This window comes from Hemiscyllium ocellatum, chromosome 27 (genome assembly GCF_020745735.1).
Source record: "Hemiscyllium ocellatum isolate sHemOce1 chromosome 27, sHemOce1.pat.X.cur, whole genome shotgun sequence".
NCBI lineage: Eukaryota > Metazoa > Chordata > Chondrichthyes > Orectolobiformes > Hemiscylliidae > Hemiscyllium > Hemiscyllium ocellatum.
In genome coordinates this window covers 1,944,985-2,089,163 of record NC_083427.1, presented here as the reverse complement: position 1 = coordinate 2,089,163, position 144,179 = coordinate 1,944,985, and the positions used below count along the sequence as shown (strand labels likewise).

General features: G+C 40.6%; 1 gene segment (V, D, J or C); it reads right to left on the bottom strand.

Moving 5' to 3' along the window:
* Nucleotides 1–30,704: 30,704 nt before the first annotated feature.
* Nucleotides 30,705–102,849, bottom strand: LOC132828618 (Ig heavy chain C region, membrane-bound form-like). The segment is given in 11 exon segments: nt 30,705–30,757; nt 57,677–57,784; nt 58,873–59,020; nt 72,845–73,002; nt 81,975–82,295; nt 82,930–83,250; nt 86,428–86,745; nt 86,822–87,118; nt 89,236–89,550; nt 102,402–102,680; nt 102,807–102,849. Coding segments are annotated over 11 exon segments (2,361 nt in total).
* Between the last annotated feature and the right edge of the window lie 41,330 nt (nt 102,850–144,179).

The following is a 144,179-nucleotide window of genomic DNA, read 5'->3' as shown; positions in this document are numbered from 1 at the left end:
ACAGCGGGCAGGATGGGAGGAGGTGTAGTCTAGGTAGCTGTGGGAGTTGGTCGATTTATAGTAAATGTCCGTGTTGATTCGGTCGCCCGATATAGAAATGGAGAGGTCTAGGAAGGGGAGGGAGGAGTCTGAGATGGTCCAGGTAAATTTGAGGTCGGGGTTGAAGGTGTTGGTAAAGTGGATGAACTGTTCAACCTCCTCGTGGGAGCACGAGGCAGTGCCGAGAGTGTAGCTGCGGATGATGGACTGTTCCACATATCCTACGAAGAGGCAGGCATAACTGAGGCCCATGCGGGTCTCCATGGCTACTCCTTTGGTTTGGAGGAAGTGGGAGGATTGCAAAGAGAAGTTGTTCAGAGTGAGGACAGTTCAGTCAGTCGGAGGAGGGGATCAGTGGAAAGGTACTGGTTGGTACTTTGGGAAAGGAATAAGCAGAGGGCTTTGAGTCCTTCGTGATGGGGGATGGAAGGGTGCAGGGACTGGATGTCCATGGTGAAGATAAAGCATTGGGGACGGGGAAGCGAAAATCATGGAGAAGGTGGAGGGCGTGGGTGGTGCCCCGAACGTCGGTGGGGAGTTCTTGGACGAAGGGGGACAGGACTGTGTCGAGGTATGCAGAGATGAGTTCAGTGGGGCAAGAGCAGGGTTATGTATTGCGATACTAGAGAGGAGGAACTCTGCACGTTTGTGTGAGTTTTTGTTGACAGAGGCTAAAGAAAGGAAACATTGTTATTTTGTCAAGAAAGATACAGGGATGTGAACAGAAAAGAGCACTGTGACATTAATTTCTGAATTACGGAGTCCATTCGGAAGACTGGGTTGTCATGGAGTTGGTCTACACTTGATACATGTCTGTCTGGATATTGTACATCAATCGGATCGGTTGCAGAGTGACATGGGAGAGAGAAAAGCATCATAGCCAAGTTTTTTTTCTTACTTTAATAAATGACATAAATATTGCATATTTAATGACCTACTGTTGTTAACTTTGCACCATAAATTCCTCTCCTACACAGACGAGCAAGCTATATCAAATTCCAATGTTGCATTGCATGCATTGACATGCCGGTTAATAAATGATTGTTGTCCCATTCTACATCTCTGTCTTCACAAAACATGGCTCAGACCCATAAGCAGGAGGATGAAATATATTCCTGTATTTTTACAAAACATGGTTTGAATCCAAATGCACGAGCACAAAATCTACATGACGCTATTGTTTTGCAGAACAAATAGTTTCTTGGAAATCTCGCACTTTTGCCTTGTTGTTCAACGCAGCAATCACCACATAGTCTAATGATGCAATTCCTGAAAGCACAAAGGCAGAGGTGATAGAAATTCGAGATTATTCATGATATACAAATTCATACACTGACAATAGTGTGAAACACATTCACTATTTCCTGACAGAACAGTCACAACAAATTCCACCATTGTTTTTACAGATCTTAACCATCGCTGCAACATAATAAAATGATCGTTGGAAAATTATTTCTTGGACGGCACGATGACACAGTGGTTAGCACTGCTCCCTCACTGCGCCTGAGACCCGGGTTCAATTCCCGACTCAGGCGACAGACTGTGTGGAGTTTGCACTTTCTCCCTGTGTCTGCGTGGGTTTCCTCCGGGTGCTCCGGTTTCCTCCCACAGTCCAAAGATGTGCGGGTCAGGTGAATTGGCCTTACAAAATTGCCCGGAGTGTTAGGTAAATGTAGGGGTATGGGTGGGTTGCGCTTCGGCGGGTCGATGTGGACTTATTGGGCCGAAGGGCCTGTTTCCACACTGTAAGTCTAATCTAATCTAAATTCCACCATTGCTTTTCCAGACCTTAACCATCGCTGCAACATAATAAAATGATCGTTGAAAAAGTATTTCTTGATATTATGCTCCTTTCAGCAGTGTGTTACGGGTTGAGAACTAAACAAAACTCCTGGTACATTTGAAAAATATTCTTAACATGAAGGAGCAATGTTTTGTCCTTATTGGGCATAAATCGAGAGGATTTTCTGTGTGCAAGGCTACGTATGACAGTTTTGTCTGGCATGCTCCCAGCTTCCCAGGATTGTGATCAGCTCCCAGAACGTTTCCCCCCGCCAACTTATAATAAGTGATGGAAAATCTTTGGCTGCGATGCACAATTTATACTTTACTTCCACCTGCTGGTGTCATTACATGCATGCAGCTGGTGAACAGAATGATCACTTTCTGATGGATAAGGTGCAGACAAGGTTGTGGGACGGGGCGACAGTGGACTTGGTCGTTAACATTCAGCGTGTTAACAATTGTCTTTCATGTAAGTAGCAAAAAAGTAACGACTAATACGTTATATGAATGTAAACAACTGCAGTGTTTTCAATATTAACACACTGAAAAATAATACAGACGCGACTGCTATTCCCCAACTGTCTTGCAAAGAAAAATTGACTGTTTTGACAAAGTAACAATCTCGACAATTTTCAGCACCAGTAATCCGCGTCCAAAATGCAAGAAGACCTGTATAGAATGCAGTCCTGGCTACAAGCAGCAAGCAAGATTCTTGCCACTTGTCAGGCAATGACCATCTCCAGGAGGAGACATCATAAGCATCATTCAGAGTCAATCCATGTCATCTCTATCACTGTGTGTGTGTGTGTGTGTGTGTGTGTGTGTGTGTGTGTGTGTGTGTGTGTGTGTGTGTGTGTGTGTGTGTGTGGTGTACGCCTCAGTGTCGAGTCGAGTTACCAAAGATCAATTCATCGAATTGCTGAATGAAGAGAAGTTTATTCTTGCAGTATTACCACAGTTCCAACATTTCAGAGAGAAATTCGACATATCTGTGGGTAAAAGACATAAGACTGGATGGAAGCGTAACAGCACAGATGACGAGAGATGAATCCTCATAGATAGTTGAAAAAGGTATCTCAATCTCAGCATTGCATAATTTGGTGTAAAGATTCAAAGAGTCGACACGAGAAAAACCGGTAGAGAGCAATACGCAGAGAGAAATTTATGCTACTTTCAAATAGAAACCAGTACAAAGAAAATTCAACAGTAATTGAAATGATGAAGAATAGCGTGAAACAGTCGAGTAATGTGAGGTCGCCTTTCAAACTGACAACATGGTAAATACTGAATGTTAATAGGGGTTTATAGCAATCTACCTGTGTACTGTCAGGTACTTCGTGATGATTCTGGGCTTGAGATCATGAAATAAAGCGCAGGAGGTTGAGACATGGCTGAACATTTTCGTGTGCCATGACACCTGATCTGCTGCATTGAAAGAATAAAGTCGAGAATCCTTTATTAAATGTTGCTGTGTGAATATTTAGTCATGTTATACTCCAGATTTGTGCTGAGGCCTGATCGACAGATATTAGGGTCAGAGTTTACAAGAATATATTTCCAGAGTACTGAGATATCTACCACTAAATGGTGATCAGTGTCTTTATGTATGTGATGTCAGGTTTGGCTTTTTGCTGAAACGTACCCTTGTGACCAACAATGGGCATTCGCATGTTACACAGTACAAGCCACAGTCTTTCCTGATGAAGAGCTTATCCTGGAAACCTCGACTGTTGTGTTCCTCGGATGCTGCCTGACCAACCATGTTTTCCAGCACCACACCTTTTGACTCTGATCTCCAGCATTTGCATTCCTCACTTTCTCCACAGTCCTTCAGCAGAGAGAAGAGAAATTCATTTCCAATCACTGTGAAAATGTAGTTACAAAGTTTAAAATACAATTCGAAAAGTATGTGGTACGCACCTGCTAATTGGACTGAAGTGTCTAATTCCATGCCATATGGCTCGGTCACTCTATACTCGAGCCTTGATTTCACATGATTAATGAATAAATCCAATATATTTTCCAAGAATAACGCTATTAATTAGAACTGAATTCAGTCTCTTATCATTGGTTAAAGTAATGCGCAAAATAGTACAGGAATTATTTTTGAATGCACAAAGGGTGCCTCATCCAATGCTGGTGTGAGGAATTATTCAGGATCAAACTGAATGGAGGAGGAAAATCCAAAATGTGGTCGTCCACAGCTACTCCAGAGCACAACTGCATCACAGATGTAGTCTTCAATCAGATCTGTTCAATCCATGTAATAACAAGAAACATCTTGTTGCCAGTTGATACAGCAAAGACTGTGGCATCTGACAACGTCCCAACAATAGCATTGAAGATTTCTACTCCTGAATTTGCCACACACCGAGCCAAACTGTTTCAGTGCAGCCACAACACTGACAAATACCTGACAAATTGGAAAATCACCTGTATTCAAAAAGTGGGTCAAATCGAACAAGACTCGATGCTACTTCATCCATCTATACTCGAGCATCGGTGAAATGTAGGACTCTTTAATGAACATCGTTGAAACGCAGCATCACACTCAGTGCTAAGCTACTCATTGATGTTTGTTCAGGTTCCACCCGAGCGTCTGGTTAGTGTAGTCATAGCTCAAAGAGGGATCTTGGCAAAAATATATTTGTGAGGTACAAGGATTGACAGTCATGAATCAGGGTGACACCTGTGCCGAAAGGTATCAACTGGAGGTCACAATCTAAGGTGGGAAATTTCAAAAGAAGGGTAAAGCCGCCGTCTTTGTCAACATTTATTGCATGTTTGTCTTTCACCAATGGTAAGGATCACTGAAACAATATGCCTTACTCCAGATATTCCCAAACTAAAGGCTATGTCTTACCATTTGTTTGAGATGTTTAAAATGTGGATGAGAGGAAGAAAGAACTGCCTGAAACAAAGAGTTTTAGAAGAATTGCTACATATTTTGAAATCAAGTGACACCCATTGTGAACATTGTTTGTATGGCTAGAAGTCCCAATAAAATGCAAATGAACTGGATCCCAGGAGTTGTTTACACATGCCACTGACTGTTTTGTGAACCAGTGATGAATTATCAATGACGAACGTCATCTGTTTCTGTAAAATTATGTTATTGTCCTCGGATAGTTGAACTGTTTGAGCTGTTGAAAAAGGAGATTGTTTTTCAGAACAAGTAAAGAAACAACAGGGTTACAACAACCATAAAGTCCCGCTATCAACTCTATTCAGTAAGGTAGCTTTACATCAGAAGAAGACATTTTATTGGGTCGGAGAAAGTGAGGACTGCAGACTCCAATGATACAATAGAAAAAAAATTGTAATCCCTCAACTCCAACAGTGATTGCAACCCATCTTTCTATCTACTCGATTAACATGCTAACATTTCAATTCCCCCTCTCACTACACCAAGGACATGCAGGTCCTGGCCATTCTCCATCGCAACTCCCAAACCACACGACGCCTGGAGGAAGAACGCCTCAAATTCCGCCTCGGGACCTTCCAACCCCATGGTGTCAACATGTATTTTCTCAGTTTCCTAATTTCCCCACCCAGCAACCTATCCCAGAGCCAGCCTTCCAACTCGGCGCTACCCTGATGAGGTGTCCTACCTGCCCAACTTCCTTCCCAACTATCTGTTCCACTCTACCCTCTGACCTCTCGCCATTACCCCCACCTCCATCCACCTGTTGCACTCTCAGTTACGTTAACTCAGCACCACCCCCAGACATTTATCTTTCACCCCTTCGGCTCCCAGTCTCATTCCTGATTAAGGATTTTTGGCCAAAACGCCAATCCCCCAGCTGCTCGGAGACTGCCTGATCTTCCATTCCTTTCCATCACCACAGTCTCGACTCTAATCTCCAGCATCTGCAGTCCTCACTTTCACCTTGACATGCTGAGCCGTTAACAATAGGAGAGACAGAAAATAGCCAACGCCTACGTGAACATCTTAACTTGAGAAGGAGATCAAATCATATATATTCAGTGGTTCAGCACTTAGAGTGGAGATCATGCCATTACAATAACTTAACGGTGTATTTATTGTTGAAGATGCTTGGTTTCTCATAGAAATTGAATGGGCGGGAAGATGGCTTGGTAGAGGCATAGAATCGTGCAGTATGGAGACAGGGTATTTGGCCCAAACTGGTTGTTGCCGACCAAAGTTTCATTCCACTTTAACGTCACTTCCTGCACATGGTAAGTATCCTCCGATATCTTTCATAACAGTGTATTTATTGAAATGCCTTTTAAATGTTTTCAATGTACCATCCTCAAGTACTTCTCTGGTAGCTCATTCCACATGCATGCCAACCTCTGTGTAAGAAAGTTACCCCTCAATATTCCTTGTATTCTTCCTCCTCAAAATTAAAACTGATGTCTTCACATCCTCAATTCCCAAAATTTTGGATAAAACACTGAGTGCGTTCAGCGTGCCCATGCAATCGTATGCACTTCACTAAGTTCCACCCTCAGTCTCATAGGCTCCAAAGAAAAAAAAATCTTAACTTGTCCAACTTCTCGCTCTAACTCAGACCGTTGAATCCTGGCAACTTCCTTGTAAATTTCGTCATCACTCTTTCCAGTTGAATAACATTTTTCCATCAGCAAGGTGACCAGAACTGAAAACATTACTGCAAGTGCGGCCCCAACAAGTTCTGTGCAGTGACAGCATAACTTCCCAACTTCTATTCTGAAAGTACTGACTGATGAAGGCCGTGCACCTGAACTCCAAGTTCGCTCTGTTTCATGGCAACTTTTAAGGCTTTACGATTCAACATGAAACGCTGACCTTGATTTGTCGTTACAAAACGAAAAACCTCACAGTTGTGTCTATTAAATTCCATTTGCAATTTCTTGGCCAACGTTCTCAGCTGGTCAATTTTCTGCTCTTATTTCTGACAATCTTCCTCACTGTCCGCAATACATCTTATTTTGTGTCATCTTCAAACTTACTAATTGTGTCTTGTATGTTCTCGCCTAAATCATTGATGCAGATAAAAATACAGTAATGCGCCAAGCAAGGAACAATCAGGCACTGCACGAGTCACAAGTCTACAGTCCGACAAATAGCTTCCACGATCAAACTGTGCATTCTACCATCAAACCAATTGTGTAAACTGGAACCAATCTTGCGAATTATCTGTGTAATCGTTCAGGTTTTCAACCATTGGCCGATCACCTTCTGCCAAAAAGTACTCACTTCCAACCACCACCATCAGAGAGAATGGAATGTACATCCTATGTCAGTTTGTCTCTTCATGTAATGGGTATTTTGAATTCATTATTTGTTCCTACTATTGCTTCACAATGTTTTTCATGTGTGTTCAAAGATCTTCACTCTCCTTTTTACACATTTTATACACATTTAACATCAAAAGTGTGTGAGTCCCTAATCAATCGCTTTCTCCCAAATAGCTACGGAGACACACCATCTGCTGGCTTCTTCAGGAAGCTACCGCACACGGGGTCGCCATTCAACATTTAGGATTAGAAACGTTTTACATTTTCCTAACTGCATTTGTTGCCAGTAGAAATTCCAAAACGTCACATCAGAAAGCACCTAGGCACCAAAACAACCACAAGCTGATGGGATAATCCTAATTTTGACTGATAGGGGTTAGTTTAGGCAATCGTTCAAAGCTCACAACATTCTGGACACGAGTTCAAATGTTTTCTAATGTACAGAAGTTTTCAAGTATCTTAAGTACAGTTGAGCTGGACACCAGCTTCATTACTAAGTAATTATAAACCGTTATCTTCTTCATCAAACCGGCGTAGATCAGGAGTCAGAGTAACTAGAAAACTTGGGAAACAACCATTAATACTGGAAAACACACAATAATTCTTGGCATTTTACATAATGTGACCGTTTCCTAGAAATCCGTTTCATGACTCTTCTACAGGAAAGCGAATCTGCTGCCCTTAATTGATGTGGCTTCCTTTCAAATCTAGTGAAAGAGGACTGCGATCAGTTTTAATTTAGTGAATGACGTTCCAGCACTCAATCATTTAGGATTAGTTTAGGTTACTTACTTACAGTGTGGAAACAGGCCCTTTGACACAACAAGTCCACACCAACCCTCCGAAGAGCAACCGATCCAGACCCATTCCTCTACATCTACCACTTCGGTAATTTAGCATGGCCAATTCACCTAACCTGCACATGTTTGGACTGTGGGAGAAAACTGGAGCACCCAGACGAAACGCACACAGACACGGGGAGAATGTGCAGATAGTTGCCGGAGCCGGGAATTGAAACCGGGTCTCTGGCGGTGTGAGGCAGCAGTGATAGCCACTGTGCCGCCCACCAGGGAAGCGTTTCATGTAAATTATTTTAAAAATTGAAATATCAATTCCCACTTTTTCTCCTGTCATTTGTTTCGTACAAGCCCTTGGCCCATACTTCAGTGTATTTTGTGTCACGTTAATACTTCGAGAATATTACATTTGCAGGTCATTAGTGATAACAGTACACCAGTATCAAACGAGATTTAACTGCATCGTCCCTTACAATAGTGCAACTCCTGATGCCTCCTTAGGAGACGGGTTCTCATTGCACTTTGAGACCTCCGTCTTTAAATACATTATCACAGATTCTGAGGGCCTATCCAGCAGAGTTATAGAGCAGTTACGTGTAGAGACTGAGATTACAATTTCCTGTTTTCTATCTTCCATTACATCATTGCACAATCACATTTACAGACTTGACATGCTGTAGAACAGTTGCAATCAAACATAGAATAATCCCGAGCTTTATGGTGACACTGAAGCCTTTCCATATTGAGAACATGAACTGCAAATAAATATGAATCGGGCAACGACCATACATGGAAGGTTACAGCGCAGTACAGGCCCTTCGGCCCTCGGTGTTGTGCCGACCTGTCATCCCAATCTGAAGCCCACCTACCCTACACTATTCCATGTACGTCCATATGCTTGTCTAATGACGACTAAATGTACTTAAAGTTGGCGAATCGACTACCGTTGCAGGCAAAGCATTCCATGCCATTACTACTCTCAGAGTTAGGAAACTACCTCTGACATCTGTTCGATATCTATCACCACTCACTTTAAAACTATGCCCCCTCATGGTCGCTGTTGCCATACTTGGAAAAAGGCACTCCCTGTCCACCCGATCTAACCCTCGGATTATCTTGTATGTCTCTATTAAGTCACCTCTCAATCTTCTTCACTCTAACGAAACTCGTCTCAAGTCCCTTAGAATTTCCTCATGAGACCTTCCCTCCATACCAGGCAACATCCTAGTAAATCTCCTTTGCACCCTTTCCAAAGCTTTCACAGCCTTCTTATATTGCGGTGACCAGAACTGTACCCAATACTCCAAGTGTGGCCGCATCAGTGTCATACAGCTGCAGCATATTTCTTGGTTCTGGAGCACAAGCTCTCCATTAATAAAAGCTAAAACACTGTATGACTTCTTAACCACCCTGTCAACCTGGCTGGCAACTTCCCAGGATATCTGGACATGGGCACCGAGATCTCTCTGCTCATCTACACTGCCAAGAATCTTATCAGTAGCCCAGTACTTTGCATTCCATTTACTCCTAACAAAGTAAATTACCTCACTCTTGTCCACATTAAATTGCATTTGTCACCTCCCAGCCCAGCTCTGCAGCTTATCTATGTCTCTCTGTAACCTACAACATCCTTCGTCTGTATCCACAACTACACCGACCTTAATGTCTTCTGCAACTTTACTAACCCACCCTTCTACGCCCTCATTTAGGTCGATTATAAAAATGAGGAATAGCAGTTGAATCAACACCGACACTTGCAGTACAGCAGCAGCAACTGGACTCCAGGATGAACATTTTCCGTCAACCACCACCCTCTGTCTTCTTTCAGCAAGCCTTTTTCTGATCCAAACTGCTATATATCCCACAATTTCATTCCTCCGCATTTTGTGCAATAGTCAACTGTGGGGAACTATATCGAACTCCTTACTGAAGTTCATATACACCACATCAACCGATTTACTCTCATCTACCTTTTTGGTCACCTTCTCAAAGAACTGAATATGTTTTGTGAGGCACGACATACCCTTTACAAAACCGTGCTGACTATCCCGAAGCAAATTATTCTTTTCTAGATGATTATAAATCCTAATGTATTCTAATATTTTCCAACACTTTACCAACAACTGAAGTAAGACTCACTGGTCTTTAATTACCAGGGTTGTCTCTACTCTCTTTCTTGAACAGGGGAACCACATGTGCAATTCATCTGGCAGTATTCCTGTAGATAATGAGGATTTAAAGATCAATGATAAGGGCTCGGCAATCTCCTCGCTGGCTTCCCAGAGGATCCGAAGATAAATCACATCCGGCCCAGGGGACTTATCTATTTTCATACTCTGCAGGATTTCTAATCCCTCTTCCTTGTGAACCTCAAACCAACCTAGTCTAGTAGCCTGTATCACAGTATTCTCCCCGACAACATGGTCGTTTTCGAGAGTGACTACTCTCGAATAAATTCATTTCGTGCTTCTCCTATCTCCTCTGACTCCACACAAAACCTACCTCTGCTATCCTTGATTGGCCTTAATCTTACTGTTGTCATTCTTTTAATTACTTAAATAGCTATAGAAAGCCTTAGTGTTTACCCTGATCTTATCCGCCAACAACTTTTCATTTATCCACCTGGCTCTTCCGTGCTCTTTCTCTTTATGTCTTTCCTGGCTACCTTGTAACACTCACGCGCCATGACTGAGCCTTCACATCTTATCCTAACATATGTCTTCTTCTTCCTCTTGATCAGAGATTTCACTTCCTTTGTCAACCATGGATCCCGCGCTCTACAACTTACTCCTTGCCTGACAGGTACATACTTATCTAGGACATACAGGAGCTTTTTCTTGAATAAGCTCCACATTTCTAATGTGCCCATACACTGCAGGTTCCTTCCCCATCCTATGTCTCCTAACTCTTGCCTAATCGCATCGTATTTGCTTTTCCCCCTGCTGTAACTCTTGCCCAGTGGTATGCACCTTCCCTTTCTATCACTAAAGTAAACATAACAGAATTGTGATCGCTATCACCAAAGTGCTCAGCTACTTCCAAGTCTAACATCTGGCCGGGCTCATTACCCATTATCAAATTTAATGCGGCATCGCCCCTTGTTGGCCTGTCTACATACTGTGTCAGGAAACCCTCCTGCACACACTGGACAAAATCTGACCCATCTATAGTACTCGTACTGGGTGCTCCAGTCCAGGATGTCACCGATTACTGCAGAGCATTCTGAAAAGGAAGAGTGAACGGACATGGCCTCAGTAATGTTGAGGTGCATATAGGCAGCAATGATATAAGCTTTTTAAAAAAAGAGATAAGGTCCTGAAAGCAGAATTCAGGCAGCTAGGAGGCAAGATAAAGAGGAGGACTTCAAAGGTACTGATCTCAAGATTGCTACCAGTGCCACGTGATAACCAGGATAGAAATGAAAAAAATAGGCAGGGTGAACGCGTGGACTGTTGAATGGTACAGGAGGAAGTGGTTCAAATGTATGGGATATTAGGACCGGTTCAGAGGAAGATGCAAGTATTAAAAATTGGATGGTCTACCACCTGAACCAGACTGGAATTAAATTTCTTGGGGGAGTTCTTGCTACTGCCGTTTGGAGGGGTTAAAACACTTGGTTTGCGGCCTAGAACCAGAAGAGAAGTTTAGTGGACAATGACGCTGAAACTAGACACTGTAAAGATCATGAAGTTGGCATTCCCAAGGGGAAGGTAGTCAGAGTGCTTATGAAATCAAAGGAAGTGGTAGTTGAAGTGCATATGCTTTAATGCAAGGAATATAGTTGGTATGACAGAAGAAATTATGGCTTGGATTGGTGCCTGGGAGTGTGACGTTATTTTGATCACAGAGACTTGGTTCAATGATTGACAACTAAATGATACAGGATGAAGATGTTTCAGACAGACAGGGAGCGAAGTAAAAGAGTGGGGAAGAGAAGCTGCATTGCTGGTCAGGGATGCTGTGCTAAAGGAGGACACTATGGAGAGGTTGAGGCGTGAAACATTATGGCTCGATCTGAGAAATAAGAAGCATGCAATTACACTGTTGTTCTGTAATGCAGGCCTGCCAACTGCGAGCGTGAGGTAGAAGAACAAATAAGTAAACAGATTATGGAACGATATAGATATAACAGAGTGGTGGTGATGGGATAGTTAAATATTCACAACTTAGTGCCAGAGGCCTGAATGGGGCAGAATTTCTAGGAACCATCCAAGAAAGATTTCGAGAGCACTATGTCAGTAGGCCAAACAGGGAAGGGGCCTTTTTGGACCTGGTGCTAGGGAATGCGCCAGGCCCCGTGGTAGAATTTGCAGTCAGGGTTTTCCTTGGGAACGCTGACCACACTTCTGTAAGTTTTGAATACTCGTAAATAAAAATGAGAGTGGTCCTAAGGGAAGAGTAGTAAACTGGGTCAAGGCTAATTAAATCAATATTCGGCAGATGCTGGGAAATGTGGATTTGGGACAGCTATTTTAAGAGATGTCCACATTTGATTTGTGGGAGGCTTGCAAAGAGAGGCTGAATATCGTGCAGGATTGCCATGTCCCTTTGAAAACAATGGATAGGAAAGGCAAGATTCGTGAACCGTGGATAACAGGAGAAATTGTGCGACTGGCCAAGCGGAAAAGGAAAGAGTTAATAAGGTCCAGGCAGTTAAGAACAGAACGGACCTTGGACGAATATCGGGAGTGGAGGCCCAATCTTACACAAGGATTCAAGCGGGCTATAAGTGGTCATGAAATACGTTAAGCTGGCAGAATTAAGGAGAATACCAAGGCCTTTTCATTCATACATAAGAACTATACCGTAAATAGAAGAGTCTTAGGAAAGGTTGCTGAGCAGATAGATCTGGGATTTCGGGTCCATTGTACCTGAAGATGAATGCGCAGGTGGATAGAGTAGTCAAGAGCGCATAAGCTATGCTTGCCTTCAACGGACGTGGTATTGAGTATAAGAGATGGTAGGTCATGTTAATGTTGTATATGAATTTGGCACGGCCGCAGTTGTGCACAGTTCTGGCCGCCACATTACGAAAATGATGTCGTCGCTTTGGAGAGGGTGCAGAGAAGGTTTCCGAGGATTTGCCTGGTATGGAATGTGCTAGCTACAAAGAGAGGTTGAGTAGGTCAGGGTTGTTTTCATTCAAGAAACGCACATCGAGGGCGGACCTAATTCAGGTCTACAAAATCATAAAGGGTATAGACATGGTGAGTAAAGAGAAAATTTTTCGCAGGGTGAGGGATTCAATAAAGAGATGTCAGGTGTTCAAGGTGAGAGGAGTATATACGCGGAAAGAACTTGACACAGACGGTGGTAGAAGTCTAGAACGCGGTACCAGCAAAGGTAGTACAGGCAGGCAAGCTAGATTCATTTAAAGTGTGTCGGTGGGAACAGAGGGATACAGATCCTTAGGAATTGAGCAATAGGTTTAAATGGTGCATTTGGATTGTTACAGGCTCGGAGAGCCGAAAGGCATGATCTTAGGCTGTAAATCTTCTTTGTTCTTTGGTCTTTGATCTTTGTTCTTTGTTCTCTGCTGAGTCTACCTGTGACGCCACTTTCAGAGAGCCGTGCACATGAACTTCAAGAACCCTCTGTTCCTCTACTCTGTTTCTGTCCCTAAAATGCACTATGAAACTCCTGCCTTCATTTGCCTTTTAAAAATGCAAGACCACAAACTTATCTGCATTCAACTCCATATGCCATTCCTCAGACTACTTCCCCAGCTGATGAAAGTCTTACTGCAATTTCCGATAACCTTTCTTACGGTCCACGATATTTCTTATGTATTTTTGTCTGAAATCTTGCGAATCATGCCTTGTACATTCTCATCCATAGTATTAACATAAACAATCAACAGCAATTGACCAAGCACAAACCCCTGAGACATTCTACTAATCACAGGCCATGACAGTAAAAACACCGATTTAGAATTGGAGCTGGAAAGGTATCCATCGAGCTGATCAAGAGGAATATGATAAACACCATTTGTGGAAACTTGGCCTTTCTCTTTTGGTTTGTTACTTATTATATCCCAGAAGTCTACCTTTAGAGAAATGATCTATTCTCGTGGTGATATCCACTTCCATTTTTTCGTTTGCACAATGCTATGAAATTTGATTGCTCTCCCAAAATAAAATGGATCAGGATAAGGATGTCGAAAAATATAATTTCACAAAACAACTTCAAGAGATCTTATTGTTGAAACACTAGCCGCTTATCGCTGTTTGAATTGCCACTAGCTATGTCTGTTTTTAATTCATCAAATGCAACCAGATTTACAGTTAACACTGCCAAAATCTTTACCTTAGATAGGGTGACATCGTATCAATGCTTTCTATAGTATCAAATCCTTACTGGATGGATACCAGCAGTATATTGGTCGATGATAATGCAGATCATAAATGTCGAGTTAACAAATTAGCGATGAAACTTCAGAGAGTAAAGCATTAAACAGAGGTTCCACATCTCCCATTGTTCGATAAATCAAGTGAAGTATTCTCTAGAATCCTGAATACCCAAAACGTTAGCGATACTTAAAACAAGAAGGGGGCAGCAATTGAAAGCGGCTTTTTCGTCATTTTTTTTAAATGCCACAGTACAAATGAGTTCATAGCCATAACCAGACGATCCAGAACAATAAGGAAAGAAGGAAGGAAGATACTTTGAGTTCTGTCAAAGATTTCGAAGCTTCTGTCAATAGAATTGTCAAGTGCTTCATTTCCATAAGACCAAAAGACCATAAGACCTAGGAAGTGAGGCCATTCGACCCATCGAGTTCACTCCGCCATTCAATCATGGCTGATGGGTATTTCAACTCCATTTACCCGCATTCTCCCCATAGCCATTAATTCCGAAAGACATTAAGAATCTATGAATCTCTGCCTTGAAGACATTTACCGTCCCGGCCTCCACTGTACTCTGCGGCAATGAATTCCACAGGCCCACCAGGCTCTGGCTGAAGAAATGTCTCTGCATTTCTGTTCTTAATTGACCCGCTCTAATTCTAAGGCCGTGTCCACGAGTCCTCGTCTCCTCGCCTAATGGAAAAAAAATTCCTAGCGTCCACCCTTTCCAAGCCATGTATTATCTTGTAAGTTTATATTAAGACTCCCCTTAATCTTCTAAACTCCAATGAATTCAATCCCAGAATCTTTAGCCATTCCTCGTATGTTAGACCAAACATTCCAGGGATCATCCGTGCGAATCTCCGTTGGACACGTTCCAGTGCCAGTATGTCCTTCCTGAGGTGTGGGGACCAAAACTGGACACAGTACCCCAAATGGGGACGAACCAGAGCTTTATAAAGTCTCAGTAGCACAACGGTGCTTTTATATTCCAACCCTCTTGAGATAAGTGACAACATTGCATTCGCTTTCTTAATCACGGACTCAGCCTGCATGTTTACCTTTAGAGAATCCTCAACGAGCATTCCCAGATCCCTTTGTACTTTGACTTTACGAATTTTCTCACAGTTTAGAAAGTAGTCTATGTTTTTATTCTATTTTCCAAAGTGCAAGACCTCGCATTTGCTCACGTTGAATTCCATCATCCATTTCCTGGACCACTCTCCCAAAATGTCAATATCTTTCTGCAGCCTCCCCACTTCCTCAGTACTACCTGCCTGTCCACCTAACTTCGTATCATTCCTCGAACGATTTACTTCCTGCCGGGTCGTGTGTGCCTTTCGGGCCTTCCTCCTATCGGAAAAAATGTTGTGAAAGTTGAAAAATTTCAGAAAAGATTTACAACGATGCTGTACGGTTTGAAGAGCTGTAGGGAGAGGGTGAATAGACTGGGACTGTTTTCCCTGAAGCGTTGGATGCAGGGGGCGGGGGTGGTGGTGACCATGTAGAGGAGTGCTAAAATGGCGACTTTTTTTCAAATATTGGACCTCACGGGATAACCTTGTGACAGGCCTCTCTCCCTAATGCTTCCTTGACAATTCAGGATATACAAGAGGCAGCTAGGTAACTTCAGATTGGGAAAGCGCTTAGCCCTGATGCTCTTCCGGGTGAGTTTTATAAGGTGTTTATAGGGAGTCTGTCAGGGCCGTTGTTGGAAATGTACAATCACACCTATATGCATGAATGCTTACCACCATCCTTGCGAGAAGCTAATATTTCTTAAACCTTAAGAAGGGGAATGTTCCTGAGGATTGTGCCTCATCCAGGACCATCTCTCTATTAAATTCAGACTTCAAGATTCTGTCCAAGATCCTGGCACTAAGATTGGAAAGGCTGTTGCCCCATATTATTACAGAGGACCTTATAAGCGACCGTAGGTCCTCTAATAATAGGTTGCTGAATGTGGTCCACGTTTATCAGCAACGATCCATTTAGGGGTTTGTGATTTCCTTAGATGCAGAGAAAGCATTTGACCGGGTGGAATGGCCGTATGCTTTTCATATCTCAGAACAGTTCCGGTTGGGTGGAGTCTTTGCTAGGTGGGTGGAGGTTTTATATCGCCCTCCTCTGGCTGCGGTCATCACCAATGGTGTCAAGTCTGGGAATTTTAAATCTGGTAGGTGTAGTCAGCAAGGCTGCTCCCTCTCACCACTGTTGTTTACGTTGGTGATAGAGCCGCTGGCAGAGGCTATTTGTCAGAACGTTCACATAACAGCTCCGGAAGTGGGATTGAGGGCACACAAGATTACATTGTACACGGATGATGTCCTTCTGTTTTTATCGAACCCGTTCACGTCCGCAACCCATTTGATTCAAGTATCAATTCATTTGGGGCTATTTCAGGATTTAAGATTAACTTTACATAATCGGAGGCTGTGCCATTGGGAACATTAAGGATGTGCCAGAAGTTGAAGGTGGCACTAAGTTCCCTTTTAAGTGGTCAAGGACAGGGTTCCGGAACCTAGACATTTTAATTACCCCCAAGTTTGATCTGTTATTTCAGACTAACTTTGCTCATTTGCTGGACGATATCAGGCGAGATCTTCAGAGATAGCAGGCTCTTCCAATTTCGTGGCTGGGCCGAATATTGCTCATTAGGATGAATGTTCTTCTTCATTTGTTTTATCCCATGCGTATGTTCCCTATAATGTTTCTCAGGTCAACGCTGCATACGTTTATGGGGTGGTTTGATTCCTTTGTCTGGCATCGTGGGCGTCCCCTCATCAAACTTACTAAATTGCAGTTGTCTCAAGGAGAGGGAGGAGTTGATTTCCCAGACATCAGGAGGTATCAATTGAGTTCCCTGCTGTCTTTTGTCTGCGATTGGGTAGGAAACGATCCAAACTCAATATGGCTGGATATTAAGGCCTCCCAAGCAAAGTACCCTCTTATTAACCTATTGTTCATGGATAAGATGAGGACAGTTATAGACCACCGCCGGAACCCCATTGTCATTAGTACAGTCAGGGCTTGAAGGGCGAAGCGTCAGAGTGAGGGTTGTTTATACAAGACTTCACCACTTACACCTATAGTTAGCATGTCTGGGTTCCGACCAGGGATGATGGACTCAGGGTTCAAACTATGGGCAGCGAGTGGAGTTTCTGGTTTGGGAGACTTGTTTGAGGAGGAGGTTATAACGTCTTTTGAGCAACTGAGCCGCAAATACGGGTTTCCTAGTCGAAAATTTTTCCGCTTTTTTCAGGTTAGCGATTTCATCCAGAAGAAGTCTGTGCTTCTCACTAAGCCCTATTAGCCTAATACAGAGAGGATGTTGCTCCGTTCCACAAACACCCTTTCGGTCAGTGCCCTCTATCGCCTGGTGGGTGACAGGGCCTGGCAGGATATTAACCGATTATGTGAGGTCTGGGAGCAAGAGCTGGGAGTGGAGATCTCTTCCGAAATATGGGAGAACATACGGCAGAATACTCGCAAAATCTCAATCTGTAACAGGACATGCGCAGTACAGTTAAAAGTTCTGCACAGGGTTCATCTGGCACCAGACCATCTGGCAAAGTTTAAAAAACGGGGAATCTTCGGTTTGCCCCAAATATAAAATAAGTGTAGGTACTCTTACCCATTGCTTTTGAACCTGCCACAGGCTCCGTGTTTACGGAAGCACTGTGGCGGAACAGGTAGGGAGGGTATTGAGGACTGACGTCAAAGGAGACCCGATATCTCTCCTCTTAGGTCTACCGAATTTGCCATCTTTAGACGGGCATGAGAATAAACTATTTAATATTCCTGCACACTGTGCGTGGAAGAACATTCAAATGAATTGGTTGTCTGAGAACCCGCTGGGCTTGCTGGAATAGCAGAAATTAATTATGGAGCACATTCCCTTGGACTTTTTCACAGACATGGTGCACCGCACAACAAACAATTTTTATAAGACATTGCAGCCCTACTTGAGTTGTTTGAAAATAGATTTATCAGTTATCCTAACTAGGGCACTTGTTTAACCAGGATGATTAGATTTGTCAAGCCGTGGGCCCTGGAGGGGGTCGCACGAGTTAATACAGTTATGTATGCAATGCTCCCTTTCCTTTGTTTGGGAGCCTTGCGCTAAGCATAGCTGTTCTGTAATTTGTGGGGTTTTTTGTTGTCTTTTTTTTTCATTTTCTTTCTTTTTTTGGTGTTGCTTTGCACAGTGATAGGGTTTGCTTTGTATTATAGAGTAGGCTAGTAGATAGTAGTTGTATTGTAATTTGTGTTTTTTCTTTTTATTGTGCTGATATTTGTTATTGACTATCTTTTCAATAATTTTATATGTTTGTAAAGTTTAAAGAATGCTAATAAATAAAGTTACAAAAAATCAGCTTTAAACTATTTAATGGAGAGTTAAGTCGATTATTTCTCTTTTTGTCTCCCTCTCTCTTCCATCTCACTCTTTCCCTTTTCTGTCTCCCTCTCTCCCTATCTATATCTAAATTTCTTTCCCTCTTCAAACCTCTCTCTGTCTCTCACTCTCTCTCCTGTGTTTGTGCGTGTGTGTGTTTGTGTCTGTCTCTCTCTCTCACTCACAGAGCTTTGTGAATCCTGAGAAGTCACTTTTTGAAAAATTGGTAGCAGCAAGGTTCTTTGACTTCTTTTCATGTCAGAGTTTGATAGATTCTGGAAATGAACGGGGGAAGGCAAATAAATGCAAATTTCAGGTTAAAATCAGATCAGCCATGATCTTATTGAAGGGAAAAACATGACTGTAGAGCGAAATGGAAAACTTCCTCTCCTTGTTCGTCTGTTCATGTTGTACCTAGCGCAATTCCACGCAAAATTACTAACTTAAGATATTTGAAATTTCTGGATATAGTATGGAGCTTCATGCAGAAACATTGTATCACTCGGAATGACGTTCCCTAGAATTTTGTAACTTGAAAAGCAATGATAGTTAAACATTCAACACACATAAAATATTTAAAGGTAACTGAAAACAATGCTATCCTTTGCAGTATTGAGAACATAAAGTCAAAATCAAACCCTGTGCGTTTTTTTTTTTGGAGAATTTTCCAAGAGCCATCGATTCATTGATTTTGTCAAGTGACTGCGCATTTGGCTTAAAGTGGAGATCTTGTGAGTTGTCATACACAGGTACTCCGAGATTGTTTCAAGGTGACATAATCAATCAAGTTACAGTGAGCATTTACCACAATATTGCCGCATGGTTTTGACCACTGATAATTATGTCTGCAGGAAGTGTGTTTGGCTACAAATGCTATCAGATGACATAGATCAGTTGGCGTGGCAGTTCGAGGCAATGAAAAATTTACAGGAAACTGAGGTTGTGATGAATGGCAGTCTCAGTATGCAGGAAAAATGCAGAGAGTTGGGTGGATGGGTTACCACTATAACATGTTGGAGCGGTAGGCAGCGAGCATAGGTGCCTCCTGTGGCGATCCCCATTTCTAATAAGTATGCAGTTTAGGAAAATGGAAGGTGTGATGGACTCTCACGACGACGCAGCACTGACAGTCAACCCAGACTGATTCGATTGCAATGAACGGTATGCCAGTTTCCAAGTATTGTTGCCGGAGACTTGTTAGTCAGGGGCAGAAATTGACAGTTTTGCAGCCGATAGCAAGACATCAGAATACGTATTTCCTACTTGGAGCCAGGGTTCACAATCCTTCAGACATGGTGCAAAACATCAGAGATGGAACAGCAGGAGGTCGCTATAAACGACGATATGGAAGCGAAAGGAAAGCCATTCTGGAGGAAGAATTTAAGGAACCTCGCCAAAAGTTGAAGAAGTAAATTCTCAAGAGGGGTAACATCAGAATTACTTCCGGTTTCACATGCGAGTGACAGAATGAATGGAAAAATAGAACAGAAATATGCATGACTGTGGAGTTGTTGCAGATGGCAGGGTTTCGTTTTTTTATCAAAAGGATTGCTTAGGGGAAGAATGGCCTTAATAAAAGGACGGTATTGGAAAAGGGACAATATTCTGACGAGGAGGTTTGTCGGTGCCACTGTCGAGGCGTTATTCTAGTCAGGAGCTGGGGCAATTCGATGGGACCAAAATAGATAGTGAGCAAAGATAAGTCTGAGGCTGGTGCAGTTGAGAACGCGAGCAACTATAATATTAAAATCATGCGAAAGCAAAGTAGATAACGAGCGAAGAATGATAAATTAAGCTTCAATTGTTCCAACGCAGGAGGCCTGAAAGTTAGGTTAGATGAACTGAGACCATGATTGAGACAGGAATACCAACATGGACCAGTGCATGGCTGCACTGGTAGCTTAATTTTCTGTTGTGTGGATGCTAGGGGAAGGACAGCTAGGGGTCAAGAGAGGAGCCGAGAAGCGTTTATTGTTATGGAAAATATTACAGCTGTATTTGGGGAGGACATTCCAGACGAACAAGCAATGTATGTCTTTGGGTGGAACTGAGAAATAAGAATGGGGTTGTCTTTTTATTATGATAGTACTTTATGCCAATATTGAGAAACGAGAAATTGAGAAGTGTTTTTTTTTCAAGAGATATCAGATATCTACACAAATACTAGGATTGTAATGGGATACTTTAACTTTCCAAACATGAACAATGAAGTCTACTATGTGTAGGTCTTAAATGGTGATGCATTTGCTCAGACAATTCAAGAAACGTTTCTTATTCTGCACATAGAATAATCTACTAATGAACGAACAATAGTTGACCCAGTGTTAGGAAATAAGGCAGGGCAAGTGATTGAGGTATCAATAGGAAAGCACTTTGGAGCTAGTAATCATAACTCTGTTGGATTTTAAATAGCTGTAGAAAACTATTTGGTGTGGTGCTGGAAAAGCGCAGCAGATCAGTCAGCATTGGAAGAGTACAATATCTGAGGTTTCGGACCTATATCCTTCATCAAATCTAAAGAATGCCTAATGGCCAAAACGTCGATTATCCTCCTGTCCGGATGCTGCCTGGCTAGTTGCGATTTTCCATTAGCAGATGTCTTGACTCTGACTGTCCAACATCTTCAGTCCTCAGTTTCATCTAGGTGCAAAATCATACACCTGATTTAAAGCAATGGAAACCGGATTATGGCCGATTTTAATGGTTTGAGGCAAGAATATTCAAAAACTGATAAGAAGAGGTTATTCCCAGTAAAAGGTGTTAGAAAAGTGGATGACAAAAAAAACGAGGTAACGAGAATCCATGTTCCTAATACTGCGAAAGGCAAGGCTGGTACGCATAAGGAGAACTGGATGACTGGAAAATTGATGCTCAAATGAAGAAAAAGAACAAGGTATATGGAAGGTACTGACATCTGATATCGAGTGAACCCGTTGAGCAGTATACGCTCGGTAGGAGTATACTGAAGAGAGAAATGAGGGGACAAAAGGGGACATGGAATAGCTTAGACAAATACGCTTAAGGAGAATCCAAAAAGACTGTGCAAATGTATTAAGGCGAAATGAGCATGTAGCGAGACAATAGGGCGACTTCAAGATCATCTCGACTGTCTGGGTGTGGAATTGCAGGAGATGGGTAAGATACTGAATGAGTATTTCATCTCATTACTTCAAAAACGACAGAGGCATAGAGTCCTAGAGCAATACAGTATTAAGCAGACTTGTCTGTCCTAATGTCCATGCTAACTAGGTATCCTGAATGACTCTATTCCCATTTGCCAGCATATGGCCAAAGTCCCTCAACCATTTCTTAATCATATACCAATCTGGATGCTTTTGAACGTTGTGGTTGTTCCAGCCTCCACAACTTCTCTGGTAGATCATTTTAACAATGCAACACCTTCTCAGTGAAAATGTTGCTCCTCCAGTCTCTTTTAAATCTTCCACCTTTCAGGTTAAACTGATGCGGTCTAGTTTCGAACTCCCCGAATCCAGGAACAATACCTTGTCTGCTCACCTTAAAATTCCCATTATGGCTTAATAAACGTCTAGAAGATCACACCTCAGCCACTGGTGCTGCAGGGAAGGTAGCCCTCAACCTCTCCCAAGATAACACTCGCTCTAACCCTGGCAACATACTGATGATTTAGTTTTGGACCCTTTCAAGTTTCACACCATCTTTCCTAGAATTGCGAACAGCATTCCATATGTGCTCTCAATAATGCCCTGCCCAGCTACCGAATGGCATCAAAACTTCGAAAATCACTACACTAACCAATAAAAGCAAACAAACCAAAGGCCTTATTCACAATCCTACCATGGAATTCATTTTCAAACAACTGTGAAACTGTAATCCAAGGTCTCTTCGTTTTGCAACACTACCCAAAATCGTGCGGTTAATTACTTGCCTTTGCAAAATGCAGCACTTGACATTTAACCAAGATAAACTCTATCAGCCGTGCCTCGGTTCATTGGGCCAGCAGACCAAACTGCGCTTCTACGCTAAGGTAACCTTGTTCAGTGAACACAACACTTCCAATTTTGATAGCAATAGCAAATTTAATATCCACATCTCCCATACTCACAAACATTTATTTTTATAAATGACCAAAAGTTTAGGATCCAGCGCCAATACGTATGGTGCACCGCTTGTCACAGGTCTCTCGGCTGAAAAGCAAACGCCCACCACGACCCTGTTTCTTCTACCTTCGAATAGTTCTGCATCCAACCGGCTGTTCTACCTGTACCACGTGTGATCTAATAATGCTAATACTCTGCCAGGAGGAACCTCGTCGAACGTGTTATTGAAATTTGCTTATCTTCCCACATCAATCTTCTTCGTTACTTCCTCAAAAAGCTTAATCAATTAATGAGACATGATATCCCGCGCAAAAAAAGTCATGTTCACCCTCCCTCGTCAGTCTCTACCTTTCCAAATGAAATTTGAATCCTGTCCCTCGGGATTCTCGAGAACAGATTATCTACAACCTATGACTGTCTCACTGGTATGTATTTTCCTGGCTTTTCCTTATCATCTTTCTTAAATAGCGGCATCACATTTAGCTATCTGAAACCTTTTGGTACCTCATCTGTGGCTAACCATAATATGAATAACTCACTAATGGACAAAGCAATCTCTTCCCGAAATTCTGACAGTGTTTGAGCGTGTCAGGTCATGAGGAATTATCCACTTGCGTGCCTGTTAAGACTTCAAACATCTCTTCCTCTGTAATGTAAACATTTTTCAAGATGTTGCTATTCATTTCCCCTAGTTCTTTCTCTGCCCTTTCCTTATCCACAGTAAACACTAATGCAAAATGTTAGTTTACTTCCTCCCCCATCTCCTATTTTTCCACAAGTAGGCAGCTTTGCTGATGCTTAAGGAGTTCTGTTCTTTCCCTTACTACACTTTTGTACTTAAACATTTGTAGCATCTCTTTGGATTCCCTGTAACCGTGGATTCCGTATGACCATAATTGCCAAACCTATTTAATGTCCCCTTGTTCCCCTCCTGATTTCCATCTTAAGTATACTCCGATTGTCTTTATACTCTTCGAGGAATTAACTCGATCCATGTTGTCCATACCTGAAATATGTATTCTTCTGTTTCTCGAACAAAACCATAATTTCCCTCGTCTTCCAGTATTCCCTGCACATATCAGTCTTGAACTTCACACTAACAGGAGCACACTGTGTCTGGACTCCCATTTTGGAAGGCTTCTAATTTTTTCCTTTATCTGCGAATATCCATACCAATCAACTTTTGACTCTTTTTTTACAAACACCATTAAAATTGGCCTTCCTACAATTTAGAACATTAACATTTAGATCCGGTCTGTCCTTCTCCATCACGATTTTAAAAATAAGCGAATGATTGTCGCTCTTCCCAAAATACTGCTCCACTGACACCTCACTCACCTGCATTACATTATTTCCAAGTCTTTCGTCAAGATTTGCATTTTCTCTAGTACGTATATCCACATTCTGAACATGAACATTTTCGTGAACGCACTTAACTAAATTCTAAGTATCCATGCCCTTAACACGATGACTGTCCCAATCCAGTTTGGAAAGTCAAAAGCCTATTTAGTTTTGTCTGCAATCTTGTTAATCATGCCTTTTACATTCTCATTCATAGCATTAACACAACTAATAAACAGCAATTGACCCAGCACGAATCCAATACTTTCCACTCATCACGGGCCACGAGAAAAAAAACAAGTATTAAGGATTGGAGCTGGAAAGGAATCCATGGAGCTGATCAAGAGGAATATGATAAAGACCACAGGTGGAGACTTGGCGTTTCTGTTCTTTTGCTTTGTTACTTATTACATCCCAGAAGTCTACCTTTAGAGCATTGATCTTTTCGAGCTGTGAGATCCACTTCCATTTGTTTTTGCACAATGCTACGAATTATGACTGTGTGCTCCAAATCAACAGGATCAGGATAGGGATAGCTAAAAATATAATTTCACAGAACAACTTCAAGAGTTCTTATTGTCGAAACAGAAATCGATTATAGTTGAATGAATTCTCTAAACCTAAGTCTGCTTTCAATTCAGCAAATGCAACCAGATTTAGAATGAATACAGCCAAAATCATTATCTCAGACAGGATAATATAGTATCAATGCTTTCTACAGAATCAAATCCTTACTGGATGGACAACAGCAATATATTTGTCAATGGCAATACAGATCATAACTGTTGAGTTAACAAAATATCGATGAAACCTCACAGAGTATAGCATGAAAGAGCGGTTCCACGTCTCCCATTGCGGGAAAAATCAAATAAGGTACTGTATCGAAGCCTGAATACCCAAAATGATAGCGATATTTAAATCAAGAAGGAGTCAGCAATTGATGGCGGCATTTCGTCATTTTAATTATATGCTACAGTACAATTGAGTTCATAGTCATACAAAGACGTTCCAAAACAGTAAAGAAAGAAGGCAGGAAGATGCTGTGAGTTCTATCCAAGATTTCAAAGCTTCTGTCAATAGAATTGTCAAGTGTTCCATTTCTAGAACGATTTCTTTCCTGCCAGGGCCTGTGTGCTTTTGGGGCCTCCCTCCTTTCGGAAAAATGTTGTGAAATTTGAAAAGTTTCAGAAAAAATTTACAATGATGCTGTCAGGTTTGAAGAGCTGTAGGGAGAGGGTGAATAGACTGAGACTGTTTTCCCTGAAGCGTTGGATGCTGGGCGTGGGGGTTGTGGTGACCATGTAGACGTTTAGAAAATCATGAGGGACATGGATAAGGCAAGCACAAACAGTGTTTTCCTCGGAGTACGAGAGTCCACACTGTCGGGATTAGGTTTAGGATGACGAGGAAAAATTTGAAAGGGATCGAAGCAGCACATTTTTTCGCAAAGAGCATGTGTGTTTGGAATGGAACTGCCAGAGGAAGTGGTGGAAACTGGTCCAATTGCAGCATTTAAAATACAACTGGATGGGTTCTCCAAATAGAAAGTTTTTAGACGGATATGGGACAATTGCTGGCAAATAAGGCTAGATTGAGTTAGGATGTCTGATCGGAACGGAGGAGTGAGATCGACGGATATTTTTCGTGCTGCACATCTCTATGCCTCTTTAAATCGATCATTGCAGCGTTCCCCCTCTCAAACGTGCCTTTGATTCTTTAGTGAAACAGTAAAGTGCTCACTCTGAGATAAGTGGGAAAACTGAATGATAAATTTTGAAAGAAACTGACCCTGCACTGGCAGAACTTCGGTTGGGATCATTCTTAGTTTTGTCACAAACACATCAATTCTCTCGCTGAGACAGACCGCGCAAAAAACTGCCCTGCATTGGAAATAAATTGGAGATATTGTTACTATATTAGTATCCACGATAGCTTTGACGAAGTGAGACATAAATCCTGAAAACAAGGAGACGTGTATAAATTAATGAATGTTCTAAATATTTTGGTTTTCAGCGTGCTGGAGATGAAAATAGTCAGAATCATTCTTGCACTTCAGATGTTGCTTTTCCAATCAGGAATCTATATATTGCGAAGCATTAATTTCTATTGTCGCTACTCTTTTGTCATGGTGGCAACTGTGTTCTAACAACGTAACTCAATTGCAATTCTTCGACGAATATATCTGTATTGTCGACCTGTCAGCCTCCTTTTTAATATGCTGTCACATTATCTCTTGCATTTCAGTACTTCTTCTCTCAGGTAGATGCTTGGACACTCTGTTCCATAACAATAGAACACCCATTCAAATCACATTATGAGTACATCAGCATGCATGGATTTAAGTTTAAGAATGTTCGCCATCACCATATTCTTCAAATACTTTTGGAGAGTACATAATTGACGGTCTCATCTTCAAAGCGAATAAAGTAGATGCAGATAAGACGTTTTTCAAAGTACCTTGTCCGGGTTTGAAGATCTGGGTAGGTCATTCTTGTTGGGGTTGGGGGGAGATGATTGCAAAGTCGTGTGTCATGGATATGACAGCTTTCTTTCAATCGTGCTATATCGGGAAGATATTTTAAAGTGTTCATTCTTTTCTTAACGATGATTTTTTTTTTCTAAATTTCTATCTTTACTTTTAACTCCTGATTCGTATGTCCTGTACTTTCATTCATACTTTGCCCACCCTCCCTCATTATTCTCTACTACCGAGAGATTGATAAATTCTTAATCTCGTAATGAATTAAGAGATATGGGAAGCGTGCAGGTAATTGGCATTGAAATGCACATCAACCATAATTCAATGACGGAGTGGATTCGATGAGCGAAATGGCCTGACTTCAACCCCTATTTCTTTTGGTCTTATGGTCTTATCCTCTCTCTTATGATTGATGATATTTCATCATTTAGTTTCTCTGTCATCTACGTAAGCTTCCAAACATTCTTAAATAGTTTACTGCATCCAACATTGAATATTTGATTCAATTTCTGAAATTGTCATTCACTTTCAAAACCCTGAAAGTTTATGTATGTTGTTGCATAGTCAAATATACTTCAGTCTTCAGTATATTTGAAACAGTAAATCAAGGTTAGAGAAGTGCTGGAAAAGCACAACATGTCAGGCAGCAATCGAGGAGCAGGAAAATCGACGTTACGGGCAAAGGCCCTTCATCAGGAAGGAACTTCGATTTACCTGCTCCTCGGATGCTGCCTGACCTGCTGTGCTTTTCACACACGACTCTAATCTTTACTCTAATTTCCAGAATCTGCAGTAGCCACTTCTACCTCGGTTAAATAAAATGTGTCCATTTGAACTCATCGAATAACCTCTGACTCTACTGCACAGTCTTCTGGAGAAAGCACCAAAATTTAAGGTATAGTAGACAGTGAAGAAGATTACCTCAGAGTACAACGGGATCTTGATCATATATGCCAATAGGTTGAGGAATGGCAGATGGAGTTTAATTTAGATAAATGCGAGGCGCTGCATTTTTGGAAAGCAAATAAAGCAGGACTTGCACCCTCAATGATACAGTCCCGGGGGCTGTTTCTGAACCAAGAGACATCGGAGTGCAGGTTCATAGTTTCTTGAAGGTAAATTCGCACGTAGAGAGAATAGTCAGGAGTCGTTTGTTATAATGTTGTTCTACAGTGTATTGAATATGGGAGTTATGAGGTCATCTTGCGGCTGTGCAGGGCATTGGTTCGGCCACGTTTTGAATGGTGCGTGCAGGTCTGGTTTCCTCCCTATCGGAAGGATGTTTTTGAAACTTGAAAGGGTGCAGAAACGATTTATAAAGATGTTTTTATGGTTGGAGGACATGACCTGTAGGATGAGACTGAATAGTCTGGACCTCTTTTCTCTGGAGATTCGGAAGCTGAGAGTTAAACTTATCGAGGTTTGTAAAATCGCAAAAAGCATGGTTATTATAAATGTACAATGTCTTTTACTTGAGATGGGGGAAGTTAAGAACTGGAGGGCATAGTTTTAGTGTTAAAGGTGAAAGATTTAAATGGGACCGAAGGGGCAACGCATTAACACAGTGGGTGAGGTATGTATGGAATGAGCTGCCACAGGATGTGGTGTAGGCTGGTACATTGACAGCACTTAAAAGGCTATATATATATATATATATATATATATATATAGAACGTGTTTAGAGGGACATGCGCCAAGCGCTGTCAAACGGGACTGGATTAGGTTAAGATAGCTGGTAGGAATGGACCAGTGGACAAAAGGGTCTGTTTCCGTGCAGTACGCCTCAATGACCCTATGACTCAATAACAGAGAACACAAAGTCTGAACATTCATGTAAACATTCATGCAATGTTCAACACTGACAGGCAACTATTGGGAGTCACGACCATGTACAGTTCCTGGACTGTAGCTGTTGCATTAACGCAGAGCATGCAACCACCTGTAATCCCAGCTCCTGCCCAAAAGAGAATTGGACTTGCCTCTACGATCCGTAAAAGGAGTTGCCTTGTCATCTCATCCTTGGAACCATATTTCAATTGTATGGTCATGCAGAGGTAATGCATTTCTCTTCTCACACCTAGAAAAAATATTTAAGAATTGAAGTAGAAAGTAATCATTTCGTTTCTTTGAGATACAATCCATTTTTGTCCCATTAATGCAGTATGGATTATGCCACATGTTTTGTTTATGCCGTTGGACACTGGATCATTAACACTTCCCTCATGCGGACAAGTTCTGCTCTGTATTATTGATTAAAATCTCATTATGGCTTTGAATCCTCTTGAGGCATTTATATGCACCAGCTATCAATGGAACTTGAGAGGTCAATTTTGAGTTACCGAGCCATAACGATATATTAATTGATTCTGATTCCCGCTGTAAGATTTTAATTAGCTGTAGGTAGATGCATGGCACTTGTTATTCCCAATATCATGACTCTCCTTCCACATCTACTTCCTCTGCATTCTCTACCTCCATAACACTCTTTTGCACTCCAATCTCTGTTCACATATCTATCTACACACGTATCTATCTACCTACCAACATATCTAGCTATACATCTATCTAGCCATCTATGTATACATCAATCGATCCATCTACCGATTCATCGAGCGATCTATGTACCGCATGATCTGTCTATCTGTCTATCTGTCTGTCTATTTATCCATCTATCGATTTATCTATTATGCATCGACTCATCCCATTGGACAAAAGTCAACTATAAATAACGATATCTCTGTAAACTGACTTCTGACTTCTCCATCGATCTCTGTACACTTACTTTCGTTCAAACGTATCAATGTGCAAATCAGCAAGTTAATACTTGCATAACTCGGCTGACTAGTTTCCACATTTCTGCATGAACTGCAAAGAAGATGCTTTCAAAGCACTTTTTGTAATTCTATAATATTTATTTTGTCCATCAGCATGCTATTTTTCAATCATTTGTTCATCATTTTCTATATATTTTGAGCGAGAATTCTAACATCCAAAAAATAGACACAATGTGGAACTCGAAACTCTTCAAGAGGATGAATGTCCTGCTCAGTGTAACTTTTCAATCCGTATTATTTTCTGCATTTTGGGATGTCCCCAGCTGAGGTTCCAATGTTTACGACTAATCAGTAGTACAAACCAATTAGCTGTTCAACTTTTAGTTTATAACCTGTCACAGGAAAGAAAGTTGCATCTTCTATCTGCCTGCCTACCGGCCTGCATGTCTGTCTATCCATTTCGACTTGAATAATTCATTCATGCTTTGTCATGTCAAACAAACACACGTGGTAATTACGATATCCCTGGGTGTGAAAACAGAACTCTGATAACAAACATAGAGATTTAGAGCCCATTTGTCAACCTCTCAGAAGTCGAACCGGACATGATGCCACCCATCACAACAAACCAAGTAACGTCAGAACCAAGCGACACAGAATAGCAATACTTCACTGGAGGCTCACTGATGACTCTATCCAGCACGGCAATGAAACTTTTGAAAGCAAAACCATGAGCACAACGAGAAAACCAACAACCTGCTCCACAAACGGAGCTGCAAATCTTGTCAAAAAATCTCAACGCGTCCTTGCCTTCAGCAAGTTTTGCTCAGGAATGTTGCACTCAATACCCAACAAGTATTTGCGCATTCACAGAAGATAGGCAGTTATGTTTATACAGGCAATCACACCAAGACTTTCATAGTCTGCTGAGGATTTGTATGATTATCCATGTCCACAAAATAATCTGCAAACTGATGCAAATTTGCACACAATGTCGGTTTTGTTTTTGTCACTTCCTGGTATTATGTTATTTTAGACAATTGTTTGAATGTAATCGAAATAAATGTTTATCATTCATCATATTTCGAAAAACAAACTGAAATGAAAGAGGGCCTTTTGTTCAACTGACTGTCATTGAGCATTTGAATTCATTCTGTGCAAAATGATTCAATATTGCAATACTTCAATGTGCACTGGGATGCTTCCTGACACTGTCAATGTGTGTCGCTACAATGGCAGGGCAGAGAAGATTCACTATTTCCCATCAACCATATGAATCCTTGCATCGATTGACCGAGGCTGGTACAATGCGTGGTGCGTACATTTGTCACTGGGACGTCAGAATGCCGGATGAGGAAATTCCCCTACACTTACCATAGGTCGTGCAGTGTATTGGAAAGATGAGTAGACTGACAAAGAGGCGTTATGAAATCACTGCAGCAGTTTTTGGATTATACTCAGCATATCTGGCAGTACCTGTGGAGAAAGAAACAAAATTAATGTTTCAAGTCGAGTGTGACTGTTCTTCGCAACTCACTGGTATAGAAAGGCGTTTTTATTTAATGTGTCTGAAAGAAGTAGATAGGTGCGAAGAGAACAGGTAATGACGAGGGCGAGTACAAAAAAATTGTTAATGATGTTGAAAGAGAAATAGGGATGTATAATGGGCGTTCATTGAGGGGTGAAGGGAAAAAAACGAGTCATGTCTACTAACAGAAAAGTAAACAAAAGACAGATAAGCCAAATTCTGAGTGGGAGGGCATGGGAAGAATATGAGGAAAATGAATAACACAAATCATACGGTCGGCTCTGAGGCTATGGAATCCAGTATTGAGTCTTGGAGTCTGCAAAGTGCCGAACAATGAAAACGATATAAACAAAACGGAAGCTCGAGGAAAGGTTTTGAGACTAGGGTGACAGAAGATCATATTGCACAATGAGACAAAAAAAGAGCTGTTGGGGTTATTGCACAAACGAGACATAACATTGTTCCACAGTGAATGAAAATGGAGGTAAAAGGTTCAAATGACGTCAATCACTCTGAAAGAATTAAGAACACTCTGAGGAAAAATAAGCTTCGAAATTAATGACAATGTTCATCGTCTGAAGTTGTGAATCTGAATGTTGAGCAAAGAAGGCTGTAAAAGTAGATGGAAATGGAATCAAAATACTAATGATGTTAAATGTTTATTTGGAATGTTAAGACACCCAATTTTCAGGTATTGGGTGTCTTGTTCAAATCCTGTTTGGCGTCCTACAGACAGATTCATCAGACTGTGGCACGTCTTCACAGTTGAATCTGTGATGCTCAAAGGATGTTATCCATTTCCAATTGTCTCTCCGCTCACCACTGCTAATAGCAGATGGAGACTTCAAGACAAATTGTGTCGATATGAATGAAATCAAGTCAAAACGTATTCAGATCAGTCGATTACATCGGATAACGTGTAGAAAGACGTGTATCAATTTCAATTGCAGTATAGGCTTCAGATTAAAATCGACCTGCTCTTCAAATGTTTTGTTCCGTCGTGTTAACATGAATCCTTCTACGTGGTCTTGTGTAATGATCAAATTCATTTGAAACTGAGTTTGGAAACGATCAAAATATATTTAAACACTGAATGATCTTCCTCTGGGATGTCGGACAGTCAATGAAGGAGAGACAGATGATGAGAAATAATATATCTCCTTGGAGTTCTCGCTCCAGGCAGGTGTCTCCATGTGTTCAAGTGCGTTCTGTTTTCTCTAATAATAGAAGCAAAAAAATATTCTCAGCATTACTAATGTTATGCTCATCTGAAGATTCGAAATTAAATAATCACATGTTAATGAGAAACGATCATTTTCATTTATAAGAACGAAAAGAGCAAGTCATTTCGATGCACTGGTTGGAAGCTGATTCGAATTATTGAGAAGACTCCAATGACACACTGCTCAGTAAATGCTTCGTCACTGTAATATTGGCTGAGACATGGTACTGACGTTGTAGGATCAGGTTTCAACTGCGGTAAAGACGTGTCCAAACATGTCGAGCAGTTTAGTTGATATATTCCATTCTTTATAAATAAATGTTTACGTGATAATGTGTAACATATGGTAAATCAGGGATATCAAGGGGCCAAAAGTGGTTTCTGACGCAGCTAACGTACATCAAATTCCCCCAGTTTAGACCTCGCAGAAGGCTAAGTAAACATGACAGAATGAATTACTAAAGGAAAAGACAAAGTTTAGGACACTACATTTAAACATCTCGCAGATGTTCGACTTGATAGGAATGAATATTCCACACAAACGTTGCACCAATCTGTTGTTAAGCTTATATCAACCCAAATGTGCAGCGTTCATTTTCTCCGTTAAATGTCAAGAATTGAAGACAATGATGAATGACTTCCTTTTTGACACTGACTGTTTTCAGCAAGCCAGTGAGCCTGTGTAGGAACGCTGCCTGACACTGATGACTGTGGTGAACAGAGTCCATGGTTACACATGACTCACAGAAAAATATGAAAGTGACTGATACAAGATGCATTATGGTCGCCACGTACCAAAACAAAGCGTACGAAACTTATCAATAATATGATAGTTTGTTATAGAAAAATATCTATACATTTAATTTGGACTCTGTCCACCCATTAACCCCCTAGGAGTTTGCAACTAATCCCTCTTCATTGCTCTCTCTGCGCAGATGTATATTAACAGAAATCAAATTCCCTGCCATTCTCCTTCATCAGATTATAATTCACATTATTTCCAAAATCTCAGTTTTTAACCATGCACCACTTTCTTTTCCAAAAGAAATTCTGCGCATCTGTTAGCCTTGTATTAATCTGAAAATGATGGAAAGCTTCCCCTTTCCTCCATAACCCTGCATAAATCTCTCATCATCACACTTTGTAATCATCATCGGACGAGGGTATCGCTCTCCAGGACATTATATATTGAAGTATTATCATTCCGAACTTGCCATGTGGGGGTGGCGGGTGGATACTTTGTTAACTTTCATCGTTCCCTGTGAAGATACCGACAGCATTGTTGGAAGTGATGCCAGGATTTGCAAATATCAACTATGAAAGGAATGTTGGTCGAGTTCTGTGTAAGTATTGGGTATGGCATAGAAGAGAATTTGCCGTTGGCAAAGTGAATATGCATCGGCGTCCCTTGCGATTGTCGCTGTTTCAGTATCGCAGTTTGGAAATTAATGTAATCAAAAATCTTTGGAGGTGAATTTTGTTCATATTACACACTTTTGGAAATGTGTGTGACTGTCGTGCTCGTTGAAGGTGGTTGATGAGGTGCCAACCAAATGGACATGCTTTGTTTGGCTGGTGTCAGCTTCTGTCATGCTGATGAAGCTGCACTCATCTGAGCCAATGGAAAAGCTTTCATCACATATGGGAATACTGATGTGTCGTTATAGCAAAAATATTGTGAAGTCAGGAGTTCAATTATGCAATGCGAAATTGAAACTTTCGGGTGTGTTCTGGCAGCAATGGTATTTATATGATTGATGCAGTCAGTTTTGGCTAAATACTAAGCACTAAGATATGGATAAGACAGATGTGAGAACTGTTAATAACATTGAAGAGGCAATGGTGAGTTTTTTTACTGATGATGATGAGTCAGTGCTTATTTCCTATGTTGTTTGGCACTTCAGTTCAAAGCCCCAATGCTGTCAAGGACTTGCTCTGTTTGTCTATGGACTTAGCAGGATATGAGCAGTCCCAGGTAGGGCTTAACTTTGTAGAATAATAAGCAAATATTGCTCGTTCTCACCTTGTGATGCAAGGTTGGTGTAAATGAACCAGATGATGATAATTAAACCTGTGGCATTTCCCTGCTCTTCTTCAGTCCTGAATAATAACACAAATGCTCAACTTCCTCTACTTTAGCCTTAATGCCTCTGCAAATAACTGTACTGCCTAATCACCCGTCATACATTGCAACAATCCTGAAGTAGTTTTACAATTCCCTAACTCTCCATAAGCTGTAAAAATGACTGCGAACTACATGCTCATTCGTCAGGACTTGGTCCAGATTCGTGGCTAAATTAACTCAAATGGTCTGCCTTCTCTCACAACCCTGTTTCAAAACTAAATTAAACTCAATGCCGACCTTCCTTTTAAATGCACTGTGACAGCTCAATGACGTTGCTTTCTCAGTCAACATTGCACAATGAAAATCGGATTCTCCTCTCTCATCGTTGCCACGTATATATACAGGAGAACCCCACATATTCACGCAACCTTGTAAAGCATCTAAGGTCATAACCCATGCTGTATCTCATTCTTTATGCACAATTCTGCGTCGAATGGATGGAAGATTGCCCCTTGTTCTCTGTAGTCTTATCGCAGTTGAACACTGATTCCAATTTTAAACGTTTGGCTAATTGAGGCATAATTTCATGCATTAATGAATAGATAAATTTCATGCAACATCTTCATACACTTTGAGCTGTCGTTTTTTCAAGACTATAACAAAAGTCTCCGAGAAATTGTTGGTTAGAATTCTCTGCCTATGGAATAGACGAAAATTATTTCAGGGCAGAATACCTCTCGGGGTGATTTGACAGAATCAAAGTCAGCCTATTTACGGTTTCATCATTTAACTGTCCTTTAAATTCAATGGAAATGATAAGGGATGTTTCATTGTGTCCCATTAAGTTAAGTGATTAAACCTATTTTCCTGGTAAATGTGGTGGGCTTTCAATGTCATTCATTTGTGAACCTGGTGCTGACATTGTTTACAACATGGAAGTGCTCATTTCCTTTGATGAGTGAATAATTATTTTTGTAGAAACGCTTCGCACATTAGAGCAAAAGATGAGGCTTAGGCGGTTGCAACATCTTGAGCTAGGAGTTCTGTGTGTATCTTTGCCAATTCCAATGTTCCCCAGCATTGCAGATACAATTTTCAGACAATTCGATTCACTCCACGTGATATCTAGAAGCGATTGGTGACACTAGATACTGCAAATGCTACAGACCCTGACAACATTCTGGAAATCGTAGTGAAGATTAGTGCTCCACAACTTGCTACTTCCGTAGCATAGCTGTTCCAGCACATGTACAACACTGGTGTCTACCCAACAATGGTCGCACATTGCCCGGGTATGTCCTGTACACAATAAGCTGGACAAATCAGTCCCATCAGTCTCCTCTTGATCATTAGTGTAGCAATGGAAGGTGCCAACAACAATGCTACAATAGCACATGCTCAGCAAAAACCTGTTCAGTTATGCTCAGTTTGGTATCCGCTTTGACCACCCAGCTCCGGATCTCATTCCAGCTTTGATTGAAACATGGACAAAAGATCTGAATTACAGAGGTGAGGAGAAGGTAACAGCCGTTGTCATCGAGGCCGCATCCCACTAAATTTGTCATCAATAAGTCCGAGCAAAAATTGAATCAATTGCTAACGGGGAAAATCCCAACCGTTTGAAGGCATACCTGGAATATCAGGGAATGTTTGTGGGTGTGGAAGTTCAGTAATCTCAGGTCGAAGGCATTTCTGCAGGATTTCATCAGGCTACTGTGCTTAGCCCAAACATCTTCAGCTACTTCATCAATGACCTTCATTCCATCATAAGGTCTGAAGTGGGAATATTCGGGATGATTGCAAAATGGTTTGCTCCGTCCGTGACTCCTCACGGATTGAAACATTTCACCTTGAAAATAATACTGGACTAAAAAGTGGGAAATAACATTCGTAGATTAGTGGTGCTGGAAAAGTACAGCATTTCAGGCAGCATCCGGGGAGCAGGAAAATCGGCGATTTGGGTAAAAACCCTTCATCTGGAATACAGGCAGAGTGCGTGAAAGGTGGAGAGATAAATGAGAGGAGGGTGGTCTTCAGGCACTCTGCCTGCATTCCTGATGAAGGACTTTTGCCTGAAACGACGATTTTCCTGCTATTCGAATACGGCCTGAACTGCTGTGCTTTTCCAGCACCACTAATCCAGAATCTGGTTTCCAGCATCGACAGTCATTGTTTTTACCTAGGAAATAAAACTCGTGTCAAATAAATGCCACTCTATGAACAGCACCAATAAGAGGAAATCTAATCACCACCCATTGACATTCAATGGTGTTACTGTCAATGTATCTGCCATCATCAACATCGTGGGTGTTATCATTGACCAGAAACTCAACTGGATTCTGCATAGGAACAAACGTACTACAAGAACAGGTCAAAGGCTAAAAGTACTGCGGCAAGTAACTCAATTCCTGACTCATCAAAGTCCACCCAGAATCTATAAGCTGCAGGTCAGAAGCATCTTTTAATACCTTCCACTTGCTTTGATGAGTGCAGTCCCAAAAACAATCACGAAACATGACACAAACGGAAGCAAAGCAGCCCAATTGATTTGCACCGCATCCGGAAGCATCCACTCACATCCTGCCGAGAAAGCAGGAGCAGGAGTGTATACTATTTACAAGATGCACTGTGGGAATTCGCCACACAACTTCAGACATCACTCTCCATACCCAAAAGATTTTCGATCTGTAAATTCAAGGGTATCGAAACACCACTACGTTCAAATTTCCTTCCCAGCCATTCATTGTCCTGACTTAGAAATATATACCCGTTCCTTCACTCTCGTTTGTTCAAAGTGCTGGAATTCCCTCCCTAATGGATTGTGTGTGAACTTCGTGCAAACGAACTGCAGTAGTTCAAGACGACAGCTCATCAACGAATTCTGAAGGGCAATAGGGATGGGAAAAATATTGATTAGCCAGCGAAAACTATATTCAACAAATGACTAGATAAAAATAGACAATAGGAGCAAAATGGTTGGTTATTGGGCCTTTCCAATCTTATCCACTATTTAATATCACCATTGGTCATTATCCATCTCCTGCCTCACAAAACCAGAGACCTGGTTTCAATTCTGCATTCGGGTTCTGTCGGTGTTGAGATTACACCTTCTCCTCATGTCTGTGTGAATTTCCACCGTGTGCTCCAATTTCCTCCCACAGTTGAAAGAGGCACAGTTTAGCTGCATTGTTCTGGCTAAATTGCTCATAAAGTTCAAAGGTGCGTAGGTGATGTGCATTAATCCTGGGACATGGAGTCTCACAAGGAAAGGGTTGCATGTGGGTATGGGTGGGGTTCTGGTCGGAAAGTCGATATAGACTTGCTGAATGGAATGGCCTGATTCCACGCTGTCACAACTTTAAAAACAATCTGCCTGCTACAGTTTTTGTCCATACACTCTTACCCATTTGTCCGTCAGAATAATATTGAACTCGTTCCTTAAAATATTCAATGCTTGGATTCATTCATTCGTCATTTTCTAATCCGTGGATATAAACCGAATCATTCTAATCTTCCGTCATACATTAGCCCTGTCTTCCCAGTAATCAGAGTGTTGTGCAGATAGTTTCGAGAAAGGAAAATAAATGCAATGTTTTTCAGTGATTCTTCTTCATAGGCTATCTTGGAGGCAGGGAGTTTGAATGATCATTTTCAAGTGCCAACATGCAACAATTCCAAAGCAAGATCTAATTGCATGTCAGATATTTCTTTTGTTAGATCTTGCATTTTCTATCTTCAATTTGCTCCCGGATGTCCTTATGGTCTCAGTTTATTTCTGAATTAGTTTATATATCACACCGTTGTGTAAAATGTGCACATGTTCAAAATCAACGTCCAGAATTACATGCATTTGTGGAGTATTTCGATTTTTTAAAATCACATTCTACCTGTAGCGCACACTTTCTGACTAGGGCCAGCACTTACAGACAAAAATCAAACTTCTTATTTCATTTGAGACATAGAAATTGTTCTTCAACGTCAGAGAGCGAAAAAATCTAATGCATTCAAAAGAAACTGGACTGGTTGCCTTCAGACATGATCTATTGCTTTTTATATAAAGTTACAGAAACAATGAAGGCAAGCGCAGTTTCTGTATATGCATCTCCCTCGTTACTTGCCTGTTTAACAAAGAGAATTGGTCAGGAAACGGATACAAGTACAAAAAAGTTAACTTGCAGTAATTAGTTATTTGATGATCGTGTACTGGCTGGGGGTAGCTTATACGGCAGAAGTGTGAGAAATATTTCTATGTTCGAGTAAAAAAAAATCAGATTGCGAAATCCTTTAACTTTTTCTACATGTTTCTTCACTGAAAAATCATTGACACTTGTCTGAGGTTATGTGAGCAAGGCAGTACCATGGTATGCCAACTGTTTTGAGCCAGTATGTACGTAAATTGTGCTCTGTCCGCGAGTCAGAAGGAATTGCATAATTGTCATCTTGAGCTTAATTCACTTGTCTCGAGCCTTTTGATCAAACGTTTTCTATGGTTGTGAATCTGAAGAATGATGAAGAAGACGAATTGCAAAGAAAGATAGAAGCGAGTAGATTGTTGGAGAGCGATCGGAACATAGTTTGTGAGTGGGCCTGAAGCTACGAAATGAGGAATAATTCGGACTTACTGACTGAGGCAGATACTTTTAATGACTTTGTGATTGGAAATAGTGAGATTTGCAAGCAGAATGGGTCATTTGTTTTCCTGAAAAGATCTGTGATGATCTCACCTGCCCGGCTCTGAGGTAATGAATATTGTCCTGTACTAATGTTGCTGTAATTAAGAAATCTGTGAACCAGTTCCGAGGCACATTCAGCGTTGTGCAGCATTCAGCGAGATAAAGAAAGAGAGACAGATTGAGGTCGTAGATAAAAAGATCGACCACAGATTTAGTAGAGGTGCAAAGGTACAAAGGACTTTTTGTTTCTCGGTTATTAAGAGTCATTTTAATGGCGGCTCAGAGAATGGCACTCCTGCCGAAGACCACTGAAGACAAGCATTTGATTTTAACCTTGGGCGATTGTCTGTGTGGAGTTTGTGCATTCTCCCCTCTTCACTTTTAATCTTTGGTACCTCGCACAGTCATATAAATTACATATGGATTAGCCATGAGAAATGCCGGCTTGCAGGGATATCAGAGTGTGGGTCGGCCGGGTTACTTTCAGACAGTCGGTTGTGGGCTCCATTGGCCGAATGCTCAGCTTCCACACGGTCGGGACTGTATGATGAATGGCAGGAAAGAAGAAAAATGAGTAAAATGGACTGAGATACGGAGCAAGTGATATTTTGCTGTGGAGAATTTCGCCAATGTTGCATTATTTCTGGTCACTGCCCTTCCATTGTCATTGGAAGTGCAATCCAAAAATTTAAAGAAAATAATGCTTGTAATGAGACTTAAATTTTGTCAGTCAGCTTGCTGAGACAACGCATGTCTTCTGTACATTATAGAATGTGGGGAGCTATTTAACACAACCTATCCCAATGGCAACAATTTGAGAATAGATTTTTGAGTAACCATGTCATCTTGATGTCATGATTTTGAATTATGCCTCGGGCATTCTCGAGTCGAGGTTTTTTTCGCAATGAACACTATTCAAAATCTGGAGATATCTCTCTCAAAATTGAATAGATTACTAAAATGATAACAACTAAGTTGGCGAGATCTTTGCAAGATAGCGTTATACCATATCCTGCCAAATTGGCTGATTTATGCAAGATTCAACTTAAACATGATCTGAGTTCATGGAGGTACGGACCACAGAATTTGACCAGCTATCATCAGTTCCTTGGCTCCCATATTGTTTGACATACGCTCATTAATCACTAGGTGGCACAAGATACTGTACCTCAGATCAAATATGAACGCATCAATTAACCACAGAATACTAACTGCACTCTGATGGCGCCTCAACATATCAGACTTCCTGCTAAATTACGAGTTATTTTGCTTCAATGAATCCTGACAGAAATATTTTGAACATTCCGAGCTAAAGACTTATAGCAGAACACCTGATTTTTTTAAAAATTCGAAACCATGTATTAAGCCCTCAAAACTAGAAAAAGTATTATACTTCGGGAATTTCTTGGCCGTTTTCCAAGTTCATCTGAATAGTAGAAAGCACGTCATTGAAACAATCTGTTTCTCATATCCATAACATGATCATTGCATTGAAACTCTTGTTTATTGGCTTCTTTGAATTAATTTCAGAATACTTTATCATAACTTTGCATTATTGTTTATTCAAACTAACTCGAATGACTTTGAGCTGGACAAACTGCTCAGCGTTCTTATGATTCCCTTTTTAGGCAACGTGAGCACATATTAAATTTTAACAGGAATGTGTTTACATAACTATACTACTTAATCTCGTTTTCTCTGAAACGGTTCCAGATTTTGGAAGAAGTAAATTTCGTTTTCTATTAGAGGAGCTAACGAAGTAAGTGCTGTCACGTAGGACTAGTTTAAATCAGTTTCCTGTTCTGTAGATTTTAAAAATTTAGCGGCACTGAATTTAGCGGATATTACACACTGAAGTTTCATTTTGTTTACTGATGTCAGTTTTGACATTAAAAATAATGCTGCATTAACAATACTTCTGGAGCATTAAAAAAAGTAAAAGTATTATTTTTCAAATGACACCATGCTGAAAATTGACATTACGTTAAAGCATCGAGGGAAAATGTGAAGTCAATAATGCCAAGTAATATTTGCATCCGTAATTCTTTTGATCATTTCAAGAATGTAACTCTCAAAGTTTTCAAATGACATTATTGCACGAACGTTTTCAATTTTTTTGAGACTTGTTTCAACAGCTATTTTCTTAATTTCTTGTTGGGACAATAACAAAAGCTGTAGAACCATTTCTGTATCCCATTCTTTGACCTTTGGACAGTAAGGGGAATCACTTACCCATCACAGAAGTTTTCTTTTCTGAGCTCTTTTTTTTTAGCCTAAAGCTGATTACTGAATATGAATTTCTGTACTCTCAACAACAAGTCGACTTTTTCTACACAGCGACTCTTCTGAGATTCTCCGACTTCCAGATTTGCAGAATCCGCAGTTTTTGGCTTTCTGTTAAAATGGCAACGCCAGATAAATCTGTTGAAAATGCTATTCCCAAATTGTTGGTCGAATGACACACTCAGGTGTTTCTTTCGAACACTTCCCGTTCTTTTGTAGAATTCACTCAAGCGTTGGATGTTCAGTTTGTAATGCATTATTTGGAACTATAGATTGGATTTTGCTGTGCATGAAATTCTACTACACTCACTCAGTGCTTTTCTGTGGCTCTCCATTTTAAGATGATTTAAATCATTAAGCACTTTCATTCCAAACCAATGAACTGTGTAGTCTGGAACTAAAAGTAAATAATAAGCAAGGGAACACGAACAGAAGGGAGATCGCATACAAGTCACTGTTACGGAGTACTATCCACCAGACCTCAATTGTCAGTGAATCAATAACTTGAAAATTCCTTCCAGAAATAGTTGCATGTGGAGCAACAAGACATAAATTTCAAAAGTTCAAATAATGAACTCATTTTCAGCTTCTCAAAGGCAACTAACTCTGCATACTTTTTCACCATAACAATGTCTCATACACACCCCAACAGCGAAGTCAAATATCACATCAATTGACAGCTCTTCAAATTTCCCTAGATGAAGGGATTCCATTTATTTGACTGCATTTAACACCTATATGTATTTATTTGTGTGTGGCGTCATGGGTCTGACAATTCAGTTTGAATTTTACCAGCTTAATCGTTGACAGAAATACAAAGCCATAAACATGTTCTAAATGTATTCGATGGATTAGTAAAAAAACACTTCAATGATAAAAGAAATAAAACTTCATCATATTTCGAGTCATAGAGTTAAAATAACAGTCAGCATGGAAACAGACCTTTCATTTCAACTCGCCCATGCCAACCAGATATCTGAACCTAATCTAATCCTTTTTCCCAGCACGTGGCACATGTCCCTCTAAGCATTTTATATTCATGTATCCACCTAGATACCTTTTAATGCTGTAATTTCTTCAGCCTCCTCCACTTCCACGAGCAGTTAATTCCATACAGGCATTAGCAACTGAGTGAAAAACGTTACCCATTAGGCCCCATTTTAATATTTGCCCTCACGTGCGCTAATTCTATGCCCTTGTTCTGAATTTACCACAATAGGGAAAAGCCCTTGTGTATTTTGCTGACGTGTAAACCTGGTAGCATACTTGTAAAACTTTTCTATACCCTTATCTATTATAATCCAGTGTATTATGTTGACGAAATTTAACACTGCGTTGTTCGACAAAGAATTTTGCATTTAAAATCGTAGATGAGAAACGTTCTCAGTGAAGATTAATAAAAACCTAGCATGAGATGCAAATGAATTGCTCAGACATAGCAAGACGACAGACGTTTTAATTGTTTGCGACTGTTCATTTAAATACATCACTCCAAATAGAGCCTTATCTGCAAGTCTCATGAAACTTTATTGTAAGAAAGATCGAGAACAAATTTTAAGGTCCAAAGAACAACATGCATTTCATTAATAGCTAAGATGACACAGGAACTTTTCATCTGTCCTGGAAGCTGCCCATTTTAAAACAATGTCACTCTGACACTCTGGTGTAAATCAATTCACGTTTTAACTTTGGTGGATATTAGTTTTCAAAGATTACATTGTATTGACATAAAGGATACAATTCATATTTCAACTACAACTAAAAATATTTTGCAAGTGGCAATGTAAGTTGTTTGTTCCCTGGTGTTTCTCGGAAAGTCAATAGCTCATCTAAAAATATTCTTCCAAGGGCCTTAGAATTTTTCTCAATTATATTCAAGTTAGCGAAACCTACCAGGAAAAGAAATACCCCAAATAATGCTTATCCAAGCTTGGAAACTTTTTGGCAGTTTTGACAGTTTCACTCCCGGGTAGCCATGATAATCTTGAGACCATTTCTAGGTTTAGGAATTTGAAACAATCTTGCGACTGACAGAATCAAAGTGCATGTAATGTCCAATACATTGTAAAGGGGAAATGCACAAAGTTAGCTTTTTTGTCACTGCATATCTTTCAGTGCAAAGGCTATATTGAAGATTTCCTGATTTGAATCACTAATGTATTTGGCAGCAACCATTAGCATCGATCATTTCTTCCGTCTACAGGATACGGAAGAGGGAATCTATAGTGATGCGAACTAAAGAGTAAATGAATATTTATTTCCGGCGTTAATGCTTGTTTTGGTCTGTTCTGCTATTTATTTTGTAGCTTACTTCTATGTTTTTTTTGTTCCATAGGAACGCCTGAATGCTGTGTCGCAAAGAAATTCAAGATGTCTGGGAAGACTGACATTCTGAGATTCGGATTGATGAGTTCAAGGATGTGGTAGGAACGCTTTTCGTGTTTCATTTCGTGGAAACGTTGATAACTAATAATGGCCAGGATAAGAAACCATAGTGCTCTTGTAATATCCAGGCTAATCATAAGAGCTGTCAGTCATCTATTCTCAATTTATTTCGATTTATGTTTTGCAATTTCGCCAGTTCATTAGTTTGTTGCATTTATGTGGAATTCTCAAAACAGTGCAGAGAAACATGGAGAATTGAATATGCAAGTTAAGAGAAGCAGTTAAGCAAGCAGTTTAAATCGCTTTTTTTTAAGATTGTGTCTTGATACAAGTTGTAGTTGCTGTATCAAATGGTGTCACTGGTCGATGGTCGTCACTGCCACACGATCCTACACTCGTATAGAACACAAACCGGAAGTAAACGTTTCGTGATTTTGCAACACGATATGTCGTTCACCTATCTTAACAAACTGAGAACGAGAGGCCAATCGGAAGTAGGAACGAGTGTCTGTGATCACATTTAATAACCAAAGAATAAATCAATACTATTAAACCTCGTCACGAAATGTGAAATGATTTCAGGTTAACTGTTCTTGACTGACGTAAATCTATCATGGCGCAATATTCATTGCCTTCCATGAAATTTTATAGGAGTGTTTTATCAGGAAGAAAAACATCCTATTTCAATGGTATGCATCAGTCCTTAACATTTATGTAAAGCTTGAATAGGCTGGATCTTTGTGAAACAGTGTGCAACAGCATTGAACAAAATAATTTGAACTCAGGTGTCATTTACATTTATGTTGAGTGGATCCTCCATTTAGGTGAAAAAAAACCCGCTTGTTTCCAGCACAAATAGTTTGACTTTAAGAGAACTTAATGTTATTTAAATGAATTTCTTTCTGCCCTTTTGACTAATTTACGTAAATTGTAATCGGTAATCTTTGGAATATTTCGCTTTGGAATAATACCAAACTTTAATTATTGTAAGCTGTCTTTCTCTCCGACTTACTTCGGTGATCTGTAAATTTGAAGCAGAAATAAGGAACATTAGAAGGGAAGACAATATTTTTTCCATTATTACAACAAAGAATGTGCGCGCAAATGTCTCAGGACAATCAAAGAGGGAAAACAAATAATATATTTTAGTATTATAGCATATATATTGGAAAATACAACTTTAGTTTCCTCTCTGATTGCCCTGAGAAATGTGATGGACTTTTAACTGCATTTTGAAATGGCCCGACAAAATGTTCAGTTGCAACAAATCCACGAATTTTCTCAGCTGAAACCAGACAGACAAGTGTCACCAAATAAGACAGAGGAAACGGCAACAGCAAACCCATCTCTGTCGAACATGCATGGCCGAGTATCTGGCGATTAGAACTAAATTGAAGAAACTGATACACATATGAGTGAGAAATGAGCCTGACGTTGTCACATGCACAGAATCAATTCCCCAAATACTCCCATTACTACATCGAAGCTACTTATGTTCCGTTTATATGGCATAGACAGCAGAGTGGGTGACGCAGTGGAAAATCAGTCAGGAGCGACATTGACCCTACAGTTCATGAATTCTCATGACATCAGGTGAACAATATGCAGGTGAATCCCGTCAGTCCAAGCAAACAGTACTCTACCATGTTCAGCACGAATTGAGAGAAGAACTGGAGTGTAGGAACATATAGAACAGGTGGTGGGGTGACGGATAAGAGGAAAAAGATACTTGACCTCATCTTCATTAATATGTCTGCTGCTGTTGTACCTTGCTATGATAGTTTTGATAAGAGTGACCATGCACAGGCATGTCGTTATAGCACAAAGCATTGCCATAGTGATCATAACTGCATTTGTGTTGTGTACAATTGTCCTCTTGCTAAACGTGATCGACATAGAATAGATGTAGCAACTCAAAACGGAGCATCAAAGCAGCGAAATGGAGAATCATCAGCAGAAAGTTGTCCTCCAACGAACTAGCAACCTCATAATTTGGCATAGCCAATCTACCAGAACCATCATCAAAGGGGTTCGTCACTTGTTCAATTACACGTGCATGAAGGAATAATTCAGAGCAGCGCAGGGGGATTTTATGTTTCCTATTTATTCTTTAATACCAAACCTTTTTTAATTCTATAACAAATATTTAAGTATCTGGAAATTGATGTTTTGTACCTAAGATGTGACAGAATATGGTGACTTGTAATCTTGTAATTGTAGACATACACACACATGTGAAACTAAAGCTATTTCAGTTCAATTAAATGCACTTCATTTGAAGGATTACTAACTGGGTCAGATATCAGCCCTTGGTGATTGCCTGTGGAGAGTTTGCAAGTTATCCTTGTGTTACTGTTGGTTCCCCAACAGTCTATAGATGTGAAGATTCGTTGATTTGCCACAGAAAAATGTGCCGCTTCGTGTCTACAGATGTGTATGCTGTTGGATTGGCTGTGGCAAAACCCCACAGCAGGATTACAAGGGTGTGGAAAACAGTGGACTGGCCTCTTACTGAACGGTCAGGATTGTGTCTTTGTGTGAAGTGCCTCGTGCATGACCAAAGTTGGCCTCCTACAGATTATTCTTGATTTCCCTGGATCAGTCAACTCTGAGAGTACTCAGGGAGGGTGACACCATCCACGACAATACACATCACTATATCGGCAACAAAGTTACAACCATTCACTGCTTTCCTTCATGATACTCAGTAAGAACAATGTACAACCCGCACGAAAGAAATTCATCAAGAGTGTTTAAATAGTAACCTCCTTTCAATGTCGACCTCAATGGTGGAAGACAATGGCATCAGCTGCACATGCACGCCACCAACTGAAGGTCCCCTTCTATGGCACTCATCATCGACAACTATAAATAAATCACCATTGCTGCGATGCAGCAGTGAGAAAGTCCTGGAGCGTGCTCCTTCAAAAAATTGAGCTGTATTTTCATCACATGGAATGCAACAATTGAAGAAAACTGTTCACCATCACTTTCTTAACTGCAACGAGAGATGACAAATAAATGCGAGATCAGCCAGTGACGTGCACATCTTATGAATGAAAAAAAGCAACAGGAGACACAGAATAATGAAAAGGCCAGGGCCTCTGATAATAACACAACACTCAGAGAGAAGAATGGATGTCGATAATTTCTAAGCTCCAAGTCAAGCTGAAATATCGGTATCTAATCGAAAATGCAAACACTTGCTGGGTTATGCCAGGTCATGTACAGTAAAGGCAGACAACATTCAATCCTCGAATTACTGCTTGATAGTTCTCCTCCAGTTCATCTGAAGTGAAAGAAAATACATCAAATAAGATTGGCCTCGGAATAAGTTTCGGTTTAGTCAAACGGAGTCAGCTCTAGCCCTTATCACCAAGTTATCCCAGATTTGGCAGTAAAATCTGAGTACCAGAGACGAGGTGGAATTGACTGCCCGGCATGTCAAGAAAGTATTTGAAGGAAGGAGTGTGGCATCGAGTAGCCCTCGCAAAATGGAACCCAGTGGGCGTCATGCTGACACTGAACAGGGTAACGAAAATGATCGTGATTCATGCAGTGGCTATATCATCATGCATAAAAGTTAAACGTGCAATCTCCATAATTACAACAGAAAACTGGAAAACAGTTCCCTCAATCTAGACTTATCCCAAGAGGTAAATAGTCATGCAAAACAGAAAATACAGTTTACCCCATTGCGTTGGCATTTAGCTATCTCCAGTAATACCACTTCCTAGTACTTGGCCCTTTCTTTTCAGATGTCAATTGTTCACAAGTGGAGTCCTGGAGGTATCAGTACTTGGGCGACAACGATTCTTTTTTTATATTAACGAATGAATTGATGCCATTTTTGTTGAGTTTGCATGTGACACAAAGATTGCTGGAGGGACAGGTAGATTTGAGAAACTGGGGAGCTTCAGAACAACTTGAACAGGCTAGGAGAATGCACAAACAAGCAGGAGATGGAGCACAATGTGGAAAAATGAATTTATGCATTTTGGTATTTTGAATAGAGTAGTCGGCCATTTTCCAACTGGGGAACGTTTTCCGAAATCCACAGTACAAGGAATCCTAGTTATCGATTGTTTAATGGTTTGATTGGCAGTTAAGAAGTCAACCTTAATGTTATCATTCATTTTTAAAGGTTTGAAATACAGGAGTACTGATGCACTTCTGAACATGTATGAGATTGTGATCGGGCATGCGTTCGAATGGTTTCAGCTCTGCTACCGTTCCAGTTTCACAAGTGTCTGTTTGGCACACACTGCTGCCCAGAAAGGTACATTGCAAGGGGAAAATGATTAATGCAATGTTATGCTTTGTTAGCTGCGTGAGAATCAGGCAACGAAGGAATGGCGAGGAAGTGCAGAGACTTTACAAAAGATCATAAGCAGCAAATGATTAGGAAAATGACTTCGACTGGGGAGATTGCGTTCTGCAGTATATCTAAGGAACTGGATTGCGGATTACTTAGCTGAAGAAATACTGCCTTGCTGATTTCAATGTGCTGATTATTGAACTAGAATATTTCGAGGTTGAGTGGAGATAGCAATGTAAAATAAACGAACTGTAGATTAAAAATTATTAATCCAAGATAACAGATATTCACAGAAGTTAACGAATGAAATAAAAGGGGAAGTATTAATTTATAAAGCAAATAAAGTGTTCGTGAACTGCAACGAAAATTTACTTCAGGATTCAGAAGCAGATTCTACATTATTAAAATGAAGGAATATTCGTGGATAAACTACATTGTTGCTTGTGTCCAAAATCCAAGGCATTACAATTACATTTTAATGCACAATGTCTCTTTTGCACGATAACGCTGGTTTCCCTATCAGCCTCCGTGATATGTTTTCACTGTTTCCCTCTGCCACTCTCCACCTCTTTTTCATTGAGTAGCTTTCTCTAACCCAGCTTTCTCGTTTCCATCTGATTTTCAGACTTCCACGTACCCATCATAACTTTGTCTTCCTCTCTCCTTCTCTCTCTCTCTCTCCCTCTCTTACTCCCACTATCTCATTTTGTCGCTTTCTCTATCTTAGCCTTTCTGTATTAAACAAGAATTCTTATACCAGACAGTACATGCCGTCCAAATGCCGAAGTGTGGGAATATTGCAATGTGGCAACCAGAAGTATTCGAGAATACAATGTGTTTTTTTTTCAGCTGGAATAGGGTTTGACCACAAGCACCAGCGAACCACTTATTTTAAATTGGAACAATCAAGTTCGAGGCAACTGAACTCAGTGGCTTCCTCTGGAATATTAACTGGGTCTTCAGGACCCTTCCACGCATTGCCAAATGAAATGTGAAGAGTGAGGGCTTTGGGGTGAAATGCCAGGTAACGAACGTTTGAATCAGGAAGCTCTGAAACCAAGTTTAATTTTTTTCAAGGGTGTGCCATAACATCACTGAACGGTTCAATGAGAAAATTCCTTTTACAATGTAAAGAGGCATTTCTAAACCAGCAGGTCGTACTTGAGGTCCCATCAGCTCCAGCGGTGTATAATAGCATCTGTGAATAGGTTGATTGAAAAATTAAAATGAAAATGTAAATTGCTCGGCACTGGTGGTACAAAAGGTGCGTGTTCAAATCGATTCAAATCCTCGGTTCCCACATCCCACCTGCTGGGTGTGTAATGACGTCTCTATAGATTAAAATTAATAAATTTGAACAGGTATATCTGATCGAGCAGGCTCGAGTGGAACACACACCTGCTCGTGGTGTGTGCAATGACATAACGAAACAGGCTGTTGAGAAAACATAGAAAAAAGATGTAGAAAGGTACAATGACAATGTGCCTTCCTCTGGGCTGTCGAGGCCTGCATTCACACCCATCTGCTCCACTGGTTTGTACTGTCATCTCTGAACTAAATGAGATAAAACAATGTTAAGTGAGATTTGTTTATGGGAAAAGATAACCTTTCACTTTTCTCTAAAAGCAATTTCGGGTGGGAATGGTACTATTTCGGATTACTCTGAAGCAGCAGTGCTCAGTCACTTGCCTTGAACGCTACCGATTGCCTTTTTAAATTTACAATAATCTGTATGTGGATTCTGTATCAATACTGGGACCTTTGCAGTTTGATATGTACACTAACGACTTGAACGTGAATGCAGAAGCACTACTTAGCATGTTTTTGGGTTACTCGACAATTGGTGATATTGCTGGTAGTGAGCAGTTCTTTCTCTGAACAGTGTCTGATATTGATCATCTGGTCAATTGGGCAGATAGAATGTAGTTGTATATAATAGGAAGTGATGCACCTTGGGAGATTTAATCATGGAAAGACACATAATACGAATCGTACAACCTTAGGTAAACTTAGGAACAACAGGAACTTGTTACGTACGCCTACAGAAACTTGACGTTGCCTGCAGAGGTGGAGTGGTAAACGAGGCATATGGGATGTTTGTCCTCAAAAACCAAGGCGTAGAATGTGGAAAAAATAAGTCTTGTTGCTACTTTAGAAACCAAGCAGATTAGATTACAGAGAGAATATTGTGTACAATGCTGGTTGCCACACCACATGGATGATGGGACGAGAGTTGAGAGGAGGTCGACGAGATTCGCCAGCATGTTATTTGAGATGATAAATAATAAGTAAAGACTGGACAGCGAGGTTTATTTTCACTGCAGGAGGAGGCTGATGGGTTGGGAGAAATAGGATTGATGTGCACAAAATTATAAGATGCAGAAGAAGAGGAGATTTTGAGATTTTATTGCCCCTACGATTCACGTCCATAACAGCATATGGCTTAAGTGCACGGTATGGAGTAAGTGGCTTAAAGTTGGTCTGAGGAAAATTACTTTGATACAGGCGCTGTGCAAATATCGAAAATGCTGCCTGAGAAAATCGTGGGGTCGGTCTCATAACATTTAAGATGCATCTGGTTCAATAATTAATGTGCCACGGTACAGGAGGCTATGCAACAAGTGCAGTTCAAAGGGATAAGTAAATTTAAAGTTTGATTAGTTTACTTGTTTTTTTTCATTTTCAAGATAAATGTAGCCTGTTGCATTCCAGAGACAATTTGATTGGTCGAACTACCCAAAATAAAACCCAACATACACTTTATTCATCCACTGTCGTTAAATTGCAGCAAAACATAAAGGTGGAATTGCAATATAACTGCTCAATAAAAAAATAGAATTATAGATATAGTAAATATTACTGACTGACTTTTCCATTAACACACCCCTGAAAAAATACAAATTCAGAACACAAATTGTTTTACTTGCAACTTCAGTAGCCCAAGAGGAAAGTGTCAGAAAAGAAATTTCTAAAAGTCTCTAGCGACAGGGAGAGATTTGCTGCAGCTTCAATCCTGCTGAGACACCAGCAGCAGCTGTTGAAACTCAAAACTGGAACTTAAAAATCCTGGTCTGCTCAAGCTTGACCAAGTCATTCTCGCCTGTTTCTATTGTGCCAACGAGTAAAAAATGAGGTCTGCAGATGCTGGAGATCACAGCTGCAAATGCGTTGCTGGTCAAAGCACAGCAGGTTAGGCAGCATCTCAGGAATAGAGAATTCGACGTTTCGAGCATAAGCCCTTCATCAGGAATAAGAGAGAGAGAGCCAAGCAGGCTGAGATAAAAGGTAGGGAGGAGGGACTAGGGGGAGGGGCGATGGAGGTGGGATAGGTGGAAGGAGGTCAAGGTGAGGGTGATAGGCCGGAGTGGGGTGGGGGCGGAGAGGTCAGGAAGAGGATTGCAGGTTAGGAGGGCGGTGCTGAGTTGAGGGAACCGACTGAGACAAGGTGGAGGGAGGGGAAATGAGGAAGCTGGAGAAATCTGAATTCATACCTTGTGGTTGGAGGGTTCCCAGGCGGAAGATGAGGCGCTCCTCCTCCAGCCGTCGTGCAGTTGTGTTCTGCCGGTGGAGGAGTCCAAGGACCTGCATGTCCTCGGTGGAGTGGGAGGGGAAGTTAAAGTGTTGAGCCACGGGGTGATTGGGTTGGTTGGTTCGGGCGGCCCAGAGGTGTTCTCTGAAGCGTTCCGCAAGTAAGCGGCCTGTCTCACCAATATAGAGGAGGCCACATCGGGTGCAGCGGATGCAATAGATGATGTGTGTGGAGGTTCAGGTGAACTTGTGGCGGATATGGAAGGATCCCTTGGGGCCTTGGAGGGAAGTGAGTGTGGAGGTGTGGGCGCAAGTTTTACATTTCCTGCGGTTGCAGGGGAAGGTGCCGGGGGTGGAGGTTGGGTTGGTGGGGGGTGTGGATCTGACAAGGGAGTCACGAAGGGAGTGGTCCTTGCGGAACGCTGATAGGGGAGGGGAGGGAAATATATCCTTGGTGGTGGGGTCCGTTTGGAGGTGGCGGAAATGGAGGCGGATAATACGTTGTATGCGCAGGTTGGTGGGGTGGTAGGTGAGAACCAGTGGGGTTCTGTCTTGGTGGCGGTTGGAGGAGCGGGGCTCAAGGGCGGAGGAGCGGGAAGTGGAGGAGATGCGGTGGAGGGCATCGTCGATCACGTCTGGGGGGAATCTGCGGTCCTTGAAGAAGGAGGCCATCTGGGCTGTGCGGTGTTGGAATTGGTCCTCCTGGGAGCAGATGCGGCGGAGACGAAGGAATTGGGAATATGGGATGGCGTTTTTACAGGGTTCAGGGTGGGAGGAGGTGTAGTCCAGGTAGCTGTGGGAGTCAGTCGGTTTATAATAGATGTCTGTGTTGAGTCGGTCGCCCGAGATAGAAATGGAAAGGTCTAGGAAGGGGAGGGAGGAGTCTGAGACAGTCCAGGTGAATTTCAGGTCGGGATGGAAGGTGTTAGTAAAGTTGATGAACTGTTCAACCTCCTCGTGGGAGCACGAGGCAGCGCCGATACAGTCATCGATGTAGCGGAGGAAAAGGTGGGGGGTGGTGCCAGTGTAGTTGCGGAAGATGGATTGTTCCACATATCCTACGAAGAGGCAGGCATAGCTGGGGCCCATGCGGGTGCCCATGGCAACTCCTTTAGTTTGGAGGAAGTGGGAGGATTGAAAAGAGAAGTTATTCAGGGTGAGGACCAGTTCAGTCAGTCGAAGGAGGGTGTCAGTGGAAGGGTACTGGTTGGTGCGGCGGGAAAGGAAGAAGCGGAGGGCTTTGAGTCCTTCGTGATGGGGGATGGAGGTGTACAGGGACTGGATGTCCATAGTGAAAATAAGGCGTTGGGGACCGGGGAAGCGAAAATCCTGGAGGAGGTGGAGGGCGTGGGTGGTGTCCCGAACGTAGGTGGGGAGTTCTTGGACTAAAGGGGACAGGACCGTGTCGAGGTATTGGGAGATGAGTTCGGTGGGGCAGGAGCAGGCTGAGACAATGGGTCGGCCGGGGCAGGCAGGTTTGTGGATTTTGGGCAGGAGGTAGAAACGGGCGATGCGGGGTTGTGGGACTATGAGGTTGGAGGCGGTGGATGGGAGATCCCCTGAGGTGATGAGGTCCTGGATGGTCTGGGAGATGATGGTTTGGTGGTGGGAGGTGGGGTCGTGGTCAAGGGGGCGATAAGAGGAGGCGTCCGCGAGCTGGCGTTTGGCTGCAGCGGTGTACAGGTCAGTGCGCCAAACTACCACCGCGCCTCCCTTGTCTGCGGGTTTCATGGTGAGGTTGGGATTGGAGCGGAGGGAGTGGAGGGCTGCACGTTCTGAGGGTGAGAGGTTGGAGTGGGTGAGAGGGGTGGACAGGTTGAGTCGGTTGATGTCACGGCGGCAGTTGGCTATAAAGAGGTCGAGGGCGGGTAGGAGGCCTGCACGGGGTGTCCAGGTGGATGGGGTGTCTTGGAGGCGGGAGAAGGGGTCGTCAGAGGGTGGGCGGGAGTCTTGGTTGTGAAAGTAGGCACGGAGGCGAAGGCGGCGGAAGAATTGTTCAATATCTCGCCGCGTGTTGAACTCATTAATCCGAGGGCGTAGGGGAACGAAGGTGAGGCCCCTGCTGAGGACTGACCTCAACTCAGCACCGCCCTCCTAACCTGCAATCCTCTTCCTGACCTCTCCGCCCCCACCCCACTCCGGCCTATCACCCTCACCTTGACCTCCTTCCACCTATCCCACCTCCATCGCCCCTCCCCCTAGTCCCTCCTCCCTACCTTTTATCTCAGCCTGCTTGGCTCTCTCTCTCTTATTCCTGATGAAGGGCAGTCTATTGTGCCAACGTCAATAAAAAAAACTCAAAGCTTCAAAAGTTGTTTATCTCGCATAGACTGCTCGTCACGTCTCCGGAGGTCAGTATCTAAAAGAAAGCACGACCAAACACACTTCTTAACATCGTGGTGACATCGCACCTACCTCCCTTACAAAATGAAATATGAATACAAAATGATGCCTTCATCTTCTGAAACGCTTAAGTCTTACATTATTAGGTCACACATTTCACATACATTGCATTAAATCTAAGCCAATCATCATCACACTTTCAGTGCTAATGTTTATTTAATAGTTTTTATTCTCATATACATCTGTAGTCATCAGAGTCGCAACAATGTGTCAGCAATTATGTTCTCTCGTCCTGCCACGAGGGTAGTTTTTGAAATGCATGGCTGCAATAATAAGTTCCTCCGAAACAATCTGTTATTTTTGTGCTTAAATTCTCCATAAACCTTTAGTGGTTACATTCTGCACCGTACATTTGTCTCAGAAATATTATTGCCAATATGCATTTCGAAAAAAAATTACAAAGCTGAAGCTCTCCCTTCTCAGTCCTGGCATATTTCTGTTCATGACTTTTCAATTCTCTGGAAAAATTCTCAATGAATTGTTTTTTTTTCTGCATTGTGACCTTGCAAGGATACAGCACCGACGGCCATATTATTTGTATTGATACCAAATGTTAATGTCCTCACTTAAACTGGAGCAGAATTTAACGCAGCTTTCAAGCTGTCAATGCCTTTGAAAATCCTCCATCCATTCAAATTTTCTGCAATTATTCAATAAGCAAGTCAGTGAATCAACCACACTCATAAAATAGGGTACGAATATTCGATAAAAAATACGCACTCAAACCCAAAAACCTTAATACTGTCTACTTCAACGAGAGCAGAGAAAACTCCCAATAACCTTGACTTCATTAGTTTTCCTATATTTCTCTACGTTCGCCATTTTAAGTCATTTTGAGGTTAGACTTAGGAAAACAGTATTTAAAAATATTGTTTCTCTCTTTCTTCTCTTTTACTCTTCATTTCCCCTCTCTCTCTGATCCTGTCTCGGTCTCTGTCTCTGTCTGTCTGTCTGTCTCTTATTCTCTCTCTACCTTTCTTGTGTTAGGGCCTCCATTTCGCTTTAATTTTCATTTGCTTTAAATTGCAATTGAAATTATTCATTTCATTTCATTTTATTTATTTCTTTTGCCAGTGTTATTCGTTCATTTTCCTTTGGTTCTGTTTCAGGTTGCGACATTTACAATTGAATAGTTGCCATTTCTAAAGATTCCAGTCGTATTCTCTGGAAATTATAATTGTTGCGTGTTTGTCCTAGTCATCTCCCCTTTCCCCACAGACACTGCCAAACGCAATTCCAAGTCGTTTGCCAATTGTGAAAGCTTTGCCTCGCTCACTTTATGTAAAACACTGTAAGTGAACCTCCTCGACCCTGGGAAACACTTAGCGACTGAAAGAGCAATAATTACACAAGGCCTATTTATACCAACCGAAAGCAACGCCTCAAATGAAAGATACCAACACACAAAACTCATTATCTTTCAGTCATCCTTAACGGAATCTGGCATTTGAAATATTGATCCCGACAGAAGCCCCGAATGTGTTATGGACCAAACCAAACACTCTCAAATATATATGGAGTGGATAGTCAAGTGGTGGATTTTTTTCTCGTTTTAAAGGAATGTTCCAAACGTTGCGTTCTATATAAAATTCAACTGGTCCAGCTAAAAGATGATGAGTTTTACAGTACCGTTAAATTGCAAATAAAATAAAAGTAAAATCAATAATTGGCTTAACTGTGACCCTATCGAGGGTTTTAACACAGCAAGAAATATATTAAATATTGATAATTAACAGGACAATATCAGAGCGTCCAAAACCCAAGTCCTTGGCTCAGCCGAGTACACAGCAATCGAATTTCTCGCGGGCAATTCTCCATTTCAGGAAGGTAAACATCAAGAAAAGGTCTGAAAGGAAGAGTAGCAGGGTGAGATGTCCTGAAGGTTCCAAACCCAGCTTCAAGAACCAAGCAAGAATTTCTCCTGAAAATCTCAAACAAGAAAATCCTGTTTCTGTGGAAGCTTGTCGAAAAAATATTTAGGCTGCTTTTATTGTTCAAAGCTTTATTAAATATAACCTTAAGGTTTCACAAGCTGATAACCTTATAGACTTTGAAACAGACAGAAGGCAACTCTGATCTCAACCTTGCTTCACAGAAAAAAGGGGAAAAATGCACCTGTTAAATCTGTAGTATTGTTGCACTTAGGAGGAAAAGAATGTGGGATTTTATACTGCATTTCAAGTGACCTATTTCAAGATGGCCTCGATGCATCAAAACAAATCTGTATGGAAAGTAGGTCAACCTGAATGATATTTTTAAAAGAAACTCATCCAGATGACAATCAGCTCCTAATGGTGAAAGGCCATTTATGTAGATGACGTAAGACCTGATACATAGATGGCATATGTTTCCAGATGCACTGTCATGCCTTTAACCTTTATATTGTTAGATATCTGCAAAGGAAATGGACCCACTGAGAATGAAATTGTAGAAATGCAAGTAGTAGCGAAAATGCGTTGGTGCAAAATTGAAATAATTGTGGAACGGAGAATTACAGAATTAGTTAGAAGACAAGAAACTGGCAGGTTGACAAATGAAAGGGAAACTTCGTCACAACGTCAGGCTCATCGTTGATTATCAGTGGTGCAAAAATACTTCAAACCAATAATTGGAGGAAATAAAACAAACATACCGTAGATTAGCTTTAAGTGCAAATGGCAATTCAGCTTTGCAAAAGGCAGACAATGCTTGAGAAACTATTCTTGATTTCATTTTGATGAAGTAATACAGGAAGCTCATGAAGGGAACGGAGAGTGGCGTTCTCTGAATTGGCTTTATGAAATAGCTTTCTTATAGAAAGGTGGATTTTTCAAGGAAAAAGGTCAATAAAAATAACCATTCCCAGTGGGAAAATAATACACTGACCATAAAAAAGGAGGACATGCTAATTTTTCAGATTGGTCGAAGTGTTGCGTTTTTAGGTGAACACAAAAGTTAGACTAGCAAATTTTAAGCAAAAGTTTGAGTCTTGCTGAAAAGAAAAAAAAAAATTGTCCTGCCGCATTTTATTACCCACTGGACAGGCCAGATCCTGAAATATGAAATTTCAAGCGATTGCATGAAAGTTGAACAGTGAGAAATGATTTTGACCTTTCATTTTTTTAAAAAAGTTGATTGAGATACAATCCAAGATTAGCAACTCGTGTTTGCAAATTTTCAGAACTTCATAAACTGTCATGATTTCGTTCACATTTCTTCACAATCGATTGAGCTATGAATGTGAATCATTTTTGACTTGCGTGGGATATGATATATCAATGTACAAGGATAGATTCCCTGCAAAGAAGGGAGGATATCATACCCCCATGTCTTTGGTGATTACCCAGGAATATGACAAGAGTGTAGCTATCCGTTATTTTTGAATGGCGATGCATCGGTGGATGAAGTTGAATTTTCGAGAAAGCAGCACATTTTTCACACTCGTAAGTAGGCTGTGTATAGTTGATGGGTTCAGATTCTACATACAGGATATTTTTTGTGTTGGCGTAATTATCTAACTTATGGTCTTCTTGGTTGTTACAACAAGTTTACAAAAGGAAACGAGTGCTTTCAAACAAGGTGCAGAGAAAGAAAGCTGCAGTTTTTAAAACTTGGCAGATGTAGTTCCAAACCAGAAGGCATGAAAGAACCCCCGCAAATCAGAAAAAGTACATTCAGAATTTTTTTGTTCAAACAAAGGACGAGAAAATATGAAGGAGAAAACGAGACAAAAGATGAACTTGGATACAAGCCAAAACATCTAGTCGGCAAACCTACCAAATAATCAATAAGCTGTTTTCGGGTCATTTGGGCTGACATACAAAGAATAGAATGAGAAGTCTAAATTTAGAAAATTTTGCTCAGATTGCAATATTGCGTTTGTAGCTTCCCAGTACATTTCTATTAGTAGAGTCAGAGTCGTAGAGTCAGAGAGTCAGACAGCATGGAAACAGACCCTTCATTCCAATCAGTCCACAAAAACATGATCCCAGTTTGAACGAGTCTACTTACCTGTGCGTGACCCATATCCCTCCAAACATTTCTTGTTCGTACACGTATCTGAAGCCTCAGAAACATCATTCATCACTTCCTCTTGATTTTCATCACACGTGAACAAGTCTTCGTGTAAATGATTTTTTTTCATATCTTTTTAGGACCTTTAACTTCTCAACTTAAAATTATGTCCTCTAGTCTGGAAATCCAACACAGAAGAGAAAATACATCTGCTGTTAAACGTATCCATATACCTCATGTTTTTATACACCTCTTTAATTGTATCTTTCAAGCTCTTGGGGGAAGAAAAAAGACCCCAGCCCATCCTGCCTCTTCTTCCAACGCAAACTATGCATTCCAGGCAACGTCTTATTTATCTCTTTTGAACCATCTACAGCATATTGCTATCATTTCTTCTGCAGGGAGATCGGAACTGGACACATTTATCCAGGTGAAACCTCACCAATGTCCTAGTATTCTTAACGAAATGTCCCGACTCTTGTACACAAATGTCTGAGCAATGAAGACAAACATGACAAACGTCTTCTTGGCAACCCTATCTATATGTGATGCAAACTTAAAGAATTATGCACCTGAAAGCTAACTGACAGACCTGGATATGTATGATTCACAGGTTTCGCCTGAAATCCCTTATTTTGAAAAGGCAAAACATTTTGTACTCTCCAGTCATTCGGTAACTGGATTGTATTTATGGGCAACACAAATATTTCTGCAAGGGTCCCCCCCGTTTGCTGCCTTATTAACCGCAAAGTCCCTGGATACAATAGCTTAAGTCCAGAAGATTTATTCAATTTGAAATTATCAAAGACGTCCAAGATTTTCTCTTCTGTTTTGTTAAATATTATTTTGTTGTGTTTTCGAGGCTCCATTGTTTTCGTCCACGGGAAAACCTGATGACTAACCCTCATTTCATATCTGTCCCATCTCCTGAAGTTCCACACAAAAAAGACATCGTTAATGTTTAATGAGCTTTACTTTCAGTCGAGCTGTTCTTTTGATCGTTATGTACTTACAGAATACCTTTGGATTACCCTTAATCTTACTTTATCAGGGTATCTCATATCTTCTATTTGCCTTCCTGATCACCACCTGAGAATGGCGCGTCAATCTTTACACTGTACAAAAGGTTCATTAGAACACGGCTGTTTGTATTAGATTTGTGGTTTTGTTATTATGGCCTCAATATGTTTTACATTCAATGTGTTCCCATTCTACGACGTTATATTTCACTCTAATTGGAGAATAATGACTCTGGACTCTCGCCATCACATTTTTTGATGATTTCCATTTATCAGACGTCCCATCACCATTGAACACTCTACTCCAATCAATATCTGCAATCTGAAAACCAAAACATAGAGCTGTCAGACGTGTCCATACATCGCCCAAAATTTTGTCATAAGACGTCCCAAACCAATGTTGCAAATCACCATCCTTACCTGTAAGACGCCTAACATTGAAATAAATTCAAATTAATTATTCAGAGTTTTGTTGCAAGGTTTGTGAAGGTATGTAGCTAAGGTTGATATTTAGGGTGTAGGTTTGCTCGCTGAGCAGTAGGTTTGATATCCAGACGTTTCATTACCTAGCTAGGTAACACCATGAGGGACGACCTCCAAGCGAAGCGAAGCTGTTGCCTCCTGCTTTCCATTTATATCTTTCTCCTGGATGGGGTTCCTGGGGTTTGTGATGATGTCATTCCATGTTCGTTTTCTGAGTGGTTGATAGATGGCATCTAGATCTATGTGTTTGTTTATGACGTTGTGGTTGGAGTGCCAGGCCTCTAGGAATTCTCTGGCATGACTTTGCTTAGTCTGTCCCAGAATACATGCGTTGTCCCAGTTGAAATGGTGGCTTTTTTTCATCCGTGTGTAGGGCTACGAGGGAAAGAGGATCGTGTCTTTTTGTGGCTAGCTGGTGTTCTTGATTCCTGGTGGCTAACGTTCTTCCTGTTTGTCCTGTGTAGAGTTTGTGGGAGTCGTTGCATGAAATTTTGAAGATGACGTTGCTTTTGTCCATGGGATGGATTGGGTCTTTTAAGTTTGTTAGTTTTTGTTTGAGAGTGATGGTGGGTTTGTGTGCTACTAGGGTTCCGAGGGGTCTTAGTAGTCTGGCTATCACTTCTGAAATTTCTTTGATGTTTGGTAAAGTGTTTAGGGTTTCTTGCTGTGTTTGGTCTGCTTGTCGTGGTTTGTTCTTGAGGAATCTGTGCACTGTATTTTTGAGTATCCGTTCTTTTTGAATATTTTGTGTCGGTGGTTCTCCTCTGTTTTGCGTTGTTGGTCTGTGCTGCAGTGTGTGGTGGCTCGTTGGAATAGTGTTCTGATACAGCTTCGTTTGTGTGTGTTGGGATAGTTGCTGGTATAATTAAGTATTTGGTCAGTGTTTGTCGGTTTTCTGTATACGCAGGTTTTTAGTTCTCCGTTACCCTTTCTTTCGACTGCGACGTCTAGGAATGCGAGTTTGTTGTCGGTTTCTTCCTTCTTGGTGAACTTTATGCCTGTGAGGGTGTTGTTGATGATGTTAAATGTCTCTTCTATCTTGTTTTGTTTTGGGATGACAAATGTGTCATCTACGTAGCGGCCCCAGATTTTTGGTTTGATGTTTGGTAGGGCTGTTTGTTCTAGTCTTTGCATGACTGCTTCTGCTATTAATCCTGATTGTGGAGATCCCATGGAGATCCAAAAACACCAAAATAGAGGAAGACGAAGCAATTATCTCATTCGACGTAACAGCACTGCTCACCTCCATCAACATCAACCTGGCAAAGGAAACACTTACCACACTTTTAGAAGAGAAACCAACCACAATCAATCACATTACCAACGAAAACATCATGAAGCTAGTGGACCTGTGCCTCACCACCCACTTCACCCTGTTGCCTCCCAGGTGCAAGGGTACGTGACATCTCTGATCGTGTTTTCCGGGTCCTTAAGGGGGACGGGGAGCAGCCCGAAATCCTGGTCCACGACATAGGTAGGAAGAGGGATAAGAATGTTAGGCAGGCTTTCAGGGAGCTAGGTTGGAAGCTCAGAGTTAGAACAAACAGAGTTGTTGTCTCTGGTTTGCTACCCGTGCCACGAGATAGACAGTCGAGGAATAGGGAGAGAGAGAGAGCAGATAAATGCGTGGCTACAGGGATGGTGCAGGAGGGAGGGATTCCGGTATCTGGATAACTGGGGTTCTTTCTGGGGAAAGTTGGACCTCTATAAACAGGGTGATCTACACCTGAACCTGAGGGGCACCAGTATCCTTGGGGGGATGTTTGCTAGTGCTCTTCGGGGGGGTTTAAACTAACTCTGAAGGGGCATGGGAACCTCGACTGCAGCTTTAGGGTGCAGGACCTGGAGTGTAGGGAGGTTAGGAACATGCCATCAATCTCGAAGGTGGGTGCCTGTAAACAGGAAGGTGGCTTGAAGTGTGTATACTTCAATGCGAGAGGTATACGAAATAAGGTATGTGAACTTGCAGCGCGGGTTTGTACCTGGGATTTCGATGTTGTGGCGATTATGGAGACATGGGAAGAACAGGGACAGGATTGGCTGTTGCAGTTTCCAGGGTTTAAATATCTTAGTAGTGTCGGAGGTGGGGGTAAAAGAGGGGGATGTGTGGCATTGCTTGTCAAAGATAGTATTACAGTGGTGGAAAGGATGATGGATGAAGACTCGCCATCTGAGGTAGTTTGGGCTGAGGTTAGAAATAGGAAAGGTGAGGTCACCCTGTTAGGAGTTTTCTACAGGCCTCCTCATAGTCCTAGTGACGTAGAAGAAAGGATTGCGAGAATGATTCAGGAGAAGAGCGAAAGTAATAGGGTGGTTGTTATGGGGGACTTTAACTTTCCAGATATTGACTGGGAAAGCTATAGCTAGAGTACGTTAGATGAGTTGGTGTTTGTCCAATGTGTGCAGGAGGGTTTCCTGACACAATATGTAGACAGACCAACAAGTGGTGAGGCTATACTGGATTTGGTTCTGGGGAACAAACCAGGCCAGTTGTTATAATTGGAGGTAGGTGACCACTTTGGGGACAGTGACCGCAAATCGGTGACTTTTACTCTAGTGATGGAGAGGGATAAGTGTGCACTGCAGGGCAACAGTTATAGCTGGGACAGGGAAATTATGATGCAGTGAGGCATTACTTAGGATGTGTGGCTTGGAAAAGTAGGCTTCAAGGGAAGGGCGCAATCGATATGTGGAGCTTGTTCAAGGGGCAACTATTGAGTGTCCTTGATAAGTATGTACCTGTCAGGCAGGGAGGAAAGGGTCGTGTGAGGGAGCCGTGGTTTAATAAGGAATTGGAATCCCTTGTTAAAGGGAAGAGGGCGGCCTATGTAAAGATGAGGAGTGAATGTTCAATTGGGGGGATTGAGAGTTATAAGGTAGCCAGGAAGGATCTAAATAGTGCGCGAAGAACAGCAAGGATGGGACATGAAAATTCCTTGGTTGGTTGATTTTGGGAAAACCCAAAGGCTTTCTATAGGCATGTCAGGAATAAAATAATGACTAGGATAGGAATAGGTCCAGTTAAGGATAGTAGTGGGAAGTTGCGTGTGGAGGCTGAAGAGATTGGGGAGACACTGAATGAATACTTTTCGTCAGTATTCACTCAGGAACAGGATATTGTTGCCGATGTGAATATTGAGTCACAATTAATTAGAATGGATGGTTTTGAGGTATTTAGGGAAGACGTGTTGGAAATTCTGGAAAGGGTGAAAATAGGTAAGTCCCCTGGGCCTGATGGTATTTATCCTAGGATTCCCTGGGAAGCAAGGGAGGACATTGCAGAGCCATTGGCCCTGATTTTTATGTCCTCGTTGTCGACAGGAATAGTGCCAGAAGACTGGAGGATAGCAAATGTGGTTCCCTCGTTCAAGAAGGGGAGTAGGGATGACCCCAGTAACTAAAGGCCGGTGAGTGTCACTTCTGTTGTGGGCAAAGTCTTAGAGAGAATTGTAAGGGATAGGATTTATGAACATCTGGATAGGAATGATGTGATCAAGGATAGTCAGCATTATTTTGTGAAGGGCAGGTCGTGCCTCACAAACCTTATTGAATTCTTTGAGAAGTTGACTAAGGAGGTGGACGAGGGTAAAGCGGTAGATGTGGTGTATATGGATTTTCGTAAGGCGTTTGATAAGCTTCCCCATGGTAGGCTAGTACAAAAATATACGGAGATATGGCATTGAGGGTGAGTTGGAGGTTTTGATTAGGAATTGGCTGGCTGGACGAAGACAGAGGGGAGTAGTTGCTGGTAAAGATTCATCTTGGAGTGCAGTTACTAGCGGTGTTCCGCAAGGATCTGTTTTGGGACCATTCCTGTTTGTCATTTTTATAAATGACCTGGAGGAGGGGCTAGAAGGTTGTGTGAGAAAGTTTGCGGATGATACCAAAGTCGGTGGAGTTGTTGACAGTGAGGAAGGATTGGCAGGTTACAGCGGGATATAATAAAGCTGCAGAGCTGGGCAGAAAGGTGGCAAATGGCGTTCAATGTACGGAAGTGTGAATTGATTAACTTTGGTAAGAGTAACAAGAAGGTGGGACACTGGGCTAATAGTCGGATACTTGGTAGTGTGGTTGAGCAGAGGGATCTTGGTGTCCACGTACACAGATCTCTGAAAGTTGCCACCCACGTAAATAGTGCTGTGAAGAAGGCATATGGCGTACTAGCTTTTCTTGGTGGAGGAATTGAGTTCCAGAGTCCTGAGGTCATGTTACAATTGTATAAGACTCTGGTGCGGCCGCATCTGGAGGATTGTGTGCAGTTTTGATCGCCATACTATAGGAAGGATGTGGAGTCACTGGAACGGGTGCAGAGGAGGTTTACCAGGATGTTGCCTGGTATGGTAGGAAGATCGTATGAGGAAAGGCTGAGGCACTTGGGGCTATTTTCATTGGTGAAAAGAAGGTTTAGGGGTGACTTGATAGATGGGTACAAGATGATTAGGGGTTTAGAAAGGGTTGACCATGAGAAACTTTTTCCACGTATGGAGCCAACTATTACGAGGGGGCATAGCTTTAAATTAAGGGGTGGCAGGTATAGAACAGATGACAGATTCTTTACTCAGAGAGTCGTGAGATCATGGAATGCCCTACCAGTAGCAGTGGTCGACTCTCCCTCTTTATGGACATTTAAACGGGCATTGGTTAGGCAAATGGAGGAGAGTGGGCTAGTGGAGGTTAGGTGGGCTTGGATCGGCGCAACATCGAGGGCCAAATGGCCTGTACTGTGCTGTATTTTTCTATGTTCTATGTTCACTTTCAACAACATAGTCTGCAAACAAAACAACGGCACACCCATAGGATCTCCGCTGTCAGTATTCATAACAGAAGTCTGCTACTTTGCCTTCCTTCACCTCTTTTCTTTAGTAGTTTGCAGGATCCCTTAATATAATTGACAAACAGGTCTTTTCTGCCCCAAAAAGAGAAGCCAAGGGTCTAAGAACCTAAACCCCTGAACATGATACCCTCTACAGACATTAACTTATCTCCTTCATCCTTTTATTTTTTTCCATTGTTTGAGCAAACCAGTGAATCCTACTTGTGACGTTATTTTTTTCATCTTCTACCTAACCTGTCACATTCACTCTGTGAAGCCTTAAATATGTTATTCCTACAAATACGTGCAATAACTTACGATTTTTCACGCTCCCCTTTAATGATATGCTTCAAACATTTTGAGATCTCCTGATTCCTCAGATTAGGAAAGCATCCTTCGATCCTAAATTCAGGTTATAATTGCAGAATAATCTGTCTATGCACCTGACGGGACAATCCCTTGATAATGATTGCTTTAAATTTTCTCAAACACTGCCGAACATAAGACACTTGCCTTGAGTCCAAAGTTTGACTGTCTCATCAATTTTCCTAGCGGAGACCATAACTATGAATTTAATTGTGTAGGTAACAATCTCAAAAGACTTCTGAAGTGGCTTCTTACCTTTCGTGACAGTCACCCATCTCTCTGAGTAGCCTGCACTTTAATCACTTCTCCAAATCAATTAGCCTGGCATCTCTGTGTCTCTTGCATGAGCTGAACGTTATTAAGTCGGAAAAGAAGCAATTTAAAATGACACTTTAACACAAAATAAACGACTTTTCTGCATCAAAGAGTTAACATCGGGCATACAGAAATTAAGAACTTTTAAAAATCAGGCGTGAGAATTTTAAATAAAATCAACCGCTGAGTTAAAGGATTGAGGAAAAATTGCTCCTGCTCAAATGTTCCAGCACACAGCTTTCAAACTTCTGATTCAAAATAAAGGAACTCACTGCAGAGTTGTCAAATCATCGGACTCTCCAAAGACTCCATAAACACTACACCACGTAAAACAAACTCGCATCCACAATTTAAAACAAATGTCTTTAGCAATGATTAAATCAACATAAATTCTATGCATATAATTTTCCAGAAAAATAAACTAGCCACCCACGTACATGCCTCTCCAAAAGGTCTGTCTTGAACCTCGATGATCCAAACGTAGTACAATGGGAGCAGTATTCAAATACATAAATTTTGAAAAAAGGCCTGTGTGCGCTCTTTTAAGATTAGAGGGATTTGTAGTGATCCCTTATACATATTAGATTGATGATTATTTGTAAGCAGCAGATTTGACTTCGCTATGTCAATTATTTTGCAGGATACATGTATAAGCCAGTAATAGTTTAAATCATGCACAGGCCATTCTGGAGTGAATTTGGAAACAACTGCCACACACATTGTGCATTAACTCTCAAAAGGTGGCGGTTCCTGGGAACTTCAAATCGATGAATCCGTGTTATCGAAGTTGTCAAGGTGTCCAGAATTAAGGTCTTAAACTTTTTCTTTTGTGAGACTTTTTTTGCGATCTAAATTAACAAAAGTATTGTCTGTCCAATCTGAGATGTTGCCTCTGTTTCCTCGGACATGCAATAGCTAGCGTTATTCTCTAGGTGGCGTGAAATGCTGTGACATGAACCCATTCTCCTTTCCAGAAGTGTACCAAGACGGCAAAACATACACTGATTTCTCATCGTGCTGCACTGTGCAATTTTCTGCGGGAAATCCATTAAGTATCGCTTAGTTTCGAATTATAGAAACAACATGGCTTCAAGTTTTCTCCTTAGATAAAAAGCTGAAATCTTTCAATTGAGTTTCACTTCTGAATTACACAATTGAATTCGCCCGTATGACTGCGATAAGTGAGGGAAGAGGTTATGCACGAAAACATGCTGGCAGGATTTCTTTTGTCTTGTATAATTCGTAAGAAGCATACCGGTGAAACCAGACAAAGATTAGCATATTCTGACCATCACACAAATCAGGGACACAGTATGCAAGATTCAACCTCACTGTTCCTACTGTTCCTTGAAATTTTTGCGCTGTTTTCAGGCTTTTGAATTTAATGTTAACCATTCAATTGTTTTGCAAGTGTTTTTTTCTTGGGCTCTGTAAGGTATTAAAATCACTTCTCGCAATCCCAATGTTATGTCACTTGTGCCCATATTTTTCGACAATATGAAAGGGAGTGAAGCTATTTCATGTGTAATGTTGACGATTTTGAACTGTTCCCACAATGTTGACGATGTTTGAAGGAATGCATAGTCAATAACTATTGTAAACCATTGACTCAAATTTGATTTTGTAGACTAACACCATTTTCATCTTTCCTAATGCTTCGTTACAAGAGCTTTTGAGGCATTGCATTACTCAGGAAATGCATGAAAAGAAGCTGTTTTTGCAAAATTTAGGACATTGAAAGCACCTTATGTGAGGTCTGTCTTAAATTACAGATTTGAGTTTGTGAGGGATTACGTTAAGAATGATCTACGCAATGATGCCAAGCGATCTTAGGACTCTCACCCTTGCTTGCCATTGCAAGATGTGGCACTGAAAATCGACGATGTGTCTCAGGCCACTGAAAATTGACAATGTGGTTAATTGCAGTAACATTTTGGGGTAACATCTTATTAGGTCGTTTAAAAGCCATTGTAACAATAATTTTCAATATCGGCCCGAGATAGTGGTATCTCAGTAAAGACCAAATTTATAGATCTGTACCTTCAAAATTGGGAAATCAGGGATCATTCACTGCACAATGTCAAATCCCTGTCTACTACTAATGATAAAGCCAATTGGATTCATAAGCATTATAATAATTATTTCCACACTAGGCCATAAATTCCAATGCAAAGGTATCAAGATCTGCTCATTTTTTTCCTTTTTTTTTAATGAATCGAGCTTCCAAGTCTATACAGTTAGATATAATTATTTCTGTCTTTCATGAACAATGAAGAACTGAAGACTATGATGCATCTGATTGCTAAAATCCGCGACACTAATTCAATGACTTTCTATCCCGCTTCTTTGTTATGTGATGAATTCAGAACCACGTTGCTCTACTGTCTGGAAATACAAGGTCATTCGTAAGCATGGGTTCAACCAGTGCTTGCCAATTCCCCTCGATTCACTTGCCATCCAGGCATGTTTTGTGCAGTCCCCTATGTAAAGTAGATTGGAGCAGATTAAAAACAATAATCTCGCAAGGAGGAATTGTAGATGGGAATTAAGAGCTGGTAGTGTCAATGCTGCGTCCTTCACAGGAGACAATTTCCATTCGATCTGACTTTCCTATCGGCAGGAAACATTGAAAGTAAATGAATAGAGCCCTCAACACCGGTTGTTTATTTAAAATTTGATTTTTTATATTTTACTTGCAAAAAGAACACCATTTATAAATCTAACGTAGGCAATTATTGACGTAGTCATTGGAACAAAATGAATAACATTGAAATTCGAAACCACATGTTCGTCTTTAAACCAGAGTTTCAGCAAAATAAATGAATATCAACATGGATCACAAAAGAGCAAGCACATTTCACACCTCTACGTTGAAGAATATAAAAGCAGTAACGAAATGAATACACAACAGGGACATGTATTGGTGGCAGCATTTCATTTCCACAGTTCGTGGAACTGAGTGCGAGTTTCGACTGTTTCAGACACTACGTTTTTCATTTGAAAATCACAAGGATGACAGTCTTGTCAATGAAGTCAATTCAAAGTCTCAGAAACACGTGGGAATACAGTATAAGATACTGAGCAAGCAAATGACAAATATGTTGCAAGGTTTGGAATGGCCTATTCATTTCAAGAGTAAATCTCTGATGCATTCAAAACGAGATTTATTCTCTTATAATTAATCATTTTCATTGCAACTTGTTAGGTTTGCAGCTGGATAAACAGCAGATAAATCCTGCATTTGCTTTCTAGCTATGATTATGCAGACCATCTTGTGTCGATTTGACGTTCTTTTGCGTTTGACAGTAGAGAGACTTAATGAATCGTTTTAAACTATGTTGAAAAATAGCCCTTCGTCAATTTGATTTCCAGCCACTATTATAACAATTTTGATGAAATTCGTAATAATGGTTTGAAAACGTAATCATATTTGGAACACTTTTCCACATATATGTTGTTACTGACAGTAATGGCAGTGCACAGTACCCATTAGATTTCTACAAGAATGTGAAATCCTGGGACTGTGTTAAGGTGGAATACAATTGAATGCTCCTCCAAGATTTTTTAATTAAGTGCTCTCATGGCTCTGTATCTTAAAATACCCTGAAGATATTTTCAAACATTGCCTTCGATAGTTCAAGCAAACGATACGATTGCTCACATTCAGCACAGATAGCCTTAGTATTTAGCAAATTTTAAAAAAAAAACAGAGGAATTCTTCATTCCGCGCTGGCAGATTATTAGTGAACAATAGTGGGGAGAAAATCGTTCAAGCTTTTAGGTTTGTTTTCAAGTCATTTCAAACACAATTTTTGGATGATGCATTTTTTGATTTTATGCTCAAGTTTTGGACTTCTGTCATCTATCTCTTGCTCTTGGGTAAGCATTCTATGCTTGATGGCATGTCTGTTCTTAAAGTTGCTCTTTACTATTCACAAATATATATCGAAAATATCTCTAACAGGCGAGTTACATTAGATACACATCAAATTTTCAAAATGTTACCAACAATTGTCAACTTTCAAAGATTTGTCTTCAGCTTATTAAATTGGGGAAGTGCAAGTTCCTCAGTCTGAAGCAGTTACAAAGAATTTCCTTAACATCAATACTTAAAAAAAGCGTGATGGCAAACATTAATGATGAAAAATGTGCGAGCAGTTCCCAGTCCTGAGTTGAGAGTAAGAAGGATTACAAATTGAAGTGATGCCGTGGAGCAGTCAAAATAGTTGAGAGCAAAAAACAATTCAATGAGATTTGCGATTAGCATCTGCTGGAGTTTCATTCACAAGCTTTCAATGAAATCAGATTTAATTATATTCAATAGTGGATGTCAGTTCACCTGCAGGGAGAACAAGTGCAATAATTATGATAAGAAATGTATAAAAACATTTCGAATTCTAAAGCATATGCAAAAAGGCAAAAACAGACGATTTGTATGAAGTTGGGACATCTGGAATATGATCTGGTAACTTTTAACAAAAGATCACGCCGAGGTTATAATTTTTAATATTAATCTCTTGTATTTTAAATAAAGCACGCATATAAAATGTGTCATCAGTCAATTCTTTCAGGTTAGACATGCCTTCTAGTATGGAAAGAACACAGAGCAATTTAGACTAGTAAGAAAGACAAATGGAGAATAGATTCATGTTTTCAGAGAAAATTAAGTTCAGTTGCACAGGAGACAAATTATCTGGTGATTTAGCAAATCAAATGAGTACAAATAAAGGTAGATCATGGCCCCTGAGGGCAAATGTCAGGTTTGTTTTGCAGTTGATGAAGACAGATCAAGTTTGATTTCAAAACATCAACAAATTAAAAGTTCCTGTTCTTACGCTGATTGAATTAATTTTCATTCTACAGCGTCCTCCTGCCAGAAACTTGAAACGGCCTCAATGAAAACAGTTGACACCGTGATCACTGGTTCAGTAATGCTGTGCCAACAATATGTTTCAGAGGTCAGTTAAAGGAAAACTGTAAAAGCACATCCTGCAGCATATAACTACAAATTGTTGAGAATCAAATTTCGAAATTTTCTACAGGAAATTCCAGGATAATCTGTTTTCCATGCTCTCGCAAACCTGAAATAATTAACTGATGACACATTATATATGTGTGCTTTATTTCAAATACAAAAGGTTAAAATTAAATATAATAATAAGGCTCTTGCATACACCTTGAACACTTCCAAAAAAACCTCTGAAACCTCCTCTACTATAATCTGGTGCCCGGTGAAATGAGGTTTCCACCTATTTCCTAAACAACCAACTGTCATGCAGGAATTCTTTTTTTTTCTGAGTCAAAACATTTTAATCAATGTAAACAAAAACTAAACGTCTGTGGATACAGTAAGTCAGAAAGAAAAAGAGGAATTGATGGAAAATCTCCGCGGGTCTGGCAGCATCTGTCGAAAGAAAGTACATTTGACAGTGTTGGTGCAGTAGCCTTTCTTCAGAACTTCTGCATTTGTATTTGTTTGATAGATTAAGGCAGTGTTTGAGACACAACGAGTAGGACATTCTGTTATTATTACATTAGTCATAGAGCCTGCATAGCACAGAATCAACAGAATGAAGTCGTGCCTAAAAACATCAAATGGATGCTGGCTAGTTGCAGTGATCATGGTGAATTTCTGTTAAAGATAAATTACTCGGGGAGGCTGAGATTAGTTCTGAGAGAAATGCAGTGAAACAAGATAACACTTGAGATGCATGAAACCGAAGTGTTGAACTGGTAACTCCATCGTCGTTATATAATGGTGAAAAGGATGGTAATGGTCACAAGGTACAGAAGGATGAGAGATAATAGTATTACTTGGTGCTAACATATTAGAGAGTGATGTGAAAAACCTTTTTCTTTTTTCAAATACAGGGTGTTGGAGATGTTGAAGTCGGCTCCTCCAATTTGTGTGCATGTCAAGGGCCACTTTCATTTCAAGAAGGCATTCCAGGCCCTTGCATTTATCAGAATGTATTGTATACATGTAAGACCAGGACGGTTATGTTGAAGCTGACCAAAATCTTGGTGAGAACACAGCTGTCTGCAGTACTGTTAGAAAACTGGATGAAGGATATTTCTGAACTGGAAGGAGTTTGGAGAAGATTAACCAGAAATGGAGAGCTCTCGATATGAACAGATACTATATGCATCCTGATTGCTTTCTTCACAACAGAAAAAAGCAGATTATGAACGTGATTGAGGTGTAGTGACTATAAGTGGCATGGACAGGGTAGGTGTGAAAATGCTGTTTCCTTCAGTTGAGGGTTCAGTAAGCAAGGGACATGTTTGAATATAAACGGAAAAGGGAGAGTTGGGAGGAAAAGTGGCAAATGGATTTCAATCCAAAAAAATGTGAGGTGATGCATTTGGGCAAGACCAACTCTCGAGCGAAATATACAATGAACCTTGGGAAAGGTTGTTGGGCAGAGAAATCTGCGAGCGCAGGTCCATTGTACCCTGAAGGTTGATGCACAGGTGGATAGAGTGGTCAAGAAGACTATAGTATGCTTGCCTTCATTGGAAGGAGTATTGATTATAAGAGCTGGCAAGTCATGTTAACATTGCTCAACACATTGATTCGGCTGCATTTAGAAACATGTGTGCAGTTCTGATCGCCAAGTTAGCAAAAGGATGTGTGCGCTTTGCAGAGGGTGCAGAGAAGTTTTACGAGGATATTGCGTAGTATGGAAGGTGCAAGCTATGAAGAAAGGTGGAGTAGGTCAGGTTCATTTTCATTAGAAAAAAGAGTTTGAGGAGGGACCTGATTGAGGTTTACAAAATCATGAAGGGTACAGACAGGGTGAATACCGACAAGCTTTTTCCGAGGGTGAAAGATTCAAGAACGAGAGGTGGTACTTTCAAGGTGCGAAGTGGAAAGTTTATGGTGGTTTCACGCGGTAGGTACTTCACACAGAGGGTGGTGGGCGTTTGGAAGACGTTGCCAACAGAGATAGGTGGGAGAGGCAGGCACGGTAGATTCATTCAAGATGGGCCTACACAAATGCATGAGTAGGTGGGGAGTAGACGGACACAGATGATAAGGAATTAGAAAGCAAATTTGCATCGGCTCAGGCTTGCCGGATCCAAGTGTCTATTCCTGGGCTGTAAATTTTCTTTGTTCAGTTTTCTTTGGAACGCGTGTTAGAATGAATTTTATGCAATATTTATTCGGGCAGTGGTGGGCTTCTGGAGTGCATTGCCTCGGAGTGTAGTAAAAGCGAGAAACGTTATAATATTTAACTGTGAACGTGGATGATCACTTCAAGTATCATCACATTTCACGCAAATGGCTGAAAGTAGGATCAGAGTAGTTAGGTTGGTGCAGACTCAAAGTATTGAAGTTCCTTTTGTGTGTTCTGTGTATGTATTTCTCTACCATCAGGACAAACAAGTTTTCTGCATTACGTGAAGGAGCCGGTGTTGGATGGAGGTGTACAAAGTTAAAAATCACACAAGATTGGTTTATAGTCCACCAGGTACATTTGGAAATACCAGCTTTCAAAGCAATGCTCTTTCATAGGAGCAGCGGTCCAAAAGCTAATGCTTCCAAATAAACCTCTTGGTCTACAAGCTGGTGTGGTGTGATTTTTAAACCTTTCTGCTTCTATCCTGTAAAGGCATCAGCGAATCTTGTAATTTACACGTAAAGCCGCCTCTCATGTCCATGTTTTTTCCCCATCTTTTCACAGTGATCTGTCACTGCTCCATCATTAAGTAATGGTTTCCCCATTCCTTCACGGAGATTTTGAATTATTTGAAACAATTATTTGTGAGCTTCTTTCCATCTATTCAGTTACCTTTATAACCACAGGTATCAATATATTTCACCGTGTCCAGCTTAGTACAAATATATACAAACTATTTTCTTATTAACATTGTCTGTCCTGTTATGAGTCGACACTAACTATTAGGCATTATTTGATTACTGACACATTTTTGTTATTTAAGTCCACATTTCATCATGTGAGTTTGCATTTCTCTGCGCAAACGTCCTAATGAGGACATTTATTCAAAATGGCAGTTAATCACCCAAGTTCAGTATCATTCATTATACAGGATAAGCTGTTTGCTTGAAATTTACATACGTTATTATGTGCTGCTTAACCGCATCTCAGCTATGAATGCAGTAGATTTGCTGAATGTCATTCTGCTGTAAAAATGCATTATTACCTTAAGCACAGTTACAAATGTGCTGTATAGCATACTGAGAATAAACAGGATGACGAAAGTCATGATGGATAAGGAACTGTTGGCATCTCCATCGACATTTTCTACTTCGTTTTCTTCGATGCCATAGTCTCCAGGGTGTTCCATTATTTCTGGCTCATCTGCAATTAATGGATGAATATTTACACAAAATTAGTCACGTTGAGTAAAAATTTCAGGTCAAGTATCTGTAATATTATGGTTTTCGTGAGATATTGAGCACATTTGTGATCAGACTTAGTGAATTCAAATGAAGGAATTAATGATCTACCATAGGATGGTCATCACAGAGGAGATTGCATAGTTGTCAGAACAAGCAAAAGAGTGCATAGAATAGCCAGCTTGGCTTTGTCAGAGTGACGTCTTACCTATCATATTGGTTAGAATATTTTGAAAGTGCAATAAAGTATCGAGACAGCGAGAGTTTAGTTGATGTAACTTATGCATGGATTGTAGCAAAGTTTTTGAAAGACCCCTAACTAGAGATTGATTGAGATGGTTAAAGTACGTAAACTTGAGGGAAATTTGGCGTGCACGTACAGAAACTGACTCAGCAATAGGCCACAAAGTGCAATGTGAGAAGGCTGTTTGAATAATTAAAGGCTTGAGTGCAAAGACACATCACAAGGATCAGGAGGAGGACCCTTATTGTTCGTTATATACATAAACAATTTAGATAAAAAAAGTCGGGGTGATACGAAGCAAGTGTGCAGAAGACACCGCGTTTGTTTGAATGGTCAATAGTGAAGATCCATGTGGGTTATTTGAAAATATAGTAAGGTGCTGAAATAGTCAGATCTGCAGCAGATGGTAATTATCCCTGATAAGTGCGAGATGGTGCACTTTGGAAGAAGAAATAAGACGAAGGAGTATCGTGAGACACTTACTTTCATCTGTAGTGGTATGGACTATAAGAAAGTAATGTTGGACTTGTACATGATGTTAGTCTGGCAAGAACTGGAGCATGATGTTCAGTTCTTGTCACGTCACAACAGGAAGGATGTGATAGGACTCGAGGAGATACAGAGATGATTCACCAGGATGTTAACTGGACGGAGACATTGAGCTAAATGGAGACCCGAGATAGATTTGGATCTTTCTCGTTAAAGCAGAGAAGATTGAAGGGGCCATGATTAATGTGTATTAGATTATGAAAGGTATGGCAAGGTCTAATAGGGAGCACCAGTTCAAAAACAACAGGGAGTAATTTTAGGGGAAGGGGCAGAGGGTTCAGGGTGAATTTAGCAGAAATACTTTAGTCACTCAGCATGTGGTGCATATCTGCAATGCACCACCTGGGAAGGTAACGGATCTTGGAAACGTTACAAACTTTGAAAAAGGAAATAGGATAAGTATTTCAAATATTGCAACATTCAAGGATGTGGGGAAGTGAAGGCAGTTGTGATCAGCGCACATTTAATGGTAGTTTCGTTGGTGCAGACTCGAGGAGCAAAGGGTATTTTCTGTGCTATTATGCACCTGTGAATCTAAGTATCTTCAAAATGTATTAATGTTCCATAAAAATGTGCTTTTCAAGTTCGGGGGAAAATGCTTTATGAGGCTGACAACAGCATTGGGTGATCAGCAACTAATATCTTGCGTCTTGATACCAAAAACAATTAAATAAAATCCATCTAAAAGAATTACATTTTACACTGTTCAGTCCACAAAAGTTCAAAGGCATTAAATGGCGAACTGAAAGCGGAATCAGATGCTAATTTTATATTAAAGATTATATGAAAAAGGCAAAGCAAGGGGATAGGAGAGATGACGTCAATTCTCGTTCAAAGATTTAAGGCCTGTTCAGTACAGCGTACTATATATATGTTTCTCAATTCAGAAGGACCACAGTATTGTCTGTCATTTGACACTTGCATAACTCCTTGTGATGTCTTACAATTTTCTATGTGTTCCGTGAGTTTACACGTGTGGATAAATATTGTTTCTCATCCTCTTGAGATTTCAAGCCAGGGACTCAACAAGATAAGAAACATGGACTCACATTGTTACCTAGTCAAAAGAGAAATCACGTCACATGAACTCATTTTTCCTGTTTAGAATCATGACTTCATTCCTGTAATTAATTCACATGTATCCAGCTGGCTTTCAACTTTATCCAAAAAGATATATTTTAATTACAAAGCATATCCCAATGTCAAACTTCCATTGACTGGTTTGAAGAGACATACAGAGGCAATAAGTTACGTTCAAGCATGAATGAAACCTTGCAGAACATAAAAACATACAATATTACTGCAGGTTATAGCACCTCAGGTGCACATCCAAACTGGATGCAATTAACTTGAGAATTTCTGTCCCAACTACCAAACCTGGAAACAAAACTCAGACAACCTCGAACGTCTGTGAGAAATGTTTTTCTTTCCCTTGTTCCCCTGTCGTACTTAGGGGTACCCATTGGTTGAATACGGTCAGTTATCATTTTCTAATTAGAGAATGCGGCTACAACGAACTGACTTTAACCGTCTCTCCTGCAGTAATGCAACTCCCTCTGGATTCACCGCAATAATAACACGACTTCACTGCCCATACCATACAAACGCCTCATTGTTTCGTACTGTTGAATTTAGTTGAACTCAGGCATCTCTCTTGTAAGGTAAACAACAATGGCACCTTCACTGAAAAGTCCTCATAACATTCTTGTTGTACTTGTTATGCTCTACCCGGAACAACTTTGCCTTTCCAGGGATAGGTTTGCTTGAACTCGATACAAAGCTGCTGAAATGATTTTTCAAGCATCCCAAATATTTCCAGCATTGCACCTATTTTGTATGATACATTTAATCAAAACAAGGACAACGCCTCAATTGTTTACACATGCATTTTTTCTAACCAGTTCATCTCCTGTTCTTCAGCAATCACGGACCTCTGGACATAAAATACAAACTCTCTAACGTCCTCTGCACTTCATAAATTCTCACTGACAGATTAAATTCAAATTATCATATTTCAACGACAGAATTGAACCATTAATGTAAAGCTGTCTTCGACAGCCGATATCAAACATATAAATCACACCATCAACTTTGTATCATCAGCGAAATCCAATCCAAATCTTTCGCATTAAACTCTAAATCGTTAAATCACACCTAAAATTGCGAGGGATACAATACTAAGTCGTGTCATAAAATACTGGAGATGGTCAACAAGAAAGGCAGTCTGCACTTTTAAATTTGGCTTCCTGCCATGAATTAGTTTTGCGTCCAAACTTGTCACATTCTCAGGTGTTTCATGGGTTCTGTCTTTCTGACCCATCTTCCACTTTGGACCTCGTCAAATTCCTCACCATATCCATTTAGGCAGTACCCACATGACTATCCCCATGAATCCCCTTGTTCTTATTGCACCAAAAAAAAATCAATTGACATCGCAACACACGATGTTCATTTCATAAATTCATACCGACTTTTCCTGATTAGTCCATTCCTATCTTGGTAGCATTCCATGTGATCGCTAATTATTGATTCTTGTAAATTTCGCTGCACGGAGTACAGACTAACTGGCCAAAACCTATATGGTCCATCATCAAAGCATTTTCCAGGCTGAAACATTTGTTGACATATAATTACACGTCTCTGGTGCCTCACATGCATCTCGTTAGAACTGGTAAATGATCCTTTCAGCATCTATTATTTCCTCACTGGCTTCTTTTTACCACGAGATAATCATGCAATTTCATGGAGGATTGTCTCTGTATTAATTCCATTATCATTATTATTTTTTTCTAAAATCTTACTGGACACTTTTTTAGACTACATAGTCTGCATTAACTCCCTTCTTCGTGATGAGAAAGCATTCTGTAAGAAATAGTGACGGCCCAACAGTTTCATTTTAAGTTTTCCTTAAATATCCATCGTGTTCATCCTCTCGTTGCTTTCCAAATTTTTTTTGCTTTAATTGCCTTGAATTCTGCTGTTTTATACTCTTGTTTCCATAGGAACATGGAAAAATACGGGCGCGATCAGATAATTCAACCCCTTGAGACTGATTCACCATTCTAGATAGTATCAGATCATCTACTTCGTGCTATTTTGCCATGCATCCACATTTGCTCTGGTGTTATTCGCATCTACAAATCAATTGTAGACTCACATGCACATTCTGGATAAGTCTTTCATTATTTGGTTACCTGAGACTATCAGTCCAGTCTCTTCGAAATTGTTTCATATGACAGTCTGACAATCTCATAAATCTGTTATCCGGATATCCATTGCGATTCATTTGAAGGGAAATGGGTCCTAACTTCAATGAAAGTCGTAGATTGTGTCCTATATCTCGTTACAATCTTTTCAATATTATAAATTTGAAGCAAGGCAGAAGTTCATTTTCAAATTTGCACGCGATGAAAGTTCTTAAAACATTGGCTTTCTTCATTGCTTACTCACCAATTTGATTTGATTGGGTTTATTATTATCATGTACACCTGCGTACAGTGAAATGTGTTTTTCTCAATGCAGTACAGGCAGATCATACCATACAAAATGCATCGGGTCACAGACAGAGCGAACAAAAAACGTGATGGCTACAGGTAAGGGATACAGGGAGCGATCAACACTAAATTTAAAATTTGATAGCTCCATTCGGCAATCTAATAGCAGCAGGGAAGAAACTGCTCTTAAATCTATTCGTGGATGTGCACAAACTTCTATTTCATCTGTTCCATCAAAGAGGATGCATGTAAATGTAGGAGGGGTGAGAGCAGTCTTTGATTATATGAGTTGCTTTCCCAAGGCAACGGGAAGTAAACATGGATTCAATGGATAGAAGTTTTGTTTACGTCACATACTGGGCTCTCTGCATGACTATTGTAATTTCTTGCAGTCATGGGAAAAGCAGTTGCCAAATCTCAGTATGATGAATACACATAGAAGGTTGTCTCTGGTGCATTTCTGAAAATTGGTCAGAGTCCTTGTGGACATATCAAATTTCCTTAAAACTCCTGAGGAAGCAGAGACGCTATCGTGCTTTCTTGAGCATTGAGACAATATGGGGGGACCAGACAGATTGTTGATGATCATCACTTCCAAAACTTGACGCTCTGCACCAACTCCACCTCAGCATTATTGATGTAGACCAGGGTGTGCCATCAGCTTCACTTCCACAAGGCAAAGATCAACTCTTTCGTTTTATTGACTTTGAGAGTGAGATTATTGTCTCTACAGCATTCTTCTAATTACTCCATCACTTTCTTGCATTTGTTAGATTTCAATAACTATTCTAATCAGGTTTGTTTGATGCTTTTTAGCACCAACATTTGCCATTCGCTTGGCTTTCCAAAGATATTCCTCTTCGAAGGTCGTCATGGCAGTCAGTAGAACCATGCACTTAATCCGCAATCTAATCCATCTGCTGTCTACTTGCTCAGACACCAAGCTGTCCGTATCGGCTTGGAGCCTACTTACATTCTCATCACGACCCATATAATTAAGTGTTACTCACAATGCTGGAAATCTAGTATTTTGTCCTTATAATCGCTGACACAGCTTAGGAGTAACTAGTGCATAAATGTTGGTATTTTAATAACTCACTAGTCAGAGCATTGCTACAACTTAATTATTATTTGTATATTCCATTGAGACTGACTTCATGTTTTTTTTCAAATTGCTTAAATCTTAATTAATGCCAGTATAATATCCGTCATCAAGAAATCTTTAATTCACACCAGGTATAGTTAACATGGAGAAATCAGTGCTCATAATGTCTTCAGGCAGTGAGATTTCATATTCAAAATAATCATGATTGATGAAGTGCTGTACTTGTCACAGAATGAACTATTTCACAGAATTAATTAAAGGCTCACATCCGGGGTTTTAGCCTATCACTGCACTGTCAGGTTGAACTGATCTACTCTGTATTCTCACCAACATCTGAAACTGGCATCCATCTCAACTCAAAACAAATCATTTTTCATTTACTCATGTGCAATTAACAACAGGACTTCAGTGAGTTGAAGGAGTTCACATCAAATGACTGAGTAACCGACGATGAAAAATAATGAGTTCAAATGGCAAGGAGATATTTCAGCACTGTGGCTATCGATTGAGATCTTGAAAAGTAGATTGAAGGCAACATCGGAACTTTATTTGCAGTTCTGCCTGATCGAAAACTATTGCTCAACTCGCTGACATAGCATGTTTGCTTGTACAGTTCATCAACTAACCTGCATGTAAAGTCGCGGATCCTGCAATAAACGAGATTCTTTTTTAACATGAAGAGATACCACACACAAACGCTTCGCAGTTTGTATTATCGTCAAATCAAACAAGATTATACATTTACAGATTCTACTTCAGCAGCAGCATCATTCTTCAATTCACAGGTAATGTCAGATATGGATAGCCAGGTTGACCTGAGTTATCTGCTCTAGATACTGACACTCCAACACTATGGACTAGCGGGACACTATATGGCACTGTGTTTCTCCTATATAACGAAAAGCCACTGCACAAACAGATGCCACATACCGCATTAGAGATATTTTCTCATTCAGAAGACGTCTATGGATACACAGAACAAACAATTGAAGTTCAGCTCTCCAAACTCTAATCAAACAAGGGCAGTTGTCACCTCACATTGAACAGACCTAAAAACGCACAGATACGTCCGACAGCATGGAAAGATGTCACAACGAAGAGCAAAACAGAGTGTCACACGTGGATTTGCAACCAACTGAGAATAAGTATCTCATGTCATGAAATAGCGACAACTGCTGAATGTAAGAAGTTTCATAACATTCAGAACAACGGGTCAGACACGTATGTTCACCAATGCAGGTTTCCTGAGCGTGGCAACTCACATTGGTGTACACTTTCGTGAACATGCAAAAATTTCAGAATCACACTCATTAGGTCTCCTCCACCATAAACTATTCAGAACACATATGTTCTCAAAAGCTGAGACCAGAATGCTCAATGTGAAATTTGTGCTTTGTCGATTCGAAATGTCATAAAAGGTGTGTTAAAGAGTTTTACCTGTCATTTTAAAATGTAGTCATTTCGGAGAAGAGGCATCGTAAATGCAGAAGAACCTAAACACCTGGCATCCAACTACTCTATTGGTTTCAGCTTCTTGTGTGCAAAATGCTGGCATAAAATTTTAGACAAAAATAAAAAGAAACACTGAATCCTATAAATCAGAAACTAAAGCACACCTTGCTCAGAAGGCTCTCCAATCTGTCAGAATCTGTGGATAGAAATCAAAGTTAACGTTTCGGGTCGACTGATACTTCTCATTGGTTCTAAAGAAGATCACTCGCACAAAACGTTTACTCTTACTTTTTTTCTCTCCACAGACGCTGCCAGACCAACTGGTAATTGAAACATGGACTGTTTGGTGCACATGTTGTAAACGGCATAATGCGATTCCAACAACGATATAATCAGCACATGGATGTGTTTATTATCTGGCTGGAATTTATATTTGCTTGTTATTATTCAAGGCCAACGTGCCGATTCCACATGGATGAGGTTCTAAGCATGGTGTCTTGTGGTGATATAGTAATAATGCTGTGCGAGCGCGATTAGACATGCCTTATCGGAATATTTGGGAAGACTGGTTAAATGAAGGTAAGTGTTGCCAATCGCACTGAATGACTGAATGTAATTCAATGAACACAGTGATGGCAATAAAAATCTGGAAGTAAAAGAGGCCAGAACCGCATGGGTGCAGAAATGTCAGTGAAAATAAATCGGAATGGGTCACTGAAACGGTGATGGATGAGGATGTGGAGGAATTTAGACACGTCAGGAATAATTTTATAAGGGAAGCATGAGTGGACATTATTGAATAATTCAGTGGTGATGGATGATTGGGAACTCCTGCGAATTCATATACCACGTAATTGATTTTTGTGTCAATTTAAGGCAATAGAGAGTGGAAAATATATAGCAGACAACCAATGTTGTCAACGGTCAGTGTGAAAGACATGATGTTGCTGAAAGCAGATTAAACTAGAAGAAATGCAGTCATCTTCTGGGTTCAGTGATCGTTTCAGAAATTCAGTTTAAATGGAATGTAAAGTCAGAAAAATAAAAAACTGTCACCAGGAAATGGCCAAAGACATCACTGATTCAGATGAGTGACGAGCCTGAGTAGTCACCATAATATAGGACTATGATTTTGGACTCTGCACTTTTTCATTGTGTGTTAACGTCTTTGGATGCATTGGACATAAACACAGAGGAAAAAAAAAACAGACGATTGCGAAAGAGTTGTTTGGTATCAGTGCCAAATTGCATGATATGAGCAAGGGATTGGATCTAGCCTATTCTGGATGAGGACTCAAGCATAGATCGTCGTGGGGATGCAACACGAAAACTATAGACTAAAATTGGACATCACTGTAGTAGAAAACTTGGCAGGACTGAGCTAAATGAAGGTGAGGGCAATTTGGATGCCTGATTGTTGAACGAAACAAGTTGGCATCGCATCAATTTCAGTCATTTCATTTCACATCTCGATATCCCATCAGCAATGGAGAACGAAAGAATGCTGCCAAAAACGATTATGTTAATAGTGGCCAAGTCAGAGGGAACCCGAGCGAGTCTAAAGTTCTGCACGTTTAAACAAGCTGCAGTGCTGGTGTTTCAAAAACTGGATATCACAAACACTTCAATCAAGGTCTAAATCATCTTTCTGAAAGTTTGTTGCATGTAAATAAAGAATGAGCAAGTCAAAGAGTTTTCATTCTGCATTTATTGCAATAATTGGAGCCACATACAGAACACGGTTTCCTGTTCTTTCAGTAGCGGTGTGGAAAGTTCAAACGATCTTCTGAACGATTGTAATCACAAGACACGCTTTTCCAGAAAATTCCGATTCTAACCTTAATTACCCTTTATCAACAGATTCAATTTAGAATAGTGGGCATTTTGCTTTTGACGAAAATATTCACTGATCAGAAATGCGACTGCTGCATGCAATGAATTGAAAATGCATTGGTTTGGTTGTTTAAATAGTTATCACCATAACAACGTTAAGCTATCCACGGAAAACAGTTCGTCAATCCCTGCAAGTTATGTGCAAGATTTAACAATGTCGCTAAGTACGACTGAAACATTGACTGATGTCGGTTTACCACGAGACTTATTTATACTTCTGATTAATTCTCGGCTGAGCGATGGGTGTCCCACCAAGCAGGAGTAAGTGATGTCACTGTTCCATTCCGCCGCTGTGACTCTCAACCTGCTGATCACGAAGTTGGAACCATTCCCCTTCTCACTATCCATGTGCGTTCGGTACCCGGCATCCAAAAGCGTGTCATTGGCCATCCAGCCAATGTAAATGTCAGCTGGGTAAAAGCTGGTGGCGAGACACATCAGGGTCGCTGAATTCTCGGTGTCAATCTCGTCAGTCGATGGATGCAGGAGATAAACCTGAGGAGGACACATTTGACCATCTGCAAAGAGAGGATGATTGTTTAACTGAGACTGTCTTATGTCTGTGTCACAATTTCTTTGTTAGTTATGCATGTGGTAGATAAAATATTTCCTATCTGCAAGTCTTTGCGAATATCTGCAAATGCTACAGCATTTCACGTCCCTTATTTTTCCCATGACCCAACCACCCACACTGCGCATATGTGAATATGACCCCTCCACCCAATCTGCACATCGTTGTACTCTGGACAAAAACCCGAGCACCCGAAGTAAACCCACGCAGACATGGGGAGGATGGGAAAATTCCATACAGATGGTGAATAATTTTTAATTGAATGGCGGTCTTGGTGCTGGGAGGCAGCAGTGCAAACCAGTGATCCACCTCGCCAATGCTAACTTCTGACCATTTAATGTAACGCATTAATGATTTGACGGAATTTTTATTTAATCTGACAATTTTATGAGTCAGGCTTATCTCATGGTAACATTAACTATTTCTTTTGAAAGACACACAGTGGACTGGAAAGGTTCACCCGGTTTTTCTCTCCATAGATTCTGCCAGCCCTGCTTAGTTTCTACTGAACATTTCTTTTTCATTTCAGATTTCTGAAATCAATTCAATTTTGATGTTATTACAGTACTATTCCATCTTACCTGTTGTCTTCTTGATAGAGGCTTTCACTGGTGTTGGTAATTGACTATCTTCGACCAAGCAAACATATTCGACACCGCTATCCCACTCTGACGCCATGATTTTAAGTTTGCTCACAATGGTGAATTTACTTCCGTTCCAATCAGGATTTTCCGTCACGACTCCTTTAGTTCTCCCAGACCCGTTCTCCTGCCAGACAACATTAATATTTCCTAACTTGCTGGAAACGATTTTGCAAACAATGGTCGCTGTCTTTTGTGTCCAAATCTCTTCAAACGCAGGTTTCAGTACGTTGACAGAAATATCTGGCTGATGGCATTCATCTGGAATGAGAAAGGAATGCAGGTTTTCAGGCTGAAATATCGATTTTAATTCCAAAATACTTCAGGAGATGGGGAATAATTTTACTTACTGTGATCTGTTATCTCTTCTGTTTGAAAGTGTCGACTTGGTGAATTAGATGTTGTGCTCTCCTGTTCCTGTTGGTTGCATTCACTCTGACTGCTATGGATATGACTTCAGTAATATTTGCGATGTATTCTTGCACAATTTGGAAATTGCTCTGCCTTGGGTATACTGATATCGATTGTCTCGGTTCGAGTACTGCACACTTTCAACTGTTGCAGTTACGGATGCCAGAAGATAATTGCTGCGACATGGCCTTAATTCGACAGAATCCAATACCAGGCGAGCAAAAAACGCATCATCACTGTCTGCTTTATAAAAGCTAAAATTGCTTGCACTGTGAACGACCAACCATTGGAGAAATTTACCTGGTTTCAACTTGCATTCCATAGATTGCATTTTTTAAACTGAGTTTGCTGTGCCGATTCGTCAGCAGAGCCTTTTTGGTTATACAAAATGATACTTACTGCATAATTCAAGTCCAATCAAGGGCACTGTCAAACGTTTTTGTATTCTTTTAATTAACTATTTTTGAAGAGTATGAAGTAAGGAAGTATAACATTTTGTGCCTATATGTCTTTCACAGCTCAACTCTGATACTGGGAGTTGATAATGCTAACAGAATCAGTTATCAGAATCATGATAACATTAAAGGATGCATTAGACGGGAAAGCATGTTTTTAGATGTCTTCGAGCTAAATCGTCGGTTCTAAATTCACTAGGAGTTACTTTATTTATGGATAACGGAAAATACCAATGAAAAGATGGTTCTTGAATGTTCTGCTTGTGTCGTTACCATAAATATCAGTACATTTACTATGTTCGCTAAACCTGTTATTTCTGAAAGTCCCAATGCCTCTTGTGATGACTCATGTTCCGTGTCTATTGTACAGCTCTAATGGACTAATTTTATTTTGTATGCATAATATTAAGTTTATGCAGTTCTTAAATTACGCCAGTGTCTCTGCGAGGTTGTTTGGGTGAAGAGGATATTGCTGAAATTACTCCCAAGTTGATTTATATTACTAGATCATTGGTGCTGTAAGAGCACAGCAGTTCAGGCAGCATCCAATGTGCAGCGAAATCGACGTTCCGGGCAAAAGCCCTTCATGAAGAGCTTTTGCCCAAAACATCGATTTCGCTGCACATTGGATGCTGCCTGAACTGTTGTGCTCTTCCAGCACCACTAATCCAGAATCTGGTTTCCAGCATCTGCAGTCACTGTTTTTACCTACCTGATTAATATTACAGTCTCACAATCAAAGCTCTTAAGTCTAAATACCTGCTTGTCTTCAGCCATCCAGAGCTAATCTCTTCCACTAAATCTCCTTTCAACCAAGCAGACTGTTAACATTAATTTGTCGATTGACAACCTGAGCTCACTCGTGGAATATTTTCAATTCGTGTTTGAATAATTGTGCCCCATTTAACATACAAGATCAGTTGCATCTGATGAATCTTGGTGATTATTACTTCTTCAAAATCTTTCAGTAATAATAGATAGATGGTGAAGGGAATTGTGGGAAAACTGATCCGAATGAAATTAACCATCTCCTCGCATTACAAACAGAAATCAGAGTTTTAACAATGACTCATTCAAGTAAACAATTTCAGAATATTTCGTTTATGGCTGAGATGATTTTAACAATGACACCTTTGCATCGAAGTTCTGAACTGAAAACTATCATATTTTCATGTGAATGTCTTCCATTACTGTGAAGAGGAAAATGGATTTTCACATTGATATGCAAACAGTATTGGTATGCAAGCTTCCTTGAGGAATCTCACATTGACTGATCAGTCTTTGTAAATCAGCGGCAGAAATGGAAGATAGGCAGCCCAGTCCACAGGAATTATGTAAGATTCGCATTTGCCCTTGCCCTTTGCAGGAGTGCAAATACGTTTATTTTCAGCAAGACTCCTCAGGTGAAAAATAGAACAAAGGGATTGGATGGAAATCATACAAGTCTATTCCAGTCTAAGCTTCAAAGAACCATCAGCAGGCCGAAATCATCGCATGGGCTTCTCGATGCCTGCTACTTTCGTGCATGGTAGCTCACCAAATGGAATTTGTCATGCTCAGTGTTTGTTACCATATCAACGAGCAGTGTTTGCTCAGTGCAACTTTGCTTTTTCCCTTTGTTGTATGTGACTTTCTGACATCCATTTGTCAAATCAGTTGTTGTTCCACTGAAATCTATGCGCTAATTCTCGGCAAGTGCATGACCAGAAGTTTGTCACAGCCCGTTCATCCGTTCCCTTGATCACAGACCCGTGTTGCAAAGATCAGTGATGCAAAGTTGAAGCATTGTGACTCGTTTTTTAAGAACATGAACCGGTTTTTGCCGTGCCCACATCACAGGTGGGTGCAAACCAGTACCTATGCATACAATCGGAATTAAAGCCAATTCAATAGTCCACCTGACTTATTCTCATCAAATGCAAACTTATTTCTCAGTTCCTGCGACGTTCAGGGGAAGAGGACAGAAGAATATAATCTTTGACGTATACAAACTAATTCATGAGCTTTCTTCCTACACTTCAGAAATGTTTGCATTTCTGTGTACCTTTGAGTTGATTGTCAGCAACCACTTAAGCTGGACTCAAAGGTGAAGTACGGACTGAACCAAACAAGACACTGAATTATGGCCACCCAATCTCCCTCTCACCACCATTTAATGTTGTCAAAATAAAACACGCCTTCAAGACTTATTCGTGTAATGAAGCTCTTTTTCTTAGGATAAATCTTTAGTAAACCACTTTTTCTCATCAATCTGTTCAGATAGGCTCAAGACAACACTCTGGAGCAGGTGGGAAGTAAACGTGCACCTGTTCGTCCAGTGCACAGACACTGCCAACGTGCCACAAGAGGGCTCTATCCGTTCTTTGTATCAGCAGACTCGACACTGCTTGAGCCCACGCATTTGTGGGATATTATTGTTTCTCCTGTCAACCCGTGTACAGTGTATTAAAATTGTTTCATTTCAAGAGATTTTGTGCATTTTAAAGTTGGTGGAAACTTGAAATGTTTGGTCATGGTTTCATGTTGCGTTGATATTTACCACAAAATGATAACTGTGGGAATGGTTGCTTACCTTTCGGATGGCTGATTTCCCTTTTCACAGTGGACTGTGAAGATGGATGAGATGCAGTACAGGTGTATTTTGCTCCGCTCTTCCATTCCACTGCAGGTAAAACGAGGAGGCTCCGTGTGCTGTAGGTCAAGTTCTGTTCCAGAGCAGTGGTTAAAATGGTGATGTTCTCACTGACAGAAGCTCCGTCTTTCTCCCAGTTTACTCGTATTTCATCAGGATAGAATCCTCTTATCAAACATGTGAGAGTAGCAGAGGTGCCGTTTTGAACCTCGTTTGGTGATGGAGGCAGGAGGCGGAGATGTGGCTTCTCTGGTTTGACTGTAACAGAATTACAATTTTAGAATTTCGTCGTTGATAAAATGACATATATAAATGTATATCTTTGTTGACCAACCTCTTGCCATTCTTGTTCGTTTTGACACTGCGTTTGATAATTGATCGTGCTTTGCAGAGCATGTGTATTCCACCCCACTCTGCCACTCTTCCACGCTGGTCGTCAAGCGGCTGATGGTCAGACGTTGGCTTTCAATATCTGCTTCTGTTTTAACGCCTTCATTCCGTGCCTTTCCATCCACCATCCAAGAGATGACTACCCCAGCTGAAACTGTGGAAAGCACTTCACAAACCAGAGTGGCATTTTTATTGATCCACATTTCTTCAACCAAAGGATCTCTTAGTAATACAGCAATCTCTGTTGGTGAGAAATCAGAGTTTCAAATTCTTTTGCATGTTCCAATAATAATGTAACCAGGATTGCAACAAGAATGCCAAATCAGTGACAAGAGATGGGACGATAAATTGCGAATGTCTCTATCACAGACGCAGCAATATAGAATTTGAAGTGTCATTGCTTGTTTTCACGTTGTTAATTTGATTATTAATTTTTATAAGCCGAATAAGAACGAAATAAACAAAAAGGAAAGTGAGAGATGCATTTTGAGGAATAAAAGAAATTATGTGGATCCATTTAGTAAGCTGAACATAAATAAATAGAGAAATAATCAGCAGAGAAGAAAATGCAAACTAGTTCAAAATGCAAACTAGTTATAAATGCAGATAAAGATATGCAGTAAGACGGACGTAGGAACAGGGAGAAAGTGAGGACTGCAGATGCTGGAGATCAGAGCTTAATAATGTGTTGCTGGAAAAGCGCAGCAGGCCAGGCAGCATCAAAGGAGCAGGAGAATCGACGTTTCAGGCCGAAGCCCTTCTTCAGAAAGAAAGGCTTTTGCCCGAAACGTCTATTCTCCTGCTAATTTGATGCTGCATGACCTGCTGCGCTTTTCCAGCAGCACATTTTTAAGACGTAGGTACAGGTGAACTGAGATTGCCAGATAGATATGCATAAAGACATAAAGCTTAGAGAATGGGATCTGGAGATAACAGGCTGGAAATGACAGTCAGAAAGAGCGGAAGATGGTCAGGCAGTATCAAGGGAAAGAAGAAAAAATGGAGGAATAAATACCAATATGCGTAAAGAAGAAGAGAAACGTCAGCAGCTACGGTCAATGATGCACAAATAATTATTAAAATCTGCAGAAATAGGAGCGTGAAAGAATAAATATTTTCGAGAAGGGGAGAAACAGTGAAACCGAGACATAAAGACAGATGACCAGTGAAGCGAAAGATCTAGTTACAGAATGAGAGTAATCAGAATAAGCAGAGCGACAAAAACAGACAGAGACAAAGTGAGTCTGGCAGTAATACAAGAGCGTGAGATAGAAGATAAAGATGGAGAGACAGAGAAAATTTACCACATCATGAGGGTTGCTGAATCTTAAGCACATAAGATCATTGAGATTATTATCCCTGATACGTCATTGCATGTACTGTCCGAAAAAAATCATTTGTTTGTCTTTCTGGCGATCAACATCAGGAAGGTTTCAATGAAGCAATCGTTTCATGTTCGTTGTATCCCATCCGAAAACAAATTTCTGTCTCTGTTTCACCTGACTCCTCTGTCTCTCCCCTTAGCTTCTCTGAACAGCATTCTCCCAATTCATCTTTTCTACAAATGCTTGGTTGCACATAGCAGCAGAAAACATGAGCAGTAAAATTACTCATCGTTGGAGTTGTTTCCTTTCAGATGTAGTCTCGGCATTGACATAGTAGTTTTTGATGGAAGAAACTGCGGACTGCACATGCTGGAGATCAGAGTCGAGAGTGTGTGGTGCTGGAAATCTGCAGCAGGTCATGCAGCGTCCGAGAAAGAGCTCCTGACCGAAACGTCGATTCTCCTGCTCCTCGATTGCTGCTTCACGTGCTGTGCATTTCCAACACCACACATTCCCGAAAGTATTTTTGATGCTATGGATTGACTTGGTAAATTAGTTAACGTGTGGAACTACCTTGTTTTATCAAGAGAATTAATATCGAGAAAAAGGAACTTTGTTTATAATCGTCAATTCCGGGGATTGCACATCAAATCTCTCATTCAGTTGCTTCGGTCACAGTGTCAATATCACTGCCTCTTTTCCTCTGTCTTCTTCCAAGGTTTCTATTTATTTCCATTAGCTTTTGCGACTGAGATAAAGACTTACACAGAGCAGAGAGAAATAATTTCAGATATTGTACCCAACTATAGATTTTTGAATAACTGCTTTAGGTACCTGGGTCATTCCCAATCTCTTTCGCTGTAACATTACTCTGGACTACAAATTGCTATTGACATCACGCAATGCAAGCATTTCAAGAATGCTTCATCCTCAGCAATAAGACAACATAATTATGTTCCCTCTAGTCCAATAATTATTATGCAAGTGATTATCGTTATTAATATGAGTTTGAGAGATTGTTAAACTTTCTTACCGGCTGCTGAACGAATTTCCTTTCTCTGGTTACTGCTGGTTGCAGAATGTGAAACTTGACAACTGTACACAGATCCGCTCCTCCATTCCTTCAGGGGCACTTTAAGCAAGCTTGTAGAGCTAAAGACATTGTTCGATGTTTTCAATGGAGATGTGGTTGTAAAGCCAGAATCTAAGGCATTTCCATTCCGCTGCCATTTCACCGCAATGTTTTCAGGATAGAATTTGTTGATGAGACAGGCCAGCTGCAGAAATCCGTTTTCTCTCTGTTCGTCAGAGTAGAGGAGACTGATGACTGGTCGAGAAGGATATACTCCTAAAATTACAACATAAAAAATCTGACTGTCTTGTATATAGATGATTAGAAAGTTTCTGTGCTGCCCTGTTGAATCTATTACTGTCAGATATTACAAAATGCAATCATTTTATTGTGTCATTGTATCACGTTGCGAAAATAAACTACTCTCAACGTTGGCATCATATTTAACCTTGAAGTGAGCTCCTAACTGGATAGACTGATATTGTCTAAACAACAGAGAAAAAAAGACATCAGTCGAATTCATTCACGCTGACCTGGTTTCACTAATTCGAATTGTCCCATTTAGAGTCATAGAGTCATTGAGATGTACAACAAGGAAATATCCCTTCAGTCCAACTCGCCCATGCCAACCACATTGCGTAAATTAGTCTCTTCTCATTTTGCAGCAATTGGCACATATCCCTCTAAACATTGTTATTCATGTACCCGTTCAGATGCACTTTAACGATTGTAATTCTGCCAACATCCAAAGTTGTCAAAGTTGTCCTTTAGGTCCCTTTCATATCTTTTTCGACTTTGCTCAATCCGACCCCCTCCAGTTTTGGACTACACCAACCCGGGGGAAAGACTTTGTCTATTTAATTTCATAAAACTCTATAAGGTCACATATCAGCCTCCGAGGAAATTTGCAACAGCCTATTCTGTCTCTCCGATCGCTCGAAATCTTCAATCATGACAACATCTTTGTAAATCTTCCCTGAAGTCTTTCAACTTTCAGAACATTCGTCCCAAAGCAGGGAGACGAAAATTGCATACAGCATTCCAAAGCGGCAAAACCAATGTTCTGTACAGGCGCAACATGCCCTCCCAACTCTTATACTTGGTGCACTGATCAACACAGGAAAGTATAACAAGCGCCTTCTTCATGTGGTTTACTTGGTCCATATTCTACAAACAGTTTTTCCTACTGTGTATTTCCAATCGCTTTTAAATGTTGTAACTGTACCGTTTCTGCCACTTTCTCTGGCAGTTCATTCCATATTTACACCACCATCTCTGCGAAAAATCTGATCCTCAGGTTCTTTACAATCTTTTCCCTCTCACCTTAAACCTATCCCTTCTAGATTTGATCTCCCCTACCCTAGGAAAAATGCTTTTGTTACTTACCTGGTACAGGCTTCTCATGATGTTATCAATTGCTAAATGTTTGCCCCCGGACTTCCTTGTTAAGACCACCTGCTTTTATGTCTAACTTCCGCCTATCTTTGACTCGCAGCTTGTCTTCTGTTCCAACATTTCGTCATGAATTTGCACAGTCTTGAAAATGCATTCCTGGCTAATCATCACTTTCAACCTTTAGGGCATTAAACAATCTTCTAACTTGTATCTTAATCACAATCTAAGTCCCTATCCCGGAACACCTGTCGGCTTTCTGGCCTATATTTTGCCATGTTAAGCCATCCCTCCACTTCATAATTCCCTTAGTTGACCTCAAGTTATCAATAACTTCACTCATCTTTCGCTCTAAAAGTACCTCGAGCTCATATCATCTCAGAAATGTGCATACATGTACTGGCCTCTGGAGAATTCCTGATTTAAACTGTCCCAACACGAAAAAATGTACTTCCAGCCTTCAAGAATCGTGGTTCTGTAATACTCCTCCATAAACCTATTTTCTTCTCATCCCTTCTTTGTATTCTTTGTGCATTTGTTAAAGCATATCTTTCTATTTTAGAATTTAGCCATATCTCCAACGTTTGATAATTTATTGCCAATTACTGTTATAAATTTCCTGATAACGAGGCAATTTCATCTTATATAATTGTCGTGAGGAAATTTTGATCAAGCTTTTCATTTTGGTGCCATTTTAATTTTGACAAGTCAACAGAAATTTGTTTGCACACCAGAGGCAAAAGGAATCTGGAGGCCTCACTGAACTAGAAACTCTACAGTTTAGAACATGGAAACATGGAAGTTAGGAACAGGAGGCGCCCATTCGGTCTTCTGAGCCTGCTCTGACATTCCTCATGATCCTGCTAATCTTTCAACTCAATAGCTTAATCCTGCTTTCTCCGCAGGATTCATTCAGGAGCCTATTCATTCCAAGTGCAACATCATGCTGCGTGTTTTGGTTTCAACTACTTCCAAGGGTAATGACTTCCACTTGCTCACCACTCTCTGGGTGAAGAAATGTCTCCTCAAATGCCTCCTAAATGGTCCAACTCGAATTCTCAGACTGTTTCCCCCGTTCTCGCCAACACGTTGTACAGGTTAGCAGCAGACACAGATCAATTCCCCATCCACGAACTGTGATTTTCTATCACTGTTGTCAGAGTTCCATCGTGGAGTATAAATGAACAGTTAACGGCTATTACTCAGCAGAAATCATATTCTTAAGTCCATAACTTCAAGATTATGTTTATTCCAAACATTAGCATTCGTGGCTAGCTGTTCTATAACGTACAGGCAGTAGTTCTGGGAGAATCAATTCTTTTGGATCGAAATACCTCGAACCTGACATTCATCTCGATTGTCAGAGGCATCACTTAATATATCCTTCATTTAGACTTTTCTTCAAATAAACACTTGTGTCCCCAATGGAGACAAATAGGTTTCTTTCTATTCATTGTTTGGTTCAAACTCGTAAATTTAAGACATTACTGTCAGGAAAAGAGATCACGTTTTCTTTACATAGAACATAGAGCATTGCCGCGCAATATACGCCCTTCAGCCTTCGATGTTGTGCCCACCTGTGAAACCAATCTGAACCCCATCTAAACTGCGCTACTCCATGTTCATACGTATATCTATCCAATGACCATTTAATTTGCCTAACAGTTGGCGAATCTACTACTATTGCTGCCGGTGCGTTCCATTCCCATACTACTCTCCGAGTCAAGAAGCTACCTGTGAAATCTCTCCTCAATCTGTCACCCCGAATTCAAAGTTATGGCTCCTCGTGCTAGCCATCACCATTCGAGGAAAAATGTTCTCACTGTCAACCCTATCTAAACCTCTGATTATCTTATGTGTCTCAATTAAGTCACCTCTAAACCATCTTCTCTCTAAAGAAAGCAGCCTCATGTCCCTCAGCCTTTCCTTGTGAGGCTTTCCTTCTGTACAGGCAACATCCGAGTAATCCTCCTCTGAAGCATTTCCAAAACTTTCACATTCTTCCTATAATGCAGTGACAACAACTGTACACAATACTCAAAGTGCAGCTGCACCAGAGTTTTGTACAGATGAAGCATGATCTCATTGGTCCGAAACTCAATCCCTCTACCAATAAAAACTAACACACGACATGCCTTCTTAACAATCCTGTCACCTTCGGTGTCAAATTTCAGCAATGTAACTACATGGACACCAAGATCTCTCTGTTCATCACATTATCAAGAATCTTATCATTAACCCAATGATCTTCATTCCTGTTACTCGTTCCAAGGTGAATCGCTTCACACTTGTTCTCAACAAACTCCACTTTACACCTCTCAGCCTAGCTCTGCAGCTTTATCTATGTTCGTATGTAATATAAACTGTCCTTCGGCACTATTGACAATTCGACAAACATTGGGATCATCTGCAAATTTAATAACTCCTCATCCTACGCTCTCTTCCAGGTCACTTATACGAATGACAAACAACAGTGGCGAAAAAACCGACCCGTGCCATGCACTAGTTTTAAGTAAACTCCAGCATGAACATTCGCATAGCCAACAAACTAAGCCTTTCTTTCAGCTTGCCATTTTATTCTCCAAACAGCTAATTCACACTCAAACCCATGCTTTCCTGTTGTGTGCAATAGCCTACCGTGGGGAACCTTATCAAACACCAAACTGAAATCCATAAACACCACATCAACCGCTTCACTCTCATCCAAGTGTTTCGTCACCTTCTCAAAGAACTCAATGAGGTTTGTGAAGTATGACCCAGCCTCAGAAAAGCCGTATTGACTATTCATAATCAACTTATTCCTCTCTAGATAACTAAAAATCTGAGCTGTTGAAACATTTTACAACAATTTACCCACAATGAAGCAAGGCTCACTGGTCAACAATTACCAGGGTTGTCTATATTCTACTTCTTGAAAAACGGAACAACATTTGTGATCCTGGCGTCTTCCAACACTACATCTGCAGACAATGACGGCGTAAAGATCAAAGCCAAAGGTTCTGCCATCTCCTCTCTACGTTCTCAGGGAATCCTAGGAAAAACCCATTCAGCAGAAAGGATTTATCTATTTTCAACCTTTCCAAATTTGCTGATACCTTGTGAAACCCAATCCTATCTATTCTAATAGCTTGTATCTCAATATCCTCCTCGACAACGATGTCTTTTTCCTGTGTGAATCCTGATGAAAAATGTTCATTTGGTGCCTCTCATGTCTTCGAACTCCACACATAACTTCTCACTCCTGTTCTTGCCTGGCACTAATCTTTCTCTAGTCACTCTTTTATTCCTGATGTACCGACAGAACGCATCAGGGTTTTCCTTGATCCTATCCGCCAATGATCTCTCACTTCTCTTCCAGCCTCTTCTTCACGTTCCCTTTACATATTTCCTGGCTAACTTGTAACTCTCAAGCATTCTAACTAAGCCTTCACATCTCATCTTAACATACGCCTTCTTCTTCCACTTGACAAAGAGATTCAACTTACTGTGTGAACAGCAGCTGCTTTGCTCGACAACTTCCTCCCTGTCTTACAGGCGCATAATTTTCAGGGACACGCATTAGCTGTTTCTTGAAGGAGCTTCATGTTTCAATTGTGCCAATTCAGTTTAGTTTTCTTCCCCATCCGCTGTCTCCTAAATCTTCCATAATCGCATCGTGAATGCCTTTCCCCCAAACTATGACTTTTGCCCTGTGGTATATAGGTATCACATTCCATCTCTAAAGTAAACAAATGTTTAAAACTGAACAAAATCTATTGCCACCAATGTAACCATCTGACCAGACTGTTCACAAGCTGGGGTTTTCTCGTGACCTTGTTATAACCATCAGACTACTTAACACAAAATCAGCAAGACGACCTGCTTGATCATGCTAACTAACCGCTCTCTCGAAAATGCCTCAGCTGATTGGCGACCATAACTTCCAAGCTCTTCAAAGGTATCCGAGATTTTCCGTCATTTTTCACTCTGGGATCCCATCTTCAAACTCTTTGAAGTAAATCTAATCAGGATTGTTCTGCCAATCAACGTATTTTCTCAAATTCAGAAAATACTTACGAATTAAATTTCTTTTCCATTAATTCAAATTCATCCACAGCCACATTCTTACAGTTTCAAAGGGCCAAGATACATGCACTCTGAGTTTATTGTACTGGTCCATTGCTGACATATTTTTAGGATCTAACGTCTATCATTACTAGGCTGTCATGACATTATTATCATGAGAAACTATCACTTGTGAAGGTTTAAAATAAAATAATCCACCACTGCATCAAATATCAATATGCTTGCAAAGGTCGAGTTGCTTCTATTCTTTAGTCCTTGCACACATGAGCACTGCTCCATTATCTCCAGTAACCACACTGTCGAGAAACCGCATACTTTTGATCCAAAATTAGATATCAACATGCTGCAATGCTCTCTGTGACAATGACTAACCATAACAGTCTTGGTAACCAAATACACCTGCATAATAACTTACTCGACCTGCAAATGAAGTTCTCAGACGTGTGTTTATGCCCTCGCTATCATTCGTTGTGGACACAGCAGTTTTGTGATACTTTCCAACAAGTATTCCAACAGGTACGTTCGAGTGAATTGAAATGAACGACCTTCACGCTCATATTCAGCATTTGCCAAGAACAATTGGTTATGAAACTGCCCTTGACCTTCACTACTATCCTTCCTTCAAGACGATGCGTACTGGATTCGCACAGATGCTATAGAAAAGACGGGAGACTCGGACGCCTTTGCATGTGCAGCAGTCCATTCGCAATGCTATTGCATAACAGAAAGAGTTGCAACAGAGCCACAGTAGACAAGAAACAAACTCTGTCTCTGTCTTGTCACAAACGCTGCCAGAAATGTTCTGGCTGTTCTTATTTTATGGAAGCCAGATGAGTGTCCACCATTTCAGGAAGGCATTCCGTGGAATGGGTTTTAAGTAAAGTTGAAAAATTACAGCTCAAGCAGTTATTTTTGGGAGTGGTGTTCGGGTCAACATTTTGTAATTATACGATTGGGGAGGGCACAGAGGTAAACGTTATAAGAGCTTGTCTGATATAGTGGCAGACGTGTAAGGAAACTTTTCAGATCACATAAAAAGGTACATGCCAAAGATGAAGGAAAATTCTAAGTTTCGGAATGTTATCTGTGGTTTCAGATAATATTAATATTAAGCAAAATGGATGTGATTGTGGACAACCAGACGTAAGCCAGAAAATTAGACAGAATAGTAAAATTTGAGGAAATGAAAGAAATGAAAATTAACAACTATTGAATCATCAGCTTTTCATAGGAAGCTCACCAGAGATTAAATCAGAGCATACGAGTCTCTGTAGTTATTTTGAAAAGAAGGTAATTGACAAAGTGAACTTCGGTCATGCAGAAAATAAATGCGGGCAAATCATGTTGTAAAACCAAGCAGCATGAATAGAATGCGTAATTTACACGAGTTATCATGATAAGGAATACAAGCAACATTCCAGAAACAGCAATGAATCGACAAATGAAAGGAAAGAAAAAAAGCATGGAAATTACATGCAACAGAAAAACGGGACTGAGTAAAACTTTACAGCTGAGGGCCAACGCCTGCCAATCCCCTCGTAGCATCATATCTGCGTCCGAACATAAAATGATAGTGAAATGACTAACATTTTGGGTTTACTGTTGCATATCATCGCCAATGCAGGAAATGTCCTTTAGATTGATAGATATCATATTTAACAAGTTTACCAAAACATTGTGTGACAGCAAGCAAGAAATAACACAAATCTGTTTTCAAAACTGTCATAGCAAAATACTCGAAGCTATTTAAAATGAGTTGCAACTGGATAGGTTCAAGAAAATCATGGCTTTATGAAAGGGAAATCGTAATTGTGAAATCTGCTGGATAAAGGGGAATTAGTGGTTTCACTGTCTGTTGATTTGTGAAGACGTTCACTAAAATGCTACATCAAAGTTCATTGTCAATAATAAAGACCAAGAGGTTAGAATATTGAATTTGACAACAGAATAGCTGGGTAGCTGAAATTGACAATAGGTGTTCAGGAGTAATCCTAAAGTTCACAAGCGGTGTGCCAGAGGGATCGACTGAGGAATTGCAACTGTTTGCAATACAGGTCTTCGATGAAGACGGCCATGCGCCGTTAGACAAATTTACTCAACTTTCAAAAATGTAAAGTGAAATTAAGTCATCAGAGGGCACAAGGAAATTAAAAGATTATCATGACATGTGTGAATAATAATACGAAAAATGATTGTCGGGTTTGGTGAACAAGAAGACCATTTTGTAAGAGGAACAGACAACAAGAATAAAAATGATGACAGATTGTAAAACTCTGAGGTGCAGCCGGACCATGATTTCTGAATGGATGGATATCTTGAGATTAGCACAGATGGGCAGCAAACAACTCAGAAAATTAGAGTAATGATATCAGTTATCAAAAAGGAATCTGGATTCGAATGTACAGAAAGAGAAAGAGGGGAGTGCAGCTGCTGGAAATCAGAGTCGACAGTGTGGTGCTGGAAAAGCACAGCAAGTCAGGCTGCATCCGAGAAGCAGTAGAATCGTCGGATGCTGCCTGACTCGCTGTGCTTTTCCATCATCACACTCTCAACACAATCTACAGGAGTCTTTTTTTTGATAAACCAGATACATGCAAGCTTACCCCAAGAATGTACTGTGTCATTTTGTTCATCTCATCCACAGGAGATGTAATTGCATCAGAGGATGTTCAGAAACGGGTTACCTGACAACTCCATGGATTGAACCGATTATCTTTTGAGGAATGATTTTCCAACCTCCTGGCTGAATTTTTTACTGGAATGCTGCATATATATGTGGATATTACATTATCATGTCATAACAAATGCTAAAAATCAGTAGACGTCAGTGTACAATTTCTCAGTAATATTTGAGACGTCCGAGGAAACACTGTTAATCAGTCCTATGGAGCAGCAGGACATTGTCACGAATTTTATGATAATGCATGTCGGGTTGGAGGAACGGCTTGGTCTAATTTGCCAAGAACTGCAATAAAATTTCTAAATTATTCTGAAGAATGCAGCAAAGTTCATGCCATATTTTATAGCGAAGAGTGCATTTATATCCTAAATTTGCTGGTGTGAAAATAAATGCTGCCACAGCTGGTAATGCCGACATCCTAGAGGTCTTATTTTAAATCAAATCAACAGACATTCTTTAGACATGCAATATTTATAATATAAGCAGTATTCTCTGCGTTGTTGGAAAGCAGAGGAGTTTCAATGAAATATTGGAAACTTCAGAGAGAAATTGATGCATTACAGTGAGTACTATTTGACGACAATGATAAAAATGGCAGAGCTAATTAAATAACGACAGAGGTGGTGATGAAATAACAAGTTGGAAACAATGAGAGCAATTATCTGGAAGATTACTAATAATGTCGGTATTAGATTCAAGTTGCTGGGCAATTTCGAATATTAAATATATGTTTTCCGTGTAAACGCAGCTGGCACAGCGAGTATACCATTGTCTTATTCATTGTTTTAACTGAGAGAAAACAAACGTCAAATGTACTCTGAAAATCGCTGTCAGATATTTCAGTGAAATACATTTGAAGCTCAATTTGAATCATTTCAGTATGCCATGAAATTTTCAAAAGAACTATTGACTGCATGAAATAAAGTAACATACATACAAAATTAAAATCAGTTCAATGGTTGTTCAAGCAGTCATGGAAACAATTGTTTTGGGAGAGGTTCAGGCAGGAATGAGTTACCTGAAGCCAAATGATTATCTCACAACAGCCTTTCCTCTGCCCTTCAAGGAAGTTTCCTACCTACAATTTATTCTTCTGCCTTGAAGATGAAATACATGAAACTCCAAATCATTTTTTTCTCTCAGAATCATATGCGTCTCTTATATCCCTTCAGACACAGCACTTATCTGACCGTACTTGATATAAGAATATTTCTTGGGTGGGCAGGACTGAACTGTTTGGACAGAGCAAATTCAGTTGGACCATATTAACTGGCGAGCGACAAATGAGGGAACCCTCATGAACAGATACAAAATTCTAATAAGATAACGAGGAATTCCTTCACCAAGAGAGAAGTGAACCTATGGGATTTTCTGTAAGAGAAAACTGGTGAGGCCAATACAGTTAGTTTTCGAGACCAATTCAAAAACGTTCATGGGCCAAAAGGAATGAAATAACGTGGTAGAAAAGAGGTAGAAAAATTGAGCTGACTCATCAAAATGGGCGTTGGAGCAGTTTAGATTAGATTAGATTCCTAACCGTGTGGAAACATGCCCTTCGGCCCAACCAATCCACAGAAACCCTTTGACGAGAAACCCACACAGAACCATTTCGCTCTGACTCGTGCACCTAACGTTATGGGCAATTTAGCGTGGTCAATTCACCTGACTTGCACATCTTTGAACTGGGGGAAAACCGGAGAACCTGGAGAATTCCCACTCAGAGACGGGGAGAATGTGTTAACTACACACAGACAGTCGCCCGAGGCTGAAGTCAAACCTAGGCCACTGGTGCTACGAGGCAGCAATGCAAGACACTGAGCCACTAGAACCGTCTGACTTTCTGCAACTTCTATTTTCTAAGGTTCTACGTTTTATATTGAACGTTATTCTTCACGTTAACGTCATTTTTTAGTCTTCCCAGCTGGTTTGTTGTCCTGCAAAATTGACTGCATACTATCCCTTATGGGAAGGTGCAGAGCAGTTATTTGTGTAGATCATGCCATTCAGATTTGATTTTGGATCAAATTTTAACAATTTTGTTTGACACATATGATAGTGTTTTAGGGGCAAATCACAGGCTATAATAGAACTATACTCTGGGAATGTACCAAACCAGTCCCGATATTGCTACATTTCAATTACAAGTAACATTGCCTTCAGTCGGACAAACTATTCCACGCACCCTCTAACTGCACTAAAATCATTTTTTGTGTGTATGCGAGTTTTCACATTAGTCTACGAATGTCGAAAAAGCAGAAGTAGTTGTTTAGTTGAGTGAATGTTTTCTGTAGCGGGTTTGATAATGCGGAAAATCCAGACTTTTCATGGATTTGGTGGTGACATTGTTGAACTGCGAGCAAGGTCTGAATTCATACGAATCCAGGTTGCAGTCGAACATGTTTTTTTTTAAAAAATCACATACTTGCTGCCCCTTCGTCAATTGAAGCCTGAGTTCTGACGCTTTTTAAATTCTTTTTCAATTACGAACCACATTTATGGGGTTCCCCTCAGACCATCTGCACGCATCGCCACCTATCTACCCAAAACACAACAAGGTTGCTGCATTCCAACAACAATGTAGCCGCACACATATTAATTCATCGAACATGCTTTGTTTAGTATGAATTCTAATTCCTGTGGATCCATGAAATCAAGACAGAAAATTCTAATTAGATAAGATTATGTGCTTAAAAGGATTGAATCGAACAGCAATGAGTGTAATCAGTAAGTCAAAGAGTAAATTATTCTACTCTCCCAATCAAACAATAAAAATCGAACAAATGGGATACATGATTTCCAGTTTAACTCAAACTAAAAGTTTACACTAAACCTATAGTGGCTGCAAAGTTCTCAAATATTCGACCCGCAGATGGACAGGGATTTGTGAGAGCGGATTTCAGGTGATCTGGTTTCATGCTGAATTACAGCGAAATTACTCTGTTATGGTGGTCTGAAATGGGGCGCTGGTGAAAGCAGTGCACAAGCTATTCACTATTATTGCGCAACTGGAGCACAGCTCCAATCAACTATTCTTATCAAGTCTACGTTCAGCAAGCTAGTATTGTTCCAGTTTCAAAAATGGACGGCATATTTGCTGATGTTGTGACAATGTTAATGTAATCGAAATTATTTTACATGATACGTCTGGTTTTTTGAAACATATTAATTTTGTACACAATCAAAAACAATAATGTGAACAAAAAGATTTCCTCAATCCAGACTTACGGAAATTGTTTGGATTCAAAGTTTTGCATACTTGCGCACACATGCATGTATTAGTACAGCCTCATGTCGTGGCCATATTCCTGTCTTTAGATTATGATTTAAGATCTACACAAATAAACATCTTATGTTTTCTATGCCAAGCAAGATAGATATTTAAATATTGGCTAGTTGCCAGCTACATTACACCTTTATATTTTTATATTAATGTAAATTTGCTCAAACCAAGTCTGCAGATGAGTTTGAAATGGAAGACACATAAAAGATTTGTTGAAGAGAAAATGTTCTGATTCTCAATTGTGCAGTTCAGCCTGTGCAGTTCTAACCAGAAAAAAATCATTCTTTTAACTCGTCTGCAAAATTATAGCGATAAGTAGAAAAGGGTCACTTACTAGGTTTCACTGTCAGAAAGGTGCCATCTCCTGAATGGTAGCAGCCACAATCCGTCAGCTCCCATTCAACGCCATTCAAAAAGCGTCAGCGAAGCAAAAGTCCAATAATCAATAAACCAAAACATATCCTGTCCACTTTATTCCATATATATTCACTGCATGAACAAATCTTCATTTGCCAACAGTTTAAATTTACTCCTACATCCGCTATCTCCAAAGAGAGTTTGGGTGACATTGCAAACGTCGGCATGCTGAGCTCTAATCAATGCGCAACGTGCATAGAATTCCAGAACTGGACGAATTGTATTTGATGTTAACTACATAAAGCAACATGCATTACGAAAAGCTCATTATGAAATCATGTCCATGAGACGTAGAAAAGGGAAAAACTGGCCGACAGGTTTGTGCTGTGTCTTGTGTCACTGTGCAATCACAGCTACACATTGTTTCACACCAGCACAAGAAATCCATTCTTGCAAAAGTAACCGAAGATCCTTCCGATGTTCATGGATATTGAGTGATTGATTGATGCAGCAATATGACGGAAATCTCCCCCTTTATATTGTATTCCCAGACAAAGGTTATAATTCTCAACGACTCATCAAATGCGGAATACTTACCAATATTGTGCAGTGAATGTGATTTGAAAATTCATGTAATAATCAGTTAAAGGAATATGAAAATCTTTCTATAGCAGTTGTCAAGCCATAAAAGTTGCAAGAAAAATTTCAGCTTGAGGTACGTAAGCATGCAGAAAATAATTTTCAAAAGCAGGACATCCAGATTTGGCAGGACGTTTTTGTATTATGGGAATCACGGATTAGTCATTGTGGCAGCACAGTCACACAGTCACACACAGCCGTGCAAAAACATCGCATTGTTATTCATACAACAACCTCAAGTAGTTACACAAACTGAAAATGTGATTCCTACAAATGTACACCTTCTCATATCTGTTTCAGAAAGCCAATTGTGATGGTCTGGCAAGTTCCAGAATAGCTGGCCATCCTGATAACAAATAAATCAAAGTGTTTGTGGTGCTGGTAATAATGTGTGCTGGTAGTTTTTGTATTGCAGTGATCGAGTTCTTGATTGCTGTGGTCTTCACAGTTGTCACAGTGATACATCCCAGTTCAAAAATGAATGCTTGCACGTTACTGTAGGTTCAAGAACAGTACTGAATATCCAAGTGCACCTTCTCTGAACTTCCCTGCTTAATTTTGTTAACAATCATTTAGAACCTGCCTCCTGTTAATCCGGATCATAAATAGTGGCCACAAAGTGCAGGTTGAGCGTTGATATGATGAAACAAGGCCAATTTACTTCACAGAAAATCTGCAGGTGTTTTTGTCTTGGTGGAAGATCAGGTTTGTTACTGTGATCAACATTTGCTCCACAGCTATATGCACCACTGTCGTCAACTCTCAGGTCACGAATTCGCAAAGAAAAGGACTTTGATCCTTCATTCACTGTTTCGGAATATCGTCCACTAATTGATATGCTCTTCTCCTCTGTTGCACCCAATTTTGTCAGATACCATTTCCTGCTATTAAATGCACAGCTAGAACCTTTCCAGACGCATTTGATGGTCAGTGATTCGCCTGTCTCCTTCGTTATCATTCTCGGTGTTTGTTCAAACCATGCAGTAACGACATCTGGGTGGAGAAAAATAAATTTAATCCATGAAATTTATCTCTCATCAGCAATGTTTCAGACAAGGACAGTTCAATAATATAAACAAGGTCTTTTTGCGAATAACATCTATAAGAAACAGTACTTACTTGGTAACCAAGCTAGAAGGTACGAAAACAAGAAAATATTCATTGTTTCTGCACCGACAGATAGAACCTTATGCACAGTCAACGCCGGAGTTCAATGCCACCTGTTCAGTGCAACAGTGTGTGTCAGAGAACCGACCTTATAAACCACTGGAGACTGTGCTTATTTGCATCATGTGGAGCAAGAAACCAATCACGTTGATTCTAACTCACGCATTGTGGTGGGCTGAGCCTTGTGCAGACTAACCGTCATCACAAAAGGAAAAATTGCATCAATTCAGAGTGGAACAATTAGCAGCATGTGCTTAATTTCCTTGTGTTTAACTTGGTGCCATTTAATTTCATACCTGGGAACATCTCTCATGTTCAGGCAGCGAACTTGTGAACAAAGGGGCACACTTAAATAATTAACATTGAAACCCATACATGGCCAACTCTGACAACCGAGGAGCCACGCAAACACTTATATGCATGTTATGCTCACTAGAATCATACAATCTGATTTATTTGACGGCTCTCGTTCCTTGAAAATCTCGCATGAAATGTTTATTGTAAACAGAATGTCTTTAACTGTTAAATAGCAGTGAAAATAAGTTCAGATTTTTCAGAATGCAAAATTCCAAACCGGTGAATGAAGTCGATTGAAGCTTTTGGTACCGTGAAAAATAAAACAACAAAATAAGAGACGATATTGAGACTGTTTATAAGTGGATAGAGGCTTCACAAACTATTTGCTTCTGGATAAAACTTCGGTCACGTTGATCTCACCATCTGGGTGCAATCCTCGAGATGGTGCGGCTGCAATGCGAATGTTTAAATCAACTACAAATTATGGCAAGCAATTTAGAATATCAAAGAGATATTGATACATTGGTGTGATTCTGTTTAGAAGAAGCAGACGGAAGTCACTATCAATAGCAAAACGTTTTGTCAGTTGTTTATCAAAAGAAGGTTCGATATGCTTTGAATTGGTAAAAGTGATATGTTCCATTGAGAAAGGTTTCTTTTTGAGCATAACGTTTGATCTTGGCACGACTCGACAAAGAGTCAAACGAAATTCAGTTTGTGTTTGGTAAATCAGTACAAAATGGTGCAATTAATAAATCCCAAAACAATATCAGAGTTCAGCCGTCGACTGCAACAAAGAACTTGCGTGCTGTGATTTCAAAGATTGCACCAATGATTCTTTAGAATATTGACTGACATGTGGAAATATCAATATGAGGAATACGTGAAATTACGTTTTCTTTGTTCAAAGAACTATTTAGCCACATAATACACATTTGTTTTATGAATGGAAAGCTTTTCGATTGAGAAAGAAAGCTTCGAGAGGTTGTAGAATCTGAAAACACGAGCCGGCATACACGTGTAAATGGAAACTCTTTGTCGGACGGACTGAAGGCACACCCTCGTCGACAAAGTTGTGACGCTGTAAACTCTTTTCCCAAGATTGTAGTTTCATATCGGGAAGTTTCATTAGAAGGGTTCCGATTAAAATACATGGCGTGAAGTCTGAACTTTGTTCTGCTCTACTCAGTCATGACTGACGTTGCTGAGCATTTCCAGTGTATTCCAATTCTCCGTTTTTAATGCAACATTTTCAGCATTATCGCATGCTGTTTTCAGCATAAACAAGTGGAGCAGGAGTTGAAGATGTTTACTGTGTGAGGCATTCCACACAGCCACCACTCACTGGGTGAAGACGTTTCTCCTCATCTCTGTCCTAAATGGTCGACCCCGTATTTTTAAGTTGTGTCCTCTGGTTCGGCACTCACCCATCAGCGGAAACATGTTTCCTTCCTCCAGAGTGTCCAATCCTTTAATAATCTTATATGTCTCAATCAGATCCCCTCCCAGTCTTCTAAACTCAAGGGTATAAATGAATAGTTTGGTAGAGTATGTATTGAATGTTTATATACTGTCAGGAATGTCCTTACACACTTTTCAGATAATAATTTTGAAAGGTCACCCAGTTCCAACTGTGCTCAGAGGAGTTCCATCGTATTTAGCAAAGAGGATTCATTTGGGCAAATTGCGCACAAACTACATTTGGAAGGTTTGCAACTCCCTGCTTTTATGGAGGCTTCCTGGCCATTCTACATCAAAGTCTAGAAATTTGGATTTATATCTCTGGGGACAGTAGTGTTTGTGGATTATTAGATGGCAGACGGATACAAGAGATTTCATAGCCTGTGAGACACTTGGCACAGTTTTATTTTCATCCGTCGAAACTGGAAAGTGTGAGGTTCGTTTGGAAGTATAGTGTTGACAAGTCGATACTGCTGAGAAGCCTGCGACAAAGTTTAAGAACTGAGACGGATTCACCAGGATTGGGCATCAGATTTCTGCTTGTTACAGATATTCGTCACTGTGGAAAGAAATGGACATTTGTCCAGATTCAGATAAACTGATGTATTATAGTCAATTCTAAAAATCAACCACGTTTCACAACCTGCTGTTGCAGGATAAGTTGAATAATACTTTCGGGTGAACGAGACTACATGAACATAATGTTCAAAAATTGAATAATACTGGAAGGCAACTGCAGGAAACACGAATCAGAAACACAATCAGAACAGGAAGGAGCAATTCGGCCCTTCGAGCCTGGTCAACCATAAATCAGGATCAATTCAAAAGCCTAATCATGATTTCTCCCCATAAGCTTTGATCCCATTTGCCCTATGTGTTATATCTAGCACCATCTTGAATATATTCAATGTTTTCTGTTGGTGTGGAGTATTGCTTTTCAGGCTGGAGGCCTGGGACCCAGTGATGCGCAACAATGATTGGTTTTGGCCCCAATACGTTTTGACATTTATTGGAAAAAAAGTGGATGTAAACATCGTGGTCAAGCTTAGGAAGTTTGCAGATGACACAAGTTTTGGAGCGGTAGTGGGTGGCAAAGAAAATTACTTCAGAGTACATCGGGATGTTGTTCAAATTGGCGAATGGGTCAAGTGATGGCAGATTCAGTTTAATTTAGATAAATGTCGATTGCTGCATTTTAGAAAGGGAAATAAGAGCAGAATTCATGGTCTTCATGGCAAGGCCCCGGAGAGTGTTGGTGAAGAAAGATTCCTTGAAGCGCAGGTTCGTGGTTCCTTGGAAGTGGTATCGCAGTTAAATAATGAAGAAGGCATTGGTATGCTTCCCATCAAATATCTTGGGAATAGCAATTGAGATATCATGTTGCAGATGTACAAGATATTTGTTAGGTCACTTTTGGAATATTGTGTGCAGTTCTGGTCTCTCCTCTGGGAATGATTCTATGAAACTTGAAATGTGTCAGGAAGGATTTGCAAAGATGTTGCCAGGTTTGAAGGGTTTGAGCTAGAGGAGAGTCTGAATAGTCTAAGATTTTTTTTCCTGTAGTGTTGATGGATAAGGGGTGACTTAATCGAGGTTTTTTTTTCAATTCAAGATGGGCATAGATAGGGTAACTCGACAAGGTCTGTTCGCTGTGGTGGGGAGTCCATAATTAGAGGGCATAGGGATAGGCTGAGAGGGGAAAGATTCAAAAGAGACCTCGGGGCTGCTTTTTTTTCATTCAGAGGATGGTGCGTGAATGCAATGATTTCCCAGAGGAACTGGTGGAAGCTGGTACACTTAAAACTTAAAGCATCTGTATGGGTATATGAAATACTAATACATTGGAGGAGTATGGGACAAGTGCTCGCAAACGGGAGTAGATTAATTTAGGATACCTGATTGGCGTGCATGTGTTGCATTGGAGTGTCTGTTTCTGTGCTGTACGTTTCTGTGATTCTATACCTACTTCTTGTCGTAATGAATTCTGTAGGCTCACCACTATTTGGTAATGAAATATCTCCTCATCTCTGTCCTAAATGGTCCACCTCGAGTACTCATAGTGTGATCCCTGAGTTTGGATGAACCCACCATCGGGAACATACTTCCTGTATCAAACCTCTCGAGTCATTGTTAGAATTTCACAAGTCTCCATGAGATATCCCATCATTCGTCTGAACTACAGCGAAAGCAATCCGAACCTAATCGATCTCTCCTCATAAGTCACTCATGCCATTTCCAGAAATATTCTGGTAAATCTTCGCCACGCTGTTTCGAGAGCCATATCATCTTTCTTCAGAACAAAGAATGACCAAAACTGCCCAGAGTGTCTAGGTGTGGCCTCATCAAGGCCCTGTATAAATGCAAGAACATATTCTTGCTCGACACCTCTCACAATGAGGGAAAATTAAAACCTGGAATAGTTTGGTTTTGGATCCGATTCTGCCCTGGATATGCGGAAATGATTTATCTTCAGCAGAACATGGAAATACTGATACGCTGTTGCCGAAATTCATTCTATTTTCTTTCCACTGTGGTGATCAAGTGAAATGATTTCCCAGCGTGGCCTCTCCCAGATCGTTCTATACCTGTTGGTGCAGAAGTTGTAACTGGTAAGGTACGAATATGGGAGAGGAACGTTTCATTTAAATGTTGTCGAATCATTTAGTTTTAATTCTGAGAAAGATACGGAAGCACAATTATGTAATCAAATCTTAGGCATGACCAATTAAATGAACAGAATTCTCTCACATTTAATTATGTTTCAATTCCACCTCACTAAATTGAGGCTTGCTGATAATAACAACAATGTGATAGTGTGTGCGACAAAAAATAAATCAGCAAGTACAAAAGGGATGTAAGAATGGCACAATTGCAATAGTCATGGTGCAACTTCAATATTCTGGCAGACTGAGAAAATCAGGTTGGTACTGAATCCCAAAAAGGAATTATTTGAATGTCCACGGGATTTTATTAGTTCAGCATGTGATAGAGCTCACCAGGGAACATGCAATTCTGGACTTGGTGAGAATTATTGGGACAGTCCTGATTGGGAAATCAAATTAAAAAAGCACTTAATGGCAATAAAGATAATGTGATAGAATTCAGTCTGCAGTTTGAGATGAAGAGGCTATGAAAGAGTTAGCAGTAAAATGCCAGAGAGCAACGTCAGGGGTTTCTGGGACAATTTGGAAGACACAGCAGAATTTCGTTCCAAGGAGAAAGAAACATACTAAGCTGAGGTCAAGGCAATTATAGCTGACAAGGGAAATCAGAGAGAACAGAAAAAAAAGATACAATGTGATGGTGAGTGGGATAAGGAGAGGATTAGAAAATCTCGAAAAGCAGCAGTAGTCAACTGATTTAAAAAAGAGGGGAGAAGATGCTTTGTCAGAAAAAGCTAGCGTTATTATAAAAGATTACAAATAAATTTGTTTAGATTTAAAAAAAGGTGATGGAGATGCAAGAATGGACATTGGGAGATTGAAAAATGAGACTAGGGAAGCAGAAATTATGAACAAACAAATTGTGGACGAAGTGAATGTGCACTTTAGAAAAGTCTTCAAATCGGAAGACTCCAGTAAAATACGGAAATTTTAAGAATGTCAACGTGCAGAGGTGAGTGAAGAGCCCATCAGTAAGGAGAAAGTGCTGGGAAAGCTGAAAGTTCTGAAGATGGATAAATCACCCTAACCAGACGGACGAAATCCCAGATTTCTGAAGACGATTACTGAAGAGATCATGAAGGCATTGTGGTGATTTCTTAGGAATAATTGAAGTTCGGTAGCGTCCTAGAGGACTGGAAAATAGTTAATGTAAAACCCTTGTTTAGGGGTGTCAGAAGACTGGATGTTTAGGCTGTTTAGCCTTACCTCAGTCATTCGTAAGATTTTAGAGTACATTATTCAACGTGAGAGCGCAGAACATTGAATGTGATTGGTAAAATAAGGTTGGCTCAGCATAACTTCGTCATTGGGAAGCCATGCCTCACAAATCTGTTAGAATTATTTGAGAAGACAACCAGCAAGTAAAACAAAGGAAACCTAGTGGACATTATCTATTTAGATTTCCAGTGTGATTTTGGCAAGCACAGGGAGCTGTTAAGTAAGATAAGATCCATCGTGTTTGGCATATTGCACTGACATCACTGGAGAATTCGCTGACTACCAGAAGGCAAAAGAGGATAAAGAGGTCATTTTCAGGAGAGTAACCAGTCACTACTGATGATTTGTAGGGTCAGTGTTGAGAGCACAGCTATTCACTTTATTCATAAATTATCTGAATGAAAAAACAGGGCATTGTTGCCAAGTTGGCAGATTACGCAATGATAGGTTGAGGGACGAGTAATGCTGAGGAAGCGGATTGTGCTCAAGGATTTCGACAGTCTGGGAGATTAGCAAATAAGTGGTAGATGGAATATCATGTGGGTAAATATAAGGATAAGAGTTTTGGTTGGAAGGATAAAGACGAGATTATTTTTCCTCAAAGGGGAATGAATTCTGAAACTTGAAGCATGATGGGAGTTGGAAGTCCAACTTCAGGATTATCTTCAGATTAAACATGCAGATGCAGGTGGCTATTATGGAGGCACATGCAAGTTTATAGTTTATATCAAGAGAGCTAGACTACCAACACGGTGAATTTCTACTGAGACTGTATAAGGCTCCATTAGGAGTACGTTTGGAATGTTGTGATCAGTTTTGGATTGCTGTCTAATGAAGGGCGTGTGGCATTGGAGGAGATCCACAGAGGCTTTACAAGCATGATCCACTGGATACCGGGATTACATAATGAAGATCAGTTGAAGATTCTGCCTTTGTGTTCAATGCAGTTGAGAAGGATAAGTGTGGCGTGTCACTGAATCATATGGAATACTGAGAGACCTGCACAAAGTGAATGCGCAGGAGACAATGTCACTCACAGAACAAAGTTCGACCCGATGGCACAGCCTCACAGTGAAGGGACAATCCTTTAAAATTGAGCTGGAGAGAATTTATTCAGCAAAATGTTGGAACTCTTTGCCACAGAAGTCTGTGGAGTCTAAATCATTGAGTGTATTAAAGACAGATTTAGGTTCTTGATGGGGAAGGGCATCAAGGGTTACGGAGAGAGTGCAGAAGAATGGGTTTAAGAGGCATGTCAAGCATGTTCGAATGACGGAGCAAATCGAGTATGCTGAATTAACTTATTGATCCCCCACTTCTTAAGGTCTTATAGTTTAATGTTGACACATTTTGTAGAGTATTTTACAGTATTGTGACTACAGTAAGTTGAGGGTTCTTAATTCGGCTCTAATTTTCCTCTAACTTCTATTAGAACTTATTCATACATTTATAAGACACACACATAACCCTAATGTTACTTTAGCCCACAAAAAGGGCGAAGCAGCAATGTCATATTTTCGCCAGAACGCCCATAAACCAGTCTCTATTCAGAATCTATGGCAGCTCGTTGTTCGTGAACCAATGCGGACCAGATTGTTTTGATAGATTTATAGCTACGCAGAAGTCCTAATAATGCCAAAGTGGGAGAAATTTTGAATGCAATAGCAATTCAGGGCGGTGCTGTAAGGATACTAAACATGGAATGCATAAACGAATGCATCAGGAAATAATATTTATATTTAGTTGTCAATACTAAAATAATATATCTTCTATATATCTTTCACTGTAGTGCCACAAAAATACTCATTGTTTATGAAGCTCTGCAGCCGGCACGAGACAGAAACACACTCATATAAATGTAACTTCTGTTGTAGATTTAACGACCATCGTTACTTCATGCACACGACATGATATATTTTGTGCGAGACCACAATTATACAAGCCAAACAACTGCAATCCACCAAATACATGAACACAGTTTTAAATGTTTAAATTTTCTAAACATAAGTACTAATTTCAGTTCAGCCAATCAATAATTACAGTGTTCACCGCAACATGCAGTCGGGTTCGCCCCGTTGCCACAAATGGCCCAATGTTTCTGTATCATAAGGGAACTAAAAGAAGGAACTAGCTCATTTCTTGTCTCTTATTGCCTTTACCTTCCCGATCCCGTAGATCAATAAGTAATTTCCCTTATATCAGCTACCGACCAGAACAATCTTTTCAATATATAACAACTGAGAATTTGCGAAAAAAATCACCGAACAGGGATTATGCACCTCCATTATCACGAGGTCCACATTGGTTAAATAACTTCTTTTAGATCAATTAATAAGCTTTTAAAAAATTGATAATTCAGCTCTGCGTTTATAAAACAGTGAGAATGGTTTGTCCTGTTTTGGTTACAGTTCCAAATTACCCCAGAGAAGATAATGGACTGACATCTTTTTGACTCACTTCATACTGTCAGGAGAAACTCACACATTTCTGTCTGAATGTTAGACGGCAGTTTCTTAAAATTTTTGAGATATTATTCCAAGCTTGGGAGGCAACTTCTAGCTTATTGTCATCCTTAGCACATCCTGCCTATTTCCGTCAAAGTAAATATGTACTTTGAAAATTGGAGCACTGCTAAATCCCTAATTGTTTAATTCATGGAATATGTACATCACGGTTGAGCTTGCACTTACTGCCCATTCCTTTTTGCATTTGAGAAGCTTTCTTCTTAAATTTCTGCTCCTGCCAAAACCCCAGAAATCAAAGCTATCAGTTAGGTCATATCATGAAATGTTTGGAGGCTCCAGATAATTCAGTGTGGACATACAACGTTCCTCCAAATGTACTTGACGTTTATTTTGCGAAAAAAACCTATTGTCCTTCGAGCCACGTTGTTCTGGTAAATCTACAATAATGCTGTCTAACCAGCAATGACGAATATTGCCTCGCTATTTCCTTTTCCACTCCGACCACTTATCACCTATCAGTAAAATCTCGATCACTGGAAAAGTGATGGTACGGCTCTTCAACATTGTTAAAAAGAACCAATTGCTTTGCAGTAAGTATGACACCTGCCAAGGCTACTTCGATACTGACGTTAGTACAGTCTTGGTTCAAATACGGACAATGAGCCGAATTCCAGAGGTGAAGCAGAAGAATCATTTCTTCATAACAAGGCCACATTTGATCGCATGCAGAATAAACAAACACTCGAAAAACTGAAATCGATCAGAATCAAAACCCTCCACTGGTTCGAGTTATACCGAGTGCAAAGGATGATCGCTGTGGCTGTTGGACGTCAGATATTTCAGCTTCAGAACATTCCTGTCAGAAATACTCAATGTAATGTCATATATTCCAGCATCTTCAGTTACTTCATTTATCATCTTCAAATCAGAAGTGTAATGTTTTCTGAAGAAGACACAATATTCAGTACAATTCACAACTCCTCAGAAACGGAAGGCCAAATGCAGTACGACCTGGAAAATTCCTAGGGTGAGGCTAAAAAATGACACATATCAGCACCTCACATGCTCAGCCAATTACTAACTGCAACAAGAAAGGATTTTGATATCACCACTTCATACCATTACAATCACTGAATTCCCCCGTATCACTGAGATTGCCCTTCTTTTTTTTTAATAATGACTAACAACAGTCAACTGCCGTGCTATTTTCTGTTTTTGTTTTTGCCCTATACTCCTGGACAGGATGCATGTGGGAAGGGCTCAATTCTGATGCAAGAAGCCCTTTTACTAGAAAGATACGGAGCATTTAAATTTGTAACTAATGCATGGACATTGGCATCAACAACAGCCTTTGCTTCGTCCAGTACTTTCGAATATTTCTTGATGTCACAAAGTTGTCTTATATTATGGCCCTCGCACTGAGTTCCCATTCAGTCATTTGCAATCTGGTTGACAGTTATTTGTTGCAGATAGAACTGAAAATTTAAGTTGCACCAGATTCTACCAATTCAGATTGAATCTTAGCATCTCAGCCAGCATTTGCTCTCAAAGCAATTAATCATTGAATCAAGTAACTTATGTAATCTGCTTGATAGACATCTCAGTTCTGCTATACTTTCCTTTAAAACTCACTTTTAAAACAACAAAAAAAAATCAGTGATGTGTTCGGGTGTTCAATCAAAATCAACATCATTCAGTAATTCTGTAAGTTTACAAGTATCAGATTTCGAAGAATTATGGCAATGAAAATTAATCTTGACAAACATCTAAAAGTATTGCAAATAAATGGCACGGCAGAACATTGAATTTAAATATGAAATATTAATCAGTACAATAACTTGTACGATGCAAACACATGTTAAAATTTATCTAAACCATAAAGACGGCTGATCCCAGTTCACCTTGCAGAAATTGATCAGTATTCTGCAGTCTCAAAGCTTGATGATGTTTTGCAATAACCAGGTTTCCATGATAAAATACAGATTCTCAACAGTTGCCTGTCTTTCGAGATGTAAACATTATTGACAGATTAACAGCCGTTCCTCGCTATTGAACAAAGAATGGTAATTCAACTGCAGGATGGAAGTCCGCATCTGCATTAGGCTATCTCATTTTTGAGGCATCTATACTTATTGAATATTGTTTCTTAAAAAAAATCCAAAAGATAAAACATATTGCAAATTAGGACCGAACCCGTCAGCATAAAGCAGGTTCCACACTCTTGATTAAACTAGATGTTTCAGCTCAAGGTTGCGCTCACACATGTAAAATTGGAATGGTTAGATTGAGATAAGCAGCGTACAGGAAATGAAGAAAGGTGCAAATTATCGATATCATGGCTGGTATATCTACGAAGATGCAGTTGGTCCGAAATGGCTGATCAGACCAACATCCATATGAAACTCGAAGGAAGTTTTCTTTTACTGGAATATTATGTATCAATATGGCAATATTAGGGGATGGTTTTTTTTCTGACGGCTTAAAGAGCATGAGACCGTTCTTGTTTCAGAGAAATAAAAAAAATGCTTTCATAGAAATAAAAATTAAAACATTCAGAAAAAGTGAAAATAACATTAATCACGCAAAAAAAAAACAGTAAGCTGTTTCCTGGAGGCATGAAGGAAATCGCCCGCGATCTTATGTCAATTCATGTTAAAACAATGATCAGGTCATGGCAGATTGAAAAAATCCTGGGCAAATGAGAGATTATCCACTCTTGTGGAAAGAAGCAATGTGCTTAATATTTGCCAAATTATGAAAGGTTGTAATAGCGGAAGAGTGCCCGTCCCAATTATGCACTGAAGGCTAACATCCGCTTACAGCAAGGTTGATAGAATTTTAGCTGTCATCACAAGAGGATTTGATTCCAGGAGTAGTGAAGTGATGCCTCGTTTGTAATGCATCTTTGTTAGACTTCAACTGGAGCACTGTGTGAATTTTTTGAATTTGTCGCTGGAAATATGATATTCTCGTTGAGGGAGGGCAACGATGGATTAACCATACTTGTTCCCACGATGGAGGGACTGGACTTTTACTGTGTTGTAGGCCTGGTGACTCTATTTCAGCGTAGGCTAATGGATTAAAGGTACCTAACAAACAGGCTCTGAAGTAGACAGAAGTGAGGAGATACACATACACATATACACATAGGGAGAGGAAAATGTACACACATATATATCACATACTTGTGGCTCTGTAATGTATATTGCGTTGTGTAAACATATTCTTGTCTAAATTGCACCTCTGCCTCATTCAACACTGAATCAGTTGTCGCATGACATTTTCACCGAATTTGCTGGTACTTTTGGTGGATTTCAATTTCTCTGAGATCCATCCAATAATCATCGACCCAGCAAGACATCTATCTATCACCACTTCATATCCAATGGTTTTTCAGTCACTGAATTATCCATCTGCCAACACTCTGTGAATTACGATTAAACAGAAACTGAAATAGTCAGAAGTGCGGTGCTGTAAAAGCGCAGCCAGTCGGGCACAATCCGAGGAACAGGACAGTCGAAGTTTTGAGCATGAGCTCTTCATCTGATTAAGTGGTCATATTCGAAAAATCTCCTCTCCTGCTTTTCTGATGCTGCTGGACTGGCTTTGCTCTTCCCGCACCACACTTCCCGACCCTAATCTCCAGCCTCTGAGAAGACTGATCACTGAAAATATAGCACGTTCAGATAACACTGACTCAACCCGCTGGAAAATCCATTCTAATTCCTCAGAAATCCAAAGAGCCTTTTCCTACATGTGCTCTTCAAAACGTTTTGAACCAATCACTCTTTCTCCTTTTTTACCCACTGATGCGTGGCAGAGAGAAATCCTCAGATTAATGCCTTTGAGAATTTGTCTGTCAATTTCATTATTAACTCGCTGAAATCTGTCTTCAGGACCCCGGTCTTCTTTCTGCCCATGTTGTTAAGACCAATGCGAAAAGTAACGTCTGATAGTGCCATATTCTCGAGAAGGTGTTCTGCAGCCACGTCATAATAGCATTCCCTTCAAGGAGGCAACGCACCATCCTATAGTTAGTTAATCAGATTTCTAGCCTCTGACCAAATCTTGTTGCCACTGTACTTATATGATTAGAGCAGTTCAGGTTCTGGACAATGGTGGTAATCAGGTTGGCCATAATGGGTGATCCTGTGAAGTTAATATCACTGAATGTCACTGGGTAATTTTTTAGTGATAACCAATTCCTGGTATTAGAGTGACAGGAACTTTCGCTGATAATTGTCAGCCCAAAACGTTCTATGTATCCAGATCGTGGAACATTCAGACATGGACTGAATCAGTATTTGAAGAGTTGTGAATGGTGCTGAACGTTGTACCATCACCATTAAACATCCCTGCTCCTAACTTTATGGTAGAGGGGAGGTCGTTGATGAAACGGATAAAGATAGTTCAGCCAGAATCACTCCCATGAAGAACTTCAGCAGAGACGTCCAGGCGTTGAGATTACTGATCTCCAACAACTCCAAACATTTTCCATTTGCTTAAAATGGCGTAAAGCATGATTTTTTTCACCTGATTCTCAGTGGCACCAAATTTGGACGAGATCATTGACTCCCCATTGGGTCAACTGCGACATTAGTATAGTGAACAGCCACTCTCACATGATCTGGAATCCAGCTGAAATGATGATGGCAGACATTTTAATTACTTAGTCGCTATTTTTAAGTAAGGTGCGGTGAATGAGTAACTTCTCAATTCTTCTTTCCATCAGTAGGTCAATATGTAAATTGGGGGTAAAACCTGTCTCACTTTAAAAGTATCGACACCTGCAAATTAATTCACATATTTTGTCATCTTCCTTATGAGCTGTGGAAAGAGGCCAATTCAAACCAAAGAATGTAAAAATCAAAAAACGGCTGGAAAACCGTGAACAACTTATGGCGCCCTTAACTATTGAAAGATGTTTTGACATTGTATGGAGTCTAGAGAAGTTTCATGAGGCTGATCTCTGATATGAAGGGTTTTTAAAAAACTAAACATAATTAAAATATTTGGCCTTGTAGTTGAGAAGAATGAAAGGCGATCTTATCAAGCCAATTATAATCAGAAATTTGGAGAAGGTCTTTCCCCTTGCGGGACTGTCTCGGACCACGGGACACAATCAGTATAAGGATTCAACTATTTAATGTAGATGTGGTGAGGTATTTTTCTCTCAAAAGATTGTGAATCTGTCGAATATCTTATCATATTAGGCAGTGGATGCTGGGTTATTTAAAATATTCAAGCAGTGATATCTACTCAGGAAAGGAATCAATTGGGAAAAGGAAAAGTCAAAAAATTGAAGCCCAGGTTTATCAAATCTGCCATGATCTTATGGAACAGCAGAGCAGATTCGATAGACTGAATGGTCTAATTCTACTCCAGGTTTCAAATTCTAAACTAGAAGGTTGTTGAATGTGGTGAACAGTGAAGAACAGATGTCAAAATGTACAACGTAACAATATCACGGTTGACATATTCGAAAACATGTGTGCTTATCGAGAGCAAACTCAAGAAAATATACAAACCTTGCTCTGCGACATGAAGGAACGTTTTGTTTTCTGTTTAGAGAATATTTTGCAAAGGAATTTCAAAGATATGAACTTGAGGTTTCAGAAACAAATCTGTGACTGGACAGGAGGCTTTAGATGCTCTAGCTAAAACATCCAAGACCTTTGGTCTGGTTAAAAGGGCAACTGAGAAAATACGTCATGAAGACATGGTCATTCTTCACAAATCACTGAATCAATCGAAGATCTGTTTTGAGCCAGTGCACAGACTTTGCAATTATAAAGCGTGCCATTGATATTGTCACATTTATTGAAATTGCCACAGTATGAAGAATTGCAAATATTGAAAATGGTAGAAAATGTATTACTGCAATGAACAAAACGACTGTAAGAATTATGGAGTCGTGGAGATGTACAGCACAGGAACAGACCTTTCAGACCAACTTGTCCATGCTGAGCAAATAACCTAAATGAATCTAGTGCTATATGCCGACCTTATTCATATATCCCTCTGAACTGTTCCTATTTGTATACCCATCCAGATGTTCTTTAAATGTTACAATTGTGGCAGCCTCCAACGCTTCCTCTGGACCTCATTCCATATAGGCACCACCTGTCTGAGTGAAAGTGTTGCCCCATTCGTTCCTTTAAAATCTTTCCTTTCTGACATTCTACTTTTGGAATCCTCGAACTCAGGGAAATACCTTGTCTGTTCACAATCTCCATGCCCCTCATTATTTTATAAACCTCCTTAAGTTCAGCCCTCAGCTTCTAATGCTCCAAGGAAAAGAGCCCCAGTTTATTCAGACTCTCCCGATAGCTGAAAGCCTAAAACCATGGCAAAATCCTTGTCAATCTTTGCTGAACACTTACAGGTTTCACGACATCCTTACTACAGCAGGGAAACCAGAATCGTGGATCGTTCATCAGAACTAGATTAGGCATTGTTCTGTACAGCCGTAACATGACCGCTGAACTCAATACTCAATGGAGTCACCAATAAAGGCAATTATAGCAAGCACCTTCTTCACTATTCTATCGACCGACAACTCCATTTCCTATTGTCGCATTTCTTTAGTTGCAGAGAATATTTAACTGATGGATTTAAAATTACAGGTTGGTTATGGGAATACAGCATTTTCTCTGTCAGTGCTATCAAGAGCTGAGCATGAATTGAAGATAATTGATTTAAATCAAGAGGCAACAGGGAAAAGATGGGCTCTGGTTTGAGACAGCAAACTTTCTGGGCATAGTAGACATTTGCCTAAAGTTATTGGCAACAGATACACCGATGACATTGAAAAAGCAAGAGAATGGATAGTTTTAAAATAAAAGAATCAGTGTGAAAGTGGTTTAAAGTGCTACAAATTCGATGTCTCCTTCAAGATAGCCAGCACGCACGTACAACTGGCAGATTAGTCTATCAATTTGTTGTATGATTCTGTGAGTCTATTCAACCACAAATATGTCAATGGAGTTGTTCGAATGGATTATTATTCATCCTCTCATTCTCTGGTATGGGTGCAGTAACACTTCCTTTCCGAGGGAATGTGTTTTCTCAATCAAAATGCAATGGATGTGGAGGGAAGAGACCACTTCTGAAGAAATAAATGACTCACATGTTCGTGGAGTAGCACTTTTGGACCAGATGAGTATAATTCTATTCACCTTAAAATCGTAGTAGAAAACGATAGAACCGATGCACAGTTTTAATTTTAAATCAGGGCAAGGCCAGTTGTGATGTTATTACACAGGAACATTCAACGGTTGATTGGGTAGGGCTTGTTGCAAGCCAAAGGATGTCTGTCAAATTGGAGGCATTCAAAAGTGACATAACGAGAGTTCAGATACAACATGATGCTTTGAGAGTGAAGGGCACAGCTGAAAGCAGTACGGAATACTGACGAGAGATGTTGATGTTCTGGTCAAGAAAAAGCAAGAGACATATTTCAAGTATGGACAACTGAGATCAGTGAATCCTTTGAGAGTAAAGGAGTGTTGGAGCATAGTTAAGAGGAAAACGAATGCGGCATAAAGGGGACAGCAGATAGTTTTGGCAGTTTAGATTAAGGAGAATCCAAAGAAATTTTACATATATATTAAGTGCGAAAGAGTAACTAGGGAGAGGAAAAGGCCTCTTAAAAAAGGGTCGCATATATGGGTGAAATGACAGGAGATCGGTGAGATCCCAAACGAATATTTGGTGTTAGAACGCAGGATAACAGGGAGTCCAGAATCTCAGCGAAATCAACAGTGATTTCTTGAGAAGAATCCACATCACTGACGAAGAGATAGTAAAGGCCTTACAATGCATAAAAGTAGACGAATGCCTGGGAACATGCTTAGGTGTATACGAGTATATTGTGCGGCTCTAGGAATGCAATTCCGGCATCTAGCACATATATCTGTGACATGTACAACTACGGATAAACTACTAAAAGACTGAAGGGTGCAAGTATTGCGCCAATATTTCAGAAAGACTAAGGAAAAGCCTGGGAACGAGATAACACTAAGTCTGACGTCAATTGTGGACATGTTGCTTGAGGGCATTCTGAGAGAAAACATCCACATGCATTTGGAAAGACAATGATTAATGAGGGACACTCAGCATGACTTTGCTCGGAGCACATCGTGACTCACCAATTTTATTGAGATCATTGGAGGGGTGACCAAGATGATAGATTAAGACAGGATGACAGATATTGTGCGCACGGACATTGGCAAGGCCTATTAAAAGGTTCTGCATGGCACATTAGATAATACCATGAGAACAAATGGGATGCAGGGAGAGCTAGTGCATTGAAAAAATTGGCTTTATGCGAGGAGACAGAGGGTGGTGATAGAGGATGTCTTTCAGAATGGAGGGAGGCTGTGACCAGTTGTGTGTCTCATGTATCGGTGTTTATTTCACTGTTATTCGTAATTTAAGTAAACATTTTAGTTGAGAAAAACTAAGACATCCTTCGTGAGTTTGCAAACAACTCCAAAATCCATGATGATGCACAGTCAAGAAGGTTCCCTACGAGGAGAACTGGGCCAATGGGACGAGGAATGGCAGATGGAGTTTAAATTACTTCATAACAAAGTGTTGCATTTTCTCGAAACAAACTCAAACAGGAATTAATGGAATGACCCAAACAGGAACACCTGAGGGCGCAGTTGCATAGTTCCTTGAAAGTGGAGTCACAGGTAGACTGGTTGGTGAAGAAGGCAGTTTGTCACAATTGCCTACATCTGTTTGATCATTGATTACAGGAGTTTTGACTGTCATGTTATAGGTGTATGCGTAATTAGTGAGACCACATTTGGAGATCTGCGCACATTTCTGGTCGGCCAGCAGGAGCAATGTCATGAAAATGATAGGAGTGCTAAAAAGATTTATTACGATGTTCCTGAGGCAGGAGGGTTTGAGTTATGATGAGAGGCTTGATAATCTCGGACTGTTATTCCTTGGAGCATACGACGCTGATGGGTGACCTTATAAAGGTTTATCAAGGCATGATCAAAAGTCACATGACGCCCAGGTCTCGTAATCACAGGCTTTCAGAGCACAGCTTCTTCATCACTTCATCTAAACAAATGACAGCGCTTTGAAAGCATGTCATTTCAAATATCCTCATTGCACTGTAACGTGGTGTGGTGTAACTTTGTGTGGTGTGACTTCTGAATTTGTCCACTCCAGTCTAACACTGGTACCTCCAAATCATAAAATCATGAGTGGCAATTAAAGCCTGAATAGCCAAATTCTTTTTCCCCACCGGACGGCAGTCCAAAACAAGAGAGTAATAGTTAAGGGTGAGAACAAAAACGATTTAAAAGTAACCTGAGGGGCAACTTTTAAACAGAGTATGCTGCATAGATAGAATTGCTGCCAGAGGAAGTGGGAGATGCAAATGAAGCCCCAACATGGAAATAGATTTTGAGCAGGTACATAGATTGCAAAGGTTTGTAGGGATATGGACCAAACGTAGGAAAATGGGACTAGTTCTGTTTATGCAAACTTGTTGGCATGTAACAGTCGGGCTGAAGGGTCTGTTTCGATGTTACGTGAGTCTCTGACTGCATGACTCCAAAGTATTGGTGTCCTCAGTGTTTTTAACAGTACAAATTAAACCTTGTGTTTATAAAATATTGGAGTTAAGGTTAGGGTTATGACACCACAATGCACTTTACTGCTGATGCACTATTCCAAAGCATTTTGCGAGGTTCCAGCACTTGCAAAATGTCAAATGCCGTCGGAAAAATGTATTGTGCTGAATGATGAGCCATGATCAGATTTAATGGTGAAGTAGTTTAGGAGGGCTGAAGGGCTCGCTCTTGTTACCATTTGCTATGTTTGTATGTATGTCAGAATAATGGAGTACAAACGTCATTCAGCGGCTCTGAAATTGAAGAGTTGAGCGTCAGCATTTGTGCAGTGCCTGAGGGGAAAATATGTGTTTTTCCCTTGAGGTTCGTTGCGGTTTTTGGGATAATTGTAGGTGGTCCAGGACAGAGATATTGGCAAGAGACTGAGATGTGCTAACAAAATAGCAAGCAAATAACAAATGATTGATTTCAGGTAAGAAAAGACAAGTTGGGTTCGAAGGTGACTTGATTGAAGTTACAAACAGGAATTGTTTCCCTTAGATAAAATAAAGTGACTCTATTCACAACAGTTAAGACACTGTTCTCTTCTCTGTAAGTAGGACAGTTGCTGAGTGAAAAAGAAAGATTTCGCAATTCACATCATGCGAACTGGAAAGAAATGTTTCATACAACTTACAGAATTGATGGAGGACGAAATTTTCTCTGTATTTGGAAGTAGATAGCAAATTGTTATGTTGTGCTTTGCAGAAACTTGTTTGTTTCGCTTTCATGTTCATATGTAATAAACTCCTGTTTCAGAATTGAGACCAGTTCCGATGCCTTACGTGTTCATATTTCACGAAAGACTTTGGATTTTTTTTTTAAATCTGGGATCTGACTTATCTGGTGAGAACATTAACTGGGATAATTATATTGCTTTTATATTGGAAGGAAATTGAACAATCCAGAGATACAGTGGAATCTGAGAGCTCTAATACAGAAACCACAAAACGTTAGCATGATAGTGCAGGGAGGGAAGTGGCAACATTGTGAGGGCAATAGGACCCAAAATTGCAGAGATTTTATTGCACCTTTGCGCTGCCTTTGAAAGACCACAGAGGAATTGAGTACTGTGTATGGTGTTGGTGTCCCTGGGAGAAAAAACATAGGTATTTTTGTTTGATTCTCTTCATGGCAGGTTGGAAAAATGTTAGTTTGTCCATTTGGCAAGAAGGAAAATAAAGAAACATTTACTCAAGTGCTGGTGGATTGCCGAGCTTTGAGATGCAGAAGTATCTATCCCCCCAGAGCATGAATCAGAAAAGGTTAACATGCAGATACAGCAACTCAATTTTCAAAACACCTAATCGAATTTGTAGTGAATGGAATTGAATTCAAGATAATGAAAGTTGTTCCTTATTTGTACAGTGCATTAGAGAGAGCAAATCCTTAACACTGTCAAAATGTTGGAGGTCATCCATTAAAATGTTGTGTGTCTCCCAAAAGCAAAGGAACAGCAACGGTTCAAGAATGCTGACCAACAGGATATTCTGAATAGGCAACAAGGATGGACAATAAATACTGGTCCCGACCACGTCACCGATGTACCATAAATGCACATGATTATAAAATCGAAAAAAAAGAATTGCGTTTTCCATCTTACTTCAGGACGGACGTAAATGTGCTTGAAGCAGTTCACAGAACATTCACCATATTTGTAACTGGAATGAGAGTGATGCTGACAAGTAAAATGTGGATGCTTGGCTTTTATGTTTTTGAATTAAAAGGGGGAAAGGTGACCGGTTTGAATCATAGAAAATCCTGAATTACATACTGGAAGAACATCTCCTTTTCTGGACGCATCTTGAACTGGGCATCACAGTTTAATAATCAGCGATTAACCATTTAACAGAGACGTACGGCGATTCTCTCTCTCTTTGTCTCACTCTCCCTCCAACTCCCTCCTTCCATTTCTCTCTCTCTCTGCCTATCAATCCGTATTCCTTTCTCTCTCCAAACCTCTCTATATCTCTCCCGCACTCCCGTCTCACTCTGTCACACACAGAGACACGCACACACACACTCACAGAGTTTTGTGAATACTGAGAATTCATTTATTGAAAAAAAAACAACAGACAGCAGCAAGTTTCTTTGATTTCTTCTCATGGCAGAGTTTCTTAGATTCAGGAAGTGAATGGGTAGACATAATGAGAGTTGCAGATTAAAATCAGAAAAGCCATGATCTTATTGGAGGGAAAGGTGGAACCGGAGAGCCAACTGGACAACTTCGTCTCCTTGTTCATCTACTCATGATGTAGCTTGTACAGACGGCAGCATCGATAATCCACTCAAAACAACTAACTTAAAGAGTGTGAAAGTTATGGAGATTACATCCGTATCTCCATACAGAAACAGTGTATCATTCAGAATTATGTTCTTTGGAATTTTGAAAATTGAAAAGCAATGAAAGTAAAACATTCAACACAGATAAAATATTTCAGAGTAGTTGTAAATACAACTGTCTCACTTGCAGTATCCAGAACATAAAGTCAAAATCAATGCCCTTTTTTTTGAGAATTTGCGTGGGATATCAATTCATTGATTTTATCAGGTGGCTGCACATACAACTTAAATAGGAGAACTTGTGAGTAGTCCGACACGGTTACTACGAGAGTTAAACGTGGCGAGATCGTCATGCAATTTAGAGCGAGAATTTGCCACAATATTGCTGCATGGTTTTGACCACTGATATTTATGTCTGCAGGAAGTGTGTATGGTTACAAATGGAATTGGAGTGCCAGTTAGAGGCAATGAAGCATTTGTCAGAACCTGAGGGCATGATGAATAGTAAGTCCAGAATATAGGAAAAATGCAGTCAGTCGCGTTGATAGGTTACATCTACAAAAGGGAGGAACGGTAGGCAGCGAGCGCAGGTATCTCCTGTGGCTATCCCTATCTCAAATAAGTATGAGCTTTTGTAAAATGTAATGGTGATGGACTCTCAGGACGACAAAGCATTGGCAGTCAACTGACACTGATTCGACTGCAATGAATGTTATTTCAGTTCCCAAGCAATTGTGGTTGGAGACTATCGAGTTAGGAGCAGAAAAAGGAGATATTTTTGCAGCAGACACCAAGACATCAGAATGCGCGTTTCCTCCCTGGTGACAGGGTCAAGAAATTCTCAGATATGGTGCAGAACATTCTCAAAGGGGAGAGGGACCAGCAAGAGGTCGCTGAAGACGATGCCGTAGGAAGAGAAAGCCACACGAGAATTTAAGGAACCGACGCAAAAGTTTAAAAAGTAAATCCACAAGAGGAGTAATATCTGAATTTCTTCCGGTAACACGTGTTAGTGACAGTAGGAATCGAAGAATACAGCAAAGGAATGCGTGACTGAGAAGTTGTTACAGATGGCAGGCTTTCGCATTTTTTAAACAAAAGGATTGCTGTGGGGGAGGATGACCTGTGTAAGAAGGAAGGCATTTCATCTAAATTGGAAGAGAGACACAATATCTTGGCGGGAGATATGCCAGTGCCATTCCCGAGGGTTTATACTCGTTAGGAAGTGGGGCAATTTGATGGAATTAAAAGAGATAGTGAGCAAAGACAGAGTTCTGAGACTGGTGCAGCTGAGAACAGAAGCAAATAAAATATTGAAATCAGGCAAAACCAAGGGAGCGAACGAGGGATAAATTAAACTTCATTTGTACTTATTCAAGAGGCCTGAACGGGAAGTCGGATGAACTGAGTTCATGATTGGGATTTAGGGACAGGAATATTAATGTTATTACAGAACTGTGGCTCAGAAATGGCTGTACTGATAGCTTAATTTTCTGTGGTATAGCATCTATGGGAAGGATAGCAGGCCGTCAAGAGAGGAGGCAGAGTGGCATTTATCACTGAGGAAAACATTACAGCTGTATTTGGGGTGGACATTCCAGGAGAACATCAAATGAGAAATAAGAAATGGCTCGTCTTCTTATTAGGATTGTACTCTATGTCTGCAATTAACAGCACGAAATTGAGAAGCATTTCTTTCCAGGAGATCTCAGCTATCTAGACGAATAATAGGGTTGTAATGGGGTACTTTAAATTTCCAAACATGAACTATGAAATCTATTGTATGGATGTTTTGCTAAGTGGGTTCAATAAATATTTCTTAAAAATATGTGGATTAACATACTCGAGGAGGAGCCAAAGTTATCCGATTCTTGGCAGAGAAGGCAGGGCAAGTGGTCGAGTAATGGTCGGGATGCATTTTGGAGTTGGTGATTAAAATTATATTGGTTTTAAAATAGTTTTGGAAAAGTATTGGATGTGGCGCTGGAAAAGTACAGAAGATCAGGCAGCATCCGAGAAGTAGAATATTAGAGGTTTCGGCCACCAGTCCTTCATCAAGACTGAGGAATGACTAATGGCTGCAACATCAATTATCCACCTGCGTGGATGCGACCTGGATAGTTGCGATTTTCCAGCGCCAAATGATTCGATTCTGCCTGTCCACCATCTTCAGTCCTCACTTTTATCTCGCTGCAAACTTATCGACCTGATTTAAAGCAATGGAAACCTGATTAATTCCGATTTTGATTTTTTTTGGGCAAGAATAGTCAAAATCTTAGAAGAGGTTATTCACAGTAAACGAATAGGGAACGAGAGTCCAGGAACAATATGTTCCAATACTGAAAGGGGCAAGGCTGGCATGTGTAAGGAGTCCAGGATGACTGGAGGAAGTTATACTCCATTGAAGACAAAGAATGAGTTATATAAAACATATAGATAACAAGGATCAAGTGAACTCTTCAAGCAGTTTCAGTTCAGTAGGAGTACACTGAAAAGGGAAATGAGGAGGGCAAAGCGGGACATGGAATAGATTTGGCAAATATGCTTAAAGAGAACCCAAAAAGACTATACAAATAAATTAAGGCGAAATGAGTAAGTAGGGAGTGAATATGTCGACGTAAAGGTCAACTCGGCAGGCTAGGCATGGAACTGCAGAAGATGGGTGATACCTGAATAAGTATTTCATCTCATTACTTATTTGGGAAACGATAACATGTCACAGCGTCCCAGGTAGTACAGGATTGAATTAGACACTTCGGGACTACTGTCCATGCTAACCTGTTGTCCTGAATAACTCTAGCCCCATTTTCAAGCATTTGGCCAATATTCTTCTCATCCTTTATGAATCACATACCAATTCAGATTCCTTGTAAATGGTGTGGTTGTTCCAGACTCCTCTGCCAGCCCATTCTATCCATGCAACACCATTTGTATGAAATGTTGTTCCTCAAGTCTTTTTTAAACTTTTCCACTTTCAGCTTAAACTGGTGCCCTCAAAGTTTAGACTCCGCTAATCCAGGAAAAGTACCTTTTGTCTTCTCCGTTAAATTTCCCTTCGTGGTTTGATAAATCTCTATAAGGTCACATCTCAGCCTCCGGCGCTCCACGGAAGATAGCGCCAAGTCTCTCCCAAGATCTCACACGCTGTAACCCTGGCAACAATCTTATGATATACTTACGAACACTTTCAAGTTTCACAACATCTTGCCTAGAATTGCGTACAGCATTCCAAACATGCCATCAATAATGCCCTGTCCAGCTCCAGAATACCATTGAAACTTCTATACTCATTACAATGGACAATAAAAGCAAACAAACCAAAGGTCTTCTTCACAATCCTACCATGGACTTAATTTTCAGGGAACTTTGAAACTGTATTCCAAGGTCTCTTCATTTAGTGAACACTCTCCAAAACTTTACGGATAAGCATTTGACTTTTCAAAATGCAGCCCCTCACCTTTAATCAAGATAAACGTCATCAGTCACGCCTTGACAAAGAAGGCAGGGCAAGTGTTTGAGTTGCCCTCGGTCCATTGGGCCAGCAGACCAAGGTGCAGTTCTACTCTAAGCTAACATCTTCATTGTACACAATACTTCCAATTTTGCTCTCAAATTCAATCTTAATATCCACACTATCTATGCTCACATCCAATTTTTTTTTATAAATGACCAAAAGTAGTGAATCCGGCACCAATTCTTGGGTCATATTGCTGGTCACAGGTGTCCAGGCTGAAAAACAACAGTCCACCACTATCCTGTGTCTTCTATCTTCGAGCTAGTTCTGCATCCAAAGTGGTGAATTCTACCTCTATTACCTGTGATCGAGCAATGCTCAGAGTCACCAGGAGGAACCTCATCGAACATGTGATTGAAGTCCAGAAAGATCGCATTTGCTGCTCTTCCCACATTAGTCTTCTTCGATACTTCCGCAAATAACTTACTCAAATTAGTGAGACACGATCTCCCATGCAGAAAGTCGTGTTCACTATCCCTAATCAGTCTTTACCTTTACAAATAACATGTAAATCGTGTCCTACAGGATTCCTGACAACAAATTATGCGCCACCGATGTCTGGCTCACAGTATATAGTTTCCTGGCTTTTACTTAATATCTTTCTTAAATGGCGGCTTCACATTTGGCAAACTCCAACCTTTTGGTATCTCATCTGTGGGTATCGATAATATAAATAGCTCACAAGTGAACACAACAATAATTTACCGAGCTGTGCACAGTATTTGAGAATATGCCTGATCACGCCTTGCAGATTTATTAAATTTTATGCCTTTTTAAGACGTCCAACACCTCTTCATCTTGAATATAGACATTTATCAAGACGTCGCTATTCATTTCCTTACAGTCTCTCTCTTCCATCCGCTTCTCCACAATCAACACTAATGCAAAATGTTCATTTTGCACTTCCCCCATCTCCTTTAGTTCCACACATAGGCGGCTTTGCTGATGTTTAAGGTGCTGTGTTCTTTACCTTATTACTCGTTCGTACTTAATACATTTGTAGAATCTCTTTGGATTCCCCAAAAAGCTGGACACCCCACAATTGTATTTGCCAAAGCTATCTCATGTCCCCTTATTGCCTTCCTGACTTCCCTTTTAAGTATCAGGCTTCTTTTTTATATTCTTCGAGGGATGAGCTCGATCCCTGGTGTCTGCACCTGAAATATGCTTCTTCTTTTTCTCGGACACAACCATAATTTCCATTGACACCTCAGTCTCTCTCTTGCCTCCATTGACACCTCAGTCTCTCTCTTGCCTTATTTCCAAACCTTTGGTCAGGTTTTGTGTTTTCTCCAGTACGTACATACACGTTCTGAATAAGAAAATGTTCTTGAATGTACTTAACAACTTCCTGTGCATCCACACCCTGAACACTATGGCAGTCCCAATCCAGTTTGGAATGTCAAAATCCATTACCATAACCACCCTGTTATTCTTACAGAAAACAGAGATCACTTTACAAATCTGTTTCTCAATTTCCTGCTGAATATTGAAGTATCTATCGTACAATCCTGAAAATACGACCGACCCTTCCTTATTTTTCACATCTCCCCAAATAACATGCCTGGGCATTTTGCGAGGAATATCTATCTGATGGACTTCCGTGATATTATCCTGAATCAAAAACTTCACTCATTGTCTCTCTTGCCCCCGTTAGAATCCTTCTGAGAGCTTATGGACCATGCCTATCCTCTGTTTGCTCATGACTACTTTGACTGTTGGCCCGCTCCTTGCCCCAGCTGAACCAGTTTCAGTCTGATTTCATTCCTCACTATCTCCCTGTCATCCGCCACACTGCAACTTTCTTAGATTAAATCCTCCCGAGCAGCTCTAGCAAACATCCTCACTCGTACATTAGACCCCTTCTAATTCAGATTCCATGCATCCTTCATATCAAAGTCACTTCTACTTTGAAAGAGATGTCAGTGTTCCAATAAGGTGAATCATTTTCTCATGCACAGCTCCTGAGCCACGCATTCACCTACTATGTCCTGCTGTTCCCTACACTCCCCAGATTGTGACACGCAAAGTAATCCAAGTATAACTGCGTTGGCATGTCATGTTGCAGCTGTACAGGACATTGAATTTGGCACTTAGAGAAAACGTTTTCCATGCTTGTTCCTCTGCTTTTGGAAAGAAATTGTTAAACTTTAAAGAATGCAGAAAATATTGGCAATGATGTTGCTGGGATTGAAAGGCTAGAGCTCCAGGGAGAAGGTGAATAGTGTGGGATTGATTTCCCTCGGAAGTCTCCCCTATATGGGTGACCTGATGGAAGTTTATAAAATCATGATGTGTTTATTGACGTTCAATGGACAAGGTCTTTTTCCTCGAGTAGAGTTCATATATTAAAGCTGAGAGGGGAAATATTTAAAATGGACGTGATGCCCAACTTTCCTTCATGCAGAGGGCGGTGCATATATGAAATTAGCTGGTGGAGGAAGTTGCACAGGCTGGTGTAATCAAGACGATTAATAGTGTCTCGACGGCTGTATGAGTAGGAAGGGTTCAGAGGAATATGGTCCAAACATTGAAAAATTAGTCCAGATTGATTTATGATGTTTGTGTGGAATGGATTTGGACCGAAGTGTCTGTTTATTGATGTGCAATGATATGATTTTATTTCAGACAAAATTATGACGCGCCTTCACTCAATCTGTTGGGAACATTGGAACTTCCCACACGCGATAATTCTGATACTCTGTCGCTGAGTACATTCAAAACAGACATATTTTGGGTTATGTAAACGCAAAGAAATATGTGAATGATGCAAAACGTCGGTGTTGAAGTATCAGGTCGGAGATTGCTGTACTTCAAAATGAAACTGTTCGAGAGGTTGAATGATGCACTACTGCCCCTAATTCCTGTAGTCACATCTTCTGAATTAAAGGTTTTCCAGAAGATGCATTGAGTACGTCATGCTGAATTTGTGTCGGAGGAATTATGTGGAACATGCTGAAGTTGACATGAATTAAGGAAACCCTCAACATAATATCTTCTATTGCTCAAGTGCCTTAAAGAATATGAATTAAAATCTCGAGCCTTAAATACTTAACGTAAGAGGGCTAGCATCAGTGAACTGAAAACAAGTCCTACCTGAGAGAATTAGACTGAAACATTTCGAGAAATAACATGAAGTGCAATACAAAAGTCGTTCTAAGATGATATTGTTCAGCTCAACACCAGAACTATGAAAGGGATGGCTATCAAATCTGGTAAACACCAGAAAGCAAAAGATTTGCACAATAAATTAAAATACAAAAAGAAGTGTAAAAATTAAAACGCTAAATATAGTTGGGAATCGAGCAGAGCGCAGAAAAGAAGTGCAGATCTCCAAATCTTTTACACACTTGCTTTTATTCATATGGTATGACAGAATCTTACATCCGAAGAAACACATGTAAATTTTATTAAAGGACATAAGGAAATTTCACAGTCCCAAGTCCAAGGAAAACGCCAGCAATGAATGCAAGGAGAATGTGATTGCTTGGCAAGGCTTTAGTGTCAAATGCAGAAAAGGCACACATTGATACCAATTGACTATTAAAGTCAATGCTTTGCTACATTTCAAATCAGATCTGTTGACCCAGATCATTAAGATCATCGCCCTCAGCAACGAACAAGCCACCAATTTTGTCGAATCAGAACGCATACAATGCATACAGATGACCTTTATGTCTGCGAGGAATAGCCTTCCGTCTGGTGTTATGCATGGTTTCCAGCACACACGTGTGCCAGAGAGCGAACCCAACTGATCTTAAATTGGTTCTCAACGTAATTCCTCATACATTCAGATGTTGTTCCAGCTGTCTACAATGAAGCAAAGTGTTGTATCCAACACGACCGTTTTTGTGAAACTCGAAATACTTTTGCTGAGACCAGACGTTATTCTGCATTTTTACAGCACTTTCTTGATAAACCTAAGTACGTGAAGAATAACATTGACACCCAATTTGGTATTGAAGTTCATGAAGCGAAACAGACATTGCCAGAATTGTCATTGAATTGGCTAAAAGAACATTAAAAAAACCGTATTTAACTGAAGGAACAGAAAGTGCTGCACAACCTCAGTCGGTGTGCTGTAAGAATGGGAGGAGAAAAAAAATTAATGTTTCAAATGCAATGTGGAAACATGAAGGCTTAATGCTGAAACAGTGCTGTGCGTGTTAATGGGTGCATGCAGTTAGAGATCAAAGGTGACATGATCAAAGGACAAAAGGAATGATATTGTTGTCGATCAGGGACAACTACTGACAGAGAGAGTAGGTGTTAATAACTGATTCCTCACACCTCCTCATCCCTCCCACGACACCCATAACATTTCACTCGTCCTCACATTCCACACACTGGTATCTTCTTTGGAGTCATCATAACTCATCATTTCCATTACCTCTACCTTTACTCACATAGTCCCATACCATTCCCTGTACAAATCTTCACTCTTGGACGTTCTGGTTCAATCATCTACAAACTAACATCTCCTACAATTCGCATTGCATCGTCATCTGCAATCTCAGAAGGTTTTACCTCCGTACTCATTAATATTTAATGCTCCAGGCATACTTTCCAAGGAAACGAGTGGATTACCTGTACTTCACTGGAATCAGTCCACTGTTTTCTCATGTTTACAATGACGTCTGCGCTTCACTGGGCAGATAAAACAACAAATTGGTCAGCTGGTTGTAGCCCACATGGATCTACCAGTCAATAGATTAAGGTCCTGCAAAGCAGGCAGTGTATTATGTGAGGACAAATAATACTCACATTTATAAATCGTTCAATTTTTACAAAAACAAAAATTCGTTAGATCGAGAATCGTTCGCCAACTAAAGCTTCTCTGCAAGTTAATAGGATCGTGCCTGTTAAAATTCTCAAAGCCAGAGTGTTCCAATAACGTGTAACACGACTGGCAATCAGAAATCCGTCAACGTTTAATTTAAATACTCCTAAAATCTGAAATTCCTTTTCCATCTGCAGTACTAATTTCCAACGGTTCAGCACCATAGAATGGAGAAAAAGATTCCTCTCATTTTGTCCTCAAGTCCCTTTTTGCAAATTGTGTGTCAGATTCTGAACTCCACAACTGGGAGGTGCGGGTGGTGAGAGATAACACATCACCTGCACTGATCCTGAATTCTTCAAGTATTTTTTTTAAGTTTCAATCAGATCACCTGTCATTCATCGAAACTCCAGACAAGCGAAGCCCAGTTTCAATTTCTTTCCAAGTTGTACAGTAGTGCCAACCCCGGAACAAATTTCTGTTTTCTTTCTGCTAGTGAGACCTGTTGTTTGTTCGGTTCCTCATCCTTTTGTGTTATGTTTTATATCGACCACATTTTGTGTACTTTAACTGCGATTGTCACTCTTTCTTTTCACTATTCTGCCTGCCAAAGTGGCAACATTACCTTGTTTCCTTTTTAACATTTCCATCTTCAGTTTTCACACAATACAACAATGACTTGAATTTATATTCTTTAAGGGAATGTGAGGCAGTATTGTATTTTGGATCCAATTGTGTTTTGGTTCATCTTTGTTGGAAGTGAAGCAGAGAAATGTGGGACAAAAGTAAGATGGAAAGACTGTTATGTTGGGAGAGCAGAAACAAGTTTCATTGCGAAATATAAGTAAACATTCCTGAAGAGTTACAAGACAGAGTGAGGTTCTGCAATTAGTACAATCATGATTCAGGCTTGTGGGAAAAGGAATGGTAGCATCGAAACTAAACTCTGCAGTGGGATGAGAATTGTTATACGCTATGCTTTGAATGCCACAGTGCAATGAGAAAGGAGAGACAAATGTGATCTTTGAGAATAATGCAGTCTCAAGGGATTCTCACATCAATATTTGGAATCAATATTTGGGTTTGATGCAAGATAATGGGAAGAGCGGAATATGCTGAAAATGTGTTGCTGGAAAAGCGCAGCAGGTCAGGCTGTATCCAAGGAACAGGAGAACCGACGTTTCGGGCACGAGCCCTTCTTCAGGAATGAGGAGAGTGTGCCAAGCAGGCTAGGATAAAGGTAGGGACGAGGGACTTGGGGGAGGGGGGTTTGAAATGCGATAGATGGAAAGAGGTTAAAATGAGGGTGATAGGCTGGAGTGGGGGTTGGGGCGGAGAGGTCAGGAAGGAGATTGCAGGTTAGGAAGGTGGTGCTGAGTTCGAGGTTTGGGACTGAGACAAGGTGGGGGAGGTGAAATGAGGAAACTAGAGAAATCTGAATTCATCCATTGTGGTACGAGGGTTCCTAAGTGGAAGATGAGGCGCTCTTCCCCCAGCCATCGTGTTGCTGTGGTCTGGCGATGGAGGAGTCCAAAGACCTGCATCTCCTTGGTGGAGTGGGAGGGAGAGTTGAAGTGTTGAGCCACGGGGTGGTTGGGTTGTTTGGTCCGGGTGTCCCAGAGGCGTTCTCTGAAACGTTCCGCAAGTAGGCTGCCAGTCTCCCCAATATAGAGGAGGCCACATTGGGTGCAGTGGATGCAGTAAATGATGTGTGTGGAGGTGCAGGTGGATTTGTGGCGGATAGGGAAGGATCCCTTGGGGCCTTGGAGAGAAGTAAGGGGGAAGGTATGGGCGCAAGATTTGCATTTCTTGCAGTTACAGGGGAAAGTTCCAGGAGTGGAGGTTGGGTTGGTGTGGGGGGGGGGGGGCGGGATTGTGGACCTGACAAGGAAGTCACGGAGGGATTGGTCTTTTCGGAACGCTGGGAGGGGACGGGAGGGAAGTATATTCCTGGCGGTGGGGTCCGTTTGAAGGTGGAAGAAATGACGATGGATGATACGATGTAAATGGAGTTTGGTGGGGTGGTAGGTGAGGACCAGTGGGGTTCTATCCTCGTGGCGATTGGAGGATCGGGGATCAAAGGTGGAGGAACGGGAAATGGAGGAGATGCGGTGGAGAGCATCGTCGATTACGTGTAGGAGGAAATTGCGGTCTTTGAAGAAGGAGGCCATCTGGGTTGTTTGGTATTGGAACTGGTCTTCCTGGGAGCAGATGCGGAGCAGTCGAAGGAATTGGTAATATGGGATGGCGTTTTTTTACAGCGGGCAGGGTGGGAGGAGGTGTAGTCTAGGTAGCTGTGGGAGTTGGTCGATTTATAGTAAATGTCCGTGTTGATTCGGTCGCTCGAGATAGAAATGGAGAGGTCTAGGAAGGGGAGGGAGGAGTCTGTGATGGTCCAGGTAAATTTGTGGTCGGGGTTGAAGGTGTTGGTAAAGTGGATGAACTGTTCAACCTCCGCGTGGGAGCACGAGGCAGTGCCGAGAGTGTAGCTGCGGATGATGGACTGTTCCACATATCCTACGAAGAGACAGGCATGACTGGGGCCCATGCGGGTCCCCATGGCTACTCCTTTGGTTTGGAGGAAATGGGAGGATTGGGAAGCGAAGTTGTTCAGAGTGAGGACAGTTCAGTCAGTCGGAGGAGGTGTCAGTGGAAAGGTACTGGTTGGTACTTTGGGAAAGGAAGAAGCAGAGGGCTTTGAGTCCTTCGTGATGGGGGATGGAGGGGTGCAGGGACTGGATGTCCATGGTGAAGATAAAGCATTGGGGACGGGGAAACGAAAATCATGGAGAAGGTAGTGGGCGTTGCTGGTGTCCCGAACGTCGGTGGGGAGTTCTTGGACGAAGGGGGACAGGACTGTGTCGAGGTATGCAGAGATGAGTTCAGTGGGGCAGGAGCAGGGTTATGTCTGGCGATACTAGAGAGGAGGAACTCTGCACGTTTGTGTGAGTTTTTGTTGACAGAGGCTAATGAAAGGAAACGTTGTTATTTAGTCAAGAAAGATACAGGGATGTGAACAGAAAAGAGCACTGTGACATAAATTTCTGAATTACGGAGTCCATTCGGAAGACTGGGTTGTCATGGAGTTGGTTTACACTTGATACATGTCTGTCTGGATATTGTGCATCAATCGGATCGGCTGCAGAGTGACATGGGAGAGAGAAAAGCATCATAGCCAAATGTTTTTTTTTCCTTACTTTAATAAATGACATAAATATTTTTTCTATGCATCTGCCTTGAATATTGCATATTTAGTGACCTACTGTTGTTAACTTTGCACCATAAATTCCTCTCCTACACAGACGAGCAAGCTATATCAAATTCCAATGTTGCATTGCATGTATTGACATGCCGGTTAATAAATCATTGTTGTCCCATTCTACATCTCTGTCTTCACAAAACATGGCTCAGACCCATAAGCAAGAGGATGAAATATATTCCTCTATTTTTACAAAACATGGTTTGAATCTAAATGCACGAGCACAAAATCTACATGACGCTATTGTTTTGCAGAACAAATAATTTCTTGGAAATCTCACACTTTTGCCTTTGTTGTTCCACGCAGCAATCACCACATAGTCTAATGATGCAATTCCTGAAAGCACAAAGGCAGAGGTGATAGAAATTCGAGATTATTCATGATATACAAATTCATACACTGCCAATAGTGTGAAACACATTCACTATTTCTTGACTGAACAGTCACAACAAATTCCACCATTGTTTTTTCAGATCTTAACCATCACTGCAACATAACAAAATGATCGTTGTAAAAATATTTCTTGTGTGGCACGGTGGCACAGTGGTTAGCACTGCTGCCTCACAGTGCCTGAGACCCGGGTTCAATCGCCGACTCAGGCGACAGACTGTGTGGAGTTTGCGCATTCTCCCTGTGTCTGCGTGGGTTTCCTCCCCCAGTCCAAAGATGTGCGGGTCAGGTGAATTGGCCATGCTAAATTGCCCGTAGTGTTAGGTAAGGGGTAAATGTAGGGGTATGGGTGGGTTGCGCTTCGGAGGGTCGGTGTGGACTTTTTGGGCCGAAGGGCCTGTTTCCACACTGTAAGTCTAATCTAAATTCCACCATTGCTTTTCCAAACCTTAACCATCGCTGCAACTTAATAAAATGATCGTTGAAAAAGTATTTCTTGATATTATGCTCCTTTCAGCAGTGTGTTACGGGTTGAGAACAAAACAAAACTCCTGGGACATATGAAAAATATTCTTAACATGAAGGAGCAATGTTTTGTCCTTATTGGTCATAAATCGAGAGGATTTACTGTGCGCAAGGCTACGTATGACAGTTTTGTTTGGCATGCTCCCTGCTTCCCAGGATTGTAATCAGCTACCAGAACGTTTCCCCCCTCCAACTTATAGTAAGTGATGGAAAATCTTTGGCTGTGATGCACAATTTATACTTTACTTCCACCTGCTGGTGTCATTACATGCATGCAGCTGGTGAACAGAATGATCACTTTCTGATAGATAAGGTGCAGACAAGGTTGTGGAACGGGGCGACAGTGGACTTGGTCGTTAACATTCAGCGTCTTAACAATTGTCTGTCATGAAAGTAGCATAGAAATAACGACTAATACGTTGTATGAATGTAAACAACTGCAGTGTTTTCAATATTAACACACTGAAAAATGATACAGAGGCGACAGCTGTCTTGCAAACAAAAATTGACTGTTTTGACAAAGTAACAATCTCGACGATTTTCAGCACCAGTAATCCGCGTCCAAAATGCAAGAAGACCTGTATAGAATGCAGGCTTGGCTACAAGCAGCAAGCAAGATTCTTGCCACTTGTCAGGAAATGGCCATCTCCAGGAGGAGACATCATAAGCATCATTCAGAGTCAATCCATGTCATCTCTATCACTGTGTGTGTGTGTGTGTGTGTGTGTGTGTGTGTGTGTGTGTGTGTGTGTGTGTGTGTGGTGTACGCCTCAGTGTCGAGTCGAGTTACCAAAGATCAATTCATCGAATTGCTGAATGAAGAGAAGTTTATTCTTGCAGTATTACCACAGTTCCAACATTTCAGATACAAAAATCGACACATCTGTGGATAAAAGACATAGGACTGGAGGGAAGCGTAACAGCATAGATGACGAGAGATGAATCCTCATAGATAGTCGAAAAAGGTATCTCAATTTCAGCATTGCATAATTTGGTATAAAGATTCAAAGAGTCGACACGAGAAAAACCGATAGAGAGCAATACGCAGAGAGAAATTTATGCTACTTTCAAATAGAAACCGGTTCAAAGAAAATTCGACAGTAATTGAAATGATGAAGAATAGCGTGAAACAGTCGAGTAATGTGAGTTCGCCTTTCAAATTGACAACATGGTAAATACTGAATGTTAATAGGGGTTTATAGAAATCTACCTGTGTACTGTCAGGTACTTCGTGATGATTCTGGGCTTGAGATCATGAAATAAAGCGCAGGAGGTTGAGACATGGCTGAACATTTTCGTGTGCCATGACACCTGATCTGCTGCATTGAAAGAATAAAGTCGAGAATCCTTTATTAAATGTTGCTGTGTGAATATTTAGTCATGTTATACTCCAGATTTGTGCTGAGGCCTGATCGACAGATATTAGGGTCAGAGTTTACAAGAATATATTTCCAGAGTATTGAGATATCTACCACTAAATGGTGATCAGTGTCTTCATGTATGTGATGTCAGGTTTGGCTTTTTGCTGAAACGTACCCTTGTGACCAACAATGGACATTCCCATGTTACACAGTACAAGCCACAGTCGTTCCTGATGAAGAGCTTATACTGGAAACCTCGACTATTGTGTTCCTCGGATGCTGCCTGACCAACCGTGTTTTCCAGCACCACACTTTTTGACTCTGATCTCCAGAATCTGCGTTACTCACTTTCTCCACAGTCCTTCAGCAAAGAGAAGAGAAATTCATTTCCAATCACTGTGAAAATGTAATTACAACGTTTAAAAGACAATTCGAAAAGTATGTGGTACGCAACTGCTAATTGGACTGAAGTGCCCATGCTGTATGACTCGATGACTCGATATTCGAGCCTTGATCTCACATGATTAATGAATAAATCCAATATATTTTCCAAGAATAACGCTATTAATTAGAACCGAATTCAGTCTCTTATCATTGTTTAAAGTAAGACGCAAAATAGTGCAGGAATTATTATTGAATGCACAAAGGGCGCCTCATCCAATGCTGGTGTGAGGAAGTCTTCAGGACCAACCTGAATGGAGGACGAAAATCCAAACGGTGGTAGTCCACAGCTACTCCAGAGCACAACTGCATCACAGATGCTAGTCTTCAATCAGATCTGTTCAATCCATGTAATAACAAGAAACATCTGGTAGCCACTTGATACAGCAAAGACTGTGGCATTTGCCAATGTCCCGACAATAGAATTGAAGACTTTTGCTCCAGAATTTGCCACACCCCGAGCCAAACTGTTTCAGTGCAGCCACAACACTGACAAATATCTTACAATTTGGAAAATCACCTGTATTCAAAAAGTGGGTCAAATAGAACCCGACTAGATGCCACTTCATTAATCTGCACGTGAGCATCGGTGAAATGTAAGACTCTATAATGAACATCTTTGAAACGCAGCATCACACTCAGTGCTTAGCTGCTCATAGATGTTTATTTCAGGTTCCACCCGAGAGTCTGGTTAGTGTAGTCATAGCTCCAAGAGAGATCTTGGCAAAAATACGGAAATGAGAATGCAGATATATTTGTAAGGTACAAAGATTGACAGGCATGATTCAGGGTGACATCTGTGCCGAAAGGTATCAACTGAAGGTCACAATCTAAGGTGGGGAGTTTCAACAGAAGTGTAAAGCCGTCGTTGTCAACATTGATTGCATGTTTGTCTTTGTCCAATGGTAAGGATCAGTGAAACAATATGCCTTACTCCAGAGCTGGAGATCATATTCAAAAAGTGTGGCGCTGGAAAAACACAGCTGGTAATGCAGTATCTAGGGATCAGGAGAGTTAACGTTTCGAGCATAAGATCTTCATCAGCTCTTATCGGTTCACATGGTGACTCGGTGGTTAAAACTGAGTGAGTTAACAGCGTATGGAATGCATTTCCTGACAACATAGTAGAAACAGGTTCAATTGAAGCAATCAATAGGTCATTGGATTTATTTGTTGTTGTTTGGTGACAATGGTGTGCAGTTTTATATAAAAATGTATTATATTCGTAGGGGCTAATATAACCTGTGAAGGTGCTTTTAGCCTATTGACAACTTACTGAATTGCAAAAATTCTGTGACACTTATTCATTTCTCTCTATGTAGCAGTTTCACCTGATCTTTCGATTTAACTGTACTTGACATCGTTTGGTCGAATTGATTTTTATCAGACTCACGTCTGTAATGCTCATGTGGTGCCCTTTCTCCAATGATACAATAGAAAAAAATCGTAATCCCTCCACTCCAACAGTGATTGCAACCCAGCTTTCTATCTACTCGATTAACATGCTAACATTTCAATTCCGCCTCTCACTCCATCAAGGTCATTCAGGTCCTGGCCATTCTCCATCACGACTCCCAAACCACACGATGCCTGGAGGAAGAACGCCTCAACTTCCGCTTCGGGACCTTCCAACCCCATGGTGTCAATATGTATTTTCCCAGTTTCCTAATTTCCCCACTCTGCAACCTATCCCAGAGCCAGCCTTCCAACTCGGCACTGCCCACATGAGGTGTCCTACCTGACAAACTTCGTTCCCAACTGTCTGCTCCACTCTACCCTCTGACCTGTTGCCATTACCCCCACCTCCATCCACCTATTGCACTGTCAGTTACGTTAACCCAGCAACACCCCCCAGACATTTATCCCTCACCCCCTCGGCTCCCAGTCTCTTTCCTGATGAAGGATTTTTGACCAAAACGTCGATTCCCCAGCTCCTCGGAGACTGCCTAATCTTCCATTCCTTTCCAACACCACAGTCTCGACTCTAATCTCCAGCATCTGCAGTCCTCACTTTCGCCCTGACATGCTGAGCCGTTAACAAGAGTAGAGACAGAAAATAGCCAACGCCTACGTGAACGTCTTAAACCTGAGAATGAGTACAAAACATAGATATTCAGTGGTTCAGCACTTTGAGTGTAGATCATGCCATCACAATAAATTAACGGTGTATTTATTGTTGAAGATGCTTGGTTTGTCGTAGAAATTGAATGGGTGGGAAGATGGCTTGGCAGAGGCATAGAATCGTACAGTATGGAGACAGGGTATTTGACCCAAACTGGTTGTTGCCGACCAAAATGTCATTCCACGTTAATGTCATTTTCTGCACATGGCAAGTATCCTCCGATACCTTTCATAACAGTGTATTTATTAAAATGCCTTTTAAATGTTTTCAATGTACCATCCTCAAGTACTTCTCTGGCAGCTCATTCCACATGCATGCCACCCTCTGTGTCAGAAAGTTACCCCTCAATATTCCTTGTATTCTTTCTCCTCAAAACTAAAACTGATGACTTCACATCCTCAATTCCCAAATTTTTGGATAAAACACTGAGTGCATTCAGCTTGCCCCTGCTTTGCACAATCGTATGCACTTCACTCAGTTCCACCTTCAGTCTCATTGGCTCCAATGAAAAAGAAATCGTAGCTTGTCCAACTTCTTGCTCTAACTCAGACTGTTGAATCCTGGCAACTTCCTTGCAAATTTTGTCGTCACACTTCCCAGTTGAATAACATTTTTCCGACAGCAAGGTGACCAGAACTGAAAACATTACTGCAAGTGCGGCCCCAACAAGTTCTGTGCAGTGACAGAATAACTTCCCAACTTCTATTCTGAAAGTACTGACTGATGAAGGCCGTGCACCTGAACTCTAAGTTCGCTCTGTTTCATGGCACCTTTTAAGGCCTTACCATTCACCATGAAACGTTGACCTTGATTTGACTTTACAAAACGAAAAACCTCACAGTTGTGTCTGTTAAATTCCATTTGCAATTTCTTGGCCAACATCCTCAGCTGATCAATTTTCTGCTCTTATTTCTGACAATCTTCCTCACTGTCCGCAATACATCTTATTTTGTGTCATCTTCAAACTTAGTAATTGTGTCTTGTATGTTCTCGCCTAAATCATTCATATAGATAACAAACAGTAATGGGTCAAGCAAGGAACAATCAGGCTCTGCACGAGTCACAAGTCTCTAGTCCGACAAACAGTTTCCATGATCAAACTGTGCATTCCACCATCAAACCAATTGTGTAAACTGGAACCAATCTTGCGAATTATCTGTGTAATCGTTCAGGTTGTCAACCATTGGCAGATCACCTTCTGACAAAAAATACTCACTTCCAACCACCTCCATCATAGAGAATTGAATGTACATCCTATGTCAGTTTGACTCTTCATGTATGGGATATTCTGAATTCATTAATTGTTCCTACTATTGCTTCACAATGTTTTTCATGTATTTTCAAAGATCTTCACTCTCCTTTTTACACATTTTATACACATTTAACATCAAAAGTGTGTGAGTGCCTAATCAATCTCTTTCTCCCAAAGAACTATGGAGACACACCATCTGCTGCCTCCTTCAGGATGCTAAAGCACACGGGGTCGCCATCCAACATTTAGGTGTAGAAACGCTTTACATTTTCCAAACTGCATTTGTTGTCAGAATATATTCCAAAACGTCACATCAGAAAGCACCTAGGCACCAGTACAACCACAAGCTGATGGGATAATCCTAATTTTGACTGATAGGATTTAGTTTAGGCATCGTTCAAAGCTCACAACATTCTGGACACGAGTTCAGATGCTTTCCAATGTACAGAAGTTTTCAAGTAGCTTAGGTACAGTTGAGCTGGACATCAGCTTCATTACTAAGTAATTAGAAACCCTTATCTTCTTCATCAAACCGGTGTAGATCAGGAGTCAAAGTAACTAGAAAACTTGGGAACCAACCATTAATCCTGGAAAACACACAATTGTTCTTGACATTTTACATAATATGACCGTTTCCTAGAAATCTGATTGGTGACTCTTCTACAGGAAAGCGATTCTGCTGCCCTTAATTGATGTGGCTTCCTTGCAAATCTAGTGAAACAGGACCACGATCAGCTTCAATTTAGTGCATGATGTTCCAGCACTCAATCATTTCGGATTAGGTGAGGTTAATTACTTGCAGTGTGTAAACAGGCCCTTTGACCCAAAAAGTCCACACCCACCCTCCGAAGAGCAACCGATCCAGACCCATTCCTCTACATCTACCACTTCGGTAATTTAGCATGGCCAATTCACCTACCTGCACATTTTTGGACTGTGGGAGAAAAACTGGAGCACCCAGAGGAAACCCACACAGACACGGGGAGAATGTGCAGACAGTTGCCGGAGCCGGGAATTGAAACCGGTTCTCTGACGGTGTGAGGCAGCAGTAACAGCCACTGTGCCGCCTACCAGGGAAGCGTTTCATGTAAATTATTTTTAAAATTGAAATATCAATTCCCACTCTTTCTCCTGTCATTATTTCCATACAAGCCCTTGGCCTATACTTCAGTGTATTTCGTGTCACGTTAATACTTCTAGAATATTATATTTGCAGGTCATTCGTGATAACAGTACACCAGTATCAAACGAGATTTAACTGCATCGTCCCTGATGCCTCCTTAGGAGACGGGTTCTCATTGCACTTTGAGACCTCCGTTTTTAAATACATTATCACAGATTCTGAGGGTCTGTCCAGCAGAGTTATAGAGCAGTGACGTGTAGAGACTGAGATTACAATTTCCTGTTTTCTATCTTCCATTACATCATTGCACAATCACATTTACAGTCTTGACATGCTGTAGAACAGTTGCAATCAAACAAAGAACGTCCAGAGCTTTATAGTGACACTGAAACCTTTCCATATTGAGAACATGAACTGCAAATAAATATGAATCGGGCAACGACCCTACATGGAAGGTTACAGCGCAGTACAGGCCCTTCGGCCCTCGGTGTTGTGCCGACCTGTCATACCAATCTGAAGCCCACCTACCCTACACTATTCCATGTAGGTCCATATGCTTGTCTAATGACGTCTAAATGTACTTCAAGTTCTTAAAGTTGGCGAATCTACTACCGTTGCAGGCAAAGCATTCCACGCCCTTACGACTCTCAGAGTTAGGAAACTACCTCTGACATCTGTCCTATATCTATCACCACTCACTTTAAAACTATGCCCCCTCATGCTTGCTGTCGCCATACTTGGAAAAAGGCTCGCCCTGTCCACCCTATCTAACCCTCTGATTATCTTGTATGTCTCTATTAAGTCACCTCTCAATCTTCTTCACTCTAACGAAACTAGCCTCAAGTCCCTTAGACTTTCCTCATAACACCTTCCCTCCATACCAGGCATCTCCTCGTAAATCTCCTTTGCACCCTTTCCAAAGCTTTTGCATTCTTCTTGTAATGCGGTGACCAGAACTGTACACAATACTCCAATTGTGGCCGCATCAGTGTTATACAACTGCAGCATATTTCTTGGTTCTGGAACACGACCTCTCTGTTAATAAAAGCTAAAACACTGTATGCCTTCTTAATCATCCTGTGAACCTGGGTGGCAACTTTCCAAGATGTGTGTACATGGGCACCGAGATCTCTGCTCATCTACACTGCCAAGAATCTTACCATTAGCCCTGTACTTTGCATTCCAATTACTCCGACCGAAGTGAATCACCTCACTCTTGTCCGCATTAAAGTGCATTTGTCACCTCTCAGCCCAGCTCTGCGGCTTATCTATGCCTCTCTGTAACCTACAACATCCTTCGTCTGTATCCACAACTACACCGACCTTAACGTCTTCTGCAAATTTACTAACCCACCCTTTTACGCCCTCATTCAGGTCGATTATAAAAATGAAGAATAGCAGTTGACCCAACACCGACCCTTGCAGTACAGCAGTAGCAACTGGACTCCAAGATGAACGTTTCCCATCAACCACCACCCTCTGTCTTCTTTCAGCAAGCCTTTTTCTGATCCAAACTGCTATATATCCCACAATTTCATTCCTCCGCATTTTGTGCAATAGTCAACTGTGGGGAACTATATCGAACTTCTTACTGAAGTTCATATACACCACATCAACCGGTTTACTCTCATCTACCTTTTTGGTCACCTTCTCAAAGAACTGAATATATTTTGTGAGGCACGACATACCCTTTACAAAACCGTGCTGACTATCCCAAAGCAAATTATTCTTTTCTAGATGATTATAAATCCTAATTTGTTCTAATCTTTTCCAACACTTTATAAACAACTGAAGTAAGACTCACTGGTCTATAATTACCAGGGTTGTCTCTACTCTCTTTCTTGAACAGGGGAACCACATTTGCTATTCTCCAGCCTTCTGGCAGTAATCCTGTAGATAATGACGATTTAAAGATCAATGCTAAAGGCTCGGCAATCTCCTCCCTGGCTTCCCAGAGCATCCGAAGATAAATCCCATCCGGCCTAGGGGACTTATCTATTTTTATACTCTGCAGGATTTCTAATCGCTCTTCCTTGTGAACCTCAATCCCACCTAGTCTAGTAGCCTGTATCACAGTATTCTCCTCGACAATATGCTCGTTTTCTAGAGTGACTACTATCGAATAAATTCATTTCATGCTTCTCCTATCTCCTCTGACTCCACACAAAACCTCCCTCTGCTGTCCTTGATTGACCTTTGCCTTACTGTTGTCATTCTTTTAATTATTAAATACCTATAGAAAGCCTTAGGGTTTACCCTGATCTTATCCACCAACAACTTTTCATTTATCCACCTGGCTCTTCCGAGCTCTCTCTCTCTCTATGTCTTTTCTGGCTACCTTGTAACACTCACGCGCCAGAACTGAGCCTTCACGTCTCATCCTAAAATATGTCTTCTTCCTCTTGACCAGAAATTTCACTTCCTTTGTCAACTATGGATCCCGCGCTCTACAATTTACTCCTTGCCTGACAGGTACATACTTATCTAGGACACACAGGAGCTTTTTCTTGAATAAGCTCCACATTTCTAATGT